Here is a 144,179-nt window from a genome sequence, read left to right as displayed (position 1 = left end):
CTGTAGAATACAATGATAATTCATGCATTTTTATTTTAAATTGCTATTTAGTTTAGTCATTTATTTTCTAATATATTATACACATATATATAATACACATCTGATCATGTATAATATTCGAATTTTAAATTTTGAAACATAATATGATTTATATCAAAATATACTATATTTCTATACAACATTATAAACATATTTATGTAAATAAAGTATGATTGGATAATGCTTTATGAGTTTTTTAACTGGTTTTTAAAATACTATCCATATTCTAAGAATTACCACTCAACATTAGTTATATTCACTTTATTTTCAAATTTTTATATTTATCACCGTCTTAATAACCTATGCATATATGTAATAGGTTTTATTGAGAAAACAATAACACTATACATATAATAATAAACTATCGATTAAAATGGCTAGTTTCTGCAAAAGAAAGAAACTATTGAAACTATTTGACAGTCTTTTCTATAACTGATTCATTAAGTAGAAACGGAGAACGAGTTTCTAAACTTTAAAATATTTACACTCTTAGAAAATACAAAAAGTTAGGAAAATAGATTTTAAAACTGCAAAAACCCATTCTAACTTACAAAACTCAAATAACAAATAAAAAACACACAAAATAGTACATGTTTCATACCATATCTCTCTCCGTCTGCATGTGTTTTTCTTATAGAAAAAACCATACTAGGCTATCTGCTGTCTCCATCGAAAGGATTCGAATCCTTGATTTTAAGGTTGTAAATCCCAGACTTACCGATGTCCCAACGAGGGACTGTTTTTCCCCCTGTTCAGCTGAGAATGTTATATAAGATATTTTATTTCAGTGAAATATTTGTTTTAAATAGCCTTTGTGAGTTAAATGATACTCTTAAAGTGTAATACACTCATGTACATGTGAGCTTGTGAAGAGTGTTATTTAGCATATAACGTTTAGAGAAAAAATACATTATAATAATAAATTTCCAGTTCTTTCAAAAAAGTGTAATCTCTCGAGCTATTTTAAAAACTGAGTGATTTTATAAATTATTTTCTGTGATATCGGTTTACAAAAGACCATAAGTCCAAGAGTAATCATGCCGTTTCAAAGGAAACCATGTACAACATTAATCCTTAGTTTTTATGCAAATCTCTTAACGAAACGTGACATGAGTGACTATTACATTACTAATTATCTTTGCCGAATGTACTGAATATTTACATTTCAGATAAAAAATTTGTAATTCTTATGACAGGATAATTGGTGCTTGCCAGGTAACGTTGACTGTCTTATTACAGAAGCGGCCTGCCAAATGGAGCTAAATTAAATCTCTAGACTGGGGCCCAAATAATACATTCAGTTGCAAAATTCTAGATAAGGTTAGGGAGTATGTATGGGCTAGTCGGGTGGGATGTGAAGTGCATGATTGAATAACATGTGGGTTGGTACTTAATCAAGTATATTGAATAACATGTGGGTTGGTACTTAATCAAGTGTAAGTAAGTAGTGCAAGACGGGTGAAAGTATAAGTTATTAAGTTTATAAAAGATTCGTGCTCTTGTAGGTCCGATTCCTGATTTTCTTATTAAATATCACATGTTGAAATATAGGTTATTTTAATAAGTTAACCTGTTGCGCAAAATATTATATATATGTATATATTTTAAGAAAAAGGTACATATTTCTTTATATGCGAACTCTAAAACTAAAATGTAAAACATTGTTTCATATACTTATTTATTTATATACACATAATTTAACTGACTCTTAAGGCTCTATAAATGCTTGACAATATTTCACTTTCCTCTAAACTCAGTTTTAAGCAGTAAAAACTTTAATCTTTTGTGTATCAAAGTGAAAGAAAAAAAACGTTTACAGTGTAAACAAAACCAATTAGTTGGGAGGATAAAGATGCTCTTGTTTTGATAAAGGTGAGTTGATTACTTTTGTGACGTCATACAATGACTTGAAAACTGGCGTGATCTTGCATTTGACATAGTCAAACGCGATTCTAACAATTCATGTTTCAATGTCGTTGCCATAAATACGCTCACCACACTTTGTGACAGTGGATGCGTTATAAGAGTGAAGGTCAAATTTCACCATTTGGTCAGAAAATAGTTAGCGACGAGAGATGTTGACCAGCTTGCCTTCTATTATTTCAAAATTTGGGTAGTTATGTGAAAATGGTACTTTATGTAGCTTTTCGTTAAAATTCTAAAATAAACAGCGCAATCCTCATTCATAATTTATATAAACTAGAGTTTTCGAAACGAGCTATAAGAATTTACAAATCCAGAATTATCGAACAAACATGGTTCATATTAATTTAGTTTCTTTTTTCTACGTGAGATTTCATTTATTATGAAAAACTACATAAATTTAGAATATTTTTTATCTGTTTACAAAATGTACTAAGTATTTTCTGAGAAAGATACACTTTTTTATTGATTTATTTTCTCACAAGATGTAAAATAGTTTTGTAAGAGATTTTTAAAATATTAACAACGTATTAAACGAGAAGTTTTACAATTATTGGCTTTATTGTAAGATAATAATTAATATCTATACTTTATTAAGTTGAAAGTGTAACAAAATGATAAACTGTTCTTTACTTACAAAAGCACCACATTTGCTTTACGCATGTGCAGGGGCACATGACTTGTTATAAAACGAGAGTGCTACATATTTCCTATTTTCTAGACCTGTTGTGAGCTAGTAGCTAGAGTGGTACGCTTCATATCGGAATGTCTAAGGTTGAAACCAAGATACTACATAATATGAAATTCTTGTAGTTTCTGATGCAGCTGACTAGCTGCCCTCCATTCAGTTAACAGTAAAGATTATCAACGGCTATATCTTAACCATAAGATCCTCTGCTCTGGCTGTTTGTCCAGTCTGTGCATGAGGTATTATACAGGTTGAACATACTAACACAAAATCTGTTATCGGCGACACTTACAGAAGGGATCAATGTAGTCTTTTCAACATCTACAATTCTACAAAAAAAAAAATATATATATATATATAATGATCTCAAGTGTTTAGGATTTTCACTTTGTTCTAACTATCCTGTTTAATAGTTCTTCAAGCTGTTTCTTGACTCCTCTTCTCGAAATAATTATTTTAAGCTTCAAAAGGAAACTGTCTGAGACAAAAGTTACATAACTTCTAATAATTTTATGGCACGCATTAGCAATAGTACACTCGAATTTCTGCATAGTTTCAACAATAACAAGCAACTTCTTAGCTTCTTAACTAAATTGTCCTTTCTCAAAAAGTTACAAAGCCATAATTATACACCAGTCACAACAATTACAGGAGGCTGGAGTTTGTTCATATTTGTAGACAAAACGCAAACGAACGTGGCAGGAGTTTAGTTTAGAGAGAGAGAAATCTGAAGAATTATATTTCCAACTGGGGTGGTCAGGAATGTTGTGGTTCCTCTTTGTCTCCTCATCTGAAAAATTATTGAAATTTACATGGGGTTTTTGCCTTTATTTTATTTTGACTTTTTCTTTTAAGGTGAAGAAGTGAGGTTGGTCATAACACTACTGAGCGAGACAAAGGCGGCACCGGAGAGGCCAGCCAGGCCAGAACCCAAACAGCAGATGTCAAAGTAAATACGAACGCGAGACGACCCGTTTCAGGGCTGGGCAATAATGTTGCCTTGGCTGGGATTTAAAATTCCAATGCCAATGGCTGTGGGGTTGGGGGAAACGGGAATGCCCCGAGAAAACTCACTTTCACAGGACAGGCGCTTATAATTGTAGATTGTAGATCATCATCTTTTTATATTATTATTTAGCATGCTCATTGTAAATAATACACTTGTGTTTCCAAGGTTGTGTACTAGTAAATCTTTAGGCCTTTCTAAGAAATGATTCGAATTCTGCAAATTCTGATTAGGAATGATATTTATTGTTGAAATAATGCTAGGTTTATAGATTTATCTTTTTAGTATTGATTCTTGCATATCATTAAAATGCTATTAGAAATCTATTAAGGAACTGAAGTTTGCAGAACCGTCACACTGTTACAGGAGGGCTACACCCACGCTTAATTGGTACGGGTCATTGAGTGTCACAATCTGTGGACAGGTAGAAGTGCAGTTGGTGACCGGTATTTACAGAATTTAGCCTTTAGAATCAGTACCAACAATGTTAAGGGCCTTGGGAATGAGCTCTAAAAATCCACAAGCATGTGAGTATCCTTGAATCTGAGTTCTTGTCTGGAATACCAGTTAGAGCTCCTATAATAACGTCAAAGTATCGAAAAATCATGTTGAAGTTTGCCTAATGATATATCACCTGGATCCTTAAGTAATAAACCCCTGTACTGTTCATAGATGAGAGCAGATTATATGTTTTGCAACAGATTTACTGTTAAACATTTATTTTAATATATACGTTTATTTCTGTTTAATGCATCTAACGTATGTTATTAATTGTGTATTTCGCAAGTGTCGTCTGTTCTCTGGAGTGTAACAATTAACAATGTATGATTTACGAAAACACAAGCGTATTCTTTAGCCAAGTGAATTTTCTAGAATCTCGCCTAATGTGCACAAGAGGTAGCTATCACAAGACACAAGGAGACAGTAATAGAATATTGTTGGTCAGCTACAGTCAGCATATTATAAGCCTCAGAAGCTATAATTGTGATTACCGCTGATTAATCGGAAAACTGTGGAAAAAGAATATAATTATAAACATTTTTTATAAATCATTTTTTAACACTATCATTCCATATAATGAGACCGATTTCAATGTTAGCTGCTTTATCACTGATTTATCCAAAACGAAACTTACTTGTTCACATCTAGTACCTTCCAACTTGTCAGAAATTCCACTTTCACAAAATTTCCAAAAGAGATAAATTATTCCAATAAATATTACTTTTTTCTGGAGATTGGTTAAAAAAATTTAATTTTTAAGGTAAATCTTCTCCATGATTATACTTTATAGGTGTTTTCAGTTGTGAATTAGAATGTGCGTAATCATTTCTGCTTTAAAGACATAATTCATAAACTAATGATATCACTAATTTTCTTTATAAACATATATTTCATTTGTGTTCAAAGAGTATATTGGCTGCATCACTAAGTGTCTCTGACAAAGCGCTAGCGAACATGCAGCATTTCCATCTTATAAGAAAATGTGATGCTCCTGTCAAAAAACAGTATGTTGATACTATTTTTTCGGCTTCCACTCAGGAATGTTTACGTATTAAAAAACTTAATGCAATCAAGGCGTTAAACGCGTCTACTAATAAACAGAAATCCTTTTGTCTGTTCCTACAAAGGAATCTGAGTAAGTACCTGAGTAAAAAATACTTTGCTAAATATTAAACAAATTATATTAAACAATCACTTTCTCTGCTCACGCCTACAAAGACTTGCATGTAGCGTTAAAAAAGAAGAACCCACTAAATAGTAAGTAAATATTCATTAAATATTCGACTACTGAGAAGAGAAATATAAGACTACATGACTTATTTCTTTACATTTTCCTGAGGATTCCATTTAGAACAAAAAGCATTCTAGTTAAATATTCACCTCCTGCTATTTAGACTTAAATGACAATAACTAAAAAAAGAAGTTATATTATAAACAAAAGTTACGTAAAAATTGAAAGTTTCTTAAACTCTATAGAACATTTTAAACGGATGAGCGTTAAACCAAAATATAATTAGAAGCTCTATATATTCTAAACGTACACTATTCTAAGCATATATTTTTAGAGCAAACTGCGCCATGTAGGGGAATTTTAACAAAAAAAAACAATAGTTAAAATGAAAATTGTGCTTGGCTACCAAAGGTAATGTAGGAAACTCGAAAAAGAAAAGGCAGTTTCAAATATATAAGACTTTTTATGGAAAGTTAATATAATATCAATGAATAAAGAATATAGTTATAACAAAAAGAAAACTAATGAGGTAAAGAAAGCATTGTTGTGTAACAATATTATATGATTAATTTTAGAAATATTTTATTTTTCTATAGCACCTAAACAAATAAAAATAAAATACATTTGCAGAAACAATAATATCTTGTTCTTTTTTGTGTTTTTAGTAGATAGTGCAAAGATGTTAGTGTCGCTAATTTTCGTTCTGTTCTCTCTCTTTTATCTTCTTTTTCGATGAATAACATGTAGTGGAGGGATAGTACAAAGTGTACAAGTAATAAAAGTTTCGCAAAAGTTAAGTAAGATGTGGAGAAGGCAATGTTAAAAAGTACATAAAAATGTTTGGATGAATATACAAAACCCATACAAAAATCACTACATAAGTATTCAGATTTTACTAGAAGTAATTTTTATAAACAACTAATTGTTGAATTCCTGTCAGTTGTGTATGAATTTAGGTTTGAATAAAAACATTTAAGGAGGGTCATTTGTGTAATAGAGATTACATTATGTGACACAAATTTTGTTCCTGGATAGTATGTATTATTTCTTAATTGCTTATGTTGTAAAAGTACAGAAAATGGCCAGTATTCGCTTCAAACTATGGTTTCGAGACCTGGATAATGAAATTTAGAAATTAACCTATTTTCTGTATAAAAACGGGCAGATTTGCACATTTTTATTTACATAAGGTCTAAATAAAACAACATAAGAATCAAGATTTACATGTATTTATACTAAAGCTATACAAAAATGAAAAAAAAAATGTTTAGAAGTTAGTAGTTTTTCGAGATTTGCGACTGTAATATAAATCACACTCACGTATCAGCCCTAAAGATTTAGTCTCGGCATTCGACATTGTTAGACCAAGATCTCTGATCAAGTCATTGAGGTCAAAATATGCCTTGTGGGCTTCACACATTTCAGCAGATGCTGTCACAGAGTACTTTTTCTTGATAGATTGGCCACATACATAGCAGAATGCATCAGGAGAATGCTTGCAGCTTCTTGATGCCACCTCTGATAAAATCAGATAGGTCTATGTGTTCTCTTAAGCACTTAATATATATATATATTACTATGGAAAGTTCTAGAAAATTCTAAAAGGTTCTTGAAAATTCTCGTAAGTTCTGAAACATTCTAGGAAGTTCTTGAAAATTCTTGTAAGTTTGAGAAAATTCTCTATCAGCTACTCAGCACTGAATCTTCCTGAAATGTTTTGGAAAATGGGTAAATTTGAAATTTTCATTCTCCAGGTCACAAAAGCAAAGTTTGAAGAGAAAACTTTTCCATTTACTTTAGGCACAAGCAATTGGGAAATAACACTTTCTGCCCAGGAACAATAAAAAGTAAAAATTTTGTTACATAGTTTTATAGAACTGAGTTTTCGTTTAATTGTATAAATAATTAAGTTTTCAATAAACAAACATTGTCCTTATTTAAATTATAAAAAAGAATAGTCGTCATCGTACCCACAGATTTTTATCACTTTAATTGGTGCTCGATTTTTGTTCTCTTTTTTTTTTTATCCTCGATATCGAACGCTCAGGTTTTCCAGAAAAAGAAGTAAATCCTTTCTGTTGGTCACTTGAAGGAGAACTGAACTAAGAAAGCGTCCTCAATTCCAGAATCTTAACTCTCTTTCTTTGTTCAATGGACATTTTTACAGAATGATCTATATTTCCACACAGCATTGGTCGGCTGCAATTTTCAGTCAGTGTAATTATCGGCCAATGAAGGAAGGATGTTTCAGTACTAACCAGTCCAATCCGGATTCTACCTAAAGTACTGAAACACCTCTGCAGGTAAAAGAAACCTCTCCTATCGACTAGAATAAGACACTGTTATCAACTCTCTGGGCCATATATCGCTGTCATAATAATGTGAAAACTTAATAAGCGACAATTTAAAAATAAAACTCGATATGACGGTAGAAGATAGGAAACGTATTATTTACTTACTTATCTAAAAAATGTCGGATTCTAACATCTATACTGAACTAATATATATTTTAGGTTCTTCTGACTTGAGAATGATATGAATTTAGTTTGAAATATGACTATCAAGTAGAGGTATTATTAAAATGTATGAAAGATATTTCTTTATTATATTACTGATCTAACTGTTCTGTAGATTAAGTATGAAAAGGGGTGTTTTGCGTTACTACACTTTGCCTTTTCTTAACGTTATATCATACATATTAAGTGGTAGTTTGGTATTGTCATGAAAACAGCCTTTAATAACTTAAAGGAGAGTACTTTTTGTGCTACCTGGGAAAAGTCGGTCTCGCAATTACACATACAGAGGAGATATTAACTTATAAGGGTCTGTTACCTCGATGGCTTTTTTTATCGTTATAGTTACAGTTATGTCTAAAAATTGAAAAATTAAATCCATGAATTACTTTAAAATGTTGCACGAGCGATAAGAGATCTGAATGATTATTATTAAGAAAAACTGATACGTTTACGTATAGGTCATAAGTGTGCATCATTAATGTTCCTTCGGTATAAAACTGGATGGTCTATCATAGCTAACTAATGGTGTGGTTATAGGGTCTAAAATGTTTCGTTACCAACATCTGTGTCTGGATCACTGTAATGTTTATTGTGCTAATATATGGCTAGCTTCATCGACTGTAGGTTATGAAAAATATAATACTGTGGAGTAAACATTTGGAATCTTCAAGTCTGATTGCATCATAAGTTTAGTGTCGATATAAAACTTGTGTATCATAAGATAAAAACGTTTTACTTTTTATGTAACCTACAAACATATTCGTGGATGATTGGCTCAGGTACAGTGGGCATTTTCTAAACATTATTTAGTAACGGTCTTAATGTTTCATTAGTTCTAAATTACACAACATAACGAGGATGAAGCGTGATGAGCCATAAACGTGTAAATCACATTTCTCCCTTAAACTTATATATATATATATAAATTAAGTTTATTTCGTGTAGTTTCATAGTCTTATAGGTCTATACGCTACTAAGTTCATCACAAATATAATGAATGTTGGATTTTAAATTAAACATTTTTCACGATTTATTTTTACTTTGCCACTGTGCGTATCGAAACCCGATTTTAGCATTATAACCCCTTAGGCTGCTAAGTACGTCAACTGTGTGAATAGTACCAGTACAAATAATAAACTACACAACATTAGAAATAGCACCCAGCTCTATCAAGAACTCTTCCTTTTTGACCTCATTGGAGAGCTGAGAAAAAAACAACAACATTGCCTAAGTCGTTTTTAATCCCCAGTCTACCCCTGGGTGAGCTCAATTTCGTACTCATGGCTAAGCTTTTATTTTATATGTATGATATTTTAGTCATCTTCTACCCACCAACGTGAACCTATACTTTTACAGATTTCTACTGATTTATTATTCTGAATTATGCAGCAGACAAGCTGTTTAAGATGCTAAAAATAAATCTAAAGTCCACTCTGTCATTTGATTTCCCACTTGTCACTGAACTACTTCCGTTTTGGTATAACTCAGTGACAAATGATAGAGTAGACTTCAGAGTTATTTTTAAAGCTTTATTTATAAAGTAAATTATTGAAAAATCAGCTAATTTTACTAGAATTTATACTCACAATTTCAAGAACTTCATTATATGACGTATCTGAATGTAATGATTTATGTCCAATAAAAAAAAAAAAGTTTGAGGATGATTTAGCACGATCTAATTGAATATCTGAAGAGTTTTAGTGGTGTTTCTGTTGTAAGTTTTGTATACTAAGGTCATTATGATGTCGACGAAATAGCTCAGTATTAACTACGTTAGCATGAATCAACTATAGGACTTCCAGGGAACTCAGGATTACGTATCTTAAATAAGATGGTAAGAAAATAGTTTTGATTCTTCTAGACTGCTAAGCCTCACACCACCAGTAGAAGTTATTCGGTATCGTTTTTCTTCTCAGCGATACTTCTTTGCTATCATTCAAAAGAATCAGTATCTAGTCTAGTGTAATATTCTTCACTCGAGACTTGTTCAGCCTATGTTATGCATAGCTCATATGACTCTGGCTCTTTTGGTTTGACAATGGTATCTCTCTCTTTCCTTAAGTATTTCGAGTATTTTTACCCCTCAGTTGTGGGATATACGTAAATATACGACTAAAAATACGTTTGAATAATTTTCTCCCCAACACATTTGAAAAACACATTCTAGAGATGATTGCTTTTCTTGGTTAGATGTAAAGGGTATATCTCGTCTGTTATAATGAGTGAAAGGATTTAGAAGAAGAAAGAACATCAATGTCATTTAAAAACAGATTCTGCCTACTTTCAAATGTGCTTTTGATAAATGTCCTAGATAAAATGGGCTCATAAACAAAAATAAACACTGCATATCTTGTAGTTATGTGTTTCCCTAGTAGCTCTGTGATAAGCTTCAAGGCTTGATTTTTGTAGTGGATGCAGCTCAGATAGCCCATTGTGTTGCTTGGCGCTTACAGTAAACAGTTAAAAACCTGCATTCGTCAAAGACGTGTTTTACTCTTAGTTTTTCTTTTTGTTCACAGAGGATTCCATTGCGAGAAAAACGGCCCTCTATCCACTTAATGATATCCGTTAAATATCCGTGATCAGGGAGACAAGATTTACATTTTTTATGTTTCCATTCTCCACAAATATTTCATTTGCAGAAAACCAAAACTAATCTTCCAAATACTAAATAAATTCCATTAATCAGCCATTTTCTGAGAAAAAAGTATCTTTTAATTTTTTTCCAATGCGGAATTCAATTATCATAAAAAAATTATCTAATAAGTTATAAAAATGGATAAAAAATCACAAGAAACTCTCATTTTTAGGACAAAAAGTTATTTCATGGTTACTAAATTAATTATCCCGATTATAAATGAAATTAACTCTCTCAATATAAATCTTAATTAATAATTCAAAACTGTGATTTGATTTCTTTCATTTTCTTCAGGGAATTATATTTAGGAGGAGAAAGCCATCTGGTTACTGCAAAGCAAAATCCATCAAAGACCAAAAGCCTTTCTGCGAAGGAAATGAATTACATTTTTTCTTAACAGTATAGTGATTACATTTAGAGTGAGAAATCGTCTTGTAACTGCACGTATATACAGGATCTCTAGCGAGATCTCAGTTAGTGTTTGGAAACTCTTGAACGACGAGTAAAACAAAATTTTACAAATGAACAATTGTAAGAGCTTGAAACATAAAGATCTTTCATTCTGAATTTTTCTAATGATTTTTGATACTATAAAAGAACATCTTATCGTTTTGAAATCTTGCGATTTGTTCATCGAAAATGTAATCTGATAATCATAGCTGTTGATTTAACTAGTGAATTATCATTGATATGTTTGAAGCTGAAATAATAAACTTAAGATGAACAATAATAGAATATTTCTCTTTAAGATTAAATCTTAACTTCAGGCTTGTATTGCGAATACTGTAAATACTAAGCGGGTTAATTTTCATGGTGACTATTTTTCAGCTACGCAGGTGAAGATGTCTTAAGATGCCAAATTGATTTCTTTTCCTCATCATAAGTTAAGGCTTGTTATTTCCTTGATTTACAATCATGTGCGCTGTGTAATTAAATTATAAAATTTATTCCTTTACCATCGTTTTAAAATGCCTGACTTAACACAAGTTTTTGTAATGTAGGTTAAAACAACCAAATATTTAAAATTGTAGTTTATGCATATGCTTTCAGTTGAACCAGAATATGGTTAGTTCTTCATGTCTTTCTTCATTGTGTAAAAATATAAAAAAAAAATATATACATTGAGCACCAGAGAAAAGTTGTAACTCTTGAAACTTCAAACTTATTTAGATTATATCAGCTAACCTTGGTAAAACCTATTAGACCACGATTAAAGACAATTAAATTTTATTACAATACTTTTCAAGCTATCTCTGTGCTTTAATGATGTCAGTTGCGACGATGAAATCAGGTGTTCCTTTATTTAGTACCATAAAATATTATAAAAATAATTAATGCAAAAAGATAATTCAAGATTTCGCATCAAACAACAACAACACAAACATTATCAAGGTTCTATTTAATACTGTATACGTTTTAAGAACAGTTTAATTCGCTTAATTCTGAAACGATTATTAATATCACGTGGTTAAGAATATAACAACAAAGTTTTGAAGTGACACACTTTTGACATAGCGTCAAAGCTTCGTACTTTTAATGTTTATGGTTTGCCACAGTATAATTATGATATATATAATTCCTTTCGGCTATCTAATCCCGAGTAACGATCAACGCATTGTTCAATTGACACGTTGCCAAAAGTAGTTTACTTTTACACAAAAGTTTACCTTCTTTACACAATTACGCGCAAAGTAATATATATATATAAAATGACGTTCACAGTTACAGATTGGCCACGAAGCAGTTAAACTGTTAATTTTCCAGTAACTTAACAAACACCAACCTTGTGGCTGGACTGAGTTATTTTCTGCAGCAATGTGCATTTTAACGAATATATAAAAAAAATTAAAATTGTATATTTAGCCAAGACAAATCTAATAATTATGTTAATGTTAAAAAATATGTTTTTATTGTAATAAAGAGCACAAGATCTTATTTCAAACAAGTTACAACACTATAACGTGTATTCTGATGACATCAGAACACTAGGTGAAGGAAGGTGTTTTATTTTTTTGTTTCAGACGAAAGTGTAAGGAAACATTATTTGGTTCTTCAACGAGATAATTGATAATTATAATATTGTGAAAACACGCTGATAGGTTTTAAAATTTCATAGTTTTTGTAACTATAATCATAAGGTAGACTATTCATTTTAGAAATAGGTTATAAAATTTCGACTATCCGCCAAAAATAGTTTGATAACAAGCTAGTTTTTTATTTGTTACAGTCGCCTTTATCTTCCGCTAAAGACATTCCATAATCCGAGGTTTAAGAGAAATACAATTAAAGTGTACAAAGAATGAATCTCTATGATAAAGATTTGGTTCGTTGATTTTATTAATATAATTTTTGCACTTTTATTTTATAAAACTGTCTAGAGTTATAAGTAGATAAGCTCGGTCTGTTTGATAATAACGTTGAAACAACAAAAACAAGAGTTTCATACTCCGTATTTAAGAACCTTTATACGCAAGCACGATCACGCAGAAGTTTAGGCGAGTTCATACAACGATGTCAAAATGGTGTGATAATTACATGGTTTTATATTCTTCTGATCGCCATTATTCCAGAATTATATAATCACGTTTTTACTCATATTTGCTGTTAGAGGGCGACCAAAGTGGTACATGAGAGTTCCATGAAATGCTTTTAAATCGCACCTTCTTTTACCAACCTTGAGATTAAGATTAGTTTGTTCTGAATACTATGGAAAAGTACGTTCTATAATAGAATAGGTGATTATCCTGAAAGTTAGAAGTACAACTTAGTAGCATAAAGACTTTATTTTCATGCTTTTGTTAAAGTAGTTGTTGTTTTATGAGCTAAACCTTTTTATATAAAAATATTTCATTATATAGTGCACCAAACTCTTATACCTATAGGCAGGTTGTTTGAGATGACAGTATAATAACACCTCTTAATCTTAAAGCCATATAATAGATTTTGAGAATAATTACGGCAAAAAATATTGATGTAGCATTATCAAATGCCTTGACAACGAAATTTCCGTTATCGTGGCAACATTCGTGATTTGTGCCAGGGTAGTGTGTAATAAATGTTTTAAAAAAAGGAGATGATAAAAAGATTGCATGGTGAAAAAGATGAGAGAAGGTAATCAGAATTACTCCTTGCATACTACTATTCAAACTTAACCAAGTTCCTAATACTCACACATTTTTTAGTAATTGGTTTCAACACCTGGCGAGAATTTCGAGTGCTAAGTTTTAGTTACAGAATATTTTTATTCTTACATAAATGCTATCAAACATCTTGTAAGTACTTTTAAAGTATTTCCATCCAGTTGAAAGATAATTCTGTTTCTATGCGGTTTTGAATCGTATTATTAGAGATTTAAAAAGCTATTTTTTCAGGTATTTATATTATGATTAAACGAAATATTTCCTTACACAGGGCTAGTAAAACCATCCAACAAATTAAAAATAAAATTTCCTAAGTCAGGTTACTTGAATAAACTTAGTTAAAAAGAAACGTAAATTTACTAGACAAATTTAACGTGTTGATCAGTTACGTAGTTATTCAACATGTGTTGATTTACAAGCTTCTAATTAATCTCTACGATGATGAAACTTAAGATACACAGCTGGCCAAAATCTTAAGGCCAATAAACATAAAAAAAAATATGCATTTTGCATTGTTAGACTCAACCACTTATTTGAGTAGAGCTTCGAAAGATGAAAATAAGAAAAGGGAAAATAAAAGTAAAAAACTTGTTTAGCATTTAATAGGGAAAATGTGAACACTATAAAATTAGCTTAAATACTAGCTGGTCAAAAGTTTAAGACCATGCTGAAACGAAGCGTTAATCGGTAAACACGGAACGAAACTTAGTCATTTGAGATCAAGTATTTCCCACTGACATCTGCTGTGTTACATTGGGTAAAAACATGGCAAAGGCTAAAATGTTGACAGAGTTTGAACGTGGCGAAATTGTCAAGCTGCAAAAGCAAGGTCTTTCTCAACGTGCCATCGCTGGTGACATTGGGCGTAGTAAAACTGCTGTTGTTAATTTATTAAAAGACCCTGAGGAATACAGAACAAGAATTTTAAGTGGTCGGCCCAAGAAAATTTCGCCGGCGTTGAGCAGGAGGTATCGACGGGTTGTCCGGCAAAACACCAGCCGATCGTCGAACCAGATTAAGGCCTTTACGGACGCAGAATGCACCTCAAGAACAATAAGGCGGCATCTACGAAAGAAAGGCTTTAAAAACTGTAAACGTCTTCAAAGCCACGCCTCCTTCCACACCACGAAACAGCTTGGTTAAGCTTTGCTGAGAAGCACTAAACATGTGACGTAGAAAAGTGGTTTTGTTCTCTGATGAAAGAAAGTTTAACCTGGATGGTTCAGATGGGTTCCAACGTTACTGGCATGATAAGGATATCTCACCGGAGACATTTTCTACACGACACAGAGAAGGAGGGTCGATCATGATCTGGGTTGCTTACTCCTTCCTTGGAATAATGGAGCTTCAGGTTATACAGGGGTGTCAATCAGCAGCTGGCTACATTGGCATGTTGGAGAGAGCATCCTTATTGACTGAAGGCTTTCGCTTGTGTGAAAATTACTGGATTTTTCAGCAAGACAATGCTGCAATCCACAATACCCGCAGGACAAAGGACTTTTTCATGGCGAATAACGTGATTCCTTTGGACCATCTAGCGAGTTTGCCCGAACTGAACCCCATCGAAAATGTTTGGAGGTGGATAGCAAGGGAAGTCTATAGAAATAGACGTCATTCCAAACAGCGCATGATCTTCGTGAAGCCATTTTCACCACTTGGAATAACATTCCAGCCAGTCTTCTGCAAACGCTTATATCGACCATGCCAAAGCGAATGTTTGCAGTTATTCGCAATGAAGGCCGTGCAACTCACTACTGAGACCTCTTGTTGGGGATTTCCTACCCTGTTTAGGACTTCTTTTTGGCATTGTCTTAAACATTTGACCAGCTAGTATTTGGGCTAATTTCATAGTGTTCACATTTTCCTTATTAAATGCTAAAACAGTTTTTTATTTTTATATTTTCTTTTCTTATTTTCATCTTTCGAAGCTCTACTCAAATAAATGGTTGAGTCTAACAACGCAAAATGCATATTTTTCTTTATGTTCATTGGCCTTAAGATTTTGGCCAGCAGTGTATATATCCTGTCTATAAGTTCTATGAAGTTGAATGGCAATAGTTTATCGGGAATACAATAAATTTTTATTTGAAAATATTTTAGAAATATAAATAACTGTCAGTTATAAGTTAAAATATATGTGTCTATAAGTTTAAATACACACTTTTAATATACAGAGACTCACAATGAACCTTTCATAGATTAAAAATTAACTTACATCTTATCTTATTACACAAATTATTCATATATATCAGAATATCTAGATAATGCAAGAAACGATAAATTAATTTCCTTTTTCTCTTAAAACAATTATGTCTATCTGAATAAGATGTACAAGAAATACACTAAACAAACAATTTTCCAGAAATGCCTTATGTTTAGACTCTTTAAACAGTATGATAAATTATATAGGACATAGGCCATATAAATGATACTGTTCGTTATGTTTCACTATATATATATTTTTTACAGTTTTCTATTAGCAAAATCTTAAATAGTACTCACCTCACTATACACACTTTAACATCCTTATTTTTGTCTAGCTTAACTAATATTCAAAATTTAATATTTTTGTTTTTTTGGGGGGTCCTTTTCATATTCCATGTATGTGCTTACTCCATGTCACCATGAATGGTCCAAACTCATTTCAATACTCTTAACTATTACAGCCTTTTTCAAGCCCTTAAGTATAACACTCATATTCTTAATTTTTCACTTACAGTGCTGGAAAAAATGATTTTATCATTCAATTATTTCACTCTCTTCTTATTTTCTGTAATTTTGTTAAAGACGTTTTTATTATGGAAAGATTAAGACTAGTATCAAAGGGTTATGGGCGTTGTGTGGTGTAAGCTACCTCATATTTAAGTCGTACAAACATATACACATCTTTATCAACAACCCAAATGCGAAAAATGTATTACAGCAATTTGTCAACAAGTGCTTGTCAAATAAAAAACTTTATTCGAGGAAGAAACATAAATTTAAATACAACTTCACTAATGTAATTAACAAAAAGTGGTCACAGGTCTGCTTCTTAGAATGCATTAATATTACCAACTGTGTTATCCCTGTAGTATGGAGAAGAGCCATCCTGGCATATGGACTGGTCAGTTCTATCAAAGTGATCCAAAATTGTTGGTTTTAACAGGAACACGAGGATCTGGATATACTTGTCAGTTTTGACAATTTCTTTCACAAAATAAAGGTTTTCTCACCCTGGCCAGAGATGCATCCCTATATCACCTGATCCAACCCAGCAGATGCTTCACAGCAAACTGGTTACATTTCATTTTTCTATAATGCTGCCTTGTCCAAATCCCTGATTATTCAAAGAAATAACGACTGTTTCTTCCATGGACTAAAACGCACATTGTAGCAGATAGGCTTCTCTTTAAGAACCTATATTTATGGCCGACAAATAGCTTATGCAATACCCAAACAGCCTATAAGGTCGCTGATGTTATAATTATACAGTTTTACACCATCAATAAATATGAAACATATTTGTACCTACGTGCATTAGGACATCAAAACAGACGATGATTCCGGTCATAAGTGTGAAAACATTTGTTGATATAACGAATATTAACAACGTAAAACTCTTAAGTATTATATTCATGTCCAAACTCTTAAGTATTAAATTCATATCCGTAGTTTAAGTATTATACTCGTTTTATAAGAATAATCACAAGCATTTTACTCAAGGTTTAATTTTTAATAATTAATTAATTTTCAGGAAACACTGCACCTATTTAACTTTATTTATAATTTATGTTGTTTCAATGTTTTGAAACAAATATTTCCAATATTTGCGCACTCACACCGCTAGAAACCGGGTTTTGATACCCGTGGTGGGCAGAACACAGATAGACCATTATGCAGGTTTATGTTTAATTCCAAACAAACACTAACTGATCTAATAACGGAAGATCTTACATTTCTCAGGGCATTTTTCCAACTTGTATCATCAAGTTGCTAACAACCGTTTACCTTTATTTTAAATTTCAGCGTATTATCACTTGTTATTGAACCAATAAAACAAATCATTCAGAAGTCCTACAAAGACAGTTATGGTTAAATCTGTGATTTGCTGAGAAGACCATAAAAAACTGTGAATTTGAATAAAGTATGTGAAATGTTGAAAATAAGTGAAAAATATATGATTAGATCTTTTTTAATCAAAAAGATACACATGAAACGTGAATATGTAAAATAATATAACTGTAAAGGGAACAAATATTTATTTATTTTATTATAAATTAATAGTTCAATTTCATTACAATCAGTAGTCTTTTTTTTTTTTTTTTACTAGCATTAATTACAGTAATTTTGTTAAGAAAGGTCGGTTTTTCTGACAGGCATTTGTAATAGAACATTTTGCCCTAAATATTATTTTATATTATGTTATAATATTTTATAGCAATATTTCAAGATACTTGCATATTCTTCGACTAAGTTTTCTTGCCAACTACGTCTTTCAGTCGAAAGCTTTTATCATTTAAAAATTCATATATACATATATATATATATACATATACCTTGGCATACTGAAAACAATATGTTTCGTGTATTCTTTCTCTTGCATGTAATATCGAGCAATATTAAGCTGAAATTTTAGAATTACGTTGTAACTGCTAGTGTAATATTGTTTGTAATGAATTACCATTATATTGCCAGATAGAAACCTACATAAAACTATGGCATATTTTAAGAAAAGAGTTTTTGACAAACTTCTTACTCTTTTTAGGTATCTCTTTTTAAATACATATATCAAAGTCTTGAATTTGATCTTCTGCAATGATAAGTTTTATATTGCTAATACAACTATCCTCTTATACCAACTACGCAGGGTGTGTCGAGAAAGAAAGGTGACAAGTGGGCTGAAAGGTGGTACAGGTAGCCAACACGTGTTTCCAACCACCAAACAGACACAATTTTTCCCACCCTGTTGTTTAAATGCCAAATCCCTCCCACTGAGGCAGACTAATGTTAAATAATATAACTTAGCTACACGTGTTTAATATCTTTACATACATAATGAGAGCTAGATGTTATAATAGCTGTACATACATAATGTGAGCTAAACGTGTCAATAGCTGTACACACATAATGTGAGCTAAACGTGTCAATAGTTGTACATACATAATGTGAGCTGAACGTGTTAATAGTTGTACATACATAATGTGAGCCAAACGTGTTAATAGTTGTACATACATAATGTGAGCTAAACGTGTCAATAGTTGTACATACATAATGTGAGCTAAACGTGTCAATAGCTGTACATACATAATGCGAGCTGAACGTGTCAATAGTTGTACATACATAATGTGAGCTAAACGTGTTAATAGCTGTACATACATAATGTGAGCTAAACGTGTCAATAGTTGTACATACATAATGTGAGCTAAACGTGTCAATAGTTGTACATACATAATGTGAGCTAAACGTGTCAATAGCTGTACATACATGATGTGAAGTATTAATATTTGCAAATGCTTCATTTATTTTTCGTTCACACACCAGACAAGAGACTCAATCAGTCAATGAACGAAATAGTATTTTCTTCATATAATATGAGAATTCTCCAGAGAGATAAATATATTCGTATTTTAATTCCACTTCTATTATTATATTGATGTTTAGTTCTATGTAATACATTTTGTTTGCTATTACCATTTAAATACTTTGTAAATACGCTTTTTGAATACTGAAAAAATATTTGACTAGAAACTAATTTTTACTTAATGTTGCAAGTGGTTACTCAAGTAATTTATTGTTTTCTTTTGTTTTATTTTTCAATTTTACAAAACCAGAACTGAAAAGTACGTTTTAAATACGGGTGATTTAGTTAAAAAAAACAACACTACTTGAAGAAATATGATTTTCAAGTAAAATTGCCATTTCTTTTACATTAGTTTGTCGAGATTGCAAAAGAATTCGTAAGGTTTTTTTTTGCTTGCCTTTTTATTTACCACGAGCCAGAGGTAACATAAGGATGTGCTTTACTTAAAAAACTGAGTTGGCTTCTAATATTTATCAGAATAAGTATGTCTACAATCTTATGGTTGGTTGTTTTCTAGACCACCAGGTTTACTAATAAGCACTTGTTTCTGGGTACTTAGTCACACTTGGTCTAACAAATTTTCTTCAAATCTTTCAAACAAGTTACCAAGTTGAATACAAGGCTTCCGACAGACACTTACTTGACAAGTAACAGGAAAAAGAAATAATTGAGCAGCATTTTTATTCCTCCAGGACAAAAATCTGATATTTTCCGTACTCATCTTTTCCTCATTTTCTTCTTAAATGATACTATCGACCGCTAAACTTCGTAACAAATCTAAAAATGCGAAGGAAAATAGCACCCTTGGTTGCTTCGAACTGTGACGAAAGAATCTGCTGTTCGGAGCGTTGAATCTATAGCAACGTACAATTTTATTTCTTTACTTTGTCCTATTTTTTAATATACACAATATTATTTCTTTTGGAATATATGGTCTTATAGCATATTTGATCAAAGTGAATACAATTTGAAGCTCTTGTATAGGTTAAGTACAGTGAAAAAAATAAAGAATAATTTGTACTTTTTTATTATTGTGATAGTTTGTTTATTCTTAAAATAGGAGTATCTTACATGGAAAGATATCCGAATATATTTTTGACTCTACAAGGAATTTTTCGTTCATCAACCGTACAAACAGAAAAAAAAAGTTCGGTTAATAAGGGACGAAAGGGTCATCATACAAAATGAATCGTCGTACATACAAGGGCCTGCAACGTGTTGAACGTATTGAGGTTTGTGCTTTGAGACAAAAAATAAATAAAAGGAAAGGTCTGAAATACCTCGCTACCATTTCCACGAAAAATAAATGCTATCTCATAACAAACTCAGGTTTTTCAATCTTGAATGTATTTTCATACTAAACTGAAAAAAAATTGAGAAAAATTCATATACTTTTTAAATAAGTTGCGCAAAACGTGAGACATTTTGTATGCCAACTGTCTTATATGAAATGCAATCCGATCCTATTTTTCTTGTTTTTTTAGCCTTTCAGCATACTTCTGTTTAATTTATCATTGTTTACGTTTTCTTACTCGTTCACCAATATATTTCTATACTTCCTTTGGCACGAATGATGGACAATCCGGTTTCTTAAGATGACGTCTGTCCTTGTCACATTTTTTTATAAGTCATCCACGTTTTGTAAGGACTCATCTCGAAAGCCCTAAATTCAAAGATGTTTTGATTCAGCTTCTTAAGAAATCACGTTATTTCCCAACTTTGGTTCTTTGTCTTTGATAACTATTTTATAACTAAATTTTGATAAACCTGCTTCTTATGTAGTATGTTGTTTATGTTTCTCTATATCTTACGTAACTTTGTTTTTAATACCCATCACATTAACTTTTTTTCTTAAATTCTTTCTTGCTTCACTTGTTTCTATCATTGTTTCTATCCCGTAAGTCCTCAGTTCTTATTAAAGGTGAGCTTCTTTTATGAATACAATGTGGAATATCCAGTTGCCAAATTATTTCATATATTATAGCGTATTGATTACAGAAACATGACAAAAACGGGCGTGTAATGTATAATTGAAATACTAAAAAATGTTATATTTATACAATGAGACATCATTATCACTACAATATTATATTCGATCATATTAGTTAGATGATTAACTCTTCTGCTGTTTCGTGGGTAAAGTTTACGTTGCTTCATTACATTACACTCAGCATACCGTACAGTCATATGCTCCATAAGTCAATTTTGTTTTCTATCTTGATAGAAAATTTGTATTCTTTTCAGCTTAGGAAAAGTATGAACATTACAATTAAGTGTTAAGTATCCAAACTGAATAAAGTCCAGCTCACTGAAAATGCTAAGTTGTCTTTTTGAATGATACTAGAATAAAAATTATAACAGAATATTTTACTTTAAAACATCAAACAATTTTTGGATTTAATATATTTTAAGTTCAGCGAGTTAATTATTCTATAATTAATTGAATGTTTTTAAACATATTTTAATTTATACATCTATTTAATATATATATGCACCAGCGAAAATAGCCGGCTCCGCTCTGGTTATCAGTTTATGATATAAAAAAAATGTTAGAACGCATCTTTACCAAAATGCACTAGTTTTTCTATATATTGGAAGTTGGTATATAAGGAACTACTTCTCTTCTATACGCTTTCTGGTTAGTTTGCCTCATTAAAAATATTCTCACTCGCATACGTGTACTCCCACACGTGCGTTTCTATCTGTGATATGTTTGTAATGTAACAAACTACTTTTTTATGCAGATTTTCCATTGTTTGTTTCATTAAAAAGATGTGCATGTGCATGTGTTCACTCACATGATAAGATAAGTAATAATACTTGTTTGTACACCCTCAGGGTCCACTTACTATGGGTGCAAGATTTCAGGTTTCTAGGTTATTTCCTTTTGGAGCTATGACGGTCACACAAACGCAAGTGCTCACATCTAAAAGTGTCTGTCTGTCTATGTTTTATATTTATAATATAAAGAAACACTTTTTTTTGTGTGGCTTTTCACTAGCTAGCCTCATAAAAATATGCGCATGCACACACACGTGTGGGTAAGTAATAATACCCAGATGTACACCCTCAGAGTACACATTGTACGGATGCAGTATTTTAGATCTCTAAGTTCTTTCCTACCAGAATTATGGCAGTCACACACACACACACAGACACGCTCTTTTATTATTATAGGTATATGCTTAATATTGCTTATTGAGTAACGTTAAAAGCCAGAACGTTGGTTTGATTATATTCATCTTCTAACAAAATAAGATTTAAATCTTAAATATTTAATAAACAGAGAGATACTTTATATTAAAACGATTATGAATATTGAAATCAGGAAGAAATGTAGCAACTACTGTCAAAATTGAGTTGAAGTGGACGGAATGTATTAGAACTACATTTTGACATCGTTTGGCTTTTTGTAAATTGTGTGACGCCACCCATAATTTATTGCTTTGGAAAGGTGCAAAATACTGATACGCTAAAACCATAAAGATGTGTTCATACCGTAAGTTTATGATTTTCAAGAAATAATGGAAAACAAAAAGTGTGGATCAATGTTGAAAACAAGGACTACCCATAAAGAGATTTGCAACAAATCATATATCAGTCGCGGTAAAAAGATGCAGCCTCATGTAACAAATGAGGATCCATGAACATAAAGATCAGTAGTAAAAGACACCCAAGTTCCCACGCAACAGCACACGACATAATAAAACTTGATCTCCATCTAGGAAAGCGACCTAAATAGTGTGTACATAAGTTATTTTAGTGGCATATCTAGTCATTCGTCGTATAACTCAAGCAGCTGGAGATTGAAACAAGTACTCGTGTTATTGATTCGAAAATACACTTATAAAGACGCCAGGAAACATTGTTTAATAGGAAACAATGCTAGAAAGCTATTGTAAAGACCCGCGGTCATAAGAAAGACCACACTGGTCAAAGTTGGTTCAATATAATGTTTTTGGCCTTTTGTTGAGTTTTCATGAATTTTACTCGATAGCACTTTAATAGGTTATCTGGACACTGTCCATTTACCAGAATTGAACACCACATTTTAGTTTCGTAAGTCTAAACTTAACTTTAACCCATTTGGAGTTATTTGAACATATATTAAAGATGAATGATTTATATACTGAAACATTTCTCTCAATTTTAATATTTTGGTTGTTACAGTCTGAGGCTGAAATACTGATATTAATACATTATTATTTTTACAGGTATTTCTGTTTCCCAGCTATAAAGCAAAATCATATCTATCAAACGACTACAAAATGTACTTTGTATCGCCAATATTTCTACTGTAATTGTAAAAGATAGGTTTGTACGTGTGCCACTTTCAGGCGCAGTTAAAGAAAATATACTCTTTATATATATTCAGCTTATTTCCATATATTCATTTTGCTATTGAATTATAATAAATCATTGAAAACTGTAAATAATTTTGTACTGTATTGGAGCTCTGTTTTGGGCAATGTAGTGTAACGTAACTGAAAAATAAAATACCTCAAAATATTAAAGGTCAAGATATTACGTATAATTTTATGTCAACCAAAGGAACAATAAAGCTTAAGTAAGAGTGTATTTTGTGCTTTATGTTAATTAAATGGGTGCAGTTAATTAAATCCGTGTATTTATCTACAACCCAAAACAAAGTTCGAAGCGGTTAAAAACTTCTTTTAACAAAAAGAGCCTCTTAGCAACAAAAAGTCATTGATGCTATCTCTGCATTTCAGGACCAAATATTCATGATCGTTGCAAAGAACCCACACTTTGGACAAAGATTTTTACTTATATTTATAGCTTCGATATCAGCGGTATTACATTGTTTCTCAAATAAAGCAAATTTTCGTTAGAGAACAGAAATGAAACCTTGATTCAAGGGAGAAAAAGAGAAACATTTAGTATTAATGTTTTCAACACTAGCAAGCCTTCTCAAGAATCCAAAAGATCTGTGTGGTACTTTGTGGCTAAGTATAGGCTAAAACAGGTCTTCTTAACCTTAAGCTTGATTCATAAAGTCTGTTACTTACAAGTTAGCTACTTGTTATCCCATCATATTCTTGGAAATTGATGACATAAATAGTGCTTAGACCCCTACTGTGTCGCGCTTATCACAGTCGGTCTAATTGGCTCTGATATTGGGCATAAGGAATCGTCGACATTGGACATGGCAGATGTGGTGTGGTTGATATATTATAGCATACAGTTTTTTTTTGTTTTTTTAGTTTTTATTCAAAAGCTCATAGAATCTGCTGTTCTGAAGTTACCGTAATCGGTGAGAATTAAGCTGGTGATTCTTAATGGTCAGATTGTGCAGAAAACGGTAGAAAAGTTAGTATTCCAAGGCCTTATAAATACCAATTAATAAATATATAATTTTTCTAGTTCTCGGTTCTCAATATATCGCATTTGATTTTCTAATTTCGAGCGTTGTAACTATCCTGACATTCAAGAAAATGCTTTTTGCCTTCATCAGGTAACAACATCACAATGCAAAAATATAAATCACGAATCGATAAATGATTAAATATGAAGTCGATATTGGATACTATCTCTCAAAACAACAGATAGTATGTGCAGAACACTATGAATTTTTAAAAGAGCTATTTAACATTACACCCGATTACATAATCAATGACATGTTTTTAATTGTATTAAATAATTTAGATTTTAAAATTATTTCTTGATATTTTTGTTGTATTTTATATATACATCAAATAATACTACAGACTTGAGCTCTCCTAATTAACTGTAGTAATTTTTAATGTGTTGTGACCCAGTCAAGTGAAAAAAAAATATTGCTAGATACCATAATAATGAAACGTTACACTTCTCAATAAAAACCTAAAATAATGTTTCTAAACAATCTATACTCAGTTTCTGTGAATATCGTTTTCCATACTTTACTCTAAATGTCCCACTGAAGTTTATGTTTTTGCTTCATTGTCAATAAAGCTTAACTTATGTGGAAAATTTCATTGAAGATTTTTACCATTTTTGTTTCAATCTTTTTGTTTACGATTTTTATTTATCGAGATGGATGCATATTATTTTATTTTTGCTACATAAGATTTGTAAAGTATGTGGAAGAATCCGAAACCGTAAGTGTTAACGTCTTTAAAACCCGTCCCTCTTTCGATACTTTCTGTTTACTCTTGTTGAAAAGAGGAGAGCGTTGACGGACCACGTCATTCGCAGGCGGGTTTCATCACGTGTATCCTCGTCTTGTGGTATAGGGGTGCACAGGCAGCAGACCGATCCGATCGATGGCAAATTTATGTGGGTGCCCGAAACCACACAAGTGACATAAGGCGAGATTAGCTGGAAAAGGCGCAGGGTTTATAAAGTATTTTGTACTGTAGCTGGTAACTTGGCACAAACTGGAAAGAGGTGTTTTAATTTCATAACTAGCTCAAGCCTATTAAAAGATTACTGAATTGAATTTCTTTCATAGAAAGTGAATTTAATTAGTGACACTTGTTCCCTTTTTGAATATTTGGATGAGTAATTATACATAAGCTGGTAGAGCATCATGACAGTGTATTACTGCAGCATGTTTACAAGCTGCCTGATATTATTAAAGAGTTGCGCATCTTAAAACATAAATACAGACTGCCTGCGGGTCCCTCGTGATTTCATATTTCTCTCCATCAAACATAAACTTCATTCAGCATAAATAAAATTCTAAATAATTAAGAATACACGTGTGAAAACGATGCCCTTAACGGACCATGGATGAAATAGGAGATTCCTTACCTAAAGACGATGATATCGAGATACAGAGGGTTGCCCCTTCGTTTTCCGACGGCTTGGAAGTCGGAGCAGTTGAACGAAGACGAACTATGTCCCTGCCGTCCCGTCGCATTAGCTTGTCGGCAGAGGTGCTAGAAAAGGCCCGGACTGTTCGGGGCTCAGCCAGCTGTACCTCATCTCCTAAGAAAACTGCTCAAAATTCCAGGCCTATTTCAACAGTACGCGGGGAATCTATGGTTGATAATTCTGGTCGTCAGTCTGTTCTGAGGCGAATGGACCCCAAAACTTCCACAATTCGGCAACATTACTACCCAGAAGGTGGGTGGGGGTGGGTGGTCTGTGTGTGTGCTTTCTTCATCCATGGCCTTACTACCGGTTTTCAGTTTTCATATGGTGTACTCTACCCGGAAATACTGAAAAATTTTGGTAAAGACAAAGGTCACGAGGCAGGTGAGTAGGAAACTCAGATCCTTTTATGAATATAGTTTATAATTGATGTTGAGATTTATGAATGTAATACTCGATTTGCATGAGTGCATCTGAAGTATGAAACAATAAAAGTTAAGTTAAAGTTTTCGCGCTGCCAAACTGAGTGTAGAAGGATATGTTATAACTTGTATTCGCATTTAGTACCCTCAGATAATATAGACCCTTAAAGTCTTTTTGAAATTATTTTTATTACCTCTCAATTGTAGATCTAAATTATAGAAACATTTAATGAAATAGAACACGTCTCAGATGAAGAGTTGTTGTTATCACTAAAAATAATTAAATAATAATATTCAGTAGTTATATGTTTAATAAAACAACAGGATAAATAGCAAATGGTTCTTTAAAAAATCAAACTAAAACAGATAACATGTAATTTGTTGTAATCTAAAGCAACATACAAGTGTTGTGTGTAAGAAATAAAATACCTATGGGTATAGTTTTACTTTATAGTTTATTGAACCAGAGTACAATTACACTTTGAGATATACTGAGCTTGGATGTCATTTTACCATACAGTACACTAAATAATATCGCAATCACTCGTTGTGATGACCTGAATCATAGTAAAACTATACTTCATGGTCTACTAATCCAGACTACAACTGCACTTTGTGATACACTAAACAAGAACATAATTGTAATTTTCAGTACGCTGTTCCAAACTACTATTGCACTAAACGAAAGTATAATTACTATTTTATGGTTGCAGTAAAATTACATTTTAAATTACGCTGAGCAAAAATACAATTACGCTTTATGGTGAGCTAAACGAAAGCATAATTACACTTGTGGTATAATAAAGAAGTGTATAAATGTACTTAGTGTTATATTTGTCTAGAATATAAGTGCATTTTATAATACATTAAACCAGAGTATGAGAACAGTTGGCAGTAAAATGAATCAAAGTACAAAAATCCAATATAAAGTAAAACATTGAGCAAAAGTGGTCTTAAAATTATTCAGAATACAGAAAATAACAAAAACAATCCGTTTTACAAACACGCTTTACGAAGTAAATATCAGTATATTTTAACTTATTTACAAGTACACGGTAATTACGCGACTGGTTACGTAAAGAGGTTTCTTTCTAAAAATTAAAAAAAAGATTATGTTAAAACTTCAAACATTGGTATTGTTACTATATCATACAGTTTTAGAGGTAGTAAAGAAAAATAAAATGCAACTAAGTAACGATAATTAATTACGAAGAAATTATTTTTTCTTGATAGATAAAAACAGATGAATAAATAGAGAGAGAAAGATAAAACTAGTGTTAAATAAGAAGTAAGAGATATATGTCAAATAATTTATAACGATACAGATAATTTTGTTAGATTATGGAAGTAAAAACATAGGTGTAAATAAAGAGGAAAAGAAGCGTTTAAACAAAGAGTTAAAATAGATAAACAGAAACACTAAGAAAGTCCTTTCGGCTAGGGAAAGAAAAGTAGCTGTAATAAAAAACAGAAAAGGGGCGTGGATAAAGAACTATCTTTTTAAACACACCTTCTTGTTGTATTTTATTTCTGTGTAATGTAATTTTGCTGGTTTCACTAAATCGATGCATCACTTGTAATAGAACAATTAAGTTAGAATAATGAATAACTTAGGAAGTTATGGGACAGTGAATGGGAGAACCGAGTACAATAATAATAAAAATTGTAAACCTCCGAAACAATTCGAATTATTTTACTAATTCAATGAACAATTTCACAAACTAAACGGAAATATCAAAATTTCTTGTTACTATTAGCTTTGAATAAAGACGTTAATGGAGTGACCACAGTGTCGCCGCAATCTATCAAATACCTTCTTTCTTCTTAATGATGTCATTGTAGTATGATTCATCTTATTTCTCTCAATTCACTATTGTACTGTTGTTTATTAAAATATAATTCTTACTTTTGCATGAATGTGAATACATGAAAAGTCAACAGTTGTTTTATATAAGTGATTTTAAATGATTTCTTACTTTTCTCTGCGCTTCAACGAAACTGAATGAAGAGAGTAAATTTATTAAAAATTAGTAAAATGTGTAATAAAATAAAATATTTGATAACATTAATACAACTAGACAAGTAACTGTCAACAGACTAGTTTTTCAGCATTTATTTGAATACTTATTCTACATTTCTATTCTCACAAAAATTCACTCAGACAAAAAAGCGAAACCACCGGTTCACTTCATAGGATGGCCAGATGGTTAATGCACTCGACTCGTAATCCGAGGGTCGCAGGTTCGAACCCCTGTCACACCAAACATGCAAACCCTTTCAGCCTGTCTGCCAAAGCATTTTGAAAATAAATTAACTGAAATTTATTTTACCTCAAAGATACAGAAAAGACTATCTGCACTACGTCCACAGCGGAGAATCAAGCACCTAAATGTTAATATTGTAGCGGTAACCGCTGACTCACCGAGAAACAAATTCGGAAGTTTCAAAAATAAATCCAGACATTATTGGGAATTAGAAAACAAGATAAACAAAAATCGTAAAGTAATATTTATTCATATGATAAATTAACAACAATGTTATCCCATTAATTTCTACATATTATTACATAGTGTATTTCCTAGAATTGTTTGAATAAGTTAATTAAAACGTATATATATACTCTTGTATATGTATGACATATTGTGTTATAATTTATACACACTTAGAAGTCCATACACTGTAAAAGCTCTAACATTCTTATTCTTTCCGTCCTTGCATCTTCCTGGTTATGGAAATCACAGTTTCATTTCCTGCTGAGACCATGTATGGGAATTACTAGTGTAGAATCGCTTGCGAGCCGCACAGAATAGACTTTTTAAGTTTCTTCGACTGGAATTATTGGATTTGCGTCTTATTTTCTTCCTATAAAATTGTACGTCCTGGTGGTCACAGACTTCTTCAGTAGGTTAACAACCACAATCCGGCAATCGCCTATTGTTAACATTAAAGAGTGAGTGTCTTCTATTTGTCAGTTATGCCTGATCATGACAAGCGCTCTTTTGTAATAATGCATTCAAGTAAGTGATATTTGTGAAGAGTATATACAGCCCAGCTCTCCGGTTTCATTTCAGAGTTTACTAATCCTTGTACTTCAATTCATCTATTTAATTCTACCGTAAATTGTGCAGCTGAAATGGTTAGGAAGAAACGTTTTAAAATAAAGAAATTAATTTGTAATGTGAGCCATTTGTTACTTTTCTGAATATCTTATATTTTCACATTCATTGTTGAGAAAGATTTTGTTCGGTGAATGATTGTACACACATTTCCTTCAGGGTAAGAGTGACGGTTTTCACATGAGTGTGTAACGTTATACATTTTCCACATATGAACCCCATCTTATCAACCCTCAATGAGATCAACAGAGATTTTCATAAATTAATAATTCTTCTGTATACCCATTTTCCCCCTAAATACACAGGGGACATCCCTATTACATAGCGGACAATACTTTTCCATGCCACAAATAGGTAAAGTAACTTATCATATATTACATTACATTTGTTACACACTTCGGCAACCTACAAAACTGATTACAACTTTGTTTAAATAGATTAAAAATACAAAGATTTTCATAGCTTTCATTTTTTTCCTCCTTAATTGCTAAGCACGCACCTATATATGTGTTTTTCAAATTCATCTCTTGGAACCACGAAATGAATCCATTACACAATCGATCTTTGATTATGAGTTATATATATATATATATATATCCAGTAAAATAAATAAAAATAAAACAGGAGGGAGCTAACTTGGTAGCAGATTGTAATACCTTATTTAAATAATCTGATAATGTTTTATAGGTAGTTCATGATAAAAATAGATTAATAATATTATGTGGGCAATTTCTGTCTAAAATAGACTAATAAAAAGATGTAAGTAGTTTCTGTTAAAGATACGCTGATAATCTATTTCAAAGTATTTCCTGTCAAAAGTAGACTGATAATGAGTTAGGTAGGTTATGATCAAAATAGACCGAAACTGCTTTCTCAGTTCTTCCTCTTAAAATAGCGTGATGATGCTTTACAGGTTGTACCTGTTTAAAATAAACTAATAAGGAATTATAAGTAATAACTGTTAAAAATAGACTGGTAATGTTTTGTATGTAGTGTATGTTAAAAATATACTGATAATCTTTTTTTTCTAGGAAGTTTCTGATAAGAGCGACCGATAGTGTTCTTTAGGTAGTTGCTGTTAAAAAAAAATTAATGATTTCTAGATATTTGCTGTTAAAAGTAGACGGATAATTAATTGTAAAATTTCTGTCATAGACAGAGTGATGGTGTTTAGTAAATAGTTCGTGTCTTTTTATAGACTAGTAATGAGTTGGTAGTAGTTTCTGTTAAAAATAGACCGATAAAGTTTTCTAGATAGTTCCTGTTGAACGTAGATAAATAATGTTTTTTTAGGTAGTCTCTATTAAAAGTAGACCTGAATAGGTGGTAAATCCTACCGATAATAAGTCGTAGGCTCTTTCTGTTAAGAATAGATCGATACTATTTTCTAGGTAGTTCCTTTCAAAAATAGACCAATAAAGAGTCAGTGGATGATCCCACCGATAATAAATAAGTCATAAGTAGATCCTATTAAAAATTATACTGATGATGTTTACGTATTTCCTGTTAAAAGTAAATCGATGATGAGTCCTAGATTTCTGTTAAAAATAGATCGATAATGTTTTCTAGGTAGTTTATGTCAAAAATAGACCCTAGGAAGTTCCTATTAAAATCTATGTATAACGAGTTATAGGTAGTTTCTGATAAAAAGTGACCAATAATGTTTTGTTTGTTTGTTTAATGTTATCCACAAACTTTGTTGTCCCTAAACACTATGTTACGTTATGTTACTTCTTTTTTATATTTCATAATTAGAAAAAAACCTGAGATATTCTTATATTAATAGAAGATAAGACGGCGCCATCTGACGTCTAAACATTACACTTATTTGGAACTTTTAGTTTTTGCTAATTTTATCGGATTGTGTGTTTGTTTGTTTGGAAATAAGCACAAACCTTCACAATGGGTTATCTGTGATCTGTCCACTATAGGCATCGAAATTCGCTTTGTAACGTTGTAAGTCCGCAGACGTACCGCTGTGAAAAAGGTGGAGGTAATTGTTGGAGGTAGTTTTTCTTGAAAAATAATGTTTTATAGGTTTTCGGTGTTAAAAATAGGTTGATAAGGTTTTACAAGTACTTCCTCTTTAAAATACACCAATAAGGAGATGTACGTAGTTCCTGTGAAAAGTAAACCGCTGATGTTTTCTGGGTACTTTCTGTTAAATATTTATCGAAAATTAGTCGTAAACTGTTTATCTTAAAAATGAACAGATAATGTTTTTAGGCAGTTCATATTAAAAGTAGAGGAAAATGAGTTGCAAGTAGGTAGTTCATATTAAAATAGACCGATAATATTTTGAAGATGTTTCTTGTTCAAAATGGATCAACAATGTTTTCTGTAGAAAATTTTTGTTTAAAAAATGATGTTTTATAGGTTGCTTTGTTTGTTTGTTTGTTTTGTTTTGGAATTTCGCACAAAGCTACTCGAGGGCTATCTGTGCTAGCCGTCCCTTATTTAGCAGTGTAAGACTAGAGGGTTTGTTTGTTTGTTTTGAATTTCGCACAAAGCTACTTGAGACTTGAGGGCTATCTATGCTAGCCGTCCCTAATTTAGCAGTGTAAGACTAGAGGGAAGGCAGCTAGTCATCACCACCCACCGCCAACTCTTGGGCTACTCTTTTACCAACGAATAATGGGATTGACCGTCACATTATAACGCCCCCACGGCTGAAAGGGCGAGCATGTTTGGCGCGACGCGGATGCGAACTCGCGACCCTCAGATTACGAGTCGCACGCCTTAACGCGCTTTGCCATGCCGGGCCTTTATAGGTTGCTACTGTCAAAAATAGGTTGATAATGCTATGTAAATAGTTTCTGTATAAAATAAAAACATAATGAATCGTAGGTAATTTTTTTAATGAGTCGGTGATTGATCCTATTCAAGATTTATCAATAACACTGCACAACAATTTTTTGAAAAGTTTTGCTTCCTGAAAAGTTTTTGCTGCTTGTGACAGGTACCTGGTGGGTATGCACAAATATAGTTTTGGTTTTCCTTCATCACGTAGGAACTCTGAGAAATAGACAGTTAACTCTTTACCGGCAATAACGTGTTTAATTGTGTTTATGTTTCTAATACGCTATTAATTCAAGTTCAACATAATTAAAAGTGTTTTGCTCCTGATTTTCGTTTGTATTCAATGTCCGGTGCATCATGTTGCAGTGTCCAACAGTAGTCAGCAAGCATTGACGGATTCCAGTTGCCCTGATATCGTTTTTCCATTGTAGCAATGTCCTGGTGAAACTGAAGATTTCATTAAAACGATACGTGATGGGCAAATTTGGATGAGATTTTCATGACAGCAGCCAAAAATCTATAAGGAACACCCAACAGTGTTCAATAAGCAAAAAACATTTGTTGTGCAATGTAATAAGTCATAAACTTGTTCAAAATAGACCGATCATGTTTTGCAGATAGTTCATGTTTAAAATAGACCAATAACGAGTCCAAGGTAGTACCTGTTACAAATATACCGATAATATTTATTGAAGTATAATATTTAATCAGATCGTTAAGGTTTAATGCTTTCTGTTTTTCCATTTCCGTCATCTGTGTGTTTGTATTTAAAATTTTTTTACATGTTTATAACTACGTCTTTTAAATAACTGAAAATCTTACATATTTGATCTCTTGATCATTCTTTCACTATAAAATCTAAATATTGCTATTGTCGTGTAGTATTTTACTTTTATTATATTAATCTATCTAATCAAAGTAAACATGTATAAGTAAACTTTCCAGTAGAATATAAAGCAAGAAAAATTAGTTGGTTTTCTTTTTGTGTGTGATTTTTAGACAAGTTTCCCCACGTTCACTGGTTACTCTTATATTTCTACCTTGGTATTCAAAAAGGAATCTGATAGACTTGATCAGTCGCATTAAAACAAGCATACAAACATCCGTTAGTTTGTATTGGCTGTTAGAAACACACTCTTGATTAAAATAGTTTTCACATAAATTCCTTTCATAATTTTAAATTCCATTATTCAGGTGTCAATTGGTCAAATGTTTGATTGATATACTCCTTCTTGAACACAGACAATCTGTAGACATAATTCGCCAAATTCTACAAAATAAATGACCTGTCTAACCTCTTTGCACATCCACCCTTGGATTTACACGTGGCGAGAAGTTTTAATATAGTGATGAAAATTCCTTTCGAGAAAAGAGCGCTGTAACTATTTCGTGTGAAATATATGTTTTTTTATGTTTGATTATTCAACATAATGAAGGCCCGAAGCGCCCAGGTGGTTAGGGCACTCAACACGTAATCTAAGGGTCGCTAGTTCGAATTCCTGCCACACAAACATGCTCGCCCTTTCAGTCGTAGGAGCGTTATAATGCAAAGGTCATTCCCATGATTCTGTGGCAAAAGAGTGTCATAAGAGTTGGCGGTGGGTGAAAATAACTAGCAGCCTTACACTGATAGCTTAGAGATGGCTAGCGCAGATATCCCTCGTGTAGCTTTGGGCGAAATTCAAAACAAACCAACAGAATTAATCGTCTAAATATTGTTTATTCTTATTACATTATAGCTTACCTTCGGACCACATCCGTTTTTTTTTTTGGCTAAAAAGCACACACACACTTGTATGTGTTACAAGTTAATATTTATAACATTCACCCGAGATCTGAAATTTTGTTAACATGATTACTATGTATCAATTATTTGAAAGATTAGTAACAAGTAAAAAGTAGTTGAAAGTTTGATAACGTGGTTATTAGAAATCAAGTATTTCTTTTTAAAGTTACTCCTTATTCATTTAATTTTCTCAGTTAAACAGACAAGAATACTTGATACTTCACACAGAAAAGAAGTTATCTTACTAGTATGATCCATATAATTTACAAATACTATGTCTTTCTGAATAGTAACTGATTTTGACAATGTCATACTCTGTTGTTTAAACGTATTTCTTATTTTTCATAATTATTAAAGGGCCCGGCATGGCCTAGCGCGTTAAGGCGTGCGCTTCGTAATCTGAGGGTCGCGGGTTCGCGCCCGAGTCGCGCCAAACATGCTCGCCCTCCCAGCCGTGGGGGCGTTATAATGTGACGGTCAATCCCACTATTCGTTGGTAAAAGAATAGCCCAAGAGTTGGCGGTGGGTGGTGATGACTAGCTGCCTTCCCTCTAGTCTTACACTGCTAAATTAGGGACGGCTAGCACAGATAGCCCTCGAGTAGCTTTGTGCGAAATTCCAAAACAAACAAACAAACATAATTATCAAATATTTGAAAGTTTAATAACACATTTACTATGTCTTAAGAATTCGAAAGTTTGATAACATCCTTACAATGTATCAAGTATTTGAAAGTATGATAACATGCTTAATATGTATCAAGTATTTGAAAGTTAGATAACAAGCTTACTATGTATCAAATATTAAAATGTTTGATAACAAGTTTTCTTTGTATCAAGTATTTGAAATTTGATAACATCCTTACCATGTATCAAGCACTTGAAACTTTGATATCAAGCTTACTATGCATCAACTATTTGAAAGTTTGATAACAAGCTTAATATGCATAAAGTATTTGAAAGTTTGAGAACAATATTACTATGTATCAAATATTTCAAAGTTTGATACAAGTTTACTATTTATCAAGTATTTGAAACATTGATAACAAGCTTACTATGCGTCAAGTATTTGAAAGTTTGATAACATCCGTTCTATATACCAAGTATTTGAATGTTTGATAACATCTTTACTATTTACGAAGTATTTGAATGTTTGGTAACAAGCTTACTGGGTATCAAGTATATAAAAGAATGATAATATCCTTACTATTTACCAAGTATTTTTAAGTTTAATAACAAGCTTACTATGTTTCAAGTATTTGAAAGATTGATAAAATCCCTACTATGTATCAAGAATTTGAAAGTTTGATAATATATGAATCTTTCTATGTATCAAGTATTTGAAAGTTTGATATCAACCTTACTATATATCAAATATTTGAAAGTTTGATAACAAGCTTTCTATTTATCAGGTATTTTAAATATTGATAAGAAGCTTACTATGCATCAAGTATTTGAAAGTTTGATAAAAACCTAACTATGTATCAAGTATTTGAAAGTTTGATAACATACTTACTATGTATAAAGGATTTGAAAGTTTGATAACAATATTACTATGTATCAAGTATTTCAAAGTTTGATACAAGTTTACTATTTAACAAGTATTTGAATGTTTGATGACATCCTTACTATTTATGAAGTATTTTTGAGTTTAATAACAAGCTTACTATGTTTCATGTATTTGAATGTTTGGTAACAAGCTTACTATGTATTATGTACCTCAAAATTTCATAACAATCTTACTGGGTATCAAGTATATAAAAGAATGATAATATCCTTACTATTTACGAAGTATTTTTAAGTTTAATAACAAGCTTACTATGTTTCAAGTATTTGAATGTTTGGTAACAAGCTTACTATGTATTATGTACCTCAAAATTTTGATAACAATCTTACTGGGTATCAAGTATATAAAAGAATGATAATATCCTTACTATTTACCAAGTATTTTTAAGCTCAATAACAAGCTTACTATGTATCAAGTATTTGATAGTTTGATAACATTTTTAACTATGTGTCACTTATTTCAAAGTTTGATATCATAAAAAGCTTACTGTGTATCAAGTATTTGAAAGTTTGATAATAAGCTTACTATTTATCAAGTATTTTACATATTGACAACAAGGTTACTATGCATTAAGTATTTGAAATTTGGATAACATCCTACCTATGTTTCAAGTATTTGAAAGTTTGATAACATCTTTACTGTGTATCAACTATTTGAATGTTTGATATCAAGTTACTATGTACCACGTATTTGAAAGATTGATAACAAGCATTCTATGCATCAAGTATTTCAAATTTTGATATCATACTTTCTATGTACCAAGTATTTAAAAGTTTCATATCATCTTTAATATGTTTCAAGTATTTGAAACTTTGATAACATCCTTACTATGTATGAAGTATTTGAATATTTGATAACAAGTTTACTATGTATCAAGTGTTTGAGAGTTTGATAACAAATTTTTTATGTATAGTATTTGAAGTTTGATAACATCCTTACTATGTATGACGTACTATAAAGTTTGATAACAAGCTTACTATGCATAAACCATTTCAAAATTTTGACAACAAGCTTACTATGTATTTTGTATTTAAAATTAGATAAATCCGTATTATGCATGACATATTTGAAAGTTTGATAACAAGCTCACTATGTTTAAAATATTTGAAAGGTTGATATCATTTTTAATATTTATCAAGTGTTTGAAAGTTTGATAACAAGATTACTAAATATCAAGTATTTGTAAGTTTGATAACATCCTTACTAACAATCAAGTATTTGAAAGCTTGATAACATTTTTACTATGTATCAAGTTTTTGAAAGTTTGATAATATCCTTTCTGTGTACCAAGTATTTGAAATATTGATAAAATCCTTATTATGTATCAATTATTTAAAAGTTTGATAACAAGCTTACTATGCATTAAGCATTGGAAATTTTGATAACCTGCTTACTATGTATCAAGTATTTCAAAGTTTGATAACAAGCCTACTATGTATAAAGTATTTGAAAGTTTTATAACATCCTTACTATGTACCAAGTATTTGAAAGTTTGATATCAAGATTAATATGTTTCAAGTATTTGAAAGTTTGATAATATGCTTACTATGTATCAAGTATTTGAGAGTTTGATAACATCCCTACTACGTATCAAGCATTTGAAATTTTGATATAATACTTACTATGTATCAAGTATTTAAAAGTTTGATATCATAACAAGCTTACTATGTATCAAGTGTTTGAAAGTTTAGTATCATAAAAAAGGTTACTATGTATCAAGTATTTGAAAGTATGATGACAAGATTACTATGTATAAAGTATTTGAAAGTTTGATAACACACTTACTATGTAATAAGAATTGGAAGTTTGATAACATCCTTACTAAGTATGAAGTAATTAAAAGTTTGATGTCAAATTTATTATGTATGAAATATTGAAAGTCTGATATCATCCTTACTACGTACCAAGTATTTGAAAGTTTAATAACAAGCTTACTATGTTTCAAATATTTCAAAGTTTGATAATGTTTTTACTATGTATCAAGTATTTGTAAGTTTGATAACAATCTTACTATGTATCAACTATTAGAAAGTTTGATAACAAGCTTTCTATGTATCAAGTATTTTAAGTCTGATAACAAACATCCTTACTAAGTACCAAGTCTTTGAAAGTTTGTTAACAAGCTTACAATTTATCAAGTATTTTAAATATTGATAAGAAGCTTACTATGCATCAAGTATTTGAAAGTTTGATATCAAGCTCACTATGTATCAAGTATTTGAAAGTTTGATTAGAAGATTACTGTTAATCAATTATTTTAGAGATTGATAACATCCTTACTATGTTTGAAATATTTGATAGTTTGATAACATCCTTACTATGTATCAAGTACTTGAAAGTTTTGTAACATGCTTACTATCTATCAAGCATTTGAAAGTTTGATAACTTGCTAACTAAGTATCAAGTATTTGAAAGTTTGATAACAAGCTTACTATGTATCAACTATTAGAAAGTTTGATAACAAGCTTTCTTTCTATCAAGTATTTTAAGTTTGATAACATCCTTACTATATATTAAGTAATTAAAAGTTTGATGTCAAACTTATTATGTATCAAGTATTGAAAGTCTGATAACATCCTTACTACGTACCATGTATTTGAAAGTTTGATAACAAGCTTACTATGTTTCAAATATTTCAAAGTTTGATAATGTTTTTACTATGTATCAAGTATTTGAAAGTTTGATATCATATCAAGCTTACTCTGTATCAAGTATTTGTAAGTTTGATAATGAGATTACTGTGTATCATGTATTTGAAAGATTGACAACAAGCTTACCTTCTTTGTGAACCTGAACCTGACGATGACCGAAGAAGGTCGAAACGTTGTTCGCTCTTCTATGTAAAATATTTTCTCAACCCAAACGAGCCGTTTTTGCATATAAAAATGCTTACTTTATGTCAATTATTTGAAAGTTTGATAACATAATTTCTAAGTATCAAGTATTTGAAAGTTTGATAACAAGCTTACTATGTATAAAGTATTTGAAAGTTTGATAACAAGCTTACTATGTATCATGTATTTGAATGTTTGATAACATCTTTTCTATGTATCATGTATTTGAAAGTTTCATAACATTCTTACTATGTTCCAAGTATTTGAAAGTTTGAATACATACTTCCAGTGGCCATAAAACGATTCGCCTTTCAGAAAATAATTAACTAACATAGATGAATGACTATTATTATATGGTTTTCTAATACCACTGAGAAGCAGAGCGATTCAGAGAATTATGAATTGAAAGATGTTCCAGTAGATTTGGAGTTAATTCGGGATGGTCAACATCGTAGCACAACAACCATTATTTTTCACGCCCGTACCTGTTTTACGTCTCGCCACCCGCCGCTCCTTACATAGGGTTAATGGCTTGTATGTCTGTTAGCCGCCCTCTTTGCCTTGCTCGACCAAGTAAGCACGATCTTCTAACAGGACACACCTGACTGAAGGATAAAGTATTTCCCGCCATTCCCTAACGGTGATAAAAGAGTAAGTTGATACGCCATGGCATTGACAAACTACGGTAATATCGGACAAAACCTGACCACTGCTGTTTTAAACTACATTAATCACAATTTTACACACATTGGTAACATTGCAATAATACATTTTATTTTTTTCAGTAAAACGTTTCTGGCATGTCAAGAAATTATATAAAGGCTTTCACTTTAATCCTTACTCTTAGTCAGAGAACATTCGTTTAAAAACCCATTAACTGTGGCTGTATTTCTGAACACAAAACAGCATTAAAAGCTTTTTAGTGACATACAACCAATCATTTGTGGCTGCATTGATGAACATTAATGTTAAACAAATACATAACAGAAAGTTATACTTACCAACATAGATCTCGCCAGTTGTGTCGCTGAATATGTAGCAATATCAAGACCCCTAGCAACACCACAACCACCAATTATGGCGAAACATACAACAGCATGAAACTCTTTAAGCCAAACACAACTCGTTAGCTGTCTCTATATTTCTTAACATAATTCCATGTTAGAAATCTCGCTAGCGACTCTACTAAAACCTATCAGTTTTATATGTATTGCTGAGCCAGTATCAACTTCGATCCTTGTTATAAGAATAACCTCCAAGTTTAAGAAATACCAAAATGTCCATTGTACTGTGTTAAACTAGTTACTGCCTACTCTTTTAATTATGTTCATCAATAAAAGTTTGAAGAGATGGTCTTGAAAAAAAAACACCAGTCAGTGGGATTAACGCAATTCGTATATTTCGGTAACATGTGCACGTGATGGCTAAACTTTTTTTTTTTTCAATGTAACCATGGGCTAGAAATATTTAACATCAGCTTTTAAATTCCAAACGTCTGTAGAGAAGTGTTGGCCAACTACTGAAATGTATCCCTCGTGCTGTCAAAAACCATTGAGGAATATGTAGATATATGTAAATTAGGTGAATATGCTGGCATATGTAAAATACAGAAACTGACATTTATTGAACAATTACAAATACTGTTTTATGTGTATCAACTGGACGTATTGTCATATATGGAAAGAGTTTATACACTTCCACCTGTGGAAGGATTGGATATAATAGCCTATATTAAATATCTTTATATATTGATCTAGATAAGATTTCTTGCTTTAATATACACACTTCTAACAAGTTATGAAGATTTAACTTAAATAAATCACCACGTTAAGACATTTGTATAGATGCGTGTTTTTCTTATAGCAAAGCCTGATATGATTATCTACTATGTTCACAGATATAAACCAAAGCCCTGATTATAGCGCTGTAAATCCAAAACCTACCTCTGTCGCACAGGGTACTTTATATAAAATCACAGTAACACTCTTTCACTTTCAGTTTCATGATTACTTACGTCAAGTATACTCCTTGGTATGTGTTAATATACGTAAACTGACTCTAAATAATCAAAGTAAATAATAATAACTTTTAACACTAAAATATTTGCACAGTGTACTGGATTATGATATAAAACATTATGATTTTTGCATAATGACAAGTATATAGTATATTTCTACAGTGATCTGTATATTGAGTAGTATACTATTCAATGATAAATATAATATTTTCTAGCGAAAATATTTTCGGGTAAATAATTAAACATTGCCGAGTGAAAGTGGAAATCGTCTTTTTACAGTAAGTCAAACATAATTTTAGAAGTTTCAGAAACCTTGTTCTCGATTTCAAAAGACTATCAAGACATATGATTCTTCGTCATCTTTTTTCCAATCAGTAGATAAACATTTAGAAAAAGTAACTTGTGATCTGTTATGTTTTCCATCTAGTAAGTAGTACATCTTATAAATATATATGATGTAAACTGTAATCTATTTAGTGCTAGAGTAACTAAACGTCCATAGTTAATCACTCAGATCAATAGGAGAGCGTGAAACGCTATGCAATGGAAAAATGGTTACTACATTCGTATTGTGTGACTTTAAGTGTTTTACGAGGAAGCTATGACCTAGATGTAAATGACTTGTACTTTTGTACAACAGATAAGTATGTTATTTGTTATAAAAGAAACTTAATGGTAATTTGATACATGAAACTGTAACATCTCACTTTTACGACTTGTCTAAAAGTCTTTTTTCTATAACATTCTGTTCACCTTTTAATGTCATTTAAAATATAAGTTCATATTTTGATTAGTCTATTGAAACTATTATAATCATAATGAGTTGAATTGGATTTACTAGTTAATGACACTGATTATACCGTATCTATACAAAGGTAAAAAGAGTAAATGAGAATATCAAAAAAATGATCAAGAGGTTACATTGGTATGTTATAGACTTTTAATTCAGGTGTAAACGTTTATATCCTGACAGGATTGGAGTGAATGTATAGAATAATGAACTTGTACTAATTAGACGTTTATACCTTAGCTAACTTCACTGATCACAATGAATGTCCATCAGATTTTTGAAGTGTACCTATATTTCATGCACATATAACGATAAAAGCCCTGTAACTCGAGCGTTTTCGAAAAATGGACTTTTCTTTATTAATAGGTAAACAGTTTAACCATAAAGTAAAGAGGTCCACCTTTCAGTTGCGCTCAGCTTATCAGGTTTTTATCTTAAGACATCTTGAACCAATGTGTTTTTCTGACATCATGAATACAAACGTACATGAATATTTGCTGCAATCTTCCGAATACATATCTTAATAAAATTTCAAAAACGAAGTGCAAAATTTTCAGAATTTAAATGGTTACAAGTAATGCACCATTTCTGAATGATATATTTGTTAAGCACTATATTACAAAATGTGTTGATATGTTTATAAAATTTATTTTCTAATGGGACTTGGAATATTTATAAGTTAGACATAAGTATTCCATTTGGAGATAATAATAATATAAAAATTGTACTTTCAGTATTTCTGAATGATGTATCTCATTAAAAGTTTAGATAATTAGTACATAATTTCCAACAGTAACGGGTTACAGATTGTTCACACTTAACAGCTACTAAATATGTAGTCAATTATTAGCGATAAATACCTTATACGTTAGTGAAGGTCGTGTATGCATTGTTCTTCTGTCTAATCACGGTCCGGTATGGTCAAGCGTGTTAAGGCGTGCGACTCATAATCTGAGGATCGCGGGTTGGCATCCCCGTCGCGCCAAACATGCTCGCCCTTTCAGCCATGGGAGCGTTATAATGTTACGGGCAATCCCACTATTCGTTGGTGAATGAGTAGCCCAAGAGTTGGCGGTGGGTGGTGATGACTGGCTGCCTTCCCTCTAGTCTTACACTGCTAAATTAGGAACGGCTAGCACAGATAGCCCTCGAGTAGCTTTGTGCGAAATTCAAAAACAAAGAAAGAAACTGTCTAATCACACCAAACAAGTAGCATTGTCTTTGTCTTTTATTACGTTATGTACATATATATGGAAAACAAATTTACAACTGTCGTTGTAATCACTGATATTAAACATGAAGGACGTTAATTAAACTTCACATGAAGTCCTATTTCGTACCACTGTAATAATAAAACGCCTCTGAAAAAGGTACGTCATATCACCAACACGTCTTGAAAACTGTTGCACTAAAACTTTATTTTCAAGCATCAACTCTGTCATCCTTAGTTCACACTCAGTAACCTATAAAAGAAAGCAATTTGATAGTAATAAATCCTGTGATGAAATATCTTAGAGACTATAAAACATTCTGGAAACTTAAATTTCTGGATGCATTAATAGTCTCACTTGAACTCCTGAATACATTCTGAAAAAACAACCTGAATGTAAACTTCCTTGGTTAATAAAACAGAAGATTTTAATCCTTAAGAGTTAATAATAGAGTGTTTCTGGAATATGAACGACTTTTAACTGTGTGATACTTCTGAACGTGTATATTCAGTTAGGAAATTTTCGTTATGGGAGTCATGATGTTGCAATACATTCATCCTTAGCAGCAAAATTACTTCACTTAATTCTACACTTTTAATTTTGCTAGTGTTGTCTTCACAAATAATGGATTTAATTCAGTTGAAGTTAGACACATATCGAACGATGTGCCAGTAATCCAATAGTAGTCTTATTATTTATTGAAAACCGCTAAACATATCTTTTAATGTGAGAGAGGGATTAACCATACAAGGTATAAAAAACATATATATATGCTAATGGGATCGTATGTAATCCAAGATGTGACTGTGGCTATTTGTTGGTTTAATTTCGGACCATTTGATACTGAAATATCAAAACGAGTAGACTTATGACTAGAGGAATATTTACTAGCTTTTCTCAAGGAAAAATATTAGTATATCGAGATTGTTAAACTATGTAAGGCTAAAGACAAGACATATTACAGAAGGGAGTCTTCAGTGTTCTCCTTTGTAACAGAGACTTTGCACTGCAAAACCATTAAGACAGCTACAGACTCCAAAACCACACCAGAACGTCGTATACCGCAGAATAAACATTTTAATTGTAAGAAATGAGTTTGTTTCGAATTTTGCACAAAGCTACACAAGAGCTATCTCCGCTAGCCATCCCTTATTTAGCAGTGTAAGACTAGAGGGTTTGTTTGTTTTGAATTTCGCACAAAGCTACTTGAGACTTGAGGGCTATCTATGCTAGCCGTCCCTAATTTAGCAGTGTAAGACTAGAGGGAAGGCAGCTATTCATCACCACCCACCGCCAACTCTTAAGCTACTCTTTTACCAACGAATAGTGGAATTGACCGTCACATTATAATGCCCCCACGGCTGAAAGAGCGAGCATGATTGGCGCGACGGGGATGCGAATCCGCGACCCTCAGATTACGAGTCGCACGCCTTAACATGCTTGGCCATGCCGGGCCAAGACTAGAGGGAAGGCAGCTCATGTTAGCATATACACTAAATTTGATACAAATTAACATTTAAAATTCGTTTTGACTTCAAATTCAAGTTTCCGGTTATATGAAATAGTAATTCCTTAACATATATAACATAATAAATGGGAGACTCGTCTGAAATAAACAATAATACATAACATATTTAATGTTTTTTTTTTATAATTTGCTTTTTTGCATGAGACTTGTATTCTTGACTGTGTATAGTGCAAACCCGCCTGTTCTCGAAATTTGTAGAACATTCTTATGCATAATAATCAACAATGTACTAGGTGTAAAAATAATACTAGTGACTGATAGAATTGTTGCAAGCGAGCTTTATTGCATGTTCTTGAGTCTCGCGTGATTGATTTATAAAAACCGACGCTCAGAGACAGAAGAATATTGTTGGTCAGCTGCAATTAGTGTGTTATAGGCTTAGAATGCTATAATTGTGATTAACGCTTATTAGTTAAGACTGAGCGTTGTTTGTAAGTTCGTAAAACTCTTGTATATAACCCATCATTTGTAATAACCATTATTCTAAATTGTATCGTTTTTATTTTTGTATATTGAAATATATTTTTGTTAAAAAAGGAAAATGTGTGTATGAATCTTGTTGGCAAATAACATAAGATTAATACATATTAACATTTAATTAACTATTAAGCTCAAATTAAAATTCCGATTATTTGAAATAGCAGTTACGTATGTAACAATAAATCCGAAATAAATTATAATACATAACATAATGGTCTAGAAGTCTAGACCATTAGCAAGATAAACAAATATTTAAGGTTGAAGAATATTCACTAACTAAAAACTCATGAGCTTCTAGAAATTACTTTTTCAAAGAAATGACTAAAGAAATTATAGAATCCCAATTGTGTCATTCCACTTACAGAATTTTGTGCTTTCTGCTTCCTCAAATAATACGGTATTAGAACCGACGTCCATATAAAGTGAGGGTGAAGCGACTATGATTTTGTTTTTAAATTATCTGGCACAACAACCTTTGAAAAAATTGTTACTGTAGAGATAACTACGCCGCAAATTAGAAAATTTCACTATGTAGGAAGTACTTCGAACACTCACATGGAGCATAATTAATTAAGTTTAATTAATACAAGATTAAAACGCCATCTGCTAACGCTACAAATAGAAAGGCCACATTAAATGTAAAAAATTCTTCTATTTAAATTGTATATGTATTATAAATCTTTTCAAAAATATATCATAAGTTGAAACAATTTATTATCACAAACATAATCACTGTAGATAGATAAACATTGGAAGAAATAGAAATGAAACGGATGAAAATCATCTGGTGTAAATTGTAGCGGGAAAAATGAAAAGCATTTGGTTAGACTGTAGTTAGAAAAATGGGGAACATTTGGTACAGATTGAAATAAAATAAAAATGCAATTGGTTCAGCGTGAAAAATGAGAAACCCTTCTTTGAGACAGCTAGAAGTCTGAAAAATTCTCGGCTCACGCATTAGCGAGAAAGATGAAAAATAATACAGTCAATAGCTAGAACGTTACGGAATATGTACTTGAGACAACAATGTGACTAAAAATTGGCAGAAATACTTGTAGGAAAAACGAGAAACATTTTACACCAATATTAATAGAAAGAGTTAAGAATATAAAGACAATAGTGAAAAGAACTAAAACAAAACGCCTGACAGTCTGATATTAAGATAGATAGAGAAGATTCACTATTGAAAACAGTTATTTGATTTTCTTCATTGCATTTTATATGTTGCTTTTGAAATATGGACAGATTCAACAATTTGCAGTTGCTGTCAAAGAAACTTTAAATTATTTAGAGCTTTTAATGCTTTTTATAAGCTTTGTGTATTTTATCTTTGCAAGTTGATTCAAATAAAATCTTAAATAGTTGAATTATTTAAATGATGTCATCAGGATCAGTTTAAAATCTATTTGTTGTTCAGGTGCAGATAACTACCTCTTGTTTAAATGTCAAAACTAATGTTTAAATTTACTTCTGTTGTAAATAGGGCAAAGAAACTTCCATTATATTTCTACGTAACATCATACCAATGAGCTGATAATTGTTCCAACAAGGACTAGCGTCATTACGTCTTTCTGTTAGGGAGACAGATTAGAAATTTAAACCGATGATTAAATGAAACTTTTCTATCGTGTAATTAAAAATAATGTGCATAAACAGTTGTAGTATTTTTAAAAAAAGGAGTTTCGTGTACTTAAAATGCGTTTTAGTTTTTTTAGAAAATGCGGTTTTTGTAATCAGTGTGAGTTTCATGTGAATCAGAAAAAGGACACAAAACATAGCAATTAGATACCTGAAATTAATAAAACTTACGAGCCGTTTTTAAAACATTTTAAAAAGTGATGAACAATGTCTATATTTGATCTACAACAAATTAGGTAACGCAAGATATTATTCTTGACTTTAAGGCCACATTAGAACGTCTTACATCTCAAAATCTTTGTACGTGAAAACTTGAAAGATGTAACACCGACCTTCTTTCCCCTCCCTTTTGTTGCTTATATAGGTGAGATAATTAGTTTTTTGTTGTTTTTTTTAGATGTGGGGAGGCAGATACTCAGTTACATTTATTCTTGTATTACTGGTTGCAGTGGGTAAGGTTTCTAACTCCCAGAATACTTGATAGGTCAGGACTCTTTATTATCATAAGAGACAGTAGCTAATGGTAAATCTAGAACAAATGCTAATAGATATTCTTTCTTAATAGACTTTAGTTACGACAGCCCTTTAGAACAGCTCAAACAGTGAATCTCTTCAGTGAAAATCAGATTTGTGTTCAACAGTATGGATAGAAAATAATAAAATATTTCTTTCAATAGTAAACATTTAAAGCAGAGCATGGTTTAGTTTAGAGAATAGATTTAAATCGAAATGTTCTCAGAAAGCTTCACACATATTAGTAGTAAATACATATACAAATATTTAAATAATTTAGTATTTGAATATAAATATACTGTGATTTCTCCTATTCAAAGCTTATCAGCACAGATTTGGTCAGTAAATCAATGAATTACAGTTAAGTCTCTCATAATGATAGTCGCATATTGGATTTTGTTTTCAAAATAGTATTATTGAATAATACATTAAAATAAAAATAGAACAAAATAGTTTATTTCAAAATTTTTAGTTGCTCATACTTTTTTTATACGTTTTCTTTATTAATTTGAAATCGATATCATTTGCGTCTTTTCATCGGAAATTGTCTCAAAGTATCCTTCACATGCAAACTAGCTTTACGTCAAAATTATATTAATATAAAAAACACTATTTTACGAACTAGATAGTACAGCAAGTTTAAGACAATATAACCGTTTTGATATAAACAAACCTAAAGTTAGAGATATAACTAAATTAGAAAATAATACATACTTCATTGAACGAAAGAAATTTAAATAATTCATTCATTGCTCTAGTAGTTAATAAATGTGTGTTTGATTCAGCGTAGGATAAACAACACATTTTGCATCACGATTTCCATTTACATTCTGTTTTTGAAGAAAAACATTGAGTGATGAAATAAACAAAACCAACTATTAATTTTCCTTTGTGTTATTTAAAAAAGAAATTAAATGAACTCTTAACTTTAAAATTGGCTCTATCTTTTGTTGTTGTTGTTACTAGATACTTACACTTAATCACTTTTAAAAACCTTTTATTACACTAAACAATAAATTCCTTATACTAGAACTATGCATAACTTCTACCACTTATATCATTTTATAAAATACATGTTTGTGATGAATAACTACATCAGAGGATTAAATTCTTCTTTAGTATAATCATTAATTATGAGCTATGTAGAATTACCGAGTTATTTTCCCTCTTACGCTATATTTCGAGCGAGAGTAATTTAAAAGCTATAAAATAACTTCTCGCAACCGTATTATGTTTGTAAAACATTCATGAGGTAATAAAGCATTCAAACAGAAACGAGCAAGAAATTATTAAAGTATGTACGTAAAAGATGTAGCTCAAGTTATTACTTATAAAACAAAGTATACAGTTCCCTTTACAGTGTTTTTTAAGGCTTGAACTCTTTAGCTAGTTTTCATAAACCGTGCTTTAAAGTTGTTACATTAATGTCCAGTGCTTATATTAAAAGTGAGACTTAGAAAAATATAAAGTGATATTTAGAATGCTTTTGAAGATATTTTTATATTACATACGGAAAGCGGAGTAGAAATATGTTATCAATAGTTACAAAAGAGTTTAAATTCATGTACTGACTTTGATAAACTATTATCAAATATGTTAATTTTCTGGTAATCCATTAAATATTACCTTACGGCAAAAATAAAACTAAACATTCAAATGTTTTTAAAGTACTTTTTCTCTTAGTTTATGTATATTTGAATCTACACTCAGTTGTGCAGGAGTTCCAGTTAAAGGAAGGAAGAGAAGAAGATAACTATGTCTAAATCGAATGTATCACTGTTGACTAAATCCATCGTAGATTTTATAGTAATGTTGCTGGATGAATTTAATTGTTGGATGGAAACTCTTTTTGGATTACAATTTAAGTTGGATAAAACGTTTAACTACAGTTTACCTTAATCAGATCCCCAGATAATTAAAAAGAAAACAGTATAAATTAACAATGTATCTCAGAACCGCTGTTATGGGTGTTAACACTTTTATTACTAAAAGATGATCTGAAGACGACCTAGGAAGATCGAAACTTTGTTCTCTCCTTATCAATAAAAGTGCTAACACCCATATCAGCCGTTCTGAGATACATTTTTATTTCAAGTGGGTTTCTCGTCATCAAGAAGAAGTAAGCAAAGCAATGATTCAGCTGAAGTGTTACTATTATGATTAGTAGTTTTCTTATTCTAAGGCTCCATTATTCGATTACATTCGAATAATTGACGAGCGCAGTATTCTTCAAACCAGAGTAATAACAAAGTTGGCGAGAGAGAAGGGGATTGAGACAATTACCTTTTCTCCAGTTAGCGATCGGAAAAGATACAAAGTTGATGATGGGTAATGGCAGCTAATTGAGCATTTTTCTAGTCATTAGTCATGGCAGGTAGTTATAAAAACAAAACAAAGTGAACTAGTTTGATGGTAATGAGAATCGAACACTAGATTCAAGTCATCAAAGCTAAACGAACTTGAAGTAAAACAAAACTTAAATCTAGGTAGAGTAAAGGCAGTTTATCAAACAAAGTTATAAAGAATGTTATCATTACCTGATAGATGGAATGCTAGAAAGTAAGTTTAATGAATCTATTAATTTCGTTATAATTGATTTAATCATAATTTTGATCCATCGAGTGTTGAAATAGTTTAATATAGTAATAATCGGAAACTCTAATTTTGATCAGTTTAATATTTTTGGACAATTGATTTAAATGTTACTTCGATTAATTGTTAGAATAATCAAAAACAGTAATTTTCAGAAACACTAATTTAAATTAATCGATTACTTTACCTGACACTAACCGATGTAATTGCTGCTCATATGTAATCGATTATATCGCTCAGCTCTACATTTGATTATAATTCACTCTATCTACTTTTTTTTTACTTCTTGTTCTACATGCTTAAATGATTTGCACACAAAATATAAACAAATAAGATGTGTTTCTTATTGCAGAAAAGTGTTAAAACTCTAGATAAGATATCAAGCCGAATGTAAAAGCTAGCAGTCTGATAAACCACAACATACTTTCAGTTTGTATCAAGTGGTGCCCGGCATGGCCAAGCGCGTTAAGGCGTGCGACTCGTAATCTGAGGGTCGCGGGTTCGCATCCCCATCGCGCCAAACATGCTCGTCCTTTCAGCCTTGGGGGCGTTATAATGTGACGGTCAATCCCACTATTCGTTGGTAAGGGAATAGCCCAAGAGTTGGCGGTGGGTGGTGATGACTAGCTGCCTTCCCTCTAGTCTTACACTGCTAAATTAGGGACGGCTAGCACAGATAGCCATCGAGTAGCTTTGTGCGAAATTCAAAAACAAACTTGTATCAAGTGCGACATTCACGTAAGTTTACAGAATGACACTTAATCATAGTTTATTTTGTTTCACAGATCCTTTGGTCTATGTAACTAAATCCAGTACCTGTACTTGAGAACTTCTTTACTTATTTAGACCAAATACAAATGAAGCACATTTGTAAATATAAATTTGATAAGAACAGACCTTCGTGTATCACAGTGTAGAGACATAACTTATATAAACTCCTAGAAACGAATTATCACAAGCTATACTTTTAGTATTATTTCAAACCGAGAATTTTCAGATGTATATAGATCATTCTTGTGTTCGAATTTCACATTCACATAATGTTGAATCTATAGTTACACGAAATAATACGAGGTTTGAAAAGTAAGCATATTAGTCCAACCGGAAAAGGTAGAAAAAAAACCGCAAAGATAAGGACATAGTATAAACAGGTAAAATAAATCATTAGCCAAATAAATTTATCTACTCTTTAAACCATTACATATCGAAACATAAAGAAAAACATTTTAATTTAGAAGAAGTAGAGAAGTGGACATCTTAAGAAACTCTGAAATGTTGTTGAATAAACAAGTGTTTTAAACCAGTCGCTAGAAGACAAGAGGTAGCAAAGACTTAAGACTGTCGAAACAAATCAAAACTACATCAGCTGTTCCTAATTTTGAACTGATGCATCACCCACCTCCAATTTTAAAGCTAACTTTCTCTTACCGATTAATGAAATTTGATCACCACTTTTCCAGATCTCCCAAAATGAAAAGGGCGTCCGTATGGCAATAGGACGCGAACTTGGAATCGTCGGATTCACTGTTTGGGTAATATGATATTTAATCCATACCTAACTCCTAAAGTATACACAAACTTATAAGTTACGTGCTTAAAAGAGAGCGTCGAGAGGTATAGAGGTAAAGAATAAACATAATGTCAAAATCACATTTGGAAAACTCAAGAACGGTTTAAGTATGTGTGTATGTTTTTTTTATAGCAAAGACACATTGGTCTATCTGCTGATTCCACTGCGGGGAATCGAACCCATGATTTTAGCGTTGTAAACTTACCGCTGTATCAGCGGGGGACTGTTTAAGTAAGAATTGCTAGTTCAAGTATAAATATCTATTTGAAAAAATAAAATAATATATTAAACATGTAATTATTATTATTTATATGAAGTAATCGAGAATAATTTTAACTAATATAAGGAAAAAATGTATTTTATTAGAAATCGTTTTTGTTTATAAAAGTTATAATGATTATCGAAACCTTTTTATAAGAGTATATTATATAATTATTTGAACTTTAATTATAAATTATTATTAAATTCGCAAACTACAGAAAATGTAGAAAACTATAAATTATTATTAAATCCGCAAACTATAAAAAAATTACAAAACTATAAATTATTATTAAATTCGCAAACTATAGAAAATTTACAAAACTATAAATTTATGAAATACTGGTTCGATACTTTCTATAAACTATAGTTTCAGTAAATGAGTTTTAATGTCAGATATTATGAAATTACAAAATAACTATTTGTTCATCGTCATTATGTTCAAACATTTACAAATTCCTGGCAACTATTTTGTCACAAAGTTAGTTCAATAAATCAAAACATGTATATAGATTTTTGCATGTTTGGTTTCAATTTTGCGCAAAGCTACACGAGAGCTATCTGCGCTAGCCGTCCCTAATTCAGCAGTGTAAGACTAGAGGAAAGACAGCTAGTCATTGCCACTTACCGCCAACTCTTGAGTTACTCTTTTATCAATGAATAGTGTGGTTAACCGTCATATTATAGCGCCCCCACGGATGAAAAGGCGAGAATGTTTGGTGCAACGGGGATTCGAACCTGCGATCATCGGATAAGGAGTCTAGTTCCTAAACTACCTGGCCCTTGCCAGCCTTATATGTTTGAACTATAACTAATACCAACAGGAATATCTTTCAGTTTCATTTTACAAATGGAACATTGTCTATCTTTTTTTTTAATATTTAGATCAACATGTTGTCATATGATTCATTGATACAGACATGGTTGACCAATTTGACAGGCAATAATGTTTTTCCAAAAATTTACATAAAATAACAAGCAGCAGTTTACTTACATGTTTTCTGGAATATAATAAAATGTGTAAGAGGATATATGAATAAGAAGCTAAGTTATTTTCCACTTTAAGAAGAAATAAAGTTAAATTAAATGTATATAGAAATATATAAATAAACAAAATATTGAAACTAAAATAAAACAAGAAAAGTATATTATATATATATATATATAGTCATATAGATATATTCAAGTATAAAATGAATAATTGTACAGCTTTTAAATATTGTTGTGATCTAAATCTTTCGTAATTAAAAACTTATACAAAATTATACTATGCAAATATCTAAGTGATAACGAGAAAACCCACTTGTAGAGAAAAATATATATGTAAAAACGGCTGGTTTGGGTTGAGAAAATAGTTTACAAGTATCTATTGACTATGTCTTATTCTACTTTGCCGTTCCATTTTTCAAGGTGTTTTCAACACATTGGCATCACCCGGTTTATGGATATTGAGACATGAATGTAGATTAAACTAAAATGTAGGGTTTATTTACTTACAGAACAAATACAGTGTTCTAGTTTTTTAAGTAGTAAACTAGATATAAGTCAATTAAAATGGTAATTTTCTTACAAAATAGTACACACTAACTTAAATACAATCTAAAATGAGACGCCAAACTACTTTGTTTTTAATTAAACCAATGTAATTATACAGGCCGCCAAGAAGTGACTATACTGATAATAATAATTTTACCGCTGTATTATGTCTTTCTTTTCTACTAAGGCCTGTTTGGACCTACTGGTTAGCTTATTCTGACTATGCATCTGAGAATCATGGTTCGCGCCTATTGTCGTAAAATTGCAATCCGCACTTTGGGCTCATAGGTTCGCTAAAAATGTTTCTCAAATCCCATTATTTGGTATAATTGAATAGCTCAATAGTAGGTGGAGTTTGCTGTAGCTAGTTCACGTCCCTATAGTTTATCAGATCAAAATTAAAGACCAGTATACATAATTAGCGTTTTATGTAGCTTTGCGGAAAACCTTTTAACAAACACGTTTTTCTGCACTAAGTGTTTTAATTTTTGATTGGGTTAATGTTTAATATTTTTCACGGTTTAAATGAAAATAACCATAATGAGGAACATGATAAAAATGCAAAATTTTCACAAAACTTTCAGACAAAAGATACTCTTTTCGAATGAAACGTGGTAGATTTAGTAAAAAAAACAACCTATACTAAGAAAGTAAAATTATCAAAAATAGTTCCGTGACAAATTTTGTTAGTATTTTCACATTCATTTCTGAGAGGAAGAATATTACACGTTATGTTTAGAAAATATATACATTTTCAGTGTCTAGTTCCATAATGAGTCTTTAAACACAAAACACAAAAATAAGGCTAAGTTGTCGTTGTATATACAAAAAGAAAAAACAACAACAATAAATGTAATATTAAAAGCCACAATGTTTCAATCAAGTCATAATTTAAACACTGAATAATTTAGACTATGTAAATTGTCTTTACGAAATATATTTTGCTGCCAATAGAAATATTTTTATCGAAAAGGATAATTTTCTCTGTTAAGTTAATTATTGTAAATCTCATAAAGATATTCCAATGGCTAAAGAGTGATTGACGCATTAAGATTTTGGTAGAACTTGCTTCCAGATTTAGACTTTCAAGTACTCATTCTAAACCATTCATATTTGTTCATGTATGTCCTGTTTCATTTTGTTTCACTCTGATTTGAACCTTTAGTGAAGGCTTATTACACACTTGATGCTGACAACTTACATACAGTCAGTGAAGTGAACTTTTGCTAATTCTATAAACGATGTTAATTAAATGACATGTTGTAATAATAGGCTGTAGTTTACCTTATATATCATAAAACTGCTTTGTCGTATTTCTTGTGTTTTTTTGATAAGTAAGATTAAAAGCACAGATACCTGAATATTTTCAACATTAAGTTTGCTTTACCTATAAGTTTAAACATAGACTCATTATATCGAAAAAAAACACATTTTCTTTAAGTATCATACGTTTGTAATTATCATGGACTACGTTAAAGAGCTCGAATAGGCCAATTAGTTATTTTGGTTTCTAGAATTTTAGTTGATAACTAAGTTTGTTGTATAAACTGATTATAGCTTATTGAATATTTTACACTTTTCAGCGGCATAAATTTTACACTAATTAAATAGGGTTTATCATAACACACTACAAAATTCAAGTGGCCCGGCATGGCGTTCGGCTCTTAATCTGAGGGTAGCGAGTTCCAATCCTCATCGCACCAAACATGCTCGCTCTTTCAGCCGTGGGAGCGTTATAATGTTTCAATCAACCCTACTGTTCGTTGGTGAAAGAGTAGCCCAAGAGTTGGTGGTGGGTGGTGATGACTAGCTGCCTTCCCTCTAGTCTTATGGGGCTAAATTAGGGATAGCTAGCACAGATAGCCCTCGTGTAGCTTTGCGCGAAATTCAAATAAACAAACAAAATTCAAACCCCATTGAAAAGGTTTAGCGTTAACATCAAGATAGAATTTAGACAAAAACTAAAAACAAACAACTTTTTTATAGTATGATAAGAAAAACAAAATTTGTGTACGGTTACTGAGACGTTTAATATTGTCAACATTTTGTTGAGAAGGTTTTCTCTTGGATATCTATTTGCGGTTTTGCAGTAGGTCACTGGTAATTTTATCGAACTATAGCAGTAAAATCCAGGTTCCAATTCCCCTTACTGGGCAGAGTGCAGGTAGTCTATTGTATAGCCTTGTGCTGAAAAAAAAACGAATAAACATCTATTAGATTGTAATTAAATCTTTGTAAAGTTGTTTATTTTCGGGATGGAAGTTTGTAACAAAAACCAAAAGACTACTGCCTCATATAGCATTATTAAATAATATATTGATCAAACTGTTAAAACAATAGCTCTTGAAATACTAAGGTTAACTTATACTCGCATGAATAGGTAATATGGTACCAAAACACTTGATATGGTATAGAGAGAAGAAATGCTCCCCATTACTAGAGGTGCGTCAAGTCATTCGTGTTTTCACAATGAAAAAGATGCTCTCCTTTCATCAGTAAACTGACATCCAATTTCCTGGAGCTCGTAGTGGTCACGATTGTTTCTGTGATTGCTATAGTTACCTCGTTCAATCGTCAATTCCAGGTCCCAACTAGTGGTTAGCGGAAGAAATCTATAACATAAGTTGAATGAACGCGTTTCAGCCGTTCATTGGTTCAAATGCTTTTGTAAACTAATGGTAGCAATCAACGACGATTAGAGGTACTAGACGTCACGCCGCCATTTAAATACCTTCTCAGATGGTGGTCCTGAAATTGATAGGTCTGCAGCAATTTAAGGACTACAGATACAATACTATTATCGCCTTGACTACAAATTCCCTCCAGCAAATTGTTCCATCAAAAAACGAAGTATTTTTGTTTAGTCACCAATAATTTACAATTATATGGACCTCTAATATTATGATTTTGTGTGGCTTGTATTTTTTCTAGTTAGAGAAGGAAATGAAGAAAAACGTGAACTGAACCACAGTTTTGATATGTATATATATCTGTAATTGAAATATCAGACTTTTATATATCAGTATTAGTCAAATATATTATGACGCGATAAAAATTGATAAAACTCAATGTACATTTTAACTCTTATTTTATCTGTGTATCTTCTAGTTTATATAAATAATAGCTTGCTCCTAACATAGTTATAAAATTGTTTTGCCCAATATTTACTGCTATAATCTACTATCTCTTTATAAATATATTTTGTTTGTTTGTTTTTGAATTTCGCGCAAAGCTACACGAGGTCTATCTGCGCTAGCCTTCCCTAATTTAGCAGTGTAAGACTAGAGGGAAGGCAGCTAGTCATCATTCCCCCCCGTCAATACTTGAGCTACTCTTCTACCAACAAATAGTGGGGTTGACAGTCACATTATAACGTCCCCATGGCTGAAAGGGCGAGCATGTTTGGTGTGACTTAAATTCGAACCCGCGACCCTCAGCGTGCCTTAGCCACCTGGCCGTGCCGGGCCCTTATAAATAGAAATAATTGTTATTTCTATTTACATCTTTGCTTACCTATTCATATTTAGCTGTATTTCTATAACTCAGAATGAAACATTTGATACATTTCATTGCCAAGTTTCGATGAACAAAATATGACGATGGACGAAACGAACACTCGTAATTTTATGCTATTGTTGTTCAAACAAAGTGAAGTAAAAATAACATAAATGTAAATACAATGAAATGTGCAACCTGTGAAAAGTGAAAATTAAAATAAATATGTTACACAGAAAGCACAAACTTTCTTTTGTTTCCAATTCATAGCTCCTTGACCACCAACAACATAACTATAACTCTGCGGCCAACAGCAGCATAATCGCATCTCTGCGACCAACAGCGTAATCACAGCTTTGCTATCAAGAACAGCATAACCATAGCAGAAACAAATATCTAATGAGACAGATATGTAGGAAAACTGTCACCTAGGCTAATAAATCTATAATCACCAACCATAAAAGAAGTGTGTTTGTCATCAACAAAACGTCGGTGCCAATAGGCAAACGACATTATTTTCAAACTGAAAGCCAGCTAATTATAACTCAATTCGAAGTAGCTTGTAAGTATACTACCATCGCAGTTGAAATTTTTTGATACAACTGTGGCTTGTTGAATCTTCTTTGTTTCTAGTAACCGTACTGTTAATGGTCAAATAATAACAACAAATACACATTTCATATCTTGCATGCTAATCTATGAACAGATATATAAGGATACTAGTGCATATAAGCTTGTCATATATCCTGTCTATTTATTATCTTATTATTTATAAGTATATATTAAACATTGTTATGGAAACTGTGAGTCTAATAATATTAGTTACTTATACGTAATCCATATTAATGTTAAATTGCAGCAGTAAATATTCTCACGTATTTCACAGGCATATGTGTTCGTGTTTATTATCAACAAAATAATTAGAATTATAAAAAAAAATTGATATTGGGTTTAATCTGACAAACATAAAACATACTATGTACGATGGTTCACATGGTAACATAAGGTGGAATAGACCTAACTCTAAAGTTCAAACCCTAAAGGATGTATGAGGTTATGCTCAAAATATCTGATGACAGAGGGTCAATCTTGAGGTTATTTCACACTACGAAGGTCTCAAGTGTATCTTCGTGACCAAAGCAGGTAGTATAGTTTTTAACCCAGGTTAAATAATACATTTTAAACGTGACTCGCTTGCTGACAGTTCCGTGATGATAATGATAATCGAAAACTAATTTAAACTTTTCAGTGATTATCAAAAGAAAGAAACATTTACATTCTTTGAAATTTTCCAATGCGATTTTGTTATTTTCTTGTGTTTAGCAAAATAAAACTTAAAAAAATCTGTAAACTCATATCATAAAAGGGCACGCATTAAAATTCTTGTTATCTTAATGCAAATGAATGAAGTAAACATTTCATGCTCATTCAAAAATGCTCTAAACCATTATTAAGTAAATTACTTCAATGCATGTTTGAAAGTAAAAAAAACAACAACAACATGTATTTAACTGCTACTTTTTATCTTTATACTGAAAGATAACATTAACCATATGCCAGTTTTCGGCTATTTATGGGACTGAATACTTTGATATTTTAACAACAATCTCTCTAATGCTTGGTTATTAATGTCTTCAAGACTTTTTTGCTATATCGATAGCTTTTACTATAATAACGACTCCTATACATTTCTTAATTGTTGCTTAAATAATTTTTTATGTTCATTATTTCTTCTTTTGCACTTTAAAGATGTAATACTACCGCAATTAAATTATTAGTTTAACCTAGATTTAAATTTGGAAATAAATTCATAAATATAAAAAAGTTTTCTTGATTAGAACTTTACATCAAACTTTATTCATATTAAAAATAATGGCCCGGCATGACCTAGCGCGTAAGGCGTACAACTCGTAATCCGAGGGTCGCGGGTTCGCGCCCACGTCGCGCTAAACATGCTCGCCCTCCCAGCCGTGGGGGCGTATAATGTGACGGTCAATCCCACTATTCGTTAGTAAAAGAGTAGCTTAAGAGTTGGCGGTGGGTGGTGATGACTAGCTGCCTTCCCTCTAGTCTTACACTGCTAAATTAGGGACGGCTAGCACAGATAGCCCTCGAGTAGCTTTGTGCGAAATTCCAAAACAAACAAACAAATTAAAAATAATAATATATTTTTTGATATACAACATCTTAAAGATAGTACTATATAGATAAGTTTGTAAACATTTATTAATAGCTACATACATACATATTTATACAATTTGATTCTAAGGTTTGATTTAAAATAAATAAATACCACAATTAAAAACAAAAAAAAATATTCCTTTTTGGGATTGATCTACTGTAATTATTAAAATCAATGCATTTCGATGCTCTGACATATCATCTTCAGGAGTCCTGAACTTTTCACACTGTACGAGATTCTAAACAGATGTTGACCACTTACTTAAGTATCCAGTGCGATAACTGGAACTCGCTTAGCTGTTAAATCTTAACTATAATCCAGGTTAAAGACCATTACGTAAGTGATACACTCTGGATAAAAGACACATCTTATCACACTGAACGTTTTGAAAGTTTGTTTTTTTAAGACAGGTGTTTGCATTTTAAATCAAATCAAATCGTTAACATGTAAGCAAAAATAGTTTATCAGAGAGAGAGTGTGTATGTGAAAGTATCGAATTTTGCGTAAAACTACACACATTTTAGCAGCTCCTCATTTAACAGTAAAAGACTGGACGGAAGGCAATTAGTCATCAACACCTACCGCCAACTCTTGGGTTATTCTTTTACCAACGAATAGTGGGATTGACCATTACTTTATAATGTTCTCAAGGCTGAAAGGGCGAGAATATTTGGTAGATGGGGATTAGAGCATCTAACTACCTGGCCATGTTTAACCCGTTGTCTGAGAAAATTTCTAACTTTATGAAAACTGTTTACACAACAGTATTCACATGTACAGTTAATATAATATAATATAGTACATATATATACATACAAATTTTATAATTTTCTAGTTTGATATTTATTTAAGTTTCAAAACTCAAAATAACTCTTTCGCAGAACATGTACAGATAACTCGTGTAAGGGATTTGACGACAATGCTCCTTTCAATTCTTTAATTAGCTTGTGAACAAAATAACAAACAGACGACACTCATCTCTTTAACTCCCTATGGCACTTTGCCTCCTCTCTAAGTGATAAATAACTAAGGAATTTCACTACGTTTATTTTTGTGAAGTACATCTCTAAGTATCAAAATAACGTTGTTTTGACGTATTTTTTGTCGTGTATACAAGCCTTAATCGATTTTCGATGTAGGGTTTCACCAATACATTGTGTCTTGTCGTATTTTTCACAGTGTTTTATAGGGGTAATTTCATTCATTTATAGAGAAGTTTATATTGCTAAACACGAAATATCTTTCAGTGTACGCGTAAACGAAAATGTCCTATTTTCCTCGAGCTTGTTATAAATCAGAGGAGCCAGAGTTTCCCTTTTTTAGTGAAATTTCATATAAAAAACAATTATTCATCAAATTGTGTTTACTTGAATCTTCCAATATTTATAGAAAAGATGTTAGTATATAAGTTAAAGATCAATGAAGTATTTAGCACCATTTTGTAATACGTTGGTTTTTTTAACTGAAAATAAAAGCAGGAAACTGGAGAAATAGCTAAAATCAAATTGAATTTGAAAGTAAATTTTATTAAAGCCTGTAAGCCATCAAAACAAGAACTTTCATTTGTTAAGACTTTTATAGTAAAATAAAATACAAAAAATATGCCTTACCCGTTCTGAAAAGTGAAAAAAACACACATCACTTTTATTTTTGGGCGTTTTTTTATAACTTCATTAGGTAATACATAAATGGAATCTCCAGGACTTGCAAAAACATTTAGTTTTCTGAGTAATGCAGCTATAAAAGGTAATTATATTGGAATTTAAAGAAGGCAGATTATCACATTATTAAATTTGAAATTGCATCAAAAAATATAATGCCAAATTACAGCATATTTATTTTTATTAACATTGTAACGTTAATTTCCTGGAACTAACATTTACTTGAACCTTCGTTTGCATGTACTCTCGTTAGTTAGCCTTAATCTTTAATGTTTTGGTTTTTAGAACATCTATGTTTGGTTTTAGTAAAAGGAGTGAAAAAAAGCAGCAACAACATAATTAATTAGATATCATACCAGCATACGGTACAAGCACGGGTTGCATATCCGGAGGTTTTCGTGACTTAACTTTATGAAAACCATTGTCTGGTGTTGAACTGATATTCTAAACACTAATTTAGCGGGTGTCTTAACCAGTAAACGTGCTGTTCACGGCATTGTACATGTATGAATAATAAAAAAATAAGAAAATGTTTTCATCACGGTGTGGGCCGCCTGGGCGTTGAGGTGGAAACCTAGCGCAAAGAAAGCTTGGCCCAATTTAACATGCCTTTTGTTGCGGTCAGTGCGCTCAGGATAAAACAAGCGCCATAAAGTGACGCAATGAGAAAGATTTTTGGTTTGAAAAGTAAAGCTAGTACATTTCTTTCGTTTGTCTTGGGAACAACCGATATATTTTGGCGCTTGTTAACCGTCTACCTATCCATTTGACAAGTTTGTTTGTTTTGAATTTCGCGCAAAGCTACTGTGCTAGCCGTCCCTAATTTAGCAGTGTAAGACTAAAAGGAAGGCAGCTACTCATCACCACCCACCGCCAACTCTTGGGCTACTCTTCTACCAACAAATAGTGGGATTGATCGTCACAATATAACGCCCCACGGCTGAAAGGGCGAGGATATTTAGCGCCACTGGGATTCGAACCCGCAACCCTGAGATAAAAAGTCGAACGCCTTAACACACTGGGCCATGCCGGACCTCCATTCGGCAAACCATTTATCTAATTTTTTGGGCGTTTTTACTGTGGAATTTATAAATTAACTTGAATAAAAGGAAGCTCAATGTTCCTGTATTTAACGTCTTACCTGTACATGAAACTGTTCGCGTGTTTCGAACCGTATCTAGTTATGATAATAAGTCTTGTACTTTTTTCAAGTTTTATATATTTAAATAGACATAGTACGTTAGAATGTTTACTATTTACATAATTAAACTAAAAATGAAAACAATAATAACAATAATAATAATAAAGTTGTTTATTTATTTCAGCTATTCGTTTCGCTATTGTGGCTTTATCAATAAAGCCATCAACCCTGATGAAGCCGCAAAGGCAAAACGCTGGCTGAAATGATTTGTTTTTCTTCTACTGTCGAGAAAATAAAGATCGTTTTTCTCTAACTTTTTGCCAAAATGTCCTAATCCTTGGAGTATCCACTATAAATTCTAAAAAAAGAACTAAAAAATAATAAAATATTAGTGTTAGCTGTTTCATTCACTTAAAATTATGATATTTTTATGATATTTATAAGATCTTTTTCTACGTACGAAGAACACTAAAACAACATTAAATAAGTTTTCGTATTAGTTGTCTGTATTAATTTGCTCAAAATCATACTTAATTTGTCATTTCAATATTAAACAGTCGACTGTTTGATAATTAACATTCTTACTGGCTTAGCAGTAAGCCTACAAGCTTAGCAGGCAAAAAACAGGATTCTGCTATCATTGTGTAGCTTTGTATGTGCTTAACAACAACAAGACCAAATTTTAACAAGTATGTTTATTCAAGAAGGTTTTGTAAGAATATAAAGTAAGTTCTTTAACTTTTGTCTTTGAAAAATACCTTTGAAAAATATTTTTTTTCTTTCAAGAACAGCATGGAGTTTATAGAAATAGTGAGTAGGTTTATCCAATATTAACAAGCATGCTTATCATAGACTATAAAATAAAACTTCTTTAGTCTACCACTCAATATTATTTACGAATATAAAAAGTTTCTTTTTATGATTACTGAATATATTTATTCAAGGCGAACCAGCCAGTTTATTAAAGATTTTTGTGAATATTTTGTAAGACTAGAAAGTAGATTTCTTAAAAATAAGCAAGATAAACAAGTTCGTGTTTAAGGATTAGTAACTAATTATATACAAGACTACTACTTGTGGTTTTATCTGCGGAGTAGCGGCTCATAAGAATTATTTTCAATTACAATATCTTAGCTCTTGATCTATTTGAGATCTAATTACAGCCGAGGTTATTGAGGGTTCCCTTTTGTTATGATTTATCAGGTAGCTTTCACTGCAACAAAATAAGTTTTTAAAAACTTGTAATGTAAGTTACTTCAGTTGTTCAAGTTTCTTTAATTCTAGCAAGTAAACATTTTGAGGCCAGATATTTGGATATTTTCTTTTTGATAAATAGCAAGTAGGTATCTTTAAACTTAGCAAGACAGTTTATTGCTGTTTTTCAGAACAAGTAGTTAATTTTTTTTTTGTTTCTGAAAAATAATTTCTGTTAAGACTAGCATAAAAGTTTTATTTTTACCAGCAAACAAGCCACCAGAAGTCAAGAAATCACGTTTTGTTACTACTAGCGAGGAGATTTATAATTGATTTTTTTTAGATTTTCCAGCAAAGTTACACAAAGGGCTATTTGAGCGTAACTATTACTAACATTAAGCTGATTTACTAAGGGGAAGACAGCTATCCAGAACAATTCACCACATGCTCTTGTATGACCTAACAGTGAGATTTGATTATTAACTTTTATAGCCCACCCACGACCCCAAATATTGGAGAATATTTACGCGGCGACGGAACGCGAACCAGAATCCTTGGATTTACAGTGTTGGTGCGTCAACTGTTGAACTACACCCTACCACATTTCTAGAATAATGTTTTTCTTTTTTTTCAGGATTATCACTAAGGTTTCTCTTGGATTAGCAAGAATACTTAAAAATTTATAGCATCGTAAGTTTTCACGGCTAAAGGTATATTTCTTCGAGCTCAGCACGTAAGTTTATTTACGATTAAAAAGCAGATTTCTTTAAACTTATTAAGTATATTTTCTCATTTTTGATTCTCTAAAGAAATAAGTTTCTTTTAGACCAGGAAATAGCTTTCTTTCTTTAAGACGTGTGTAAATTCCTCCAACTCTTTAACATTTGGTTCTTTCAAGACCATTTACAAATTTCTGCAATGTTAACATTTAATTTATTTCAGTTCATTAAGTCGGTTTCTTTGAGGGCACGTGTTTTGTCGAATAAATGGTTTACTATAGATAATCTTTTCGATAAAACAACAAATGACTATGCATACGTACTAACAGATCTTCTGGTGAGATATTTGTGTCAAAAGTTAAAATATAAAACTATTCAAATGTTCCACTTTTTATCCTATTTTAAAGTTCCTGTAGGTGTTTCTGTGTTAAATATTTTGAATATGGAAAGTAAGAATAAGAACTAAGAATTTCGTATCATTTTTGAAATTGGATCAAGTTCATTTTTGGAAACATAACACAAGATATTTAACTATTTTTAGCCATATACCTTATCAATAATGCTGGTTAGCAAACATAAATTAATTACTATTCTATTTATTTTCTCTCGGATAAAGCACGTGAATTTGTTACATTTAAATTTACATATAAGCTCATTAAACCTAAAATTTACAATAACTGAAGTTATGATATTTCAATCATGAAAACGCAAAACTTCTGTTGTAAAATGATATCAATTATCCCTCCCTAGTTCACACTTATGTAAATAAAGTATTTGATAACTCCTCATGCTATGTGAAATACAAAGTTGTCATTCAACCTACAGTTTTGAAGGAACATTTGGGAAAGGTGACTTAAATGCTTTCATATTTCGTGATATTTGACTTCAAAATAAAATAAGAACATTGATAACAGGACTTTGCAAAATGTTTTCTGCTAAAATTCAAATTACTGAAAATATTGTGATGTATTATTTTTCGCTCCATTATAAGAACTATTTTTAGGGAATTTTTATTTGAAGTATATGACAGGTATTTTAAATCCCCGGAAGTACTTCATACATATTCTACGGAACTACAAGGACAGGTGTAAGTATAAGCTACTCCATTCAACCAGTTTCTTTTTCAAGAAATGTGTCAATCGTGTGAACACAGTGAGGTTAGACGTTCTTAAACAGTGCCTAAGTCAGAGCAGAGCCATTTGCACCAGTATATGGTAGCCCAAGGATTTTAGAGTGTGATCCCTCAGTTCAATGAATGACACTGAAGGTGCTGTTTTACAGAATGTAGCGGTCAATACATCCATGAATGCCTGTTTCTGTCCTCGCTATATTTCCACAAGCTAGCCATGTTATATGAAAATAAATTAAAAACTGATTCCAGGTTTTTCAATGGAATAATATCCCATTTCTCGTTGCGAAAATGCAACTCACCTGTAAAGAGAATGTTGATTTACATGCCATCAGTGTAATAGTCTGCTCTTAGAAAAAAAAAATTCTGTCAGTGGGTCCTATTACTGGTTATCTTGTGGCATTCGGTAGAGATTAAGAAAGTTTAATTCAGTCTTATATCACTTACTCTACTACCTCTATAAACCAAAATCGAGAGAAAGAAGCTTTCTACTTCTCTTATGGATGAAATATGCTTTGCTGAAATTTCCGAATATTTGTACCTTTGACTTGGAATAGTTTCAAATTCTTTAAATAATACTTGAAATATTAATAGTTTTATATACATTACGCATTGCGATTTTAAATAGCCTGAAATTTTCTTTTTCTTTTACGAATTAAATGAATGTTAATGTGTAACAATTGTATGATATTTGTTAACAAAATTGATACACAGAGTTTTCTTTCTTAACAGAAATATATTTTAATATACAAAGAATAATATAATTTATAATAACGGTTATTACAAATAATAATTTATATACAGAAATTTTACAAACAATATTGGATGTTCCATATGATCTGGAACTGAACATTTTATCGACGGTTCACAATGAACGAATTGATTCTATGTTGATACACAGGTACACTTCACTTGGCAGAAAGCTAGGTTCCTTCATCACATATGAGGTTTTACCCGACTAAAATATATAATGTCATCGTCGAAGAATTAACGTCCGAAATCAATTTACCAAAGTTAAACGGTTTGTAACGCTTGAAATCTCTAAAGGTTCCTGGTCAAATATATGTAGTTTTCCAACAGCCTCTCACAGTTATAGCTTTCGAGGTTTATAGTATACTAACTGTAGCAATCCAACAATATATATCTATCTCTTCGCGCATTAATTTGTAAACTTTAAGATGAGTGTCTTGAAAGTTCAGTTGGCAGTAATACTTACAATCACTAGTATTTTACATATACACATCGAGAATAGGCGAGGATTTCTCAATACACATTTAGCAGTGGCAGTTACATATATTTCTAAATATATATTTAACTAAAACAAACATCGATATCAAAATAAAAATATAATAGTAAATCTGTTACGTAGCAAATTCACAACGGTCAGTTATGACCACTTGACCTTTATTTGAAGATGACTCCTCAAACCTTCTTTGAGGTCCAGCTTTAAAGCTATAGTTCATTTGTTTGTTTGTTGTTAAACACAAACGTACACCATATGATATTTGTGCTGTTCTCAGTGCGATATTAGAACCCGAATTTTAGCATAATAAACCCACAAGTTACAGTGTGATTCATTAACAGTTTAGAACTCCTTAAACTCTATGTTTCATTTCAAAGTGAAAATTAGGTAAAATTGTATGAAGCTTATATATATGTGTGTGTGCGTAAGGGATTTCCATAAGTTCAGTATGGCAGACGTGAAAACCAGAAATATCGAAGTGTTTATTTTCTACGAAACATTTTCGCGTTTATAAAAATTTAAATGACAAGTATTGTTGTTTTTTACGGTTAAAATTATGTGAGGATACATTTTTTAATTTTAAAAATCCGTTCGTACGTATGTTTTAGCACTATTCCACAAACAGAACTGTTGATGGATGTAAACAAGATAGAACAAAATGACTGCATTAAATCTGAGCTGGTTAATAAAATAATAGAATATTAAAAAACCAAAAATGCTCTTGGGTCACATAACGTTTCCCAAAGGATTTTGAAGGAGATTAAAGATCGAATATGTGAGTCACGTATGCTGCTATTTTTTGACAGCCTTTAAATAGGTGGCAAGTACCAGAAGAACAGAAGTTACTGCAACCCCTCTTTTCAAGAGAGGTAATAAAAGTTGTCCAAAAAATTAAATTATAGACATACTAGTCTTACATCAGTTATGGGAAAAGTTTTGGAAACTATTAAAAATGCTTTGCAAAGTAGTTTAACAAATTTTCAAAAGACCTTTGATAAGGTGTCATTTAAAAGGTTTATGAAAAATTATCACTATATGTGTGGAGCGTAAGTTAGCAAATGTGATAGAAGAATAGCTGAATGGAAGAAATCAGACGATTTTTATAAATGACGTTTATCAAACTGAATTAATGTCACAAGTGTGGCAACTCAAAACTCAGCCTTAAGACCGTTATTTTTTAAAAAAATTAAATCAATGGCATAGAAGAAAGAATGGTCAACAAATTATTTAAATTTGCAGATTATATTAAGTTCTTGGGTGTTGCTGGCTGTGAAGAAGGTGCTGCGGATTCACAAAAGAATTTACATCATTTAGTGAGTTTGGTAAATAAATGGCAAATGGGTTTTAATTATAATAAATGCAAGATAGTGCATTTGGGTTATCATAATTTAAATTGTAACTATAATTTGTATGGAATAACTTTAGTAGTGTCATGAAAGAAAGGGATTTTGGTGTAATAGTTGATCAGTATCTAAAATTATCCAAGCACTGTGTTGTTGCTAGTGGTAGGGCAAATAGAACTTCGGGCTGTATCTACAGAAACATTGAATAGAAGACTAAGTAGGTTATAATTTGACTGTATAGATCTCTGTTTAGGCCACATTTGAAATACTGTGTTCAGCCTTGAGCGAGCTCCTTATCTCAGGAAAGACATGGAATTATTGGAAATGTTGGCACGTGAAAGTCTACTGGAAGACGCATAAAAACTACTGCTCAAGATGACCGTTTTATAATGTCCATAGATCCTGTCTCATTTTACAAATTAAATGCTTAAATGTTTAATATAACATACGTTTCCTAGTTTGTCAGTGCTTAGTGTATTTGTATTCCACCTTAATGGTAATAATCTTATTTGTTACAAAATATAAAAGTTTATAAATAATCTATAGGGTTGTGTCTCACAAAAAGTACTATATAAAACACTTAAAAAGAGCAGTTGTGTTTCGTACAAAACACTGAGATTGTTGACACATGAACAAAAACTGTTGCATTTCTCGTTCAACATCATATATTCTGTTTTATACATAAATCAAGGAATGTTCTATCTCACGAAAAACACCATGAAAAGTTTAATTTGTGCATATTTTAATGAGAAACCATGCGTAATTAAACATGTCGATTAAAGATATATTCTTCTTTACACAAAACTTCCTTGGCTGCTTGATGTTTTGTGTAACGTAACATTGCACCAGCAGAAGAAACTACAAAACGGTTTGGTTTGATGTGAATTTCGGGAAAAGCTACACGAACTTAATTTCTAAGTGAAAGACTAGTAGGAAGTCATCACCACCCATCGCAAACTCTTGGCTACTTTTTTACAAACAAACAGGAGGACTGACCGTCACAATTATAACGACCCCACGGCTGAAAGGTCGGACATGTATGGTGAGACGGGGATTCGAACCCACCACCCTAAAATTGCAAGTCGAGCTCTCTAACCATTTATATGAAATTAGTTGATATGCGGTATATTGATAAGAAGTCAAGTAAACATCATAAAAATGGCTGAACAATGTTAAACTAGAATATCTATGTAAATACACTACCTGAACAATAAAGTTCACAGTCAGACAAATCAGACTCGTTATTTCTCTAAACTGCAGTAAAAGGCGTATACATAAACAAAGAAATACACTTAATCGAAAATTACATTACATTTAAGTCTTAATGGAAGAAAAAAGAAAAGAAAAAAACACGACTAGGGACGGCACACTCACACAATGACTAACAGCATTCGTCTCTCTTCACTTGCATGGGGCTGAAACTCGACAAAGATTAGACTGTACTAGGATAAGATTGACTTTAGACAAAGCTGCACTGATACTACAAGTTGCTGCCCTAATTTTCAACAATGAAACAATGGATAACTAGAAATGACTACATCTCATACCATGAGAACATCTGGCCAACAACCTAAGAATATTTACTTCTACGATCTTTTTCTCTAGTAAATAACTGAGAATAAAGAGATAGTTTAAATTACCAGGAAAGTGAAACGTTTTTAATAAACTAGTTTAACACGATTAAGGTTGGTCGTTTATTTGTAGTGTAAGCACAAAGTTACACAATGATTAATCTGTTTTCTGCCCACTATGGGTATCAGACATACCGCTATCACTGGGGGTGTGGGGGTGGAGTTGGACCTTATAGGCAGGTTAGTTTTGAGAATATAAATAAGTCAGGAGGATTCAGTCTCATTTTTTAGAGATATATCCCATAAAGTTTACCACTATACGTATTTTACTTCAATCATTATCACGAAAATAAGTTTGAGATTTTCCTCGGAGGTTAGCATATGTAAAAAAAGCAACACATGCATTCTCTATAACGTCAGGACGAGGGTGGTAACACACCTACATGCCACCTCAAAGAAAACGTTCTTTTATTGTTGCTTTTTATGACTTTTAGGCCTTCTAAGAATCTTTTTTGACCGCACTTACCTGAAAAAGGATTTAGTATGGAGACAGAAATGTTTCTAAAAAAAAAATCATGTTCCCGTTCATAGAAGAAAAAAAGTGATTTTTATAAATGAACATGAAAGTCAACTAATAATACATAGATTAGCTGAAGTGACAAAACGATAGTGGTCTTTCTCAACAGTGTGAATTCAACAAGTTAAAACAAAGTATTTTGATCTTTCACGATTAGTATTTTTTCACATTAATTTCCTTCAGTTTCCATAGTTAATACACTTGTCTCTCTACTCACTAGCTTCTTCATTTTTCCGTCGGCTGATTAAATTCCAGTGAAAAACACCTTAATAAGTCATAAGGTCTAAATATAATCATCAGTCATATAGAAAATACATAATGAACAAGTGAGGCCCGATTAGGATGATATATTGTGCACAGTTCGTGTTCAAGAACTTTGAGATTTATCTTTCTTTTCCACCACCGATATTCTCCTACTTTTAATATTGCTTAAAGACAAAATTACTAGTGAAAAATATTGCTGTTCCTAATTTGTCATAAAAATTACAAAAGTGCTTTAGTGTAAGAAAACCGTATTCTTGTTTTCTTGGTTATCAGATGCGAGCTTGACTTTATGAATTGCTTATAGGGTGTTGTTATAATGATTCGAACCTTAAGGTAGGTCCAAAGTAACAAAAGCAGAATAGCAAAGATCACAGACACGGATTTCTATTTTGTTTTTATGACAACTTACAAACGGTTTTCAAGCCAACTTTTATTCATAAGCATAACTGACACAAGAATGTGTGTGTGTTTTTATAGCAAAGCCACATCGAGCTATCTCCTGAACCAGTCCACCGAGGAGAATCGAATCTCTGATTTTAGCGTATAACTCCGTAGACTTACCGCTGTACTAGCGGGGGCACTGACGCAAGAAAAGTTCGAGTAGAATAGTTATTAATTGCATCTTATTAGGAATGAAAGCAGTTGTTTAAGGTGAAAATAGGTAGTAAGAATATCCTAAAAGGTGTTATATTGTTTAGTATATTGAGATAAATTATGAATCATCCAATATTTATACATTTTCCCCAAGTTTGAAACTTTTTTATTGTTTTATTGTGTGTTTTTTCATGTTCTTGTTTTTCTTTGTTTTATTGTGTGTTTTTCATGTTCTTGTTTTTCTTTGTTTTATTGTGTTCTTTAAATATCTGACTGAATTAACCTGTGTTAGAAAATATTAAAGAAAAATAGAATTTAATTGTAATTCAACAACATTTTTTTTATTAAAACAAGTTAATTTCTACAATGAAATATTCTGAGATGTTAGTATGTTGCAGCATTTATTGTTGTTTGTTATTAAGCACAAAGCTACGCATAGGGCTAAATGTGCTCTGCCTATCATGAGTATCGAAACCCAGTTTTTAAAGTATAAGTCCGCAGACATTCCGCTGTGCCGTTGGGGAAATGTTGCAGTAACTTAACAACTTCCTGAGTGTTTAAAGTATGAGATTATAAATACACAGGTACATCAGCACGAATAACAACTGCATTAATACTCAAAGAAATGTAGTTCCCAGAAGTACACTTAATATTTTTATATACGTGTATGTAAGAGAGGGAGGGGGAGAAATAATTATTTCTTAAATACATCATTTGTCTGCCAACGTAAATAGTTTATTTCTTCAATGAATGTAATTCAAGTGTAACAATTTAACGGCTACACTTTTAAATATTCTTGGAGTTTAAAGAGATTAGCAACAGACTTTGTATTATGCTGAATTATTATTCATTAGGGACTATTCAAACCTTTTCATAACGAAATGTTAGAAAAGGCCGTAACAGCGTGTGTGATTTTGAACGTGTCCTCTGATAATGCTGGTAGGTGCTTTTTTCACATTTGCAGAAGGAAATTGAAGTTGATCCAGCGTATTGATACTACGGCATGGACATGTAAATTGGCAAACATCTTACGAAGATTTGGTTTACGATATATTATACTTAAATGTAAAAACGGAAAAGTTTTATACAGCTACTGGTTTAAAAATATACCTTAATTATACATACAGGTAGACACGTCCAATTAATGTGATAGATTTTATATTACATTCCATTATTTTTGTCCAGTGTACGGTAATACAAGAACAATCAAACATCTTTCTGTCACCAGTTTGTGTAATTTTAAGAATGGCGAATTTTTTAAGTTCATATCTGTATATTTATCTAGAATAAAGCTAGAAAACTAATTTTTGAAATGTCAATCTATTTAAAGTAAGTGTTTACACACAACATTGCATAATAAAAACGTGTAGCCTCCTCGAACAGCAGCCTGAAACATTAGTCTAGCTGTGGAAAAGTTTGTGTTAAATAACGTATAACTTATTAATATAGTGGTAGAGACTGGTGGTTTTACTGTACAACATTATTCAGTAGTATTTGGTAATTCATATGGGATTAATGTGAGTGATCTTGTTTAGTGACGTAATTTTAATTAGTATTCAATTTATAAAGTGCACTAGGTTTCTCGTTTCAGGACCACATATTTCCCTTTTTTACATTATATAAACGATTTTCAATAACCAAACCAGCATTAATTCAACAGTTACTACACTACTTTACCCTTATATTACAAAAGCTACGACACTACTTTATACCGTTATTTTACAAAAGCTACTATACTAGTTTACCGTTATATTACAAAAGCTACTACACTACTTTATACCGTTATGTTACAAAAGTTATTACCACTTTTCTACCGTTATATTACAAAAGCTACTACATTACTTTATCATTATATTATAAAAGTCACTACACTAGTTTACCATTATATTATAAAACTTACTAAACTAGCTTACCATTATATTACAAAAGTTACTACACTAGTTTACTATTATATTACAAAAGTTACTACCCTACATTACCATTTTATTACAAAAGTTGTCTCTTCACCACTTATGTAGATTATGTATTTCAAGAAAACCAAACACTGTAATTTCAACTTTCGCCCCTTAGCGGCACAACGGTATGTATCCGGATTTACAACTGTAGCAACCTGATTTCGACAACCGTGGTGGGCAGAGCATAATCATTTGTGTAGTTTCGAGCTTAAATAAAATCAAGCAAAAATTAACTTTCTTTACCTCTTTATTTAAATTAACATAATCAACATACGAAACACTATTCTTTAGCTCTTTCACTGTCAACAGCTCTTACAAAGTGCAAAAAGTAATTTTAGATAGACAAAAGAAACAAAAGGACAGTGTTGTAGTATTTCATTACTTATGTAAAACTTCAAGCTTATGGTAGTGTTGTAGAGGGACGAGGGGAATTAATTTGCCAGTAGCAGTAAAAGATTTAAACTTAGTTTAGTTTCTTGCAGTTGTTCAGACAAAATTCTACTGAATATATCTTTATGTTTTATATATTTGTTATAACAATTAGTGGTTTTTAATTACACCCGATATTTTTAAATTCTCAAACATTGGAATAATATGAAAGTATAATTCTCAAGGAAATTTATATGGAATTTACAATTTGAATTTTTAAGTATATCCTTTATATCTTCAAATATAGATGATTTCTCTAAAGTTTAAGATAAATCATAAATTTTGAACCCCAAAACACACGGGTAAACATTAAGTCCACTGCACGCGAAACTTCTGTACCTAAAATATCAAACTTCTTCTTCTTCATGTGTCAAATCTGGGCAGACATCGACGACCATGGCATGCCAGACTTCTCTGTTGTCAATCCTCCTTATCAACTCGATGTTGCTCATTGAGTTCTTGGTGACATAGTTATTGAGGCTGTCGATATATTTAGTTCTTTGACACCCTCTGCTTTTTCTCCCTTCTATTTTTCCACATAGCATCTGTTTCTCTATCCCATTCTTCCTACAGATGTGTCCTAGAAATTCCATTTGTCTCTTTCTTATAGTTTTCATGAGGGACCTTTTGTATCCTGCCAGTTCCATGACTTCCACATTTGTTTTTCTTTCAGTCCATGATATTTTTAGCATCCTTCTAAGGAACCACATTTCAGCAGCTTCTAATCTCTTCTCTGTATCTTTGTTCAGTGTCCAGCTCTCACAACCATATAAGAGAACAGACCATACATATGATTTCAAGGTGTTAATTTTAGTGACATTTGTTATGTTCCTGTTTGTGAATATGGACTTCATTTTATAGAAAGTATCCTTGGACATTGCAATTCTTTTCTTTATTTCTGTGTCACTCTTTGCATTTGATGTTATAGTATATCCAAGATATTTGAAGCTTTCGACTTGTTTTATTCTCACGTCCTTGCCGGTTATGCTACATGTGGGTGTAATTGATTGTTTTGAGATAACCATGCACTTTGTTTTCTTTGCGTTTAACTGCAAGCCTTTTTTCTTCACTCTCGTCTACTGTTGTTGTGAGGAGAGTCTATAGATTTCGTTGGAGTCCGCAATAAGGACTGTGTCGTCAGCGTAGCGCAAGTTGTTGATATTGCATCCGCCTACTTTGACTCCCTGATGTTCATTGATGTTTCGTAGGATTATTTCGCTGTATAAGTTAAAAAAGATCTGGTGAAAATACACATCCCTGCCTCACCCCTCTTTCAATCGGTCTATATTCACTCAATTCATTTTCAATTTTGATAGCTGCCATTTGCTGCCAGTAAAGGTTTCTAAGGATTCTTAGATCTTTAGCATCGATGTTCAGGTCTGACAACATGTCGAATAGGTCACCATGTCTCACTTTGTCAAAGGCTTTAGAATAATCGATAAAACATAGATATAAATCCTTTTGTACTTCCAGTGATCTTTTCATGTGCATGTTTAGAGCAAAAATTGCATTTCTAGTGGTTTTATCGGCTATAAATCCAAACTGAGCATCAGAAATCTCTGGTCTTATCTTATTCCTCATTCCAGACATGAGCACTCTTAAAAGAACCTTGGTAAGATGACTCATTAGACTAATTATTTTGTGCTGTTCACAGTCAGTTGTTCCGGGACTTTTCGGCAATGCAATAAAGACTGATTTTTTAAAGTCTTTTGGTATTTCACCCGTGTCATAAATAGTGTTCAGTAGTTTTGTCACTTCCTGGATTCCCACTTCTTTTAGGGCTAATAAAAGTTCAATGGGTATGTCGTCTGGACCAGCTACTTTGCCATCTTCTTCATTGCATGTTCCACTTCATCAGGCATAATTGGAAGGCCTTCTGTGTCTATTTCTATGTGTGGGGTTGGGCTTCTGTTGTCGTTATATAGTTCCCCAATATATTCTGACCATCTGTTAAGTATATCTTTTTTATCCATCAAGATTTCTTCATTCTTAGATTTTAAGCATCCTGTTTGTGCTGATGGAGTCTTTCCTGTCACTTCACTAATTTTCTTATGCGTATATTTGCTGACTTTTACCTTCTTATTTTCAATCTCTGTACACTGGGTGTTAATCCATTCTTCCTTGGCAACATTGCATTTTTTCTTCACAAGTATATTTATTTTTTGGTATTTTTCCTTGTTAGGTTTAGCTTTTCTTCTCTCCTCCATTAGATTAAGGATTTCTGGAGTAATCCATTTTTTGTTTACTCTTTTTCTGGTAGTAGGAATATGTTCTTTAGCAGCTTCGTGGATGCTTTCCTTCATTTTTTGCCATTTTTCTTCAGCAGTATTCAAACTGTCAAGGATATCAAATTTATTCTTCACACATACGATGCATTTTTCTCCAGCTCTTCATCTTTTTCTAGAAGGTTCAGTTGTAGTCTTGGTTCCTTTTGGATTTCTTTAACTTTTTAAGCTTGACTACCATGGTTGCTACGACTGGGATGTGATCACTGCTGCAGTCTGCACCTGGCATAGATTTGGGTGATGTTATGGAGTTACGGTATCGTTTTTTCATCAAGATAAAGTCAATTTGGTTTCTCATTCTGTCTCCAGGGCTTTTCCATGTCCAACATCTTCTTGGATGACTCTTGAACCAAGTATTCATGACAGCGATGTCATACTCTTTGCACCAATCAACAAGTCTCTCTCCTCTTTCATTTAGCTCTCCGATTCCAAATGGTCCCACTGTTTTGTCTATTTTGTTCTTTTTAACTTTTGCATTGAAGTATCCCATAATGATCTTAATATCTTGTGATTTTAGCTGTTTCATTGCCTTTTCAATGTCTTCATAAAATCTTTCAATTTCTGTCATGACCTTGTCTGCAGTTGGAGCGTAAGTTTGAATAATGCCAATGTCAAATGGTTTTCCACTAAGTTTTAGAACCATGACTCTATCGTTGGCACACCAGAAACCTTTCAGGGCCTTTGCACATTCCACATCCAATATTATGCCAACCCCTCTTTGATGGTCATCACCTCCTGAGTATAGAATCGTGAACTCATCTGATGTTATACTGCCAGACAACTCTTCCCGGGACTCCCGTCGACGTCTCCGAGTTTGGTTGCGTTACCGCACTTGGGCCAAAGGCCTATCTCCGTGTCCGGGATCGGGAATATTAACCCGATTCCCTTTCGGTGTGTAAATAAAACAAGAAAAGGAAGAAATGTTAGTTCCAGATCTACCAGTAAATTCGCCGGTGGAACAGCTGTAAGTCTTCGGATTTACAACGCTGAAACCAATGGTTCGATTCCACTCGGTGGACACAGCAGATAGCTCAATGTGGCTTTGCTAGAAGAAACATATACATACACCCTCTTCCAATAAAAAATATACATTTAGGATATAGACATTTAAATTTAAAGTATTTTTATAACATAGGTACATTTTATCAGAATTTTAGAACAGATTAGAAATCATATCATCTTTAAGATAAAGGAAAACAGCAAATCACTGTATAGGGAAAAGTTCTAACTCCTAAACTTCGATTCAGAATTAATTTAACATTTATGGATGCAGATTTTAATGAACAATTCGGAATAACAGAAAATAAAATAATTGCTCTTGGGCCAGGTTTATCCATATAAGTGGCTAGAATGATGAACTGTGAACTCAAATCTTGTTCCATCAAAATCGAGCTCCTCACTTTGGGAAAGTGGGTGTATTATAAAAGTGACAATCAGATCCTATTGTTTAATTATAGCAGCCTGAGAGTTGTCAGCGGGTATTTTTAACCAGTTGACTCCCTACCAATCCGTCAAGATCTTGTGTAGCTTTGAAGGAAGATTTTAAACACAAATCGCTCGTCTTTGGCAACAAAGATAATCTGTTACATTGTAAACAGCAGCTAATTATACAGATAATAAATCCATAGCTAAAATAAATAGAATTTTTGTAAAATCAATATTGTTCGTATTATTGAAACAGTAAACTTAAATAGCAGACGATTTTTAGTGACCATTGTTTACACGTATTACGAAATATCCGATATCTGGAGTGCTTAATTTATAACAAATACTTATTATAACACTATGTTTTTGAGACACTATACATGATAAAGTGTGATTACACATCTCTTTTATGAAATATTGTTTAACATTACTGTCTGACACAAATTATTTTGTAGAAAAGTAGTTATGCAGAAATCTAATACGCGATAAAAAAAAAATTATTCTTAGCGTCTTATAAGATACTTAAATCACAGAAACATTGTCAGAAAAGCATTTGATGTAAAATTGCAGTTTTTCTCTAGCCTCGTAAAATAAAATGTTAATGTCAATGACTGTTAATGCAATATATTCAAGAGACTCAAACTTATATATTTTTGTTGTTTCATAACGATAACTTCATAGACATCATTCTCGAAAATAAAATTTCTGTAAGTACCAAAATCTCATTAGATGAGCAATTGTCAACACAATAATACAGGTGCATTCATACAAAACAAGCTTTAGGAACCTTCTTTGTTGAATCCAAATCAATGTATAATGTTTACCTGAACCAAAACCTAGCGGAGAGGGCAATTGTGGAACTTTTCCAAAGGTGTGACTTGAATGGCATATAAATTAAACAAATTATACAATAAACTTTTCGCGTTATACGGTCATTGTATTTTAACACTTTTGAAGACATTTCTAATCTGCCTAATTACAATGCGCTTCAAATGTCTACTGTTTCAGGGAAGAGATAAGCTACTACACGTAGTAATATTTATTGGGTTAAAAATAATGTTTTTTTTTTACATTCCTAATCAGTTTCAGCCGTATAACTTTCATAGATGGTGTTTCCTGTTTGAGGTTGGCATCTTCTTCAGCTTAGGTTTCACTTTTTTTTTTTTTTTCTTGAGAGGTTTTGTTGCTGAAGTCTTGAACGTTAACTTAATTCAACTCTCTTGTAGAAAAAACAGTGTTTAGCAATTGACTGTTTGCTAGTATAGTCGGTGTGACATATTAATATAAAAAGCACTAAACAAAAACCTCTCTATTGATTTAGTAATTATTTTCCTTTATTACCTGTTTGTAAAAATAGCTGTAATACAGTTAGGTTTTAAAGGAGAAGCGAAAATTGTGGATGTATGTGTTGTAGATTTTATGTTTGACGCAGTAAAATACACATGTCTACAGTTAATTACTTGTTTCTAAAGGACTGAATTGTCGATTCTTGCCATCAATCCTTGTAAATGATTTACTAGACTTTTAAGTGGTTTAGTAAAGTTCTTAAAAGTGTATAAATGACGCATTTTTATATTCATAACAAATAACTATTATATAGAATATTACTGCTAATTAAAAGTCATTAATAAATATATCTATTAAAAGGGTAAATTATGACATTGGATGTTACATGAAATTAAGTTACCTTTGCTAGTTTAAATCTACATCCTTTTCAGCCTACACAACTAATAGGGGATATAAATAAAAATATTAATGTTTACTCTTCCCGTTATTAGCATAAGATCAAACATACACGTTGCATTAGTGAATGAATACTGACTAGTTGTTCAAGAACGTGTACAAATTAGGTACATACTTTCACCACTAAACTGTAATTAAACCACTTAAGAGCAGTTGTGTAGTGTACATATTCATTCTTACGGTATTTTACTCTTTTTATATATTCCGGGTAATTAACTTATATATATATGTTCATAGAAAAATACATACAAAAACAACAGAGCTATAAAATGAACAGTCAATAATGAATATATTGAAAGGCCAATATGTTTTATTATATAGTAAATATTTTATCGGTTCCATGAGTAATCTCACTCTTCATTCTATGCTGCTCAAGCAAATGAACCGTCAAAATAGCTTGAACGAGAAATAACAGCACGTAAAAAGTATCAAAAATTGAAAGTTTTAGGTAGAAACAAACACTGAAGAAGTTTAATTGCAACCTGTGATAAAAATTTGTTTATCTAATCGCCTTGATCCTAACCAGCTCAGTGACTTGTGATAAATTTTGAAAACACGTAAAGATGAGAAGAATAATTTAGGCCACAGTGTATTGCATAAAAGAATCTGCACTGCAGTGTAGTACTTATTAGCCATGACCATCACATAAAATGCCATCAGTGGTGGAAGAGAGATAAAAAGACTTATGTATTCACATTTGTTTCGTTACCTCAGATAGTGAACATCCTTCTACACTCTAAAAGAGTATATATATATATACATGAACATAGCTATTCATATCATATGCAAATTATAAAACCTGTTAAAGAATTACAGAATATTAGAATTAAAAACAAATGTATAAAAACAAAAACATAAGTAAATTAGCACAGACTGTGGCACTCAACTGACTTTCTCAGAGCCAGATGATACAGTTTTTGCAATATATTTTTTTTACCAATGGTGGGTACAACACAGATAGCTCAACATGTAACTTTATGCTCATCAGCAAATACAGGAAGTGCATTTTTATCCATAGCAGAAATTTAGGTGACAACAACAAGTATCCAGGTACAATTCTGACTGTTTTTCTCTTCTTACAAAATAAGAATATTAAGTTTAAACTTTAAAGTTACTAGCATAGACAAATTTCATCAGAAAAGCAAACAGAATCATCAGATTAGGAGATAAGTTATGCAGAATGTGAGAAGATATAAACAAATTAATATCGGAAACTCAGTAGTGAAGCAATGCAGAGATACAAGAGTAGTTTAGCAATAAGTATTTGTCACATTTTATGTCAGATTTTGGTTTGAGGTAAGGATGTGATAGCCTAAAAGATTTTCTTTAACCGTTTGATTGTTTGGAATTAATCATGAAGCTGCACAGTAGTCTATCTGTGCTCTGTCCACCACAGGTATGAAAATTCGGTTTCTAGCAATTAGAGTCTACAAACATACCACTGTGCCACTAGGGAGCTTTTCTTTAACTAAATGATAATTATTGACTTAGAAGTTCAAGTGAATTGAGCTATGAAAGAACAGTATTAATGTTGGATAGCAACAGACTGAAAATTCAGTTCTGAATGACAGGGAAAATAAAGGGTAGGTTTCAAATTAACTTTCAATATTAGGTGCTGTGACTAAACTTGACGGAATATAAGTTGACTATATGAGGCAATGAGAGTATTTAGGGAACAATATGTAAGTCTGTTTCGATACTTTTCAAACATGATAATGGTAAAATCAAACGCAAGATCAGAATGAAGCAATTATTGGAATTGGAAGTCAGTTAATTCAACGTAGAAAGTGCTCTTCGAATTAACCTTCTACCCATTGAGTGACTTGGGCCTGGCTATAATGCATTCAAGCAATAAACTTTTCGCCTAGAATCAGATCTTTTGGCACTTATCTCGAGGATGTTGTTGGTTCGAACATCAGTGCTAGTTTTCGAGAGTACATTCTTGATGATCTAAGAACTGTTAGCGGATCTCTGATTGTTATGTGATCCACTGCTATTCGTACACTTAAGAGCAAAAAAGGCTTGCAGAGGATGATAAGATAGAAACTTCTGATGATTGAGGCCAGAAAATGAAATGAAAATTCAATGTTAAATTGAATATACGGTTGAACTAACAACTCACGTCTACACAGTTTTCTTGTTTTGAAAATGTCAACGCTGACCTCATGCTTAACATCGACAACATAACAATACCAAATATATCAGATTTTCTTAGCATAATTAAAGATACGTACCTGACATATCTACTAATTTAATGAAGTTCGGTAAATTAAAATGAATCACACGATTTAAAAATTAGTATTATTAATGAAACATTTTCCTTCAAGGTTTACAATAAAACAAAACAAAAAACTTTAAAGGTATACATTTTTAAGTTTTACATTTCTTGACATAAACATTTTTAAGAAAGTATCGTGCAATGTACACCTTTCAGAGCTGATTAGATTTGTTAGAATGTGTTGTTTGTTTGGAGACTTTGTTAAACATTAGAACACAAGCTTTTGAGTAGAGATTTTTTTGAAGAGCTGACACAAAATATTTAATTTCGTATTTTTGTATTTTACATTTTTTATACAATTTTCAAAACAAATAGTACAAAAATATTACAAAATTAGAATAATAGCCACAGATTATTAATACATTTCCTCCTCTTTCGTTTCTTTATATAATCTAACAGAAACCTGAACATTTCACCACCAGTTATAATTTCATTCAATTACTTCAAAGGTTATGATGAGTCAATTGTTTACCAAAGTGTAGTTAACGACTCGTTACAGTTAATATTTGTCCTAACCTTACATATTCCAACTCAAGTCTAAGCATTTATTACACTATAAAGATTTCAAACTACATCTATTATCTTTAGCTTTTCCCACAATCTATGATGATCCGTCCTGAATAATACTTCCGCTTATAAAAACTAACCGCCTTTATCTTGTTCTCTTCATGTACAAATGTTTCAAGTAATTTGTTTATAGAAAAATTCGCAATGTTCAAATGTAAAATTTAGAATTTATGCATTTACTAAAATAAGACAACTTCAAAATAATGATCTGTTATGAATGAAAATACCACAATAAATACTTCTTCAAATACGTATTGTAGTATAAGCTGTTATTATTATTATATAAAAATCAACATTATAGAACAACTTAAATTATATAGACATTTTACATTTTTTAGGGTAAAAACAAAATTGAAATTAAACACTAAGTGAAGTACTTAAGAGTATTTGTAGAATTTCATACACTTTTCCACGTGGGGTTATTTACGTGAAAAATCTTATATCGAATAATGTCATTCAATTTGAATAAACTTTGCTAAGGATTAGATCGACATATAAGGTTCTAACTCAAAATTTGTATAAGAAAGTGGAAAGGTTGTTGAAAATTTCATACACACATTGGCAACACTGATGGACATTTTGAGCACATTTAATGCTATTGTGCTCCAGAGAATGTGCAAGTAGAGCGTAATAAATCTTTAAGGATGGAATAAACTGTTTTCCCAAGACTCAAATAAATGTACCATGAGGTGGATTATCTCAAGATTTTTTTTACATGTTGTATTGACACCACTTTCTGAGAACTTCTCTTTAAGAGATCTGAAATCTTCTAAGATTGAGGTTTTAATGGAGATAGGCGTAATAAGTCTTTTGTTACTACAACATAAGTCTAAATGTGTGTATATTTGCAGAAACGTATAGCGTTTAAGAAACATGTCAAGTAAACAACAGAATATTCCCACAGGAGATATTTGCCGGTACTGTCGGTTCAGCTCTTTTAGGACCACCCACCGCTAGACCTGTAATTTCGAATTTTATTTAAGGATCATTATTATGTTATTGCCTACTTCCTGAGTGGCACTAAAGTAGAACATGAATTTGCGTTTAATTTTAGGTTGAAAGAGAAGCTTGTGTACATATGCGCCTCCTGTTTCTTTTTGACATATGGTGACTGAAAACTGCTTCTTTAATTCAGACTTCTACAGGTTTGATATGGAGCGCAGGTTGGCTAGACTAGTCAAATTTACCTCGCCCAGCAGTTAAGGAGCCAACAAGGTTTACGAATAGACAAGTTTACAATTATTGCAACTTAGTGGATACGCACGTTTTGGTACAAAGCTTCTACTGTTCTCTTGCCTCCTCTTTCTTTTTTATCAATTCACGTCATTTGCTTTTACACCAGCCTTTAACGGAACTCAAGTCACAAGTAAATAACGACGTCTTTGTCCTTTGGAACAGAAGGTTCGGAAACGCTGTTCTGTCAAGATTCTTGAACTTTGTTCCGGCTTTTATGTTTTAAGCCATAAAAAATGACGTAGAGAAAAAATCAGTAAGAAAGATAGAAACGAGGGATTATGATGCAAAAGATGAATAAAATGTAAAATTCAATAAAACAACCTGTTATCTTAACCAACATAAAGGTGCGTTAATTTACAGTACTTTAAAACAAATATGCGTATGAATTGTCTGATAAACAATTTTGTGTATTGTTTGAAACAATCATGTGAAGTCTAGAAGAAGGTTTATACATAATTACTTTACGATATGTTTGTTTATTTGAAAATTCCTAGCTATCCTGTAACAGTTTTATAGATTACTAACTTTAGAAATAATGTAAATATTCATAAAATACGTGATACACTTCTTGATTTCGTAATGCATTATTTTAAATATGTTGAACCATTGATTTGATATTAGTTTTCTAGAATATGTGAATCAACCTTATTTTCAAAAAAGCAGATCTATACTTCCTTCATTAGTAATTTTATATTCACTATGTTATCTCATAATGACTTGCTTGAACTTTTAAAATCGGATAATGATATTCTGTGTATTTACTTTCTAAACAGGTACAACTGACAAAAATTATTTTATTATGTTAAGATTCAGCCCCCACTCACATCAGATATTTCCATCTCATTTATTTTATACTCCATGAGCTCAGCAGTAAATGTGACGGCTTATACCACTAAAAATCGGGTTTGATACCTGTGATGAGCAAACTAAAGATACCCATTATTTACTTTTATATTTAAAAACAAACTTTCAGTTGTGTTTTATGTGAGCCTGAGTTCAAAGTGGCTATTTTTGAATGAAGAGTATACACACACACACACACACACATATATATATATATACCATGTTGGTTTTCTATATGATTTCCTCGGCAAGTAAATTACTTTTTTTTTCAAAACTGTTTGATAAATATCTAAGTATATTTGTAATAAATTAAATGTTTAAGCTAACGATCGCTAATATAATTCCCGAAAAATTCTACATTAAACATACTTTTGTAAATGTGCAAAGGAAACACTATTTTTATGAACAAGAACGGTTGTCTGAACATCACAAAACTGTATATATATTTATTATGAATTGTATGTAAGAGATTTTCTTTCAAGTCCACAATGTTAGTAATACACTGAGTTATACTGATTGTTTATTTTTATTATCTTAGACATTGCTAATACTTACCCATCTGAATTTAAAATTTTAGAAACCAATTCACTGGTTGGTTTTAATTTCCTAAATACTTAATATAATATTTAAGATAAGTGAAGAAATTTAATAGTTTAAATGAGATATATCAAACACTGCCTTATTTTATTATTCTGAATATCTGTAATAGTTTGCACAAGATGTAAATACTTCAACTATTTTACAATAACAGAATGTCAATGGTTTCCTCAGGAAAAACTAAACTTAAATTGTTGGTTGATTTTTATTCAAACAACAAGTAATTATAATAAGATAATCATTTGTCGCAAAAAACTTTCTGATTTTTATTTTCATATATGAATATTGTATAGATTCAGAGTTAAAGCAGTTTTGTATGACAGGAGTATTTTAAATTTTTAATCCTTTTTATACAGTTTGTTTCTCGATGTAACCGAAATGCCCGATTGAGTTCCAAAATATACCTATCTCATACTGAAGGTTGAATACATTATACTAAAACGATTTTGAATATTCAAATCAGGAAGTTCATGTGACAACCACAATCAATGCAAAGTCGTAGTGAAACCAAATATATCAGAACTAGATTTTGGCATTCGTAAAATGTGTGATGTAACAGATAAATTATGGCTTTGGAAAATTGTATGTTACTATTCTTTCCGACGAAAAATATTCATACACTTAAGTCAAAATAGAGTGTGCTGATCGAGAAGTAAGCATTTTCAAGACTTGCATTTAATGGCATTAAGAAAATAATGAAAAATGGATCATTTTTGGTTTGGATTTCGCGTAAAGCTACACAAGAGCCATCTGCGCTAGCCGTCCCTAATTTAGCAGTGTAAGACGACAGGGAAGGCAGCTAGTCATCACCACCCATCACCAACTCTTGGGCTACTCTTTTACCATCGAATAATGAGATTTACCGTTACGTTATAATGCCCTCATGACTGAAAGGGCAAACATGTTTGATGTGACGGGATTAGAAACCGCGACCGTTGGATTACGAGTCGTGTGCCTTAGCCCCATAGCCATGTCGGGCCATGAAGTCAGCAAATGGGTGCGGTGTTAACCAGTAGAAAGTGTACTATTAGTATATATTACAAAAGATACTTATATAATTTTTATTATTATTTTTTCCCAATGCCTTTATATAAATGAAAATTACGTATTTGTGACTTGTTATTACAGGTGTGAAAGTTAGATTTAGCAAATTTCAATAAAATTCACATTGTTGAAAGTAGTGTTAAAAACAAATTTCGAACCTTCAGTTCAAAAGTTTTAATTGCAGAGTCGAAATGTTGATATGTTTTTTCAAATAATTGTATCGCATTAGTTTTATCTATCTATATATATATATATATATCTTTTAATAGTTAACAATATGCGATATTGAATTAAATAAATAACATGCTGTAAAAATTCCATACCACAATTTTGATGTGTTGTAATATAAATAAAAATAGACGAAAAGGAACTCTTCATCTATATACTGCATTTCACACCGTAACATTTATTGGCAAGTAAGTTTCTAATATAAAGATCGTGTCAAGGATTGTTGTATCCAAAAAGTCCTGATACTGGGCCAAATGTTCCTTTTATACTGGCTAAAGAGATGTAGTGTTATTCGTGATGACGGGAAACCCACTTGAAGTAAAAAGGTTTTCTCAAGACAGCTGGTGTGGCTATTAAAATTTTAATCAAAATAAAGTATAGAACAATGTTTCGACCTTCTTAAGTCATATTTAGATTAATGTTAGTCTGAAAATGACCGGAGAAGGTCCAAATGTTGTTCTGTACTTTCTTTTAACTAAAGTTTTAGTACCCATACCAGCCGTCTTGAGAATAGAAATGTAGTGTGACTGGCTCTTCTTTTTTTAAATTTCACTCCAAAGCCCATATTTACAATAATTATACATTTATGTTAAAATGTCAAGCATCAAAAATACACTTTGAGTTACATAATTTCTCAAAACGTCACGCTTGAGAACCATAGGAATTGTTTAACGAATCTGCTTTGTTAAGCTATTTTATTGAAACATTTAACAAGATTTAGTGAAACGAAGACCTAATATTACTTGATTTCCAGCTCACAAATAATGATTAATATCCTCATAATAGTTAGTAATTTACAGATATCACTAGAAGTAAATCGATAGAAACCTGTGAGTATAGAGATAGTGCACTAGTTTGTAATTTTTTACTCAGTGACAGTTAATCAAAAACTATTCTTACTATTAGTTAACTCTTAGGGGCACACCTAAACATACGCTAGTTCAAAATGTTATTTCTGAAGTGATGTCTAATGGCAAAACTTTAGACAACTTAATTGCTTTGTTTTAAACTTTTAAATCTTTTTTTAAAAAAAATAATGACACATTTCTTATCACGTACCCTTCTTTTTGCGATGTACGAATTAACTTCTATTTTGAATGGATGCAAATAGAATAACTCTGTCAGACCTAACAACCTAATATCACATCACCTAGGTTAGTAATTGTTTCTTGGAGATCGTAATATTAATGTTTAGTTTCAGGTCTTCTTTCCGATAACATTTATCACCCTAAATCTAATGAAGATTAAAAATCTCTACGATCTGTATCAATGCAAAACTCAAGTCTTGTCTCTGATTAGATCCCAAATTAGATGTCACTCCTGATGAAACTTTAGGTTCTATGTCTGTTTAAATTGATGTCTCTCTTCCTGTCAAATTCCTAAGTCTTCTTTATGATGAACAATTAATACCTGTTTATAGTAAACATTCAAATTCTCCTTTCGCTGGTCCCTCGCTGGTACAGCAGTAAGTCTACGGACTTACAACACGAAAATCAGCGCTTCGATTCCTCTCGGTAGACTCAGCAGATAGCCCGATGTGGCTTTGCTATAAGAAAACACACACATTCTTTTCGCTGAAACTTCACATATTAAACAGGGATCATGAAAGATATAACACATTAATTTCAAATTATCGTGGTATTGAAATATTATTGTTATTGTTTTCTGAAAGTTGTTACTGTTTTATATCTGAGCGTCATGACTACACAAATTAAAAAGACATAGACATGACTATACAAATGAAATCTTTCCGCAAAATTTGTGCGGTGCACTCTCATCAGTCAACTCGAATAATGACTAGTTTCCTCAGATAAAAAGAAGGGCAAATAGATAGGTTTGGTCAGTGATATTATCATAATCATTTCTTACTGTTTATTTGCATTTTGGGTAAGTTATTGTTTCTTAAAACAAAGCTACAAAACATGCTGTATAAGCTCTATCCTCTATCCTCTAACCAGGTTTTTAGTCTTCTACGTTCGTAAGCTTACCGCTTACCTACCGGGTAACTTTTAGATATGTAGATGAAATAGTGCACATTAGATAATTTTCGAACCTAATTAAAATGTTGATGACGAACTAGTTCACAAAAATCAGCAACATAAGATGAGATTCTCAAATATTTCAAATGTAGTATTATTAATATAGCTGTCAAAACATTTTTAATTACCTCACATCATGTTTACCACAAATGAAGCTTTAAAAATGTATGTTTTACCTCTGTTTGCTGTACGTTCGTGTATTGCAGACGTTGAAGGTTGGTTAAATCTAAATATCAAGATAATTTGCAAGATTAACAAAAAGCTTATAACACATAAGATAGACATCAAATATGCACTGGGTCATTAAATAAGTCAAGGGCTTCAACAAGAAACTACTCTTAAGCATATACTTATAATTAAGTATGAGCGAATAAGTTTTCCAATTGTTTTTATTTCCAGTAGGAAAATAAAATGGCAAGAATATTGTTTAAGTTTGTTTTTTTTCACAGACGTATAGAATGTGATAATTTACTTAACTTATTTAATTGATGTTATATACATATATACTTTTATGCTTGTCAGTTTGTGAATGACATCAGATTGGCTGTCAACCAAATGTGGTGCCTCGCAGATTCTCATTAATCTATTTTTAACTGGGAAGAATCATACATGAACCAGAAAATATATCTTACGAAAATTCCTATGATCCAAAAAGTAGTTTTTAGGATAAGTTCTGAGTGAAACGATAGTATTGCTGAAAAATAAAAACAAAATTATAAAATTGTGAAAACATTCATACAATTATCTGATTATAATATTTACCTCCGCTACTTTCAAATAGTCCAACATTTAAGTTTTGGTCAGCAACAAAACTTTATGGTTCAACAGGTTCAGTGAATCTTTTACCTTTATCAAATTAAGTGCAAATACCTGTTCATTCAAAGTATGGAAGATAGAGTAAGATTACCCTTTGACCTATCACTCTGTCAAAATCATGGAGTTTAGAAATGTAGCTTATTTTTTTTATTATAAACCTATTTTGTGTAAATTAATTATGCGGTAAATAGGTTGAGTGTATACGTGCATGTTATAAATAGCAGTGATATTAATATTCTCTAACTGTTGAACGTTTTAACTTGTACTTGGAGAAATATAGTCGAACAAAATAATTTAATTAAGATATAGTTGATAATAAAGGTGAAGACGGCTATTAAAGCGAAAATCGTTTTTATTTGCAAAAGATTCGAACGTTTCGGAACACACTTATTTCATCCTGAATGAAATTTGAAAACAGTACGAAGATTATTGTAGCGAGTTCCTAGAAGATGAATCCATATTTATCCTCAACATGAGGATTACTAAATAAGGTAAAATATTCTCAATCTATATTTATCATGAAAAAAGACTTCTAGAAATATTTACACTAATTTCAATAGATTTAACCCAAGCCTTTTAAAGTGAAACCTGGTCCTGTGTTTCTTGGATAAACGTTTTAATATTTGCACTAATTATCCTATTTTACTTGAAAAACATACAGTTTTGCAGTTTTACTTGTAGAAAATACACTTCCGCACAAAGCTAAATTTCATATTTTAACACAAAATTCAAACCATATTTCTCACCACATTATACCGCTATCAAATTTCCTCTCTTAATTTGTCTTCAATTTTTCTAACCAGTCTAACTCGCAAATGTTTCAACACCAAATATCCTAATCTCTTCCCCGCCACATTACACAACTGTCCCTAAACTCACCTCTTTTTCTGTCTTTCTAGCTAATATGATACTCAAAAGTTTCGTCAGCAATAAATTCAGATCTCGCCAAGTTACACAGTGGTTCCAAATTCCCATTCGTCATGACCTGTCTTTAGATTTCGTAACCAGTTTTTAACTCGCACCATCCTTGAAACATTACACACCGTCCACGAAATTTATCACTTAACCTGCATTTGTTTTATGGATGCACAGACTTGATGTAACACTTTCAACTTAAATCCAGCTCAGACTAACACCTGATCTTACCCTACACATTATTTTTTTTATATTGTAAATGCTTAATATGGATACTTCTACGTTCATGGCTCCTCTATAAATACAGGTGTAGTGATTATAAAGTCACATGCATTAGCAAAACAAAACTTCACTTTGAAGTGTTCAAAAATTCTTTAACCATATATATTTCAAAGGACTTTACAGAATGTGTTCCACAAGCCGTTCTTATTATTCGATACAAGATTGGATATGGTATTTCCATTCTCTTTGAACACGAAGCATATTTGATATCATTGTCAATGGTACACACTGTAAGTGTTTTAAATTTAACGAGCAACTTCCCATCAGCACTGTGGGTGATGTTTTTTTTCTCTCTCTGAATGGCATGTATTAAATTCTGCAGCAACTTTCCTCTGAGACTAATCTTATCTGCCAACCACAAGGATAAGCTCGACCTTCTCATGCTTTGACAACGCCATAATCAGTCACATACTCTGTTGTGAAAAAGTGTTACAACAAGAAAATATTTTGCAATTATTTTCAGTTTATGAGGCTAATTCTTTTCATTCATTATAAAATGTGAACTTTAACACTGTGGTAATGCTTTACTGATCCCTCTTGACAGTTGAATGAACCAAGATGAGAATACTTATCATTCTTTATAATTCCCGTACACTTGTACGAAAGGTATGCTATAAGGGTTCTGCTAAAAATGAACATACTGATCAAATTTAGGGCTTGAAATAACTGTCACTGTATCTCATGTAGTTTCTTAACTATATAGATAAACCTAGAAAATAGCTAGTATATGGTATCGGTACGTGCCAGAAGAGATAAATTTAATAACACTCCTCAAATAACCTTTGATAAAACGAATAGTATTTAACACCATATATTAAGTTTTATTGTCATGTTATGATAAAAAAAAACTAGAAAATCGTCGGTAAAATAGAGAGTTCGCATAAAAGCTTTCCGTGGTACTGGTTGGGCTCTCCAACAAATTACTGCAAACTTAAAATGCTCCAGAAGTACTGTCATATACACCATAGATTGTGAAAACGAGACAAATAAATTTAAAAATAGGATACTAGTTGTTGTTTTTTAAAGTAAGAGATGGAACACCTAAAGTCAATGTACTGATGTTAAGTATCTTCGCTTATGCATCCTTCTGGACAGAAGGAAGAAGACTGTCATTGATCTCATGCACGAGATAAATGACAAAGTACCAAATGACAGAAAAGTGTTCAATCTACGGTATCAAGAATACACAACAAGAATGGAATGTTTCATCGTAGACCAGCCCAAGTACTGTCAGATATTGAATCGTCATAGTATACCCAGTTGGCATATTATTGACAAAGGACCCTACTACCATAAAAGCCCTATACAGAAATAACTTAGTTAAAAAAGAATCTGCTAGAATAATCAAATTATGCAATGGCTTCCACAGAGCCCCAGATCTCAGCCCATTAGAGCAAATCTGGGATTTTACATGCCAAGAAACTTAACAAATCAAACATTACTTCCAAAGATTTGTTTGTTTGTTTGTTTTGAAATTTCGCACAAAGCTACTCGAGGGCTATCTGTGCTAGCCGTCCCTAATTTAGCAGTATAAGACTAGAGGGAAGGCAGCTAGTCATCACCACCCACCGCCAACTCTTGGGCTACTCTTTTACCAACGAATAATGGGATTGACCGTCACATTATAACGCCCCCACGGCTGAAAGGACGAGCATGTTTGACGCGACGGGGGATGCGAACCCGCGACCCTCAGATTACGAGTCGCACGCCTTAACACAATTGGCCATGCCGGGCCTACTTCCAAAGAAACTTTATGGTAGTGTACTAGGGACATTTGGAGCAAAATACCAAAGGGCGCTTTGTTGAAGACGTTGTACTAATGCCTTAAAAACTGTCTGCAGTTATTAAAGCAATAAGGAGGTACACATATATGCAAAAACGGCTCGTTTGGGTTGATTTCCTACTATATTCCTTTTTTATAACCAGTAACCTTAAAATTAGTTTATAATTGTTGTTCAGAATAACTTAGATTTAAAATAATGATCCAGTCAGTAGCTTAGGGTATTATGCAGAAAAATGATGTGATAAAATATTTATGCTAAAGCCTTTGGCATCACTTTGTTTTTATTGTCCAATAGTTTTCAAATATTAAAGAAGTAGAGCGATAAGATTTCAAAATGCTGACCTTATCTGAAATCAACACTTTAAGGGTTTTATTTCCTAGAAATTGTTACTATAGAAAACCTAAATGAAATATAATTATATTTAATACGTGTCTTGCATATCTGAAAATAATTTCATGTCATTACTTATAGTTGTTATATGTAGTTTTTTTTTTTCCGTGTTGACGAAAGTAAATCGCAATTGAGTTGGAACCCAGATATTTTTTTTTCTTGTACTACATTCTACCTATAAATACTCAGGACGTTATGAATTTTAAACTTGGCATTACCACAACATATTGCATGGCCATACATTTGAAAAAGAAAATAGTTTAATTTTTCATCGAGAAAATTTAATATGGGAAAATAATTGACAAAACCAAGAAAAACATTATGTAATACAAAATGTTTTTCTCTCTGTATGATAATTCCGCAAAACATAATTATAGTAACTCGTTTATCAATCGATAAGCTATAAATATTATCACTGAAATAGATTTGCAGTCATTCTAGTGATATTTGGTATAAACACCATAAAAGTGCTTGATGAACAAAAGAAACTAATTTAATCGGTATACCGTACTGACTGACGGCAAATAGCATTTACCAAAATTACCTCTCACAATTACTTTAACCTTATCTGATATAATACTTTATACTGAAATATAAATACATTCCGTAGTTCAAGGAGATTTTTCGTTAGTCAAAATAGTGACACTGCCTAATTCTCCTGAACCGTCATAGAAAGTTGATTCTCCCCAAGAGCTGTAATGCCCCAGCCTTTGATGTACAGCAATATTAAATAGAATTGGCTGAATGTGTGTTGCTATTACATAAATTGAATTACTTTTGAACATAGACGTTTTAAAGCCCTTATGACGGTATAAAGCTAATTCATTCCTATTAAGCTGTAAGAATGTATTCAATGTTCGCTAAATACTATACAGTAGTAAAGCCAATGCTAACCCACAAATCTGATTTTTAACACAATTGGGGCAAAACATGCTGTATTTTAAGCCTATCTATTCTTTAGCACATGGGTAATGAGTTAATAAATTAGTTCAAAGGTGCAAACATACTTTTTCTGGTCCAGTAATGGCAAAAATGATGTATAACCAAATTTCTGTTGTGATTTAATTTCTTAAGAGCATTCTTTCACATATTTTGTTTAGAAGGAAAACGAGACAGGATTAAAAGGTAGACACTAACTCTTCGAGAACATAGTTTACATTGTCACTATTCTGAAGCAAACATTTCAATATTTAAAGATTGCAGTAATCCCCTTCTTTTTTAAGTACTCGAAATCTTATAAAAAGTGGTTTAGCTTTTTTTTGTACTCAAACTATTTGAGGAAGATTGTGTTGATCAGATTGGATCGAGAGAAAATAGTGACAATTTAGTTCATAATTTAAAAATAATTTCTAAGCATGTTGTTCAGTACGAGGAATGATTTTGTGTGAGCTTGTGAACTGTAAGAGAAAAGACGGAATAAAGTGCGCCTGTGCAGAATACTAAAAACATTTCAAACCATTATCAATTAGATGCAGAGATAAAAAAATAAATTTATAATATATTCAAAAATAGATGTTACTAAGCCTCAACAGCTCTACCTATAGAATTTCCCAAAAGACCTGTTTCGCGGCTTATTTGCTTTTTTCTCTTGCCTAAAGTGAAAACGAATATCCAGACAGGAACCACTTAAAGCTGTTACTAATGTACGTGAATGAAAAACCTGTTACAAGATCCGTTTACACCAGCAGACTATCGACTATGAACTGGAAGTTATGAGAATCTAGAAAGAATATAATGATTCCTCGTGGGTCCTCCAATGACCAACAACACCTAAAGATAGCTTCTTTCACATAAATAGTTGCCTTCGAATCCCTAAAGAGTAAGTCTTTTATTCTACTTAAAGACACAGAGCACGAAAATATCCTCTTTATCATGGAAAGGGGAGCTGTAAATAATGTATCTTTTCCAGCGGTTATTTCACCTTTTATTCTGTAAACACTTTCCAGCTGTGTTTGTTTGTTTGTTTGTTTTGAATTTTCGCACAAAGCTACTCGAGGGCTATCTGTGCTAACCGTCCCTAATTTTGCAGTGTAAGACTAGAGGGAAGGCAGCTAGTCATCACCACCCACCGCCAACTCTTGGGCTACTCTTTTACCAACGAAAAGTGGGATTGACCGTAACATTATAACGTCCCCACGGCTGGGAGGGAGAGCATGTTTAGCGCGACTCGGATGCGAACCCGCGACCCTCAGATTACGAGCGCATGCCTTAACGCGCTCGGCCATGCCGGGCCTTCCAGCTGTGTCAGTATCATTTCTCATTGTCTTTTCTCGGTTAGTTTTCATAAGGTATATTCATAAAAATAGATAAGTTTCACTTAGAATTAATGAAGAGATTAGTTGTTTTTATCTTATGCTTAATAGTTTGAATAAGTTTCACATTATTCTCATAGTTTATAAGCATCAACAAATAAGAATCACGCAAAGCTTTGTGTGCTTTAAACAAATTAAATAGCACTTAATGATAGTTAACAAATTAAAAGCGAACATATAACGCTGAATTGTTGCACAAAAATTAGTTACAATCAGAAAATATTAAAACCAAGCATGTAATATTGAAATAATTTGTTACAGAATGAAGTTAGTTATATTAAAATCAGGGCACAAACTCTACATGCTTCAACAATGCACTGGTCCGGCATGGCCAGGTGGGTTAAGGCGTTCGAATCCCCGTCGCACCAAACATGTTCGCCCTTTCAGCCGTGGAAGCGTTATAATCATCCCAATAATCATCCCAATAAAAATAAATCCACGTTTAAGGGTAATAGTGGCAAGTGCATGTTTTGTGTTTTCAAAAACCTTAAACATTTTAACCTTTTAAAGAGCATTTAAGATTATTTGTAACTTTCTGGAGCAAACATTTGTGTAACTAACATCAATTTGAAATATTTTAGCTAACAGTTACCTTAATTTGTCGAAACTAATAGGAGTTTTCACTTAAAATAATTAGTTATAGGGTTAAGTAGCACTCATTAAGTTACAATTCTCGATTAACCGTTTAATTTTACCTAACGAGAATCATAATCAATTTTCTCATTAGCTTAAAATGAAGTTAACTTTCAAAATATTCTTAACGTTCACAAATGTAGTTTCCTATGAACTACGGGAGATTATTAATCTTTAAAAATAGATTAAGGGTACTTCGTTTTAGTAATCTAAATTTTTGAAAATGTAATAACTTGTGCTAATCGTTCATGAGCTACGATTATAATGTTTTATCGACGAAAGAAAAAGATAACTGAACAATCCGATTATAATAAGCTCTCTCACAGGCTAATCATAACAACACACAAGTTTAAAATATTTCTAGAAAATTATTTGATGTAGTAAGAAATGCACACTTATCTTTCGTACTTCTTACTAGTTTAACACTACTTATCTTTCAAAAACAGACTAGTGAAATCACACTCGTGAAAATTATTTACAAAGAACATTGTGATTCTAATTATACGTTCACTACACAAACAAGCTGTAATATAAAATGTGTTTAGTGTATAAATTTCTTCAGATATTAGCTTGTTCGCAATGTAATTCTACTTGTCAATTTTAACTGATTTCCTATTTGTGAACGTGCTGAAACACATTTTAACTCAGAATTTTCTGTGCAAAATAACATTATATTACTTTTTATACTTACCATAAAAGACGATTTTACTGATCTCTAATGAAAATTCCATGAATAATGCGCTAACTTTTTGATAAATAGTTAGGACCCAACTAAAAATTACAATAACATAATGTTGATAACCAATTGCTTATTTCGTATGTTATAATGAGACTAATTTGCTTAATTCTCCAACTTTTAAATATAGAACATTTCAACATTTTCACATAATTTATCTTAATCTTCAACAATGCAAGTTTTATTATAATCGTTTTGAATTATGTTCGAAGACTCCCTTTGTATTCATCGTGTGTCAGCATTTTGCCCATCCCATTTGACAAATTGTCTGCTCTGTGTGCTTTTAACTATAAATATCTGTATTCAAGAAGAGCATGTAATTATAATGAGAATACGGTTGTCAGGATATAGTACTATGAGTGAAAGATGACGGAAACACGCTAAACAAGATATAATTTAAGGAAATAAAAACAATTCCGAAAAATAAATAAGTCACATTTTAAAAGGTATAACTTAATCATACCACCAATGATACAGAGAAAATAGAAACCGAAAGGAAAAGGTTGACAGTTTAAGCGCGAGAAGCATCACACAAATACAGAGTGCTTTGTCCAATCTTAGTGGTAACCACGCCCAAAAGATTAAGGGTTTCTCTAATATCAATTGAAGCAGTTTATTTAAATATCTTTATTAACAGAAGCTTTGGTTGAAGATAAAACATATTTTTATTGTAGCAAGAAAATTATTACGTCTCCTTCAATGGACATGTTTAAGATCAAACTATTTCTGAACAAAAAACAGTAAAAATATAGCTATTGTTACAATGTCTTTCAGATCAGTAACTATGAAGACCGATATATTTTATGAATGAAGATTTAGATGAACTTTATAAGTATCTGTCTGCTACATGTATGCCCTGGGTCATTGTTTCGTGACACTGAAATGTGTGAGTGTGAATATATATATACACGCACACACATATATATAGGATAGGAGGAAAACAGTCCAATGAACTTATGGATCTTCTCAAGTGATGCTAATGGAAAACTACGTTTGTCTCTTAGGAGATTAAAGGAGCCATGATAAGATATATACCTAACTGACAACTTACGTGTATATAGCACGAGAGGTTGTCATTCAAGATGATGTTAGTACTGGTGAATCTGGTGATATTAATTCCAGGCAAGTAGGTTTTTAATTTGGGGAATCACCTCTGGTTAAGTTTTTAGTTATTTTAAGCAAAAAAACTTATAAAAAGTAAATTTACAACGCAGTAAAAATTGAAAGTAGTAAATGGCAATTAAATTCATAGAAAGGAGTTCAGAGTCAAAGTTATTCACAAAACTGAGAAGGTCACCGTAAACCTAAATTGACACGAAAGTTGAAGAAGCATACTTTTGTGTAATCGATCGAAAATAACAGAAATTACATAAACTTGCTCAAGTGAGAGAAATTCAAGAGGTGTGCAACTATAAAACAAAATAATAAACTAAAATATTAAAACGAGATTCACCTACAAATAAATATTAGATTGGGCGCGACGGAGATACTAGACACTAGAGGTGCATGCATATGCAAAAATTAGTATATAAAGTGAACAGGAGGCTTAGTAGATATGTCTATAAAACTGACAAAGAAACAGAATATAAAAAAAACGTAAAAAGTGTGGTTAACCATGCAGAACAGTGAAATCTGACAAAGTGAAAAGGTTAGCATAACGGTAAATAAATAGATATTTATTATTAAACTTGCTAAACTAATTCGTAAACTCAAAAAGTGCGCATATAAAGACTGTTTTAAGCTGGCATAAAATGGATAGGTAACCATACAAAAACTTATGAAATTTTACTGATAGGAAATAGATAACGATAAAAACTGACAAGTTAGCCTAGATATCTATAAGAGCATGATAGATTGAAACAGAATTTTAGTAGGTATTTATACAAAACATGGTGATGTGATAAAGAAACTTAAACAACTTAGAAGACCTTCCTTATAAGTGCAACTAACTCTGAGTACGTTGTGAGATATGCAAGTGACTGATAATTATAAGGCTTAAATATTCTGACAACACTCTGAAAACGTTTGAAATATAGAGATCTAATATAAGTTAATGTCTCCCTCTAAAACGCATTCTTCCACAAATCTCCAATTACTGTGTTACCTTTTTGTTTTATTATTAATTTTTAACTCATTTCTTTAACATCATTAGTGCTTTGACCAAATAATTTTCGGGGTGTTGAGATAAACGTTTAATTCTCTTTTTTGTCCTTCCACATAGTGTGTACAAAGTTATGTTTACCAAGGATGGTCGATCCACAGTAATAGGCGAGAGAAGGCGGGAAAAAAGTTAGCCCATCTTCAATACGCTTTTCCAAACTTACGGTACCGGCACGAATTAAAATATCTTCATTATTTCTTTACGTAAATAGAATGTTGAATTCGCTCAAGTAACGACAGTTATTCTCTTTTTCTGTATGCACCGTCAGCACCTAAACGTTATGGTATTATCCTTACAAGCGTTTGGTGTACAGACCGTAAAGGGAAGTTCATGTTTTAACCTGAGATTTGGCCATTTCCATAATGTGTGCACTGCACTGGCAATAACACCTATAATTTTAAGGATTTATAATGATGTTGAATCCAATATTTTATTCTGTTCAGTTGATTAGTCACGAGCAATGGGAGAAGATGTCACACAATTCATTTCCTAATAACATACGTCACACGTTAGCATATAAGTGTTTTTGGTTTATTTTTCCTATTCGAATTTTTTGCAACATTAACTTATTGAGATAAGGTTAATCGTATTCAAACTATTGTGGCTTTGACTAAAACTACCACGTAAAGTTGGAATTGCGATTTTTGGATTAGAAGGTATACAGTGAAATTTAGAACTGGGAATGTTTACATGAAGCACCAAAAAAGTATTTAAAAAACAGTAGATCGATTTAATCACTAAAGGTTGGCAGTCATCTTTCACCCACTCTTCTTTACCTGAACCAAACAATTTTTGTTCAACAGTCCAAAAGTTTTACATTAGTGTTATTTTTGATCGAAGAGGATATTTAATATGATGTTCTATTTAAACGAACACTATTCCCGTATCAAAACCTAAAGATCCTCTATACGTCAATGTTGATGTTTTATCATTATAGCTCGTAAAATACTCAGTTTGTAACTCGAAAATCGTTTTCGTGCGAAAAATTATGAAAGCATATTGGAATTGCTTTAATAACCAATTATCCAAATAGATAAAAGAACTAACCATATTCTGGTTTCTATAGCAATGAAATGTCATTTTATCTAAAAATATAGTGTACAAACGTTTATACATATATATATGCATTGTCAGTCTGCATAACTTAGAAGAACGTTGCTCCTTTCCTCTGTTGTTTTGATATTTTGAACGCAGAAATGTAGTATTTGGTACGAAATATAATTCCAAGAAATAATTTTCTGAATATGATATCAAAGTGAAATTCCAAAAGATTTGTGGCGCTGAGATTGTTTTATTTATTTACAAAGATTGAAAACATCTAGAATTTCAAAAAAAATAAAAATATATATAGAAATATAGTTCTCTTTACAAATTCAGACACTCTCTAAGAACCAGCTGTGAATTATTAAGTCAATAACCCTTAATAAAACAACCAAACATACATATCTGTTGTACTAGGTGCCACCTAAAAATCCCAAATAACTGCCTTTTTACAGTGGCGTTACACAGAGGAGCTGTTTTCTACCTTTCAGCAAAGAAACGTATAGTTACTAAATCACTTTCAGCAAGAAAAAAAAATTATTATATGGATTTTTATCCGCGATACAATCTAGGAGAATAGAAAAGTTTCTTTTTCAGTTTAATAATTGGTAAACCTACAATCAGAAGAAATACCATTAACCACTTGTGAAAAAGAGACGTTTTATCTTGTCCACCAAAACTGATTGTTGAGATAAAATAACTTGAAGCAGACGTTTAACAGCAAGTTTCTTCAAAGAAAATGAACATGTGGTATCCTGAGGACACATGTAAACTATTTGATGATTCAGCGGTATGTCTAAGTGTGACATTAAAATCTGGTTTCGATACCTGCAACTGAAAAAAATATATCACATTTATAGATATTTGTGCTTGACAACGTACAAATATATATATGAAACTGCATATTTGCTGCCTAATATCGTTTATGTGCTGTATCAGTAGATTCGATAAGTATCGTTCTATTGTGCAACTCAATATCGGTATATCTGGAGTTAATCGTCAGAAGTTTAGTGAAATTTGCAATATTTTATGACTGAAGCGTACATTTCTTGTAAAATTCTGTTACATTTGGAACATTTAAAACATATAGTCATCATTTATGGTGGAAGTTTTCTAATCTTAAAGACGTATCTCTAGAATAGTTTTCTCATAGGACAACATACAATCCTAACCAAAATAACAGCTTACTTTTAATCTTACCAAAACATGTTACATGTAAGGAAACAGTCTTGTTACACAAACGAGTCACACGTATAAGGATGTAGCATAAATAAGTATATAAGTAGTCAAGTTATATAAAATGTGAAACCTCGTAATGGTCTAATGTAAAAACAAGAGGGGGGGGGAGAATCTGTACCTCTTTTTTGTTGTTTATGTTCCTGCTTGTTCCAGTTACACTACAAAAGTAGTGCTAAATATATATGAAAAAAATATTCACACGCATGGTATAGTTTTCAATAACCCCTATTAAGCAGTTGGAATGTTGTAGGTAGCAGCTCACAACAGACGTAAAAAAAACACAATCTTTGGCATTTTTATTATGAAATTTGGACAAAATATGAAAGAAAATTTAAAGAAAAGCATAACAAAAATTATTTATCACAAGTTCAAAAGTTTTTTTGGGTATAAAAATCACGAAACCAGTCTACAATGTTTAATGCTGCTCTACATTCTTTTCACCAGGTAGTCACCATCTTTCGCTTCTTTTTCTTTTCCTGTTGTATGCATACATACGTTAACTCGTCTTTGTCCACATTTTCCAGCTCTTGAAGATCGAATGCTTTCTAACAAGCACTGATAAAATGCTTTTTTTCCAACAAGTCTATCAGGAACAGTACAGTAAGGAGAGGTCTTGTCACCTTTCCATACCTTTCCAATAACCGGTAAATTGCATTATAACTAAACTGCCTCACTTATGGCTTCTTGCTAGTTTTTACTAGATCCATGTTATAAAAATTCAAAATTGAGATGTAAGCTAGGTGACAAAAGAGCTTCTTGTACCACATCACGTATTATCAAGGCAATCAGTTTGTCCAATTTGCATGTGAATTTTGTCAACTAGCCTTATTTGATGGTATAATCTAAAACCATATGAAGTTTGGTTATTAGTTGTTTAGTTTTGTAATCATCCTATCCACTGTATTTCATTTCACCTTTATGTACTGTACTAAGTAAAGTCACAGGAAGTTTATCTTTCATTGAAGTGCTAAAATATTCCCTTGCTTCCTGGTCTCAACTCCCTTCATCAGAAGTGCAAATTTAGATATTTTTTTCTGATTAGTTGTAACTGTTCCACAAAAACAATCTTATTTTCAAAGAAAAAGTTACATAATTCCGGACTTGTATAATAATTATCAGTATAAAATATATGACTTTTCCAAGATAGTCTTCATCAATTGTTTAACAACTAATTCTGAAAATCCTAATTGGAGATCTTTGTGGACATGTACATCACTTGCAAATTAGATAATCATATCTATTACAATTCCTATCTCACAATCATATAATACAAAGGTCTTTAATCCAATTTTATGGCGCTTGCATAGAATGTATTGCTTGAAAAAAATGCGACCCTTGAAAATAATCAAAGATTCCTCGGTAACTACTCTTCGAAATGGAGAAACAATTCTTCACCATTATAAACATTTCTCGAACTTTCCATAATCGGTCGTTTGCATTTGGTTCTTCCTTATTTGCAAAGTGCAAATACCTAATAATCTCCCTAAATTGCTTTTGAGTAATGTATTTTGAAAAAAATTGGAATTCATATAAGGGGATAATTCTTCCAATAATCAACAAATACATGTTGTTGTCTTTAAATGTAGCATAAACACAAAAGTGTACATTTTCTCAGTAGTTGTATCTTTCTATTTCTTACTTCGTGGTGTAGAAGAAGTGTTACTTTCACTTTCTTCGGATATTCCAGGATTTATAAAACTCATAATATCTGTTTGTTTCTCACACAATATGACACATTATACTTTGATCAAATATAGCAGTAAAAAACTTGTATTTTTTACATTCATCCTTGAGCCTAAATTCATGTGTCAGTCCAGCGTTTTTTTCTGTAAAAAGAATGAATAATTGTATCAAAATCGTAACATCTTACCCATTCGGAACAAATGGATTCTGATTCCCTATCTAAATCACATTCAGAGCTTGAAACAATTGAATTCGATGATGATAAACATTCTGAAAAGTTTTTTTCTTCATTGGAACAATTATCACATGCTAATAATTCAATTTCTTCTTTTGATTCAAGAGTTTTTTGCTTCATTCCCTTAGCTGACGCACCTTTCCTTTTCTGCTCCATGACATACGTTGAGAAAATGATTCACATGCAACGCTTTGAGTAGGAACGTTCACTATGGTGTGAGGGGGTTGTCAACTAATGTTTCTTAGCTTGTATCATCAACTGATGATAGCTGCACTGAGCGCAAAGCATGAAATCATCAATTAATGATGGTCGCCGTTTAAGGGTTAAGTTAATATTTACAACCAGAATTATATCTCATATCAGTCTTTTATTCTTTACTATATGTTTAGTTTTACTTCAGCAAGTAGAAGAAAAATAATCATTTTTGAGTGCCTGTTTCTCTCAATACAAAACAAATATTAAATTGCTGCTTTTATAATGTGTTGGGAGAGTGTTTGGTAATATTTATAAACTTAAAAATAGTTATACCCAACAACGGTCAACAGTTCGGTCAAGGTTATATCATTCCAGTTTCTCACCTGGCTACAGTACTGGGCCTGGCATGGCCAAGCGTGTTAAGGGATGCGACTCGTAATCTGAGGGTCGCGGGTTCGCATCCCGGTCGCGCCAAATATGCTCGCCCTTTCAGCCGTGGGGGCGTTATAATGTGACGGTCAATTCAACTATTTGTTGGTAAAAGAGTAGCCCAAGAGTTGGCGGTGGGTGGTGATGACTAGCTGCCTTCCCTCTAGTCTTACACTGCTAAATTAGGGACGGCTAGCACAGATAGCCCTCGAGTAACTTTGTGCGAAATTCAAAAACAAAACAAACAAGCTACAGTACCTCTAGGTAAATAATTCCACAACTATTCTGAACTTTTCGATGATGAAAAAGATGGCGCTCAAGTAAATTTGGTTGCTGTTTATATTGATGAAAAGCTACATCTGCTGCGTCCATCGCGTGAATCAAACCCCGGAATTCAAACTTTAAGCTGATTCACGCGAGGAGAATAAATTTAGTTAAAGTGTAACTCTAGTAAACTTATTTTAGATTGAAAAAATAAGGTGAAACAAGTTGACGAAATTTAGAAAGCTTTCATAAGCCGAACTTATACTGTGAATAAATTTAACAGTTCAAAGCCCACACGTAAAATAATATTTTGAGTAATAGAAACGACATATGGAGAGAGTATAATTGATTTCTATCTAGGAAGATAAACGTTTAGGCGTGTTACAATACAACTTTAAACATTCAGTTGAGATATTTCTTCTGCTGAGGGGAAAACCCATTTGGAATCTAAACTTTCTTTCAAATCTAATATATAATTTGCATATAGGGATCTTGATATGTATGTATATATACTGGACACAAGAAGGAATATGAACCCACCAAAATAGTACAGAGTAAGGTTTTTAGAAATTTATGGTTTGAAGTACGTTAACATTTAAATACTTGAATTTGTACTCTGAGGAGAGGAGAAGAACTAGGGTTAACTAACTTTTCATTATTCTAACTAGATACAAGTTTGAACAAACTGGTTATTTAGATCTGACAGTAGAGATTTAATTGTGAGAACTTATGGATGAAAGCAAATAATAATATGTCACTCACACCATACATATCATGTGCCGGCCACTGCATATAAAACTAGTAGATGTGAACGACAGTGAACTAATTCTGTGAATGTGTTATAACAGAAAATTTTCAGCCTCACTCAGAGTAGACACACGTGGTATGTATGATTTTACCTTGGTGAGCAGTAGACACATATAGTACGTATGACTTTATATTAGTAAGCCATACTACGTTGGCCTCGTTTCCAGATGGAAATCTTTCTCGATTATTTTTTTTACTGTTGTTTGGGACACGTGGACGACTTTTACTACCGATTACTGTTCGTGGATTCTCACCTGTTACAAGATGTCGCATTTTGTTTATTACGGCTAGAATGTGACTTGTTGCATGTCTCTTCTGGTTGGTCCTAGTGCTTCATACGCCTTCGTTTTTCAATGTTATTAAGTGTGCAGGTATCCAAGTCGTGGAAGTTAGAATCCTCGATCTTAACGCATCTTAATGACCTGTTAAATACTTTTACCAAAGGCGATATATTTTTGCTGTCATCACATTACCTACATAACAGTAAACAATGTCAAAATATAGTTCTAATACATTCTGTTTTAGAGCGTCTTTATATGATTTGTGTTTGTCACATGATTAGCTAGTTTATATATTCGAAATAGTTTTAATATAATATACGCAATCCTGTATGATTATAGAAATAACAACAGGCATTTTGTTGATATAGTAACTTTATGATAACGTGATTGATTTTACCAAAGGTATATCTTTACTTTTGCGATTTACGTCGAAAATTGTTACTGTGTTTTGCTATACTTTTGTTGTTTTACCAAACTGCGAGTGTTGTTTGTTCATGAATATGGCTTGCCGTTTAATCCTGACACACTTATATCCTAATTAGGAATATCATGTGTATATTTTTTAATTATAGTTTTCATAAAAATTTTTATAACTGTTACCATTGTGTATGATATTATATATTTATACATAATCGTTATGTTATGGTCTCTACTGATATACCTTGGCTGTTTTATACATTTAAGACAGAAATTAGCACCTTTTTCACAACAGTCTGAGGGTTGCGGGTTCGCACCCCCGTCGCGCCAAACATGCTCGCCTTTTCAGCTGTGGGTGCGTTATAATGTGACGGTCAATCCCACTATTCGTTGGTAAAAGAGTAGCCTAAGAGTTGGCGGTGGGTGGTGATGACTAGCTGCCTTCCCTCTAGTCTTACACTGCTAAATTAGGGACGGCTAGCACAGATAGCCCTCGAGAAGCTTTGTGCGAATTTCAAAAACAAACAAACAAACAATCACAACCGTCATGTAGCGCAATTTTCATTGGAAAACGCTTCGTGATAAGACAAACATGAGGTAGAAATTAGCATGTTTAATATAATTTTAAAAATCGTTGTTATTTGTAACTTTAGCGAATAATAACTGATTTTACATAGTTTATCATTATACGTAGATATTACGTAGGCTATATTCGTTCAGTTCAAAGCCCGGCATGGCCAGGTGGGTTAAGGCTTTCGACTCGTAATCTGAGGGCCGCGGGTTCGAATCCCCGTCGTACCAAACATGCTCGCCCTTTCAGCTATGGGAGAGTTATAATGTGACAGTCACTCCAACTATTAGTTGGTAAAAGAGTAGCCTAAGAGTTGGCGGTGGGTGGTGATGACTAGCTGCCTTCCCTCTAGTCTTACACTGCTAAATTAGGGACGGCTAGCGCAGATAGCTCTCGTGTAGCTTTGCGCGAAATTCAAAACAAACCTTCAGTTCAACTTCTTATATCCCAGTAATTAAGGTGTTTTGATTTTTCAGCAAGGTTTTTTTCCTCCCAAATTCAGCGTTATGACTATGTTTTTGAACAGGTTATATCTCCCTTCAGGTATTCAGCAGCCGCTGAACGCATCTGGAGCGACAGTTAGGTAAATACCCAGAAACGTGATATATATCCTCCTAACTTTTAATATTGTTCACCGATTTTTGAGGACGAAAACGTTTTTATTTTACTTTTAAGTATAATAATGAAAAAAAATACATTTATGAGTGACTGTGGTATTTTCTTGCATTCTAAGAGTATTTAACTTCTAATTTTCTCACAGCAGTTAATTAATTCTAAATAAACATGTACAAAAAGCATACAGGTTTATTAAAATAGACTTAAAATGTTTTATAAAACGCCCTGATGGATTGTTGGCGTGACAAACGGTGTGTGGAGGAAGGCTAACAAATGGTAGAACTTTTAGTAAGTTGATTGCAAGGTTTCATTGAAACCATTGTCTCTAAGAGCAAATAAGAACAGTAACGAGTCTGCTCTGGCAGAGATTAAAATCAAATCAATAATATCCTGACTTGTTTTTATTTCACATAAATTATTAATTCATAACCATTGTTTCCGCTGCCATTCAAATACCTTTATTCTTTTGAAAACTTTTAAATAATTACATGCAAATTTTCAATTATTGGAATTTTTGAGGATGTCAAATTATGCGTTGTCTGTAAAAGTGCATTGGGTGATGGAGAAACCTGTTCCATTAAGTAGAATACTTTAAATGCAAGCCGTAGCTGCGTAACTGGATTTTATTGTTCATATGTTGAGCTACTTTCGAGTGAAACTAATGATAATACGACATTAGTTTCCAGCTTTTTTGGTGCATTACTTCACGTAGGCAAAGTTTCAACGCCCCTAACGGTGATCGAATTCCGTCATCTAACACACAGTAGTAGGGATTTACCTCTGTACTAACATGTAATTTAATACTCCAAAGCATTAACTTAACTAGTCACGAAATAAAAAGTACTGATAAAGTATTCAGAACATGGAAACCCTTAAAATATCGCAGCCACAGTTTTAAGAATGAATTAGTTTCACGTGTGATTGTAGTGCTCCATTTCATTTCTTTGATATATATGTATATCCAGTTCTATAGCTTACTGTGTTGATTAGTAGTACAAACTCAAAATCCTTAACAAAATACGAATAAAGTAAATTGCTTTCACTTTGTGAAAGATAAAAATAACCAGTTACACATACGCAAATCAATCGTTTTAACATTAGACGATTCGTCATATTCTTTACCTCTAAATCATCAGATTGCTTTACTTTCTCAGTGGGCACATAAGAGAGAAACAAGAGAGTCAGTTCTCGACCTTTAACAAATAGGGCAAGTTTGAAAAATAATTTACTTCTTTACTTACCACCTGACGATTTTAAGAGTTCTAGCAAGAACTTCCAAACCAGGAAATATTACAGTAAATATTATTAACTTTTCTTGCCTGACCCGTCAAAAAATGACGGATTAAAGTATTGTAAAATAACAAAACAATAACAGAACATAAGTTTCTTATTACGTCACATAACCTAAAATTAACATTTAAACGCCGCCGAAAGGAGCTGATACACCGAGAAGCAATAGGCCTAAGGTTTATGATGAAAATTATAATACAAAGTTTAAGCATAAAATTAATTTTAAATATCATTTTCAGTTAAACTAATGGCAAAACGTATGAGAAGGAGAAGAATGTTTGGCACACTAAAAGTAAAAGTAAACTGGAAAAAAATCCTCACAAAACATATGAATTATGATTACTAAACTCTAGCTTAGATGTTTATAGAACTCGCTAAGAACTTCAACATGTCTACATCAAAGTAAGTATATGCATAAATTAAAACATAAAACTATCTAAAAGAAAAGGAATTCAAACTAGTCCTCATGAACGTTTAAAGAATTATATGCATAGATCAACAATATAAGTTTGTAATTTTACTACTAAGCGACACAGATAAACGGAACGTTACCAAAAGACTATTGACTTTACATATATTACATTCTTTAAGTACTACAAATTTTATTCACAATTTACCACACGTTTTTTGTTATCAAGTAATATCTAATGGTCACAAAAAAACAAAGTATATTTAATTCAATATAACATAATAGTTTGTATAAGATATCTAAGTAAAAATAATTGTTGCAGTTCGTGTTCAAATCTTTATTAACGCTAAAAACCGAGTTTCGATATTCGTGGTTGGAACAGCCCAAATAGTTCATTGAATATATTTGTGCTCAACAACAAAAGAATAAATTAACTTTAAAATCTTGCCTACTACAGTCACGAACACCGAAAAACTATTAAAACTTGATGACACTTGAGCGCATTAGTTTCTCAATTTTGAAATTATGGGTGTGTGTTTTTCTTACAACAAAGCCACATCGGGTTATCTGCTCTATCCACCGAGAAGAATTGAACCTCTGGTTTTAGTGTTATAAATCCGAAGACTTACCGCTGTTTCAGCGGGGAACTAAGATTATGATTAACTAAGTTTTTGAATTTGTAAAAACGCTCAAACATTGAGCCGATGACACAAAAACTCATATCTCAAATAACATTTTGTCAAAACTAAAACATCCTCTTTTAAAACTACACGACTTTAGTACCATTATTGGCAAATGAACTTAAAATATATACTTAGTAAAGTTCGGTGACATTAAATACAATACCCTCTAACATCTAAAATAGAGTTATGTGATTATCTTTGAAATAACAGTGAGCAAAACCCACTTAAGCTCTGTGATCAACAATTGAAAAGAAAATGATTTTTCTCCAAAGTTTTGATTTGCATTTATGTACACTCTTTCACATTATAATTCTAAATTAATTGGCGTCTCATTCTTTCATCAGAAAATTACTTTTCGCCCAGGAGGTTTAAATTAATTAAATGAAAATCACGTTTATTAAAAGATAATACGGCAGAGAAATATTTTTGTGACGGTGACAAATGGCTTGGCCAAAAACCTCTTTCGCAATTTCAACTTAAATATATTATTTGGTTAATGTACTGGTATCTTTGATAGACTATATTTGATAGATTCACTAATATTTTGTGAAGAGTGTCTAATACAACAGTTTATTTATTGCCTTTCAAACACGATCTAATAATGTTAATAGTAGGTTTACAAAACTTCTTCATATTTGTCAAAATATATTAAGTGTGTTGCGAATTGGTAAGTCTTAGTTGCAATTGCTGAACTGTTAAATGTTTACTTTGATGAATGGGGTTCTTCCCACTTATATTTGGTTCCTGATGTACGGAAGATGAGGCCGTTGATAATGGTCCACAAATTACAAGGAAGACAGTTTTGAACTATCGTTAAAACTTCTCTTTTCATGCACCTAAGTAGCAAATGATAATATTTCATTAATTATTGTCAAATTAAGTTTAAATCTTAAAAGTCTTCTATCAAGCTAGGCATGACGTTAACACCCACAAAATAACTCATCGCAAAGCTATTTAAACGTAATATGGAGTTACTCTTCATAAGTGATTAACGTATATTGTTTCAACTTACAGTTTTATTAAATTTTGACATCAATCAAGTCTCAAAAATAGGTATTTGCTATTGTTAATTCAGTATACTTCTTAATAGAAGCTCTTATATAGCTCATAATATTATATTTCAAGACAAGGTTTTGTTATATAATTCATAATAAAGCTTCAATATAAGATTCAACGGACCATCTCTTTTTAAATTGTTTTCCTTTACAATTTAACTTACATCTATATAGAACAAAAAAGGTGAGTTTCTTAAGCTTTTGAAGTGCTGTGTATATGTAAGAAGAGCAACTTGCATTCATTCCTTAGAAAGTAAGGAAATGCCGCTCATTTGTTCAAATTTCTCAGTACCCGGAGAGCCTTTAACCGTATTTTAGTTTTTAAAGTGAAGCAACTTTACTCGCCCATAAAATATACTCTCAATCAGGAATATTTTGGGCTGCTCCAGCAGTTATTAAGATTGTAATTCCAAAATATCTCTTTTCTTATTGAAACTTTTAGTCATATTCGATATTATAGTTTTTGTTGTTGAATCTAAAGCATTAGTCTACAACTTTTACATATCCATGTGACACTTTCACCCTAAAAATGATCTAATGCCTTTAATAAATTATAGGTAGTTTTACCTCTGATATACGATGGAATCTTGTAAAAAAAATTAAACCAAAATTTATGTTATTACTTACATAAAATTCTTACTCATTAGCACGAAGTGAGCTTCGAGTGAGTATTTGAAATGCCACTTTTACAACTCTAATGAGACGAACCACTTACTTCAATAAATCAATCCTTTAAATATTATAGTCTTTCTAAAGAAGAATTTGATTTCCAATGTGTTGGAGAAATAAGTAAAGGTTTGTTTGTTTGTTTTTGAATTTCGCACAAAGCTACTCGAGGGCTATCTGTGCTAGCCGTCCCTAATTTAGTAGTGTAAGACTAGAGGGAAGGCAACTAGTCATCACCACCCACCGCCAACTCTTGGGCTACTCTTTTATCAACGAATAGTGGGATTGACCGTCACATTATAACGCTCCCACGGCTGGGAGGGGGAGCATGTTTGGCGCCACGCGGGCGTGAACCCGCGACCCTCAGATTACGAGTCGCACGCCTTACACGCTTGGCCATGCCAGGCCAAATATAACATTAATCGATGTAAAATATAAAATATTATTTTTAATATCATCGATTGTATGATAAAAATATTGGTTATACAAAGGAAATAGTACAGGAGTACTCTGCTGAATACAATAATTATAAGTTTTAGAGAATAAGGAGTACAGAGAAGTTGTTTCAGTGGATAGTTGTTTGTTTGTTTTTGAATTTCGCACAAAGCTACTCGAGAGCTATCTGTGCTAGCCGTCCCTAATTTAGCAGTGTAAGACTAGAGGAAAGGCAGCTAGTCATCACCACCCACCGCCACCTCTCGGGCTACTCTTTTACCAACGAATAGTGGGAGTGACCGTCACATTATAACGCCCCCACGGTTGAAAGGGCGAGCATGTTCGGCGCGACGGGGATGCAAACCCGCGACCCTCAGATTACGAGTCAGTGGAACTTCAGACAAAGTAGATATAACAGTTTTGAGAATCTTAATGGGTTGCAACTGTTTGTTGAGAATGAAATGCAGAGAACTGAAGAATACGACTATTAGGTAGTTTATAAAACGTATATAAAAGCTCTGTAAAGTATAGATATTGTGTAGAGTATGATGTGGTACCCTAATCATACAGTATAAAGAAAAGTACAGATTATAAATTAAAGGCATTATAATATATAAACATTAGTTTACGCTTTGCTTAAAGTAATTATAAATCTAGAAGATAATCATGTAGATATAAAACACGAGGTATGATAATTTATAAAGCGGATTTTACTGTTTAAAACATTGAGAGTATAAAGTATGAAGATAGGCACAAATCTGAAATTACATAAAACATAAATGTATATTTTTGTATTCCCATTTTAATACATTCATATGAATAATCTTATGGCAATTTTATTCAAATACTCAAAATCCAATAAAATTAGCAAAAACTGAAAGTTCAAATCAAATGTAATGTTTCGACGTCAAATAACACCTTTTTATTCTCTATTAATATAAGAATATCTCAGGTTTCTCTAACTATGATATATAATAAGAATTAACGTAACATAATGTTTAGAGACAACAAGGGACATGTTGGTCCACCTCAACTGCACCATTCTTCTTTGAACTTTTTCAAACAGATCAGTGTCTTTCCTTTGGTAAGGAGCCCAAGATTTAACACAATACTCCCAATGTGACCTAACCAGTGACTTACAAAATGAAACTGTAACCTCTTTAGGCCTGTATTCAATATTTCTGTAGATACAACTTGAAATCCTACTTGCCCTGCTACTAGCAACAGCACACTGCTTGAACAGTTTGACAGACTGATCAACCATTACATCAAGATCCTTAATTTTATGACACTGTTAAGGTTATTCCCTCCAAATCATAATTAAAACTTAATTGCCATTTATTTCCCAACACATTAAATGATCTAAATCCTTTGGTAAAGCAGCAGCGTCTTCTTCATAACCAGTAGCACCAAAACCTTGATATCATCAGCATATTTAATTTATTTATTTACTATTACTTCATCTATGTCGTTATTGTAAATAGAAAAGAGCAAAGGTTCCTGGGGTGCATACCTTGTGACATAAATCTAGTTTGACTAAACTATATTTATAAGAACCCTCTGCTTTTCTCCGTGAAGTCACTCTTCTATACAATTAGTTAACTCATCCACCACACCTATATAGTTAAGTTTCTTCACGAGCCTTCTATGTATCGCCTTGTCAAATACTTTCTGAACATTCAAATACATCAACTGTGCACCCTCACCTTCATCTATACATGCAGTAACATTTTCAAAGCATGTTAAAATGTGTAAGACAAAATTTTCCCTGAAAGAAACCACGTTGATTATTTGATAAAATTCTAAACTTTGTTAAATTTATTTGCAAAGTACCTTTTATCAAACTTTCCAAATCTTTTCACACTGCTGAGGCCTATAATTACCGAGACAACTTCTATTACCTCTCTTAAAGATGCAAGTGACATTAGCTAATTTCCTTATCTGTTCACTATTCACAAACTTACAAAAAACTGTGGCAAGAATTTGCATATCTAATCATTGATCTCCTTAGAAACCCAAGGGTAAATATTATTTGGATCAATAACGTATCATTCTTTATATTTTCCAATTTTAGTTTAAGAAGCTCAAAGTTTATGCAGTTGTCTTGTTCAACTTTGTTTTCATCTGTCAATAGAAACTAAAGAACAAGCAGAATTTAATAACTTATCAGTTAACAATCATCAGATTCTTGTTGAAGATATTAGCTGTCAATCAAAATGTTGAGGTGAGATTTACGTGATTTCATCGTCCATTTCTGCCTAAATAAAAAAGTCAAGAATCTATTAAAAAACAAATCCGTAGTTTGTTCTTATGCTTTTAAACTTCCCATGAAATTCCTCTGTTCATCCCTTCAGGAGTTCCGTCTAGTCATTTTACTATCAAACCATAAATTACTGCTTACAACACTTTCTTCACTACATTGATCTAAATACATTATAAGCTTCTTTGTCCAACGGTTTTTAAACTTTGCCACTATCTATATTTTCAAAGCTATGTTTTTTAGTAATTATTCAGACCACGTACTGTGACATCATATCAGGATGAGAAGGAAGGCGGTAATAATAAAATTTCTGACATAAAACGAAAATCGTGTGCGAAATAAGACATGGGTACTTATATTCTCAAGGACAATAGTTTCTAAGCGCATATACACCTATGCTTTTGGATGGGCAGAAAACTACTTTTGAATATGGATAAGTGAATTGTTGTTAAGCTGTGCAAAAAATGCAGTTTGAATTTCTTTTTTCGTTTTTCTTTACACATTACACTAAATAATATAATATAACAAAACATCATGTTTTAAATGTTTTGAGTTAAAATTGTTTAAACAGGGTTTGAATTATTGTTTTAGCTTAAATTTTGAAATTTGATTTTCTAATGTACACTTGAGACATGAAAGTGTACATTAGCACCTGAGATCGGTTTACATATTTTCAAGTGGAGATTAACTTTTAAGTTACATTATCTTGTACCACTCATCCATTTTGTTATGCATCATGCCATGGGGAAATTATGACCTTGAAGCATGCGCAAGAAAGTATAAGCTGTGTAAAATAATCACTGTCGTATGTAATCTTAGCCCAAATTGACGATTAATGCAAATTAAATAGCTATTCGCATCCTATTCATAAGAAAACATACACGAAACTTGTTTTATAAATTATTTGAATAAATTTAAATAAAAACATGTTTTTATTATATGTGTAGAAGGGTAAAATGTAATAGCTATCATAGCTCTACTTATGCCGTAAGTAACAGATAATTTGAACAGCATAAATGCTATTGTAAGTGACTAGATACGTCAAAAACTATTGCAAAACATCAAAGTCTCGCTACGCTAAATTACCATGCAATACAAAAGGTAAGGATTTCATCTCCATTTTAGCCAATAATTTGTCAGAAACTGAACGTCTTAAACGCTCAATAATCGAGCAACTATCACACAAATCCCTGTGGACATTTTGTAATTAACTTACATTTAATAAAGTGGAATGCCACTTCCTTTCATCCATTATTTGTTGATCATCCAAATAACCTAAGCTCTTGCCATACATTTAATTCCAACCATAACAATTAGGAAGCCAATTTCTTTTTTACTTCCCATTTGCCGTTCTAATTTTTAACAAATTCTATGTAAAATCAACTCTTTCTCCTTATTAGTTCAGTTGAAGCTACACAGCACTGTAATATCACCATAAGAGTCAACTTAATCGCCTACTTCTGATCCATAGAGCACCCAGTTTTGTAATCATTAACGAGTAAGCGTTTGAGTTTGTTGATGCGTTCAATGTGCTTGTGAATATAAAAGAAATGGCTGCAGCTCTAATTCACCTCTTTGATATCTTATTAGATAACTTATAAACTAATCCCAGAACAGAATAGTGATCCCACTTTGTTCATTTAGGGTTCACAAACTGAACGAGCATCTGCTTGACCTAACATTTAGTCAAAACATCAGACTAAGTACATATCATAAAGTGTATGCCTTCCCATCTTTCAACTATTAACAGAGCTATATAAAGAACTGCTTAGCTGATAAATATAGCTCCTTGATCTGCATGATCTTTCCTTGTGCTACTAAACGCATCTATCTATTGTTCAATAAACAAATCAGCAATAGACTACAATAAAGTATTAACCAATAGCTAAGCTTTAGTCCACATGGTAAAATAATTAACAACAGCCAACAAATATGAATTACTTTTCTTGTTTTGGTTACAAAACATGATATAATCCATGGTAATGTGTAGTAACAAAAAAACCTACAACTTTTTGCCTTAATTTTTCTTATGTTGAGCAGGCATCTTCATTCACAATCACAGAACAAGTAGTCATTATCTTACACTAGACCTCAGGCGTCGAAACTAAGCATGCACTTCAAATTTCAAAATGTGAGTAAAAATATTAATTCTAACTCTACTTAAACACGTTTTAAAATTGGTATTCTTTCATTTCGTAAACATTTCTTTGACATAATTTACAAAGAAAAATAAACACACGTGAGAAATGTTCTTCTAATTTTACCTGTTGATACTCAATTGAAGCCATATACTTATTTTATTTATAGAAAGGTAAAATCTATCAGTTGTTAGTTATTACATTAGGCAAGATTTTTGTAAACTATGAAATATAGAGACACCAGATTTCTTATTTAATTAACTTCTTAGATATTGTTCATTTGAGGTGTAATTAAATATATTTGAGATCTCAATACTTGTAGAGGTAAGGATGTGTTGACAAAAATTTAAGATTATTCAGTCACTTCATTTTGGCCTTGAATAAATATGAAATATATATTTTATTTAAAATATTTTAACCTTCAGTTGTTTTCTGAAGGAATATACATAACAACTGTTCTATTTATCTCAGAATATTTAGTACAAACGTGAGACCCACACACCGAGAAACTTCATCCTGTCAAGCAAAGTATTTCGTATTGGAATAAGGAAAATTAAATGAGTTCATTTAACGCTCGTAAGAAATTTTAACCCAGTTTAATAAGATGAGAACAATCAGCTTGTGTTTAATTTCTTAAAAAGTGGTTAAATAAAATTCAGTATAAAACTAATTTATAATCTATTATATTTTCATAGAATGGATAGGAGCTCTGTCAATGGCATGTGGGCTTCTTGTCACCCCTCTAGTTGTGGCTGTTTGCCGACGAAAAAGTACCAGACTTACAGCAGTGTTTGGGGGACTGATGTCAACCTTGGGATGTCTTTTTACCTCATTTGCCTCTCAAATGCATCAAGTGTTCGTCAGTTATGGTTTTTTTATGGGTTGTGGACTTGGGATCGCCAGAGAAACTTCAAATATTATGATTGGACAATACTTCAAGCGCAGGCGCGAATTAGTGGAGCTATTTGTTCAGTCTGGCACTGGTGTAGGAATTGTGATTGTGTCTGTATTACTAATAAACATTATCAAGTAAGTGATTAATTATTTCTGCACTGAGTGAAATACAGACTTCTGAACTGCTTAAAGATGCAATACTAATAGTAAAACGAAAAACTCTATTCTAACTCAGTTCTTTTGTATATTTTGTTTAAGTTTCTGTGAAAGCGTAACTTACTCAGATTTATTTATAGTACAGTTTAATGTTTTGCAATCTTTTGTAATGGTAGATTAAAATTTTATTTCATTAGGACCCATGCATACGAGCCAACAGCCTATAACGTAAAGTTTTGAAACAAATTAAGTTAAACATCACTTAAAGTAAAAGATGTTTATAACTTTAGCAAATGCTTTTCATCTGTGCCGCTATTTCATGAATACTCTTTGCTCAGAATATTATAATACACTTATGTTATTTCATCTAAGCATTTCCAACATCAGATATTATTAACATCTAATTTTAACAGCATGTAATATACTGGATAGCAATTTTTTGGGATCACTTACTTACTCTTTAATTCGACCACCTTTTATCGTGATAATAATCTAGACTTAGAATAGCAACGATTTCAAGAGAACGTGGAAACTATCTTGTCAGTTTTATAAGAAATGTGGTCTGCAAATGGCCCAGAGATACTAGTAGAAAATTATTACGTCAAATGCAACATTCATATTTATCTGAAACATGTCTGGATCAAGATCTTTTCTTATTATTCACTACAGAAAGTAACTGAATTCACAGTCTTCAAACTAATTTACGACATTGGATAATTTGCTACATTATTATCGTATTTTAACCGATTTGTGTTTTATGAAAATTGAAATTAATCGAAAATGTTCAATTTATTCTAACAAGGTTTTTTTTATAAACATCAGATGTTCATTGCAAAATAGAAAATACTTCTTTCACTTGCTACACCATATAGGTATTAGCTTTCATTAAAATAAATTCTTAGACATAAAAAGGTTAAACTTCCTCTACTGTTATTCTTAGTCATCTTTTTAATTCTAAAGGATAACTATGAACGTGCGAAATGTTTGTTTTTTAAGTAAGTAAAATTATTTTTTTAATCTTCCTATTTCCTAGTCTTCTCCAATAGCAGGCCACACTTCACAGTGTTAACAGTACACATCTTAAATGTTTTACAATTTATATTGCGAATTTCATTACAAAAAGTTTTAAAGTAATTCAAAATTTCAGTAATATGCTGTAGATATTTCTCAGGAATAATACACATAAAAAGTACCCTGACTGATAATGAACGAAGCTATCTCTCTAATTTATTGAAATAAGATATAAAGTAACGTAAATGTTGAGAGAAAACTATAAAACGGTTAAGTAACTGATTTTTTTTTTAAATCGGAATTACTAACGATGATTTTATAACATTTACTGTCCTTTCCAACAATGCAGCGAGTCAGATGCCATAAAGTTAATCTGGGATGCTGTTTAAGAACAAACTTCAAGTGCTCCATAATTTCATTTAAAGACTGCACTATATATATGTATATTATTCATTAGTAAAATATGTATGCATATACATATAAAGTGTGTATATTTATACTGGGGGTTAAGAGCATTTGATATAAACGATTTGTAGACGCTAATGAAATTGCTTATCTGTAGATAGGATTTATGGAACATCGGTTGATAATATTCAGTTCATGATAAATATCAATTATTCGATAGTGCATTTCCACTTCGGATAAACTTATGCCTAGGAATTATGAAACAAGCCTTTCCGAGAGAAGATATTACTATAAAAAATTGATAACAGACGTGAGCTAAAAAAAAGACAACCTATTCAAAAAAAGAAACTATTTATTTTTTATTCAAGGAAACGGAAAAAAATCTGCACAATAAAGTATTTAGTACAGGAATGGACTATAAAGTCATACACCCTAGCACAATCCAAAGCAACAGTCACACCTGCAAAGTAAAAGCTATGGTTACAAAAAAAAAAAGTATGGAAATGTCAGTAACTCATTTAAAAACATCTGTGCCTATTGTTTTTGTTTTTTTCGTTTAATTTAGCGCAAAGTTACACAACTTATTACCTATACTCTGTCTACAACGAGTAATCAAATCTTGGATTTTAACGTTGTAAGTCGACAAGTTTACTGCTGTTCTACTGGAAAGATATTTCTGTTAAAGTTTGCTCCTATAACTGTTTTTATAAAAGCAATCACGAAAAAAAAACTTACGTTATAATAGGGTATTTAAAATTGGTTTATTTATCTTTCTTTTTTATTTTAACCTCTACTCAACTGGACATACACACATGTGAAACATAGGAATTATATTAAGGAATAGATTTCTTTCATTTTGGAATTTTGCGCAAAGATACCCGAGAGGTATCTGCGCTAATCGTTCGTAAATTAGAAGTGATAAACTAAAGGGAAAGCAGCTAATCAATACCATCAATTGTAAACTGTTGGGCTACTATTTTAGAAACAAAAACTAGGATAGACTATAACATTATAACAAGGTTGAAAAGAGGAAATATTTGGTAAGGGAATTCGGACTTGCACCCGCATATTGCGATTCAAGCGCTCTAATCAGCCATAAAATATATATAAAGAAAAAATATGTGAATTTTACACTATTCAAGTACTATTCAGAACGATGTAAAATTATAGCCAAAACGTACTTCAACTTTCAGACAGTTAGCATTTGTTAAACTATATAAATGCTTTACACAGTCAATTTTACAATTTATATTGGTTAGCATTTTTCTATATGAAACTTTATTCGGGAATATTGATTTATAAAAGTCTTTCCACAAATGTTTGTGTATTTCTGTCACAAGTACTCGGATAATGTGGAACTTGTATTGATGTGGTAAAGCGTGTGCGTGCTTTAGAACTGCAAAAGTAAATCGTCTGAAAACAAAATCATCAAACTAAGAATGAAGCATTTTTACATACGGTATCTTTCGCACAAGATGTTAACAGCTCTTCTATTTGTTTTGAACGAATTTATTAATATTCCTTTCTGTATTTTGCATAAGCAGATATCTATAATATTCACTTTTGAATCTTAGACTTAAACTAATAATATGAGAGTTTAGTGATTTCATTGGTAACAACAAAAACCCGTAGCTAAAATTGAAATAGATGTCATTGAGCCACGAGAAGTAACATTATTTTTTCATTAAGCAGCATTTAGGTTTCTTGAGTGTTTGTAACATTATAAGCTGTCTACTTTCCTATTCATTCTCTATGAATTTCCACAAGCACCAAGAGACTGCATCTCACTTTCTTGAGTGACATGGCGCCAGATCAAAGAATTTTAGTCTGTTAAGTTACAACTGTAGTCAAAGGCTACTCGGTCACTTAGCGTGGCATTTGTCCAATCACTGAAGTCATTTGTCTTATCAAATTCTCTGGAGAAGTATCTCTGGATATTGAATGTTCGAGAGCATAGTGGAGAAAGCTATTTATTTGTATGTAAGATTATACTTACACGAATACATCCTTCGCCTCTACAAGTCATGATATAGAGAATCATTTGTATAAATATGTAAATAAGCATTCATAAACGTGTCTTTATACTGCTCTTACAAGTCATTGAATTGAAAAAAATATCTTTATTTTCGATTAGTCGTACTTTCTTGGATGTCCTTACATAAGGCGAGAGAAATATGAAATCGAATGCTTATCTAATGGCATTTTAAAACAAACCAACTTTACTGTCTATGCTTATTCACGTGGCTTTTATTTTGTCTTAAAAAAGAAAGATTGAAATTCGACCAACAGTTTGGGTAACATAAACCTGATAGTATCATACATTTAATAACTAGGAGAGGTCTTTGCACTTACAAAAATGTATTTAGTCGATGTGATGCAATATTTGAAGAACGTTGTACAATTCTGAAGAAATAAAGAAAACTAAGATTTACTTTAAAAGTAATTAAGATAAAATTGATCGTACATGGTTTCTAAATTCTAGAACAATCCTTCTTAGTGTTTGCTGTATTTTTAATGAATGCTTAAAAAGAATAATGCAATCTAGAGTTGGTTTGGCATATTGCTACAGTAATTACAAACTTTGTGCTAATATTTATGTATGCATATGTATTTCCTTGACGACGTTCAGTCAGTAAAGCTTTCGCTTTTATTTGTGGTGTTATTGCTTATTGAATAGTCAGAAATAAATATAATTGTAAGAATAATTTTCTTTAAAGCATATACAGTGTTGAATTACAATTGTTTCTTTAAATCTAAATGTGTCACCTCAATTATTGTTTCATGATATTATCGATATTACACATTAATATACCAATATTATTATTTTCATTAGCAATGTACGTACAGAGTGAAAAAATTAAATATAGACTGGAAGTTTCAGAAGGAAAAGAAGATAATTAAATCAGTAGTGAGAAGTTATTAGTGTTTTAATACAAATTAACTTGCTTTTGTTTCAGTTCTAAACATGTTTATATTCCTGAAGAAATTAGGTTTTTCTAATGAATATTATAAGTAAATTTATGCTTGTTCTTACAACTCTTAATTACTTATATAAAAGAGAGGCAAGATTAAGGCAAATCTATCAGTGAATTAACCGTCTTTTTCACGATATTGTAAATCTTTAACTTTTAGTGACTTAAACGCTTGAAAGTTAAATACAGTTTTATGAAAACTGGTTTAATCAATATTATATCTATTTTCTTAGTTTTCTACATTACCACTGTTGAGTATGATGTAATCTATATTTGAACTTTCCAGATTTTACGTCCACTTTTACGTTTAACCTACTAAATAAAATACGTGTGTTATTGATGTTAAATTCCTGTAATTCAATGGAATATTAAAGATGCAATTTGCATTATGAATAATTTGATCTTTCTATAAGTTCAAGAGTAAATTTGTTAATAAAGTAAAATAAATTAAGTTTGAAAATGTCTTGTAAATTATCAGTGTTTCAAAGTTTTCTTTTAAGTATATGATTCTTCATGTGAAGCGTAAATCTAGATAATGGATATGGCATATGGATCCGTAAAGTTAATGTTTTCTTCTATGATGATGCTCATTACATTAAAAAAGAAAATTGTTTGTTTTTCACGCAAAGCTCCACGATTAGGAATGGATAGCGCAGATAGCCGTCCCTAATTTAGCAGGGTAAGACTAAAGGAAAGACAGCTAGTCATTACCACCCACCCCCAACTCTTGGGCTACTCTTTTACCAACTAATAGTTGGAGTGACCGTCACATTATAATGCCTTAACGGCTAAAATGACGAACATGTTTGATGCGACGAGTATTCGAACCCGCGACCCTGAGATTACGAGACGAGCGCCCTGAAAAAGAAACTTGTTTAAGAGAAACGCATGTTTATAGTAACATGATTGTTGCAGTATCTAAAGTAATCAATAATAAAACATATGCTTAAAACAAGTTGAAGAGCATATTAATATTTAAGAAATTATTAACTGAATGAATTAAACAAACGCTATAATTAAAACCGAAATGCACAGCACCAAATTGTACGTTATTGACTGCAATGCAATAAATAGTACGAGTAAACCTGATGTTTTTCACTTTTGTTAAAACTATTTGTTACAGTATAATATGGACGAAAAATCATCAGAGTAGAAAAACTAAATTAAATAAGCACATTCTACAATACAAACCAGGCATAAGGTTTGAATTTTATAATTATTAAACTACAAACTTTTTTCACTCCTCCAAGTTAAGGTTTTACCTTAAACTATATATCTTAACCACTTTATGTATTTATAACATACTAAATATATTAGCATGTGATATTAATCGAACAAAGATTTTGTAATGTTACACTTTCATTTTTTTTCGTGTGTTTGTGCATGTGTTTTCTTATAGCAAAGCCACATTTAACTAGGCTATCTGTTGAGTTCGCCGAGTTTCTCGTGTGAAATGTCACTTAATAAATGTTTTGTTATGATCAAATTCGTATTTGTTGTTTTTTTTAAAGAAATATGTATATGTGTGTGTGTGTGTGTATTTATTGTCAAACAAATAAAAGTTATTTGATTATTCGATTTTGTACAGTCACACATTTTTGTGGATTAGTGTTTTCAGATGTTGAAACTGGTTTATAGTAACTAGGCATAAAGATTTCTTTAAAGCTGAACATAGGTATACAGCCACATAAATAGTAATTTTTACTAATACAGTGATAGCAGATGTATCAATTACACTGGTGAACACTCATTTTGTTGCATTTAAAAAAAGACCTTTCTATAGTCAATTTGAGTGTGTTGATTTCAAATCTGAAGTCGCTTTTTGTCTGCAAGCTACAGATTTTATGCAATTTGACATTTTTATTTATTTTTTAATTTTTCGTTATTATTGGAAATTATAGGAATAGCTTATCAATTTGTTTGTATATTTTATTCAGGTAGGAATTTGCGTTTGTACACTTCATCTGGACAATCTCGTTTAATGTTCCAGCAGTAGTCAGCCATCATACTTTTGTCCCAGCGCCCATGGTAGCGTTCTTCCATGACCTTTAGGTCTTGGTGGAATCGTTCTCCTTGTTCGTCACTCACAGCCCCCAGGTTGTCAGGGAACTTATCAAGGTGGCTGTTCAAAAAATGAAGCTTGATGCTCATGTTGCACCCGAGATCACGAAAAGCGAGGAGCATTCTGTTCACAAGTTCACTGTTGTTCTCCGCCTTATTGTTTCCAAGGAAGTTCTGAACGACTGCCACAAAGGATAACCATGCTGCCTTTTCTAAAGCGGTCATCTTAGCAACAAACTGATCATCACGAATTAGGGTTCAAATCTGTGGGCCATCAAACACGCCTGCTTTGATCTTCTCAAATGATAACCCTGGTAAAGCTGTGATGATGTGTTGGAAACATTCACCTTCGGGTTCCAGTTTGAACACAAATTGCTTCCTCAAACCTAATTTGATGTGAAGAGGAGGAAAGATGATCTTATCTCTGCTTACAATTGGGTCTTGTATAATATTTGGCATGCCTGCTTCAAGGGTGTCACGAATAGGCCAGTCCTTCTGGACCCAATGTCTGTCTCGTGCTCGGCTGTCCCACATACAAAGGAAACATGGAAACTTGGTGAAGATTTTCTGTTGTCCAAGAAGAAAGTTGACCATCTTTAAGTCTACACAAATGATCCAATTGTGCTCATGATATTTTAATAAGTCCATGACCATTCTCATATCATCATAGTCTTCCCGCAAATGCACTGAGTGACCGACAGGTACTGGTCCATAAACATTCCCATTATGTAAAAGAACACACTCGAGACTGCGTTTTGAACTGTCTAAAAAGAGTCTCCATTCAGCAGGACTATAGTAAGGTACACCCAGTTCTTTGAGAAGCCCTTGGATGTCATGGCAGTAAATAAACTGTCTGTCTTCTGAAAAGAAGGTCACAAAAAGCTGGTCACGCTTTCTGAAATATAATACTTTAACAGAGTGATCAACAAGATTTCTGCCTTGTAATCTTGATGCCAAAAGCTCTGCTGCTTTCTTTGAAAGACCTAAATCCCGCACTAAATCATTCAGTTCAGCCTGGGGAAGAGGCTTGGGGACGGGGAAAGGTTCAATGTCTGAATGCAGTTCTCCGATTGTGTACACTTTTCTGACAATTCACTGTCACAACTCTCTTGTTCGCTTGTATCATGTCCAATGTCTTTATCGTCCAATGAAGGCAAGCCTTTGAAAACTGGAACAGGAACTTCTTCATAGTGCGGAGCAGGCCGAATAGCTGAGGGAATGTTCGGATACGTAATCTTATGTCGGTTTTTCTTCCCAACACCCGTTGTGTTTACCATGCAGAAATAACAGTCAGTTACATGGTTGGTGGGTTCGCGCCAAATCATTGGAACACCAAAAGGCAGACCATTGCGTTTTCCTTTGGTCCAGTCTCGAAGCATTTCCTCACAATTGGCACACAACATGAGGAGCCCATTGCTTGTCTTGATCACCAAGATTAACTTCAAAATATGCCTTGTAGGCACGCTTGACGAACGAGGATATGTTACGTCTCTGACGATTGAGTGTGTAGCATCCACATATGTAGCAGGAGGCATCAGGCTTGTTTCTGCAATGATATCTATTTTTGGAAGCCATGTTTGATCTGAAACAAAAGAAGAATGATCAAAATATTAGAAGCTATCTATATATATGGACGTGAAAATGCTTATACATGGTTTACGCAAGTTCACATTTGTACAATTTCATTAACCTCAAATTGCATACAAACTAGAGTTTGTAGAGAAAAACTAATCTCAGATTTGAAATCAGCGCCTAAAACTCCTTCAGAATCAGTTAAAATATCCAATGCAACTCAAAGTTACTGAAAAAGTGTTCCCCAGTGTTATAAATGATATTAAGTATCTATAGTACTGTTAATGTAAAGCGTAAATCTGATTATTTAATAAAAGTCAGTTTTATATATATAGATACTGAGATAATGGTGGTATTATCAGATTTTACTTTTTCTATGGGTTATTGTTATACAATGATCTATGAAAAATCTTTGGGATTCGTTTTTATTTCTAAATATAATCCTAACTTTTGTTTTATTTTTCAGGTTGTTGAATTGGAGGCTAGGGCTCCACGCTGTAACTGGTGTCATGTTTTTAGTTTTTGTTCTTGGAATTTTCTACCGATCAGCCTCATTGTACCACCCCCAACGAAGAGCAATACTTCATCTTAAGAATCAAAAACGAAAAGTTAAAGACAAAAATTCTCCTCAGGAAAAACCCCATTTTAGACTTTTCACCTCTTAAAACAAAAACTTTGCAAATAATCATGTTTTCAACGTCACTGTCATCCTTTGGGTTATACACACCTTACTTTTACTTGGTAAGTTTTACTTTATTTACTGATAAAAATACCTTTCAAATAGTCATGCTTTCAACATCACTGTCATCCTTTTGGTTATACACACCTTACTTTTACTTGGTAAATTTTACTTTATTTACTGAGAAAAATACCTTTCAAATAGTCATGCTTTCAACGTCACTGTCATCCTTTGGGTTATACACACCTTATATTTACTTTTTAAGTCTACTTTAGTTTCTGAGAGGTAAAACACAAATAAATGTTTCGTGGCTCATTTCCAATACATTTAGAACTTTTACAAGATGTTTCTTATTTCTAGAAATTTCTCTATAAATACTAAACTAACTTTGTTAAGACCGTCAGTATATTATTGCATTTTTTTGTGAAAACTTTTATTGTGAAAACGCAGCTGCTCGTTGTTTTGTTTATTCCATATAAATCGTTAATACCAGTTTCCGTCAACATCTGTATAAAATGTATATTTTAATGTAATTGTTATTGCAAAGCTTGACGGTGGTATTTTAAATATCGTGTAATAGAGCATTGTATATAAAATTAATTCTATCATTACCTTTAAAACTTCTAGTTTATTGCTGTTACACCCTTCTAATATCATATACAATATGTATGTTAAACTTGAGTTACACTACATATATACGTCTGTATTTTGTAATCATATATTACACCTAAAGCAATTTAATAAGCAATTTAGCTCGAAACCATGTATTCATTTAAAACATTCTTTGGAAGGTGTAAAACGTGATGAAAATTGCTTCTAGATTGTTTCACACCAGCTCTGACTCAGTCCTTGTTTTCTTCCTCATCATTTCATCCATTATACAAAGATCATACATTACATCTCTTAATTAAGCCCTATATATCTCAGTTGACGAACTAATGTACCCTAGTATGGGGAAACAAGGTAAATACCTAATTTAATTTTAGATTATACTGACTATAAAATTCGTGCGTAGTGTGCTTTATGCTCTAGTTAAAATATCCATTTTAGTAAAGAATTTGGAAAGCACTGCCCATATAGATTTCTAAGGTGATACAGATAAATTTCTAATAATTATATATTTGATATTTCTTAACATATTACCTAATCTAAGACTAAATGAAATATGAAAAAAAAATATGAAGTTAAAATATTTACAATAACTAGCTAATTAAATAGCTTTAAATTGTCGTTTGTTTCTCGACAGATTTTACAAATAGAATATACGTCTATTACACATTTAATGTTTCACTTTAAATTTATATAACTAGAAAAAGTCTTGTAGTCTAGTATAACTAATGATATGATAGTTGTTAAATAACTTGAGTCGGGACTTGAGGACTAGCTTTGGAATAACTTATAACAAATTATTTTTTTTCCACTTTTTTATTTTTACGATATAAACGCATAAGTTACACAAGAATAATATTTCTTTTTTTAAATCCCCATGTAATGTTGATTTTCTTGCTGCTTGTCTATTTCAACATCTCGTCTTTTTATAGATCAAATAAACTTTATATTCCTTTAAAAATAATTCTATGATAAAAATATATCTTAGTACTCATAAAAGTTAATGTGTAATTTTCAAAATATTTAAGTAATTGTTAGTTTTATTACTTCAATTACCCAGTAAACATAAAGTCAACAAAATGTAACAAGTGCTCTCACTCACTTATTTCTTTTTTGTAATTGCTTGAAAACAATGACTCAAGCTAAACGTTATCTGCATAAGTTACCAAGTAAAGACAAAGGATTGAACTCCCTATAAATATTTACTCATCAAACCTAGGTATATATAACGTTTTATGTAAAACGTTCTCGCTACGTTACGAAAGCTTCTGATTAGAAGATTTTTATAAATAAATTAACAATATCTTCAGTTGTTCTTATCAATTATTCATCAACATTAACGGGAGATTTTTTTTGAAAGATTCACATTCAACAAAAAGCTTTTATTATATTTATATTCAATAAGGTTTTATATGTTATATTTTAACTTACTGACTGATGATTCGCTGTTTAGAGGACGGTCCTCCTCCGACAATTGTATGTGCCGTGTATGCCGTCTGGCCGATACACTTTACATTTAAAACAACCGCTGTCAATTGGTTAATACACTACACAAAACAATTAAAAATATCATCAGAATGTGTAATGTTATTGTTACAAATTTAGAACACGACAAAAACCACTGTTATAAAGTAGCGTTTATCGCTCCTTCAATCATGATTCTGCAGATTAAGTATCTGATATGGAATGCAGATAATTCATCATTTAAATTATGCTCTCTACAGATACCTTATATAGCCTCTTCTCAGTTATCAGCACATAGTGAGCCACAGAGTTCAAAATGCTCAAATTTATTCATAGGGTACAGTTAAATTTCAAAGAAGTGTTTCACTCATGTGAAAGTCATTGAATGAACAGACACAAACCCACTACATGTGTTTTAAAATGTCATTAGCAAAATAATACGTTTCTTCCAAACCAATATTACAGTTGCTCGGACACAAAGACAAGGCAGGTAAATGATTTTACCCATTTCGATACTGAAACAAGTCTTTGCAGTCGCGATTGAATGATGCATCTGTGTACAAATCGTTAGAAACAGATTTCACAACTCCTACTTATACAATGGTCACAAAGTTTTTTTTCATTCAATGCCGCCATAACACTCAACGGTAATATACATTAATAAAATATTTTATAAAGCTTTACTGTTGTAAAAAACATAAACATCGCTTTTAGCATAAAAAATATTCTGAGCTCTTCGATTCTCTAGTTTCTCGATATATATTTTCGATGTACATACCTCAGATGACTAACAGCGATATTAAAGGCAAAATATGTTATTTTTTACCCAAGACAGGTGTAAACACTTGACGTTTAACCTGGTAAAGTACATTATAGTATAGGTGTCAGTGTAAAGCTTTTAAATACAATGCTCGTTGAGGTACATTCTACACAAAACATCTTTTTAGCAATCTCGCCAAGTTAACGACCAACAGATACCAACGACACATTGACTAACATTCATTATACAAACTACTCATTCTGAAGTCAAATAACAGTTTGTTCGTTTTTTTACATATTGGAAATGAGCACAGAACTAGATCTAATACCATTTTCATTTTAGATTATAACAAATTTAGCAATAGTGGAAATATGGTAAAATCAGGAATAAGATTTGGTTGATGCACTAATCGCAGTGTGGTTCCATTAATGTCGCACATATTAGGGTAACAGCCTACGACCATTCATGCTGTCATATGTTGGTGCAATTGTCTTTGACTTCAGTCTAAAGACGGTGATGCTGGCCCTCACTAAGATAAACTAGTTGAGAAAACTTTCTTTTGAGAAATTCGAGATTGACCAAGGGAAATAACTTGAATGTTTACCACACTTCAGAGCTCCTCATGGCTATTTGTATTAGACCGTCTCTAATTTTGAAGCAATAAATTAGAGAGGGAACGAAGCTGTTGTTATTACCCAATGACTCCAAATCCGTTTTTTACAATCGCATTATAAAGCTTTCACGGCTGAAATGGGAGGGAGGCATGTTTGGCAAGGAGGATTGTCCCCGCGACCCGCACATTGAAAGTAGACCAGCATAGCCTGTTCCAACCTTTAGTATCAATGAATTGGATGTTCTCCATTTTGAAATGAAGTGTCATGAATTGCAAAGACGTAAAACTCAACAACATTTATCTATGTGTGTAATTTGTTTTGTTTTATTTGTTTGTTTTGGAATTTCGCACAAAGCTACTCGAGGGCTATCTGTGCTAACCGTCCCTAATTTAGCAGTGTAAGACTAGAGGGAAGGCAGCTAGTCATCACCACCCACCGCCAACTCTTGGGCTACTCTTTTACCAACGAAAAGTAGGATTGACCGTCACATTATAACGCCCCCACGGCTGGGAGGGCGAGCATGTTTGGCGCGACTCGGGCGCGAACCCGCGACCCTCAGATTACGAAGCACACGCCTTAACGCGCTAGGCCATATGTAATTTGTTAGAACTTAAATTTGTATTTCGCATGTTTTTTATAAAAATGCTGTAATGGGAGTAATGAATATTTGTGATGACGAAAGAAACCACTTGAAGTAAAAATGTATCTTAAGACAGCTGGTTTGAGTATTAAAACTTTTTTATTAAATAAAGTAGAGGTTAACCTGAAGATGACCTAAAAAAGGTCGAAATGTTGTTTTCTATTTTAATAAAAGTTTTAATACCTATACCAGCCGTCTTGAGATACAGTAGCGAATATTTTTTATAAAATGGTTTTGTTTTATCATAGTTACAATTTTACAAATTCCAATTATCATTTGAGTGTTCTGTTCAGCGTAATTTTGTGCCTTAAATATAAACAAGTCTGAAACGACAATCTTACATAAAAATTCACTAGTAATGAAGATTTACAGAACTAAAAAACTTCGTTTTCAGATATTAGCACAAAGCTACACAAGGACTATCTGAATTAATTATACCTAACTTTGATCTGATACACTAGAAAGAAGGTAACTAGCTAAAAACATCAACCGTTGAATCATAAGATCCACAGTCCCCGTTAGTTAATCACTTGGCCGCTCATTAAAAAAAAATATTAACACAGAATATATATATAATGATCCCTCTTACTTTTTGGCTTTTAATTTCGACGTTTAAAGTATTCAGTGTCAATTAAAGCGCCATCAATTTAAAAGTAAGTGTGTGTGTATGCGTGTTTTCTTATAGCAAAGCTACATCGGGCTATATGCTGAGTACACCGATTAAAAATAAGTAAGATATTTTTTGTGGTGTGAAAGAATTTTACGTTACTCTTGATGACGAGAAACCCACTTGAAATAAAATAATTCTCAGATCGGAAGGTATAGGTATTAACACTTTTACTAATAAATCAGAGAACAACGTTACAAATTTCCTAGGTCATCATTAACTTAACAAAGAGTTTGCAACTGACTTGGTTAGTAAAAGTGTTAATACCCATACCAGCCGTTCTGAGATACAATTTTACTTTATACACAATCTCTAAATTTATTATAGATAGTGCATGTGTATATGAATGTATAGGACTCACACTAGTGAATGAACTACATCACTATTAGTCAAATCCGAACTCATTAGAGAAAGTTTTTCAGAGAAGAGGTTTACTAATATTTTCCAACTATATAAATTTATAGACAATATAGTTTATATTAACAACCACTAAAAATGTTTTCCTCAAGAAAATCAGTTATGCACGTTGTTAAAAGTATTTTATGTTATTTGTTGCAGGTCCATATAGCCAAAGATGAAGGTCTAGAAGACAATTCTATACTCCTTCTCCAGATTTTTCAAGGTTTCGCTTATATACTAGGATGTTGCGCGTTTAGTTTGCTCATTCTAAAGAACAGTGCACAGTGTATGATAGCTCGTCAGTATCTATGTCAAGCTGCTATGTTTGGCGTTGTAATAGCTATTTTGTCATTTTGCGCTGTAAATGGTTATCACGGGTATGTATTATTCATTTGGATATATGGCATTTTCAGTGGAGGATATCAATACAGTTTGAAAATGTATCTATACGAAAAGGTTAGACCAAGGAACTTTGACCGTGCTTGGAGCTATCTTCAGTGGTCACAGTCTATTCCAATATTAATTGGAATTCCTGTTACAGGTAAGGAACTTGCATGCATTCGAATAAAAAAAAGTAAACCTTCTTCTTGAAACTCGGTATTATTTGTGGTATCTGATAACAAAAATTATAATTATATATAATTTTTGCTTTATCCTGCATAAATAGATCACTATTTTGGTTATTGCAATAGCTGGAAAACAATAAGAAACCATAAAATTTCTTTTCTTAGAGCCTTCTAACAACACAACTTCGGTATATCTTTTACAGAGAAATCTTTATTTAAAAATATTTCTTCCTTCGTTTGTATTACGATTGTAATTAAAGTCCATTGTCTTTTGCAAAATAATTTATATATATTCAGTATTGATTGAGAAAACGCCCGAAACTAATGTTTATCCAAGTTTTACTTGGAAGCTGTGATACTTCTATGAAATGTAAACGTTGTAGGTACTGTCATAATGCTGTTCCTTTTGAGAGAAAGACAAGTCGTTCAAAAACATCAGAATCCAACCAACAAGGTAAAGAAAACTGCAAATCAGAAGGCATTGTAACAATGAGACTTTTTTTTATTGTAAATATTTCATTGTATTACATCATTAAGTTATTCACAGACTTAGATATGATTAATTAGACCCCAACCAATGATAGTTATAAAACAGTGTAAGAACGCTTATTGTTTCAATTAAGTGAGCAGAGTCTCTGAGGTGTCATAAACGTTTAAAACCATTCTTACGGGCGAACCAAGGTCAACAGGGAATGCCTCTGAACATAAGTAGTTTTGCTTTGGGAAGATTTTTCATCAAAACCGAAACAAAATTTTAGGATTTTCATTGCGTTTTTTTCTGAGCAAGATATCGGACGTAAACGTACGCAGAATTTTGTGTTATAAAAGGTCCAACAGTACTTTATTTTATTCAAAGTTGCCGATTAAACATGGCAAATCCTGTATAATCAGCTCACGATTTTAAGCTCTTCTTGCAAAGGGCCTGAAAATCTGTAAGATTTATCAGTACATTAAGGTCAGTTTGAGTTAGCTATTGTCTCTGCGGTTTCTCATTACAATACAGATGTTGAAAATGTGTGTCGCAAAAAATAACGACTGTTTCAACTCTCCTGCTTGTCAAGAAACATAGCCAGAATGTAAACAGACCTGAACGCTGATGGAGAGCATCAAATAGTTATCAGAAAGTGTTTGGTCATCACCAAGAGTTACTGTCAATGCGAAGCAGAGAATACTAAAGTACTGTATTGAATTTCAGTGGATGAAAACATTTCCACAGCTTTAGGTAGATGAACATCTGGAAGGGCTCCAGATTATTCAGAATATTAACTACTGACATTAAAACGTGATTATGAAAGCAAGTAAAAGATAATTTTCAACACCTCAGTCAATAGCTTAAGTAACAAATACATCACTTTTATACATTCCTGAGGAGAAACGAATTATGTGCAATTATTTCTTTTCTTTTTCTAATTTCATTACAGTCATTACTTCTTTACTTTGCCTTCTGAATAGCATATAATTGGAAAATTTTAAAGTAACACAAACATCGTACATGTTCAGAAAACAAAATAAATATTAAAATACTATTGTATCATGATAACTCGGGTATGATTTTCGTGAAATAATTTACCATGCTTCTGCTGTTACAAAAACTTTTAAAAAATGAAAATATTTTTACGCCAGTAACAGCTTGTCCTTGTACGAATAATAAACTAAGCTTGTGCTGAAACTACTACATCTTTTTGCTAATAGAAGTCCATCCCTATGTAAATAAAGATCCTAGTTTTTCATGTATAATTTTTCGTAAATGAAAGCATAGACCTGTGCTAGTAAAGGTTCGTTCTTTTACTTGTAAATGTATATATACCCTTGTAGGCATAAAAGCTCATCCTTTTGTCAAAAATATCCCATTCCCCTACTTATAAAAGTCCGCTCTTTTACGAGTACCTTTTTGTCGTTGTGCTCTTTGAAGTTATTTTTACACGCAACAAAGTCAATGCTTGTATTAATAAAGCGTTTTTTGACAAAGTTTTAACTCGGTACTGATAAAATATAAAAATTAATCACTACAAAGTATAAATCCATCCATGTGCGAATAAACGTCCATCCTCGTACTTATAAATATTCATTCGTAAAACTTCATGCCTATCTTGTGATAAAAACTCTTTTATGTTTATGTATGTCAATTTTTACGGTCATAAATATCCATATTAAGCCAATAAAAGCTTATTCTCTTATTAGTGAAAAATAATAAATTATTGTTTTTTGAATTTCGCACAAAGCTACACGAGGGCTGGATATCTGTGCTAGCCGTCTCTAATTTAGCAGTGTAAGACTAGAGGGAAGGCAGCTAGTCATCACCACTCACCGCTAACTCTTGGGCTACTCTTTTACCAACGAATAGTGGGATTGAACGTCACATTATAACACCCCCACGGCTGAAAGGGCAAGCATGTTTGGTGCGACCGGGATTTGAACCCGTGACTCTTAGATAACGAATCGAACGCTTTAACCCACCTGGCCATGTTGGGCCATATTGTGCTAATAAAACTCGTTTCTATTGTCGACAAACATCCGTTATTAGCATAATAGAAGTTTGTAACCGTTCTTATTCTTAAAATATTATATTTTGCTTCAAAATAAACATTGTATTTAAATGTTTTAGTTTATGCTACAGAATGATAATTATATTTCATACCTAAAACACACTTTTAACCACCAGCTTTCATTCTTCTATTCTATTTTATTTCTCAAAACAAAATACTAATTCTTGTTTACAAGTAAGCTTATTTACATATTTTAAGAGGATTTATCGGTTCTTAAAAACAAATAATAAATATAGCTCATACGATTAAATATCTCAATCTCATTCGTCTTACGGCATTTTCCTGACATTTCATACATCTTATTTAAGAATAATAATAGAGCAAGCAAGATGTAATATATTTATTGAGAAATTGAAGAGGACTGTCACACACACACACACATATATATTGTTTTGAATCTCATGAAAGCTCAGCTTTTGTGAATACATAAGATGATAATTTTCAGAGAAAATTTTTAAATTTTGAAATATTATTTAAAAAATCTACATTTTATTCAGCTTCCTTCCTTTCTTTCTGTAGGATACATCAATAAAAGTCAAGGACCAAAGACAGGATTTATGTTTTCATGTGGGTGCATTTTGGCAGGGACTTTTGTTCTATTTCTTATGAACCTTCGAAAGAGTGTCAGTAAAAAAACACAAGTAACAGCCAATAGCTTAGAAGAACAAGGCCATTATGAAATTGAACGATGTTTGTCTTTGCGTAACACTGACATCTGCACTTGTGGCAATAGTGTTAGCCGTGAGAGGGCGCCGCCACTAAGAAGGTGTCAGAGAACAATATCTTTTGCGACTTCGGTAGATATAGCTGACGAGGATAAGCGTCCAGAGCTTTTGACTTGCATCTCCGAGGAAGGACTTGTAGATTTAGGAGAAAATAACCTCTTGGATGAGTGGTGTGCTGCTGACTGTATCACGTCCTGTAATAAAGAGGAGAAATTCCTAATGATTAGTGAGTTCGAGAACAACCTGAACGAGAATGTCTCCACTCCAGAAATACGGTGGCACAACTCTCCGAGAAGGACTCGTCCTCATCCAGAACCTTATGACGTCATAAGGCATAATCACTGTGATGATACGGGCTTCCTGCATGGACCAAAGAGAAAAATCTCAGTTATTGAAGAAGTTACAAGTTCCGTTTAACAACAGAATCAACACGAATTTTAGTTGCAGTGCTGCTGTCTCTGGGAAAAGCTTGTATATGAATTTGATTATTTAAGTCTAAGTCTACAAACACACTAAAAAAAACTGCTTTAAATAAAAAGGTTCCATGACCTAAGCGTTGCGTCATATGCTTAAGTATGCAGACATGTAATAATATTTTGTTAGATCGAAATGTACTTGTAGACTGATTTACACAAGATAGAAAGAAATGTTACCTTTCCAAAAGATAAATAACAATCTTCGGTATCAGTTAATTATTACTCTGGGCAACAAATATTTTTCCCTTCTACTACAATAAATGCAACTGTTTCAGAGTGATTTAACAATGCTGATTTAAAAAATCATGTTGAGAATTACTGGACACCTCTGCTTCTCGAGTGACGATAGATTTATTCAACATATTCTTATATATCTTGAAAATAATAGCTTTTTTATTTCATAACTTCATTTATTTATTGGAAACTACATTTAACAATATATAATATGTATGCTTTGATAAATTCCTTTCATGCTCACAGCATGACCAACAGGAGAGTTTTGCACTTTTAGACTTTAATTGAACCGGAAGCAGCCAGCTTTTCAAATGATTTTTTTGAAAACATATCAAATAAATTATGCTTATTGAACTAAAGTTTAAAATATTTTGAAAAACAAAGTTTTACAGCATTTGATTATATCACGCGTATGACGCAAGGAAGAAGATTCCATTTTATATTGATTGTGCGTGGAAACTGAGAGGGAGAGAGAGAGGTGTCTGACTTCGTCTCTTTTATGCTTAGTCGAAGGACCTCTTGAATGTTCCAGCAAACTGAGCACGTGAGGGTTTCGTGATTCGCGGGCGGAACAGATAAGTGTGGAAATAAAGTAGTAAAGTAAGAACGGTGCAATTTAATACTGTGATAGCGAGAACAAATAGCGTATATAAACAAGATATTTGAAAGTTTCACTAATACATTACATTCAATGATTGAAGTTATAAAAAATGTATACTTTTTACCCATTAAACTGTCCAAGTAAACTTCATTCCACAGCATAAATTTATCGTACTGAGTTGATTGCTTGGTATTTCACATAGTACTTATAAAATATAGAGATAAAACAATAACTCAAAACCTGTAGATAATAAACAAATTCTGACTACATTTTTTAAAATCAGCACCATCAAATTACCCTGAATCACGTGAGTTGTTTTCCGTACCAAATGTTTGTTGTCCAGTGTTATATGCTGTAATGTTTGAAAATGCTTGTGGTACTAGTTATATGTTTTGTTGTTTTAAATCTCTTCGTTTCACATTTTTATACCAACATCTAAACTCTTGATATGAGACAGCACGTGCCACGTTCTATCTGTATCTAACAATTAACGTGTATTTATGTTTGTACTATTGCTCTGTGCCGTCCAAATGCGTTTTTCTGCAACTAAGTATTATTACAAGACCTTTTTGTTGTTTATGCATGTTTCTTTGATAAAAAGTTGATTGGTGTAAAAGGGGCCAATCGACAGATTTTTGTTCTTTCGTAGAGCGTGCGTTTCTTTGAAAAGAACAAAAAACCATGACATATTTGGTGTCAAAATCACTTAAAAAACAACTTATAATTTAATAACATTATTACTTACTGTTCAGTCTTGGAGTACAAAAAAGTGTTTTTTTTTGTTATTACTGGTTGATTAGCAAGTTTCAGAACCTGTATTGTATATGTGAAACAGTTCATATAATAAAAGCTAATCTTAATTTAAAATTATCTACGTAGCTTAAGAATCTCAAAAAGCTTCAGTGCTATCAAAATGCTATTCTGTTAAGACTTATTACATTTTTTTTTAATTTATAGAAGTAAATTATTAGTTAAATGCTTGATAATTGTGAGGAAAGTAACAATATTATATTCATTTTGCTTTTTACTCAATGTCGTATTATTTAAAAAATATTTCATCCTGTCAGTGTATACTAGTCATTCCACATTTTGTTAGTTTGTTTTTATTTAAACTTAATTATTATGATTTCTCTCAATGTATTAATTATAAAAATAAACACAAGCCTTCTGTTGTTTTTCTTATTATTGTTTAAAAGCAAGGCTTTCAACAGCAAACATATCCAAGTTATTTTTTTTCACTAGACTGTGAATTTACAAATAATATTTTGATATCAAACGAAGTGTGTTGAAAGGTGATTTAAGATTTTTGCTTGAAGTGGTTACTTTTATGTTATAATCTCTGCCTGCCATACTTGTCTCTAAATTCTGTACATGAATAATCAAAACTCAATAAAATGCCCTTTGCTCTTATGTATTAAGTTTTAAGTATAGTCAAATACCGATTATTAGTTAATATATTGTATCTCTGAAAATAATAACAGTTACGACGAAATTATTCCATTCAGATTCAATATGATTTCGAGAAATAAAAATAAACATATCTAATTTTAATAGACATGAGATTGAATAACTTTTAATGAGAGAAAACTGTCGAACCAAAATATAAGTTTTGTTAATATTAATGAGTCATAAATCAGACATAAGCATTATATTTTTTCTTCATAAAACTACTTGAGAAAAAAATAGGTTCCAAATGGAAGCATCTAAAATCTTCCACAGAACAAGACTTTCTTACTGTTTTGGGTTACAATCAGGTTCATATTAAGACCACAATGAAATTTTACTCATCAAAACAACCTATTTTTAAATATAACTCTTTAAAAATGTTGTTCCAAGTAAGAAATATCTTACAAGGCTATTAAAAAAAGTGTAACCACAGAAAACATTTATTTACCTAGCTCACCCGAGAAAGCTGTATAAAGAGGGTAAATGCTGTATTGAAGCTCAAATCTTTTGTTCTAAATCATTAAAAACTTTATAAATGATTTTAAATTATCGATAAACCTTCTGGAAAAGCATAATGTTGGTCTTTACTTCTTTAACTTAACAATTGGCTCCAATATTTATGAAACTATCTTGTTTTTCATTTTAGTTAAAAATAGTATTCGAATAATAGTATTTAGTGTTTAGTGACTCTATGAAGCATATTATTAATGATATTTAAAGCGTTAGATTGAAGGAACAACACAATACTCAGGATAAACAATCACATAGATATTTCTAATTTTATTAAATAAACATTGACATACATTTGCATGGAACACGATAAGCTCAAGATTCTTATTTCAGAATAACATATTTTGATTATCAAGAGATAAAGTAGGAACATGTAATATGCGCTAGTACTTGAGTCTTTAAATGTTTTAATTTTTAGGTCGAAAACTGAAGAGAAACATAATGACAGTTTAGTTTTATCAAACTCCACCTAAATTGTATGTGATTAACTATTCATTTGAATGGTGTCCAGTACTCAGTCAAAGCGAGTGTATGTGTGAGCATTGTGTGCTAGCCAACATGATGAATACTAGTATTACACAAACGTCATTGGATATTAGACATATATATATATATTGCAGTTAACATATTATCGCACATTAATCATTTCTTTCACTCCTATGTTGTTAGAATTGATATATATTAGTAACTTCAGGAAGATAAACATGTCAAATTATTTTTTATTTCAATAATACTTTTACAGAACTACTTCCTTTCCTGTCATTTATGTTTAAAAACACAAAACATAGTAAATATTATTAATGAAAGTTGGAACTACTTGTCGAAAAGCTTACGATTTCTGTTATTTAGTTCTGTGTGAAACCTCAGTTACAACATCACAATATATTTATTTTTCATTACATGAAATATTAAAGATAATGACTGTGTTCAGTAAACCATAACACGTGTCATTACACCTACTGTGTGCTTATAATGGGTATCACTAACAAAAGGGAATCTTATTTCCAAAACTTTTTATGTTTACTTAAAATAATTTGTTTCTTTTAGCAAAATGTTACACATTAGGCTATAAACGCTCTGTGCACAACGATAAATCGTGTCTTCGATTTGAGCTCTGTAATGTCCAACTACTTACCACTGATTGGGAAGCAGCTGGTATGACGCATAATGTCAAAACAAAAGCTACATCTAATATGGGGGAAGAGAAATCAGTATATAAAGCCAAATAAAATAAATAAATGATAACATGCAACATTTCATATTTACACAGTTAAAAGTTCATTAAAGCCGTCAACGGCTTCCACTAACAACTATCACATGTTTCATGTTTCGACATATTCCACGTTATATTCACATGTTATTTACGATAATTTCTTTCCATATTTATATCTTCTACGTATTATAAAGTACTACGTTTTAGTGTTATTTACATAATATAGTGGTCAACGTTTACAATATGTCATATATCACTGAAGAGGTTTGATGGTCCGTCTCTATTTAATACTTTATTTTATTTCTTAAATGTTATTATTTCCCAGTACTCTCATAAACTGCTGGCCAAAATCTTAAGGCCAATGAACATAAAGAAAAAATATGCATTTTGCGTTGTTAGACTCAACCACTTATTGGAATATAGCAAAAATTGAAAATAAGAAAAGGAAAAATAAAAGTAAAAAAACATGTTTAGCATTTAATAGGGACAATGTGAACCACTATGAAATTAGCCTAAATACTAGCTGGTCAAAAGTTTAAAACCATACTGAAACGAAGCGTTAATCGGTAAACACGTAACAAAATTTAGTCACTTGTGTTCAAGCATTAGTGTTGTCAACATCTCCCACTGACATGGGGTAAAAACATGGCAAAGGTTAAAAAGTTGACAGAGTTTGAACGTGGCAAAATTGTCGACCTGCAAATGCAAGGTCTTTCTCAACGTGCCATCGCTGATGAGATTGGGCGTAGTAAAACTGCTGTTGTTAATTTATTAAAAGACCCTGAGGAATACAGAACAAGAATTTTAAGTGGTCGGCCCAAGAAAATTTCGCCGACGTTGAGCAGGAGGTATCGACGGGTTGTCCGGCAAGACACCAGCCGATCGTCGAACCAGATTAAGACCCTTACGGACGCAGAATGCAGCTCAAGAATAATAAGACGGCATCTACGAGAAAAAGGTTTTAAAAACCGTAAACGTCTTCAAAGGTCACGCCTCCTTCCACACCACGATACAGCTCAGTTAATTTTAGCTGAGAAGCACCAAACATGGGACATAGAAAAGTGGACAAAGGTTTTGTTCTCTGATGAGAAAAAGTTTAACCTGAATGGTCCAGATTGGTTCCAACGTTACTGGCACGATAAGGATATCCTACCGGAGACATTTTCTACACAACAAAGTGGAGGAGGTTCCATCATGATCTGGGGTGCTTTCTCCTTCCATGGAACAATGGAGCTTCAGGTTATACAGGGGCATCAAACAGCAGCTGGCTACATTGGCATGTTGGAGAGAGCATCCTTATTGACTGAAGGCTTTTGCTTGTGTGGAAATGACTGGATCTTTCAGCAGGACAATGCTGCAATCCACAATGCTCGCAGTACAAAGGACTTTTTCATGGCGGATAACGTGATTCTTTTGGACCATTCAGCGTGTTCGCCCGAACTGAACCCCATTGAAAACGTTTGGGGGTGGATGGTAAGGGAAGTCTATAGAAATGTACGGGTCAAATCCAAACAGCGCATGATCTTCGTGAAGCCATTTTCACCACTTGCCAAAAAGCTACAAGAGGGCTATCTGCCCTAGCCGTCTCTAATTTAGCAGTGTAAGACTAGAGGGAAGGCGGGTAGTCATCACCACCCACCAACAACTCTTTTACCAACAGATAGTGGGATTGACCGTCACCTAACGCCCCCACGGCTGAAAGGGCGAGCATGTTTGGTGCAACGGGGATTCGAATCTGCAACCCTCAGGCTACGAGTCGAACGCCTTAACCCACCTGGCCATGCCGGACCTTAAGGATGGGATAAAAGTTCTGTTGTTTCTTTAAAGTATTAAACCTGTCAAACCTGTAAATTCAGTTAAAGTTTCTGTTTTTAGGATTTTCATAAACAGATTTTAACAAAGTATGTTAAATTGATATTGAGCGATTACTAAATTTATTAAATGCTGTATCAACCATACTTTCTGCAAATCGTCTTTTAACTTTCAAGATTTCGCAGTTCTTTACAGGTAAATAATACATCCGGTTAAATTGTATGGCAGATTCCAAACTTCTCCTAATCAGTTTTACTTCAAATTCATTTTAAATATCTTGACATCTTCAGCATAAGGTTTACCATATTTTTAAAAATTGTCAGAGTTGAAAATATTTAATGTTTACAATTTTAGATAAAGCACGCCATTTTCATGTTGTTAAACGCCTAATATGGTAAAAAGATTACCACTTACTTAAATTGTCATGAAACGTTTTCAAATAGTTCTAGGTCTTCCTGGTTTATCTTAAAAAATTAAAGCCAGTGTTACTATATAATGAAAACATCCGTCAAATCAGTAAGGGTTATTATTGTTATGTATATATATCAACAGAGACGCGCAAAACATTTGTGCTCAAATTATTATTTTTATTTCAACAACACTTTAAATACAGAGTTTATGGAATAAAACGAAAGACTCTAATCTCAGACACGATCAAACCTTGATTTAGTATAGCCTATATTTGATAAAGAGATAACACAAAAACCCATTTAAATTGTTTGCTAAATTTAGAGTTAAATTTTACCACACTTAAATCTGTCATTAAAAAATAACTTATGTTGTTCTTCTGCGATACAACGTTAAATCTATTTATAAAAACTTTGATAATCCTGTACAAAATATTACTAAACTATATTTACATCCATTTTATGCTTACTTCCTTTGAAAAAGAAGTGTGTACTCATGCGCATTTAGAAAATACACCACATGGCCCAAAGTATGAGAACACCCCTTCTAATTAGTGGGTTCGGCTATTTCAGCCACACACATTGTTAACAAGTGCATAGAATCAAGCATACAGCCATGCAATCTCCAAAGACAAACACTGGCAGTAGAATGGGTCGTACTGAAGAGCTCAGTGACTTTCAACATGGCACTGACACAGGATGCCATCTTTCCAACAAGTCAGTTCATCAAATTTTTGCTTTGCTATAGCTGCTCCGGTCAACTGTAAGTGCTGCTATTGTGAAGTTGGAACATTCAGGAGCAACTACAGCTCAGCCACAAAGTAGTAGGCCACACAAGCTCACAGAACAGGACCGCTGAGTGCTGAAGGGTGTAGCGCATAAAAATCGTCTGTCCACAGTTGCAACACTCACTACCGAATTCCAAACTACCTCTGGAAGCAGCGTCAGCACAAAAACTGTTCGTCGGGAGCTTCATGAAATGGTTTTCGTGGTCGAGCAGCCGCACACAAGCCTAAGATCACCATGCACAATGCCAAGGTCGGCAGGAATAGTGTCAAACACACCTCTATTGGACTCTGGAGCAGTGGAAACGCGTTCTCGGGAGTGACAAATCACGCTTCACTATCTGGTAGTCTGACGGACGAATCTGGGTTTGGCGGATGCCAGGAGAACACTACATACCTGAATGTGTAATGCCAGTTGTAAAGTTTTGTGGATGAGAAATAATGGTCTGTGGCTGTTTTTCATGGTTTGGGCTAGGCTCTTTAGTTTCAGTGAAGGGAAATCTTAAAGACATTCTAGATAATTGTGTGGTTCTAACTTTGATGTAACAATTTGAGAAAAGACCTTTCTTGTTGCAGCATGACAATGCCCCCGTGCAAAAGCGAGATCCATAAAGACATGGTTTTCCGAGGTTAGTGTAGAATAACTTCACTGACTTGCACAGAGACCTCAACTATGTGGAACATCTTTGGGAAGAATTTGTACGCCGACTGCGAGCCAGGCCTTCTCGCCCGACCTCACTAATGCTTTTGTGATTGACTAGGAGCGAATTCCCGCAGCCATATTCCAAAATCTAGTGAAAAGCCTTTCCAGAAGAGTGAAGGCTGTTTTGGAAGAGAAGTGGGGACCAACTCCATGGTTTTGGGATGAGATGCTAAAAAACGCACATATGGGTGTGATGGTCGGATGTTCACATACTTTTGGCCATGTAGTGCAAGTTGCTTGCTGTAAATACAGGACAAACAAAAACTGAACATTATTAATATAAACTTCTCGTTTTCAATTGAACTTTGTAAAGCTGAACTTTATTGTTGTTATTTTTGCTCACGAGTGATCTAATAAACTTCTGTTAATTCTGACTAGTCTTCTCTGACCGAATAGCGGGATTTAACTTTCATTTTTTTTCATCTACAGACCCAAAGTGCAGGGCATATTTTATGCAGGACATGGTCAAGTGATTTGGGTGTTCCACTAGTAATTGAGGGTCGCGGGTTTGAATCTCCGTCACACCAAACAGGATCGCACTTTCGGCCGTGGAGGCGTTATAATGCGACAGTCAAGAATTGACGGCGGTTCTGATAACTAGGTACCTTCCCACTAGTCTTACACTGCTAACACAGGGACGGCTAGGGCAAATAACACTCGTGTACTTTCACGCGAAATTCAAAACAAACAAATAAATAAGTCTCAACATAAAGTTCATTTTCGCGCCCCCCGCTAGTACAGTAGTATGTTTACGGATTTACAACGCTAAAATTAGGGGTTCGATTTCTCTCGGTAGGCTCAGCAGACTGCCCGATGTGGCTTTGCTATAGGAAAACACACACACTCATTTTTGCATTCTTCTTATTTCAAAGTTGTTAATTTATGCTACTAGGATGCAAAAGTCAATAAAACTAAGAGTACTTTATCAGAGTTAAAACCAATATAATAGTGAGTAATTAAGAAAATTTACTTTAGATTTAACTGGTGGTGTCTATTTTGTTAAGCCCGAAGCTATACGAAAGGGCATCTCTCTTCTGTCCACCACGGATGTCGATATTTTGTGGTATAAGTCCGCAGACATTACGCTGCGCTACTAGGGTAGGATTGGTTTTAATATTTATTTTTGATACATTAACTATCTTTTAAAAATCACTGAGTAAATTAACTACATGAACATCACCAAATCACGAGATATAATAAGTGTCCTTTTATAGTACTTTTGCTAATCTGCAGGTTATTAAACCTTAACAGTATAAACTAAATACATGATATTGTTTCTGTTTCAAATTTTATTTGCTGTACACTAATTACTTGCATATATTTTTGTGTATATAATTTCGCTATTGGTAAGTTAAATTTATAAATTTAATTCTTGGTACACTGAGTAAGTTAATCTACTTATATTTTAACGATAAACATATAAACCATAAACATAAAATTTATTTTACCTGGCAAAAAGAGAAAGATTCTCTGAAAAGCTTAATGATATGGATTATATTCTCTTTCCTGGATATGAACTCAGTAACTCTACTTCACATATATTTATTTTGATATTTTACTAGCATATTAACCCGTTAAATGCTGGTTCGCCCTATAGTATACAGCCCGCCTGCAACGTTGAATGCGAAGGTACCTCATACGTTTTACGACTTGCAAAAATTCCGAAGCGCGTTTATAACAGCCACAGTCAACAAGTTAAATCGGAATTACATATTTTTTGTCTATATAAAACTTCGCCTATAAATTAATTTTGCTGCTTATTGAAACTTTCCCAAAGTAGGGTATTGATGTACTGTATTTTGAAACTATATTTCTCAAAACATTAATTCTTTGAATCTTCTATAATTTCAATATTTTCTTTTTCTCCAGATTAATTAAGTGATTCTACTCTACAATTTAAAATTACTTCTCTATATATTAAGTAAGTGAATCTACTACCAATTTAAACTTGTTTAACTGGGCACTTACACGGAAAATTTGCTTGTCCTACTTCTTTTTGCAAGAATGTTTTATCCTTAACGCACGCCAATCGCAAAAATAGATCTTCCCAGAACTTTTAAACTTTTCGAGGTCGTGTTTGCTACAATTCACGTGAAGAATTGTTATCGCGATTAACATGACATCTTGACAGTTACAGCACGTTTTAGTCAGCGAAAATTTGTGACGAATTTAATGTATTCAAAAGGTCCAAAACACGGCATTTCAGGCCAACAATACAGCGGCTCATTTGTTTTTCTCTTCCGCTACAAACAATTCTCTGAATGACAGAGGCCTGGCATGGCCGAGCGCGTAAGGCGTGCGACTCGTAATCCGAGGGTCGCGGGTTCGTGCCTGCGTCGCGTTAAAACAAGCTCGCCCTCCCAGCCGTGGGGGTGTTTAATGTGACGGTCAATCCCACTATTCGTTGGTAAAAGAGTAGCCCAAGAGTTGGCGGTGGGTGGTGATGACTAGCTGCCTTCCCTCTAGTCTTACACTGCTAAATTAGGGACGGCTAGCACAGATAGCCCTCGAGTAGCTTTGTGCGAAATTCCAAAAAACAAACAAACAAACTGAATGACAGACCATAAAGTATCTGAAATTATATCTCTTTTCATCTTGTGAAAAGGTTGTATTGAAATTTTCAATGATCGAAATAGTCTATTGAACTCTTGTATTTAAATATCATAAAGTTGGAGCCAGTTTATTTAGAATTTTTTTCAAGAATAGAATGGGAAGTTTTCTAAGTACGAGCATTTTGTATACTCTAGCTTCTGGTAGTTTAGCAAACTGTTTAAGAGCTAGCTAACTTTCTGTGGTTTGATCCATTGGTGGGCAAGTACATTGTGCAGCTTTGTTGTTAAAGAAAACAAACTTGATAGTGTAAACTTCATAAGTGGTAAAAACATATTAGAGAATCAATAAACACCTCAGATATAAACATTCCAAATATTAAGTTACATATTGTTTTATGTTTTATACTTTTGTCTAAATGTAAATATCCAAATAGAGATTCATTAATTTAATGAATCGTCTAAAACAAGTATTTTCGTTTAAATTGTAATAATAATCAGACTTTTTGCAAGTTTGCGATTGGTGATAAAAGAGCTCAGAAAAAGGTCTGTTGCAGGAAATGGAGTTGAAATACAAGACATTTGAGTTTCAGAATGTGTATTCTTTCGTCTTCAACAACTTGTGATAAGATACCAGCAGTTTTTAAGTTTGATGCAAATAAATGGCAAAATATATTATATTAGGCATATTTCTTTCTTTATTTCCTAATTCATCGTTCCTTTTTCATGATATTATTAGTTGTTTTTTTAAAAAACAAAGTATACCGTGGCTTAACAAAAAGGGTTGCAGTTGAATATACCGATTTCACATGGATTCTTCAGGTCTCCATTTGCCTATAGCACTTATATGGAATTTTGTGTTATAGATAAATGGTCAAATCCAATTATGCCGAGAGTACATATAGAATCCTTTGCTGATCTCCTGTTTTACTAGCAAAAGTGGAATAAATTCGTAGAATGTTTCTTCTGTTTGCCAAGCTAGCAGCTGTAGCCACCAGACAGGTGAAGAGACTGAAACAAATGGCATACCCAGTTACACATAAGCATGAAGAGAACGAGCCTCGAACTCATACCCAACCGACTGTGATACTGAAGCACAAAGCCATATTGATCCTTCTTTATAGCATACCCAACCGACTGTGATACTGAAGCACAAAGCCATATTGATCCTTCTTTATAGCATACCCAACCGACTGTGATACTGAAGCACAAAGCCATATTGATCCTTCTTTATAGTACAAAACTATAGAAATTTTAATAAGATATAAAAAAGATATTTTTTATGTTTTCTGAAAACATTTAACAGTATATATTCTCACCGAAATTCCATAAAACAGCTTGCATAAAATTTACACAGTGAATAAAACTGTAGGTATAATTGTGAACAATTATAATTTAGAGAAAGGATCATGAAATAAAACACAAAGTATTTGTGCAAAAACAAAATAAGTACTCCTGGAGA

General features: G+C 32.2%; 1 pseudogene across 1 annotated transcript; it reads left to right on the top strand.

Moving 5' to 3' along the window:
• Positions 1 to 25,449: 25,449 nt before the first annotated feature.
• Positions 25,450 to 134,716, top strand: LOC143258550 (monocarboxylate transporter 10-like; annotated as a pseudogene). Its single transcript, XR_013032350.1, has 5 exons — positions 25,450 to 26,445; positions 113,937 to 114,270; positions 122,779 to 123,053; positions 128,304 to 128,685; positions 131,776 to 134,716. The product of XR_013032350.1 is annotated as a monocarboxylate transporter 10-like (transcript).
• The last annotated feature ends 9,463 nt before the right edge of the window (positions 134,717 to 144,179 follow it).

Source organism: Tachypleus tridentatus, chromosome 8 (assembly GCF_004210375.1).
Source record: "Tachypleus tridentatus isolate NWPU-2018 chromosome 8, ASM421037v1, whole genome shotgun sequence".
Taxonomy (NCBI): Eukaryota; Metazoa; Arthropoda; class Merostomata; order Xiphosura; family Limulidae; genus Tachypleus; species Tachypleus tridentatus.
The sequence above is the reverse complement of the archived record's forward strand: the minus strand, read 5'-3'. Positions and strand labels throughout refer to the sequence as shown.